General features: G+C 36.2%; 2 pseudogenes across 2 annotated transcripts; both read right to left on the bottom strand.

Annotated features, from left to right (window-relative positions):
* Positions 1 to 23,457: 23,457 nt before the first annotated feature.
* On the bottom strand, positions 23,458 to 24,852 carry LOC311601185 (thyroid hormone receptor-associated protein 3-like; annotated as a pseudogene). Its single transcript has one exon. The product of its transcript is annotated as a thyroid hormone receptor-associated protein 3-like (transcript).
* Positions 24,853 to 24,912: 60 nt separating this feature from the next.
* Positions 24,913 to 86,438, bottom strand: LOC311601184 (thyroid hormone receptor-associated protein 3-like; annotated as a pseudogene). The gene is made up of 4 exons: positions 86,315 to 86,438; positions 84,268 to 84,362; positions 25,150 to 26,182; positions 24,913 to 25,118 (listed from the first exon to the last, which is right to left on the bottom strand). The product of its transcript is annotated as a thyroid hormone receptor-associated protein 3-like (transcript).
* Between the last annotated feature and the right edge of the window lie 56,577 nt (positions 86,439 to 143,015).

Raw genomic sequence — 143,015 nt, 5'->3', positions numbered from 1 at the left:
TTTTATTTGAGCTCCTAGAAATTTTCTCAAGACATCTTCCACCCCTGCCAGCTGTTGTCAGAGTTTGACAATGGATTGGCTCAGCAAAGCAATGATACCTAATTGTCTGCACCCTATCAATTCAATATGGAGTAAGTATGGTCATCCCTATTCCCATTATGATAATAGTCAAATGAAAAGCACATGAAGAAGAAATGAAACCATTGAATTCTCTCTCTGATGAATAGTCACAGTCAAAAAGCTCTTTGCTTAGTACTCAACTGTCTTTAAACTTGCTAACTGAGCTATCTACAACAGCAATCTGCCAGACAAGATGTGCCCACTGCAAAAATAATGTCATGAGTATCATGGAGATATTACTAACAGTTTTCGTGCTTATTTCAAAGCTCCCATTACAGAAAGAAATGCATATTTGTATTCATGTAAACCTTGTCTAAAGGTCATGTCTGTGAAGGTCATAAATTCTAGGGGGCTACTACTTTTATATTGTTAAAAGGACATGATGCCAAACCATCTTCTAAATATTTATGTTTATATCCATAATTAGAGCTGTGTTCAGCCTTCATAAGAGAAGCTTCCATTTTAATGGAGAATGGTTAAAAGAGAGACTAATAACTGATCAACATGCACTAAATAGGATGTCCTAGTTTGTTTCTCAACACTGACCAAAACCAAATGCATGAAAGCATTTATTTGGCTTAGAGGTTATAGTCCATGACTGAAGTAAGTCAAGGAAGAAATTTTAATAGGAGCATAAACAGGAACCATGGAACAAAGCTGCTTACTGCCTTGTTTTCTCTCCATGGTTTGTTTAGCTTACTTTTTTAACTGAGGACCACCTTTGCAGGGGTGACAACTCCTGTAATAGGCTTGGCCCTACCACATCAGTCCTTAATCAAGAAAATGCCCCACAGACATGCTCAAAGGCCATCCTGATGCAGGCAATTCCCCAGCTGAGATTACCTCTTCCCAGAGATGCCTAGGTTTGTATCAACTTGACAAAACTAACATACACACAGGGCATCCACATTGCTCCTTTCAAGGATCATGGAATATCTAGGAAGAAAGACTGCCAAAAGTATTAGAGTTTAAATATGGAGAAGAATCCTATACATTGTCTTCTAGCCATGGTGTGGCTTTTGCACTATGAATAAACAGGAACAATGATTACTCACACAAGACTTGTACAAGATCAAGCTTGTCAGTATTTTAGTATGTTGTGGAGCTATGACTCCACACCTCACAGAGGAGCTATTGGCAGTGAATGGTTGCTAAGGGAAACTGGCTTGTTTTCTTTAGTTCTGTATCCACTGGTATGTTACCAATGCTTCAGCAAAGAACTCTGAATTGTGTCCATCCAAGCAATTGTAAATAAGTCTGGTGGAACACATTCCATTGAAAGAGTGGGACTTGTTGAAAAGAAGAAGGGGTTCAGCCAGGGTAGAAGGAGAATGAGAGAGGGTAATTATATACATGTATAGGGTGATTAAAGAATCCAAAATTAATAAACAATACTTTCCAAAGACTACATTTTTAATAGTAATTTTTAGATGATTATAGAGTGAAATTTTGGGGTATGTGGATTTTGACAGTAGAATTGTGTTACACACACACACACACACACACACACACACACACACACACACACACACCCTGAGGCAATTACCCCTGTAATTTTTCATTACATAGAATCTCCATGAAGATATTTGAGAAAGAACCTGAAGTACACCTCTACCTAGCTTTGGGAAAATATCTCACATAGAAAACTCAGCAAATGAGTCCCCAGCAGTATAGAGAAGCAAATGTTCATAAATAGTCAAAAGGCCAGATAGGTTCCAATACAGAATGAAATGAAGGCAAGAAAGGTGCACTGTGTTCATGAAAGAGAAGCAGTGGCCCAATGTTTTTCCACAAAGAGAAAAAGCTAAAAAATATCTTACTGGAACATTTCAATAGCATCTTTACTGAAAGCCACGGAGGAAGAAATGAAACCACAGTGCATATCCTACTGAAGTATCACACTGAGTAAAAAAAGAAGATGCTCATGATTCTACATGCCTATTTATATGCCAGGTCCTGTGCTAGGCTCTTTATGTATATTTGGAGTCTCTGGTTTTTCACAAGACCACTATGAAAAGAGGCAAATACAGGTTTGTAAAAGCATATATTTTACCCAATTCTGTACCTGGAGTTTTATGTCTGCCAGTTGTTATGTATGGACCATTGAACTTCTGATCCCAAGATCATGGATTCTGGCAGACTCTCTTACATATAACTTGGAGAATTACTGAACATCTAAACTTCAAAATGGTTAGGACACATTTTTTAGCAATGCAATATGATTCTTCATGATCTCTGTACTTAGAACTTGAAAACTACTGATCCTGTAGGGAGAGAATAAAGTTCTGAAAGAACATGTGTTGTTTATAAGTGCAGGATTATGCTAAGGACCCCAGTGCTTCAGCATCATGGGAGTGGGTCAGATGTATGGCAAAGCCTTCTTCTGTTTCAAGAGCAAATGTTGACCATGTATGTAGAAGATGTTAATCATAGCTTTTTGCCATGAGATCCTTACATCCTGAAGATTTCTCCTCTACAGAGGCCGTTCTTCTACAGAGACTGCTCCCCTACACATACTGTTTCTACAGAGATTAGTTAAACATGCTTCCTTGTTCAGCTCAATGGAATTACCCTGCCTTCTGGTTAAGCTGTGCTGCTGTGTTTCTGGTGTGCTCTGGCTTTTCCTCCTGTTAGCCTAGACTGCCCAATCACAGCCTTTCTGTACAAGTGTCCTGTTGCCTGGCTTTTCTTCATTCCATTATCATTCCTAGTCAGGATTTAAGGATCTAAGCCATGCAGCCTGCAGGCAGTTCCATGATTAGAAAATTGCTCTGCCTCTGGAGCTTTTCTTCTTTTCCTTCTTCTCCTAGTTAACCTTTCAGTAGCTGTCTAAAATTGTTTCTTTTGTTGTCATCATCTTAGGTGAGCATTGTTTTGTTCTTTTTTCTTAATCCATAGAGCTCAGTGTGAGCATTGATAATCTGTTGTTCCCCAATACTGTTTTCAGATTTTTTTCTTCTCCAACTTCTTAAAAACTGAGTGACTATTATGAGAATGCAATCATCATCATTTACTTTTTTTCAATAACTTTAACCTGGAAATTTGAATATAGATAATCTCTTAATTTTCCTTTTTCAAATGTTTCTCTAATGTTTGTTTCACTTTCTCACTCTTCACAGCCACTTTTCATATCCTGTCTATTTTTCCTAAAGTAGCTCTTTGTCACTTCCTTGTATTTCATACTTCATTGAGAGAGAAGATATTAGACACAAGTTACTGCACCAGTATCAAATAAGAAAAGAATAACTTACTACTATTTCTCACCTTTGAATTTTCCCTTCAATTATAATAGATGAAGAAGAAATCATAATTATTGTGTGATGCTCAGGGATGAAGGGTGATTCAGGCCATAAAAAAGTTTGGAAAGCAAATGTGAGAACTTGAGTTCAAATCTCTTGAACTCATACGGAAACTGTTTGCCACAGTGTGAGCATCTTTAAACCCAGTACTGCTATGTAAAGATGGGAAGCAGTGATAGGAGAATCACTAGAAGCTTTTGTGCCAGAAAATCTGGCATAAGATGTAGAAAAGCAACAAAAGTCTATCTCAACAGAAGGTTAAAGGTGATGATCAGTATCTGACATTGCCTCTGACTTCCACATGCATAATATGGCACATGCACATTCACACACAATGAAAAAAGAACAACAGCAACAAACCAAAATGACCTAGAAACAAAAGTTTTACATGACCATGAGACAGAGGTAATTGAATGAGTAATCAGTCACAATGGAGGGAACAAAGGTAAGAAACATAAAGAGTGACAAATAGTGCAGAGATTGCAATTATTACAAATAATACAGGTCCAAACAACTGCCTGAAAGATAAACACACATCATCCATTCATGGTTGAAATTTTGGTGTTTTTTTTTTTTCTGAAAGTATGCTGGGATAAATGTGCTAGAATGACTAGACTCACTTGATTTCTGTGAATGATAAACCTTTGTGAAGGATCACATGCATATATTTAGAAAAATTCAAGTGTCTCTGAGCTAGTAGGGAAGTAAAATTTCTTTGGGACAAATGTCTATATCTTTGCAGTGGCCCATACTCTAACCTACAATAAAGTCCAGAAAAACAAGGCACATTTGGTGATGAATAATGTAGAAATGGCATATCAATGATACAAAAAAGTCACAAGAATAAAGGACTATGGTGGAACCACATTTAAAAATAGATTAATACTTAACAGAATATATTACAGTAAAATGAATCACATGCATAAAGCATGATTGCAAATTGAAATGATGAAACAACATAGATAATTATGTGAGAATGTAAATTACCAAGACATAAGAGTATGAAATGAATAAAAATATATTCATTTGGAAAAATGAGGAATATAATCATAAAAAAGATATAATCACATCTATGGAAACTTAGATGTGTCAACAGAAGTAGCAGAACACTGACATTCTTATATGAGTAAATATTCTTAGTTGCATTGTATGTTGTAGTGATAAAGGGCTCTGAAAAGGCTTCATAAGGGAGAAAGTTTTTCTTTTGGTTCACAGTTCAAGTGTAAAGTCCACCATAGTGAAAACTTCCTGGTGGAAGGGAATTGAGTAGACAGCTGGTCACATGGCATCCAAAGTCAAGAAGCAGAGTGATGACTCTCTTATGTTCAGCTGACATTTCGTGTTTTATATAGTCTATTTTATTTTTATATGTCTGAGGGAATGATGTCATCCATAGTGGACAAGTTTTCCTACCTCAGATAACCTAATCAGGATAATCCACTATGGGCATGCCCAGAGTACTGTCTTTCAGCTGATATTGAATCTCATAAGTTTGATGAATATGATTAATTATTATCATATATATGTACACACACATATATATATTATATATATATAATCTTGGTGATTATCTGGGTGATAAGAACATTAGAACAGATCTTATAAATCTTTTGAATTTCCTAAGTGATAGCTGAATCTATCCTTTGAAAGATGGTTGTCAGTGAAGCTGAGCACAATTTAATTAGAAGGTTAGGCCTTTCAGTCTTACTCCACCCATTCTGTAGAATCAGAGAACAAAGGAGTTGAAGTTGAGTTAATCACCAATTGCCAATGATATAATCACTAACATCTATATAATGAGTTTTTCTTTCAACCAACCAACCAATCAATCAATCAAACAACAACCTAAAGCTACAGTATTCAGAGAATTCTGCCTACATGAAAGTGTGGTGAGTAATTGCTAATGAACATGAAGAAATCATGGAAGCTTCTAATCTTTTCCTTATACCTCAACTTATGTGTATTAGCGTGTTCCATCTGGCTGTTCATCTTTACATTTTATAGTATCCTTTATAATAAATGGATATATGTAAGTAAAGTTGTGCAAGACACAGTAGCAAGTTAATAGAAAGTGAGGGGATCTTGGAAATCCATGTTTTGTACCTGATCACTCAGAAGAGATGTCTACCTGCTAACATAAAATTGACGTTTAAAGAAAAACATATGACTGTCAAACTAAACCTTCTCTGTGGGATTTGGTGATATTTTCAAGCAAATACTGTGATAATGGATTAAATGATCAGATCCTATCTTGGTTTACCACAATTGATTCTTGGTGTGGAGAAAGCTCCACTTGTTTTGGACATGAACTGTACTATATTAAACATGAAGCTATGGTGAACATGGTTTTGTTGCAGATAAAGATAGAAATATTGTGTCCATAAATGAAAGAAAATGATGATTATAAGACAATAAATAATTTAAAAATAAAGAGGGAAGTAACTTGCATCTAGAAGCCAAGTGAAGAAGAATAAATGTATCTGTAATTTGAGAACTCTGGGAGAAAGCTAACACATTGAGACAGAAAAAATAATTAAATGTATAGAGGATTTTACTGAAAAGTAAGAATGACATCAAATATCGCTACAGAAAGAATTAAGTAAGGGATTCTGCTGTATGTAACAGAAAACTGAACTAGAATAGTCAATGGTGACAAATGTCCTAGTAAAGTTACATGTTGTTAAAATGGAGAAAGGGATTCTTTGAGCAAGCAGACAGAGAAGATCAAGTCAGGTATAAAGTGAAAAGAATTAACCTAACTTAGATTTCCCATTGAGAATTTCTATAGCAAAAGACATCGAAGTAGCATATGCAAAATATTTAAGGCAAAAGAGAGAGTCAATGATTTTTATCTCATCAAACTGTCTTTCACAAATCAAGAGTAGAGCCATATATTTTCTAATTGGAAGGATTTAAAAGACTATTGTTTTTGTGAGGCTCTCTGAGGAACATACAAGGGAACCAATTTCAGAAAACAAAAGCCAAAAAAGATGACAAAGAAAATGAAAGCAAAAGATTGACAATGAATGCTGAGTAAATTTTACTGTATAGCTGAGATGAATCACAAGTTGAATGTTGTGACAGAACAGAATTTACATATCATATTCTTTAAAATTATTCAGATCATGTAATTAATACCAAGAAGTAGGAGTATAGAAAAGATGTGTTTATAAATGAAATGCTCTAATTATTCTATGGGTAATAGATGGGAATAAAAAGAAACATAACAATACTGTAACAGTAATAATTAAGCGAATTAATTGCTACATGTTTCATCATAGGAAAGAAAATACTAAGAATGAATATATCATCAGTTCAATTTTTATTACAAAATGAACACAATACATTTTTACTGTTTGGATGGTACATAGACATACACAGTAATTACAAGAAAGCATCAATTTATGATTATGTCACAAAAATTCAAATTTGTGCTGTGAAGAGATAACTTGAATCAAATTGATTTGCAAGAGTAGTAAGTAAATATATGTCCCTGGTAAATGCCAACAACAAGAAGAAAAAGCTTGCCTTCTTCATATAAAGCACTATGGAATTAATGCTATATGCATTTAAAATGATAAAGAGGTACACTCTCATAATCATTTCACATGTGAAATACAGTATAGTTATGTATCTAGTGCAAAGTGGCATAGTAATAGTATTCAATATCAAGTATTATGAAATGTAGAAGATGTATAAAAACTAGTAGAATGATCATTATATGCATTCAATTTACATAAAATAAAATTATAAAACATAAGAATATAAATGTGAGAGAAGTTGAAATAGAATTTATTTTTATATAAATGATGTATATATTTAATGTCATAACCTAAAAACAGAAAATGAAAAATATTTCATCAGACTCCACAGTATTAAGTTTTATTTAATACAAGAATTGCCATTACGGTGAATCTAGAAATTATATTTCCTATTTATTTATTTATTTATTTATTTATTTATTTATTTATTTAATCACTTTACAACCTGATCCTAGGCCCGTCCCTCCTCTCCTCCCAGTCCCTCTCTCAAGGTCCCACTCCTCGCATTCCTTCTCTTCTTCTCAGAGAACAGGAGGCCCCCAACGGGTACCAACCCACCCTGGAACCTCCATTCATAACAGGACTAAGCACATCTTCTGTCACTGAGGCCAGATAAGGCAGCTCAGCTAGGGGAAGGGATCCAAAGGCAGGCAACCGAGTTGGAGACAGCCCTACTCTCATTGTGAGAGGACCCACATGTTGACCAAGCTATACATCTGCTACAAACCATATGTGGTTCAATATCTGTGGGACCCATGGGCCCAGGTTAGTTGACTCTGTAGGTCTTCTTGTGGTGTACTTGACCACTCCAGCTCCTTCTATCCTTCCTTCCACTCTTCTGCACAGCACTCCCTGAGCTTGGCCTATTGTTTGGCTGTAGGTCTCTGCATCTATTTCCATCAGCTGCTGGGTGAAGCCTCTTAGAAAACAGTTATGTGGGGCTGGAGAGATGGCTCAGTGGTCAAGAGTGCCGCCCGCTCTTTCAAAGGTCTTGACTTCAATTCCCAGCAACCACATGGTGGTTCACAACCATCTGTAATGTGATCTGATTACCTCTTCTGGCCTACAGGTGTACATGCAGGGAGAACACTGTATACATAATAATACATTAATAAATCTTAAAAAAAAAAAGAAAAAAGAAAGAAAACAGTTATGCTAGGTTCCTGTCTGCAATCATAGCAGAGTGTCGTTAATAGTGACAAGGGTTGGCTCTCTCTCTTCCATGTGGTGCCTCTCAAGTTGGGCCCATCATTGGTTTGTCATTTCCTTAATCTCTGTTCCATCTTTAACGCTAAACATCTTGTAGCCAAGACACACTTTGGAGTAAAAAATTTTATGTGTGAGTTGGTGTCCTCCTCCCTCTGCTGGAAGTCTGACATGGATACAGGAGGTCCACTATATGCTCCTTACCACCAGACACTTGGACTCTCAGCTAAGGTCACCCTCATAGACTACTTGGAGTCTAGCCTATCTCAGAGATACTCCTCCACCAATTTCCATTCTCTTTCCCAGTCCTCCCCCTCACTCTCTTCACCAGATCTCTGCTTACCTGATCCTCACCCACAATACCCTCCCCAACCACTGTCCTATCCAGTTCCCTCCCTCCATCTACTTCAGATGTCTATTTTATTTATTATTCTGCATAAGATTCTAACACTCCTTGGCTACTTTGCTTGGGACTATGGATTGTATCATGGTTATCTTGTACTTTATGGCCAATTTCTACTTATAAGTAAGTACAGACCATATGCATCTTTCTGGGTCTGGGTTACCTCACTTGGGATGATCTGGAGAATGAAACACCAACAAAGGACAATGCATGGATTGGACCTAGTCCCCAACACATACGTAGCAGATGGGCAAGTTAGTTTTCATATGGGTTCCCTAGTAAGGCAAGTGGGGCTGACTTTGACATTGACTCTGCTGCCTACTTTTGATAACTCCCCATCTCTCAGGTGGGGCTGCCTTTCTTGGCCTTGGTGGAAGAAGATACACTTAGTCCTTGCGTGTGCTGGCGTGTTTGAGGGGATCCAATTTTTTGAGTAGGGGAGAGGGATAGAGGGAAGAAGGAGGGAGGGTAGGAGCAGGAGGAGAGATGGGGACAGCCTATGATAGGGATACTAAAAATAAAAGAACTCAAGAAATTAAACATGAACAAATCAAATAACCCAATAAAAATGGGGTACAGAGCTAAACAGAGAGTTCTAAAAGAGGAATCTCTAATGGTCAAGAAGCAAATAAAGAAATGTTCAACACCATTAGTCATCAGGGAAATGCAAATCAAAACCACTCTGAGATTCCATCTTATACCCATCAAAATGGTTAAGATCAAAACCCAAAGTGACAGCACATGCTGGTGAGGATGTGGAAAAGGGGAACAGTCCTCTATTGCTGGTGGGACAGCATACTTGTATAACCACTGGAGAAATTAATCCGAGGGTTTCTCAGAAAATTGAGACTAGTTCTACCTCAAGACCCAGCTATATTACTCCTGAGCATATACTCAAAAGATGCTCTGCCATACCACGAGGACACTTGTTCAACTATGTTCATGGCAGCTTATGCTTAACAGGCAGAAACTGGAAACAACCTAGATGTCCCTCAGCTGAAGAATGGATAAAGAAACTGTAGAGCATTTACATAATGGAATACTACTCAGTTATTAAAAACAAATCATGATATTTACAGGCAAAAGGATGGACTATAAAACTAAAAATTGTAAAGCACAATTGTGTCGTCCAGTGTCTGGTGGGTGTACTGGGCCCCATATCAAGTGTGTCAGTCCAGGCATTGCTTGCTTCTGGATGAGAATGGATGGCCCTTGAGATCACAGGTCCTGTTTCTTGCCCAGGGGTGGCTAGAGTGCTTTAGGGTCAAGGTTGTGGCCTGGATACTAGGCTAGTTTCCTGGCCTGTCTGTGGGAGGTGGAAAATGAATTTCCACTGGATATTAGAATTAGCTCCTTTTAGAATGAAACTGCAGGTCTCATTGGGAGATGGATACTTGGCACTCCACAAGACCAAAAAGTGTTAAGGCCTTTTGTGCTGAGATCACGGCATAGGAAGTAGACAAAAGGCAATGAAATTGTCAGTATCAGAAGGCAATGGAAACTTGGGCATTCCAAAGGCCTACGATGATATCTTAGTGTTACTGCTCTCTGGTTAGGCTACTGTGGCAGGCATGGTTAGGGATGTGGGCAGATGTCCAAAGGCCAATCTGGTGAGATCCAGGCCCAGCAGGTGCTTCCCCCATGCCCCCTCCTCCCACAGTCAACATCACCAGTCTTGCCACAATGGAGCAGATAATTTTGCACACTGCCTGAAAATGGCAGAAAATACTGGAAGCTCTGCATGTCCCTCAGAAGCCCTGCATTTCCATGAACAACAAGTTTGAGGTGGTCGTGGTAGAGTGAAAAATCAAGTGAAACTTTACTTGTGAATCTAGGATTTATAAACCCTTGGCAATGGGGAAGGGTTGGAGGGTGAATGTGTCTGATTCACTAGGGCTAAGGGTGGCCAGGGTTCATAGTCTACATACAGTGGTACATCTATAGCCAGTATCATAAAAGGAGAAAACAGTAATAAATTTTCCTATGTGTAAGAGGATGATTTCTAGGACAATGTGGCATCCCTTATAAAATCTGGGGTTACCAGATCAGATTGAGTGAGAACCCTGATAAGTAGGGAATTCATCTTCAAAGACTGAGGGCAAAGCGGCTTTACAGAGAAGTCAGACTTCAACATTATCCAGCAGAGTCCCACACTGTTTTAAATAATAAAAACAATAGTTTCTGTACATTAATTATAGAAAAAATTTCTATAAATCTTAAAAGACACAGAAAACAAGTGAAATTAAGATCATATTTTATTTAAACAATAACTATGAAAGCCTGTACACCAGTAACTAATGGTATAAGAGCTAGAACAGTGGGAAAAATTCAAGCACCTAAATATGTTATTTGTTAACAGAGCAAATAAATCATTTTAAAGCAAGGTTGACTTGAGAAATTAATAAAGATAAATTGAGTTAAAAATTTAAAATACTAGAATTAATAAATTTATTTATCAAGAGTTAATCAAATATAAATGTCAAGGACTGTGTACATGGCAGATAAGTGAATACATACAAATAAGACTTGGCAGGATCTTAAGTTCTTGTAACTTGCTGACCTTATGTCTCCATAGGAGGAAGTAAAGGGTAAAGCACCATTGCCTACTACTGGATAAATATTGAAGGTATGTATGATAATGTAAATGGAGTCTCTCAAAAAATGCTGGTAAATTTATCAGAGCTATGAATGAAAGGAAATAACTGTTCAATCACTCATTACCTGACAACTAAATTAGCTGAAAAAAAAAAGATTTTAGTATCCATATATAACACCATCTATAGTCTCTACAGAATTGATACAGAAAAGACACTAAAAGAATCAAAAGTTGGTGTCTTAGTTACTTTTATGTTGCTATGATGAACCACTGTGGCCAAGGCAAATCATAGAAGAAAGAGTTTATTGTGGGCTTATAGTTCACAAGGCAAGTGTGTTACTGTCATGACTGGGAACATGGAAGCAGGCAGGCAGGCATGCTTTTGGAGCAATAGTTGAGAGCTTGTATCTGGTCCACGCACAAGAAACAGAGAGATAACTAGAAATGGTGTAGACTTTTGAAACCTCAAAGGCAAAGCCCACACCCAGTGACATACCTACCCCAAATATGCCATATTTCCTAACCTTTCCTAAAAAAGGTTTACAGGTCCAACTAAGGACCAAATAATCAAATAAAATATTATCCTACGAAAAATTTTTGTTCAAACCACCATAGATGGTACAAATGTTAGCTGCCAAGCCTAATGACCTCAGTTGGATCTCACAGACCCATATGATGAAAGGAAATCACTGACTTCTAAAAGTTGCTTTCTGACCTGTACACATGTGCCATCGCATGCATGTGCTCACACATACATGTATACACACAGACATGTACAAACACAATAGATGTATTTAGAATAGATTTATGAAAAGAAACTTACTAAAATCACGCAACTATACAAGACCATAAAGCTAACAAATCCTAGATATTTGATGCTTTTTATTATTTTATATATTTACATTTGGCAAAGATGATATACATGTTATGTGAAGATCTACAACAAGTTCCTGTTCACAACATATATTGACTTACCCTCCTCCTCCCTGGGACTGTAACTCTGCAATCTGAGGACCTGTATAGAGTACCTGATTTTCCCATGGATAGCCCTCTACTCTCCCTCCCCGTTGGACCCTAACATTACCATCTAAGGGCTTGTGCTGTGTGAGAGCTAGTCACCCCACAGCTATCCACCCATCTTGTTCCCTCTGGTATTAATACTTCTAACACATATACTTTCACCCTTTATTCCTATTCTACCCATTTTTCCAATTCCATTCACTTTCATGTCACTATTTAAATATACTATTCTATACATTTCCATAACCAAGGCTCCAGAATTCCTGTCTAGACCTTACAGTTGGAAAAAAGTATTCAGTATATTCTCCACAGCTGACACTAAAACTTCTGTCAAACCATCATAACTATAGTAGACTTTCCACCTCAACATAAATTACATCAAATGGATGGTCTCATATGAAATAAAACACATAAATGAAGTTAGTAGGATATAGGGAAAAAGCAGTAAATAAGACTTCCTCAATCCAACAGATGCATAAAGCAAACAAATACAAAATATAAGATTACACTCATATGAAAAAGTTTCTTAATACAATAAAAAGATGATAACATAATTGAAATGCCAGAATAAAAATAATTCAGAAGTTCTATTTCTAAAAAAGTTCAAAGACAAAATAGAGGAGTTCCATAAACAAATAAAGAATTTAACTTAAGACTGGGAAAAGAAACTTACAAAACCAATTCAATACAAAGACAAGAAAGTTATCCAAGTTGATGAGAAATGAATAACTAAGAAAAAACTTTTTAAATACTGAGGAAAATAATCAGCAAGGAGATTTACAGTGAAAAAGAACCTAATAGAAATTTTGGAAATGAAAGGATCAGTCAGTCACATAAATAACTTGCAGATACCATCATGAACAGAAAAGACCAGGTAAAGTAAGGAAAATCATGGATGTAGCACAAGATGGAGAAAATAATACATAAAGACATATACAAATTGATAATCATACCTAAAGCTTCCACGAAGTCTGTATATACTCATGATACCACATATATGAATGTATGGAATAGAAGGAGTAGATACAGAAATTAGTGCATAGACAAGCTAGTTAACATAGTTATAGTTTAGAAGCTCCAAAGCCTAGAAAAAGAAAGAAATATCCAAAACAGGAAGATATTAGAAAGTCAAATATATATATATATATAACCATAGTAGAACATCCTTATAACATGTTATAGTCAAGATGTCACAAATAAGTAGCAAAGAGAAAATACTAAAACTTAAAAGGGAAAATGGCAACTAATAGAGACAGAAATATCATACTAGATTTGTGGTCACAAACATGGAAAGCATGAAATGATACATTTCAAGCCTTGAAAACAAATACTTGTAGACCAAGATTGTTACATCTGGCAAAACTATCTGTGATAACAGATGAAGAAATGCAAAGTGGAGGTTGGAGGACAGGAAAATGGGTGGAACAATAAGGGTTCAATTAACCACCATGAAATATTCTTGAAGAGCCACAAAGATACTCATTACTTTGAAAGATAATTAAAAGAGAAAAGAAAAGAAAATGTAAGGCAATTCTAGATAATTAAAAAAAAAAAAAAAGAAAAAAGAAAAAAAGAAAAAAAGTCATCCTAGACTAGGAGAACTGACCTTAAAAGAAATACTAAAGGGAACATGTATCCCTCATGATTCCCCACAAAAAGAATCAATATAATGTTTACACACACATACAAAGTCTAAGTAAAGAATCCTTTGCTCTTTTACAAAGACTGAAACAGTCAATGATTTATTATGAAAGGCCAGTGATATATTTGTGGGAATTAAAGGGCCAATGATTAACGTTTTAGTGTAGGGAGGGAGAAGGTAACATTCTCTTGTGCTGACAAACAAAGAAAGGAAATTTCCCATTCCTTTTATTCTCTCTAGGACGCAGTGGATGCACATATCTACATTGGGAAAAGTATTATTTTTTTACTCAGCCCACAGGTTTAAATGCTAATCTCTTCTAGAAGGAATCTGAAAGACATACCCACAAGTAGTATTTAATCTGCTCACCTCATGTTCCAGTCAGGTTGACATGTGAAAATTGCAATTATAAGTTCTCAAAACAAATGAAGTGATTTTATTTCACAAAGCTCGTCTAATGCACATGAAGAAATAGAGAACTAATAAAGGTACCTTTATACTGGTAAAACAAGCAAAATTTATATGATTTATGACTTTATGGTTAACTACAATGAACTAAATTCCTGGACATACAAATATATGTGGTTGTAATTTTTATGAGTATTACAGCATAAAACAGAAGAAAGTAAATGAAGCACACATAAAAGGGTTTTTTTCACAACTTAGTTACTATTATTCTAAACAAACATGACTCTGAGGTGTTACAGTGACATAGAGCATATGACATTGCAAACAAAAGGTAAATCTGACACAAGAGGTTGCTGGGAAATGAACATAGTGATAAAAAAAAGACACCAGAATCCCTAAAGATGAGAGATTTACAATTTGACAGCTATTTGCATAACTCATAGTTGAAGAGGATCAGAAATGATGGAAATGACTCATCTGTGTTTTGTGCATGTGCACCTCCAGAAAAATGCAATAAAATAGGTTTAAATACCAAGGGAAATTTCAGAAAACCACTAGGAATATAACCGAACACTCAAAATGAAATGACAAGAGAACTAAAATTGTACACTAAAATGTCAATTTACAACAAAAGACTTGTCATGGGAGAATATAGAATCAAAATGACATGACATATAGAAAACCAATGGCAGATATAAAGACCACCTTATTAGTGCTAGCTTGAAATGTAATGGATTACATTATACCATTCAAAGACCAACATTGGCAGAATGCAATTTTTAAATGACTGAAATATGTGATGTCTATAAAAGACAAAATTTATATTCATAAACATAAAAGAATTCAAGGTAAATTGATAGAAAAATGATGTATGTAAAAGTACGATGCAGAACAGTGCTGAAGGACTGCAAAAAATCTTTCTAAAAACACGGATGGACAATTGTTTTTTAGTGATAACTGAGTCAATCCATTAGGAAGGTCTAACAATTGTAAATGTATATACACCTAATAACGAAATCCTAAATATTTTTAGAATTGATAGAAATAGTTCAACAATAAGTGAAGATCAATATCACACAAGTGTAGATAATCACCCATGAAATGAAGTATATGTTCAATAACATAAACCAATTATACTTAATAGAAATCCATATATTATCAACCACTAGCAAAACTCTATATTTTCACAAGTGCATAAAGTAAGTTTTGAAAAATCTAAGCCTACATAAAGTGTACAGAATTGTTCTTTTAAGAGAAAAAGCCTATATTGGAATGTATGACACCATCTAAAGCATGTTTTTTTTAACCAATCTGGAAAATAATCAGAAACCAGTTACAGCAGGACAAAGCATGTTGTCTTGAAAACAAGACAAAAAAAGAACACTATTCAGGAACTTATGGATAAGAATGAAAATAAAAATTCAATACATTGAAATTTGGATGTTAAACTAAAAGAAGCTGTCATTGGATAACTTAGAGTAAATGACAGAACAAAAACCCCAATGACAAATTAAAATTAAAATGCCTCCTAATGACTTCATGCTATTTCCATAGGTTTGAGCATCTCTCAATAGCCTTTAAAGAACCTTCTCCTTGTGGTAACAAAGACCCGGAATTGTTCAATGTACAGACAATCAGAGATTGGAGTGCTCAGCCCTAAATGGGACACACAACATACATATTTACATTTACACCCATCCTCCAAAGGGTCATGGATCTTTAGAAAAGAGGAGATGGAAAGAGTATAAGATTGAAAAGTGGCTCATATCTTCAAGGAAACAGTGCTTACCAAAAACAACAAAGATGTTGCTCATATGAACTGAAAGCAATTTTGACAGCATGTTTTGTATAACCTGAACAAGTTTAAAGTCAGATGCCCATTTTTTTGTGAGTTCTTGTAGTTGAACTTAAGTTCTCATGTGTGTATGGCAAGCTCTTAACAGGCTGCAAGGACTCTATGTCTATGTGAAGGTTCAAGAAAATAGAAAATTGTGCCCATACAAAAACTTACATGTGAAAATTACAGCAAATGACCATCAATAGATAAATGTATAAATTGGTTTGATACATGCACACAATGGAGCATTGTGCAGCAGTAAATGAAATACTGACACTTGATGCAACATGGATGAATCCCAAAAACTTACTAAAAGAAGGAAGTTAACTACAAAGGCCACATATACTATGACTCCATGTTTATGAATTTTCCTGCCCATTGAAATTGACAGCAAGAGAGACTAGCATAGTTAATATCAGAATATATAGATAAGGGATTTTCATGAGAGAATATTCTATAATTCATAGTAGTGGTTGCACATTCCTATGCTTTTAATAAAAATTCAATAAATTATATACTTTAAAAGTTAGATTTCATAGTACATGAGTAATATCTTGAATGAAATAAATAACAACAAAATCAAATAAACAGTCTCAGCAGATTACTACTTATGGTGCTACACACCTATAATCTTAGCACTTCGGAGATTGAGAAAGAAAGATCAAAAGTTTCAGGACAGCCTGGGCTCCATAGTAATTCAGAGAATTTTTTGGATAGTGAGACTGTCTTAAAACAAATAAAAAGCCAATAAAAAGAATGCCAAACAAATATCAATCCCACAGTGTGTTTTAAGAAATATACGTGCAAATCAGTAGGTTTTGTTTTGTTTTTGTTTTTGTTTGTTTGTAAAAACCAAGAATGCTCCATGTTTTGATATCTATTTAAATAATCAATGATATTAATTGATCAAAGAAGAAAATTATATGCTCATCTCCATAGATGCTGAAAAGGCATTTGACAAAATTCGATGTTAAGTTTTTATTTCAACCACTCAATAAGAATAAGTCAATAGTTCTTTAACATGATTAACTATATTTACTTCAGCCTCAAATTCAATATTATAGGGAAACACAGCAGTCATTTCTCTAAAAATTACCTCCACCATTATTTAATACTTTACTCAATAAAAACATACATTTTGATAAGATGAAAAATATTTACATATAAAAATTTGAGTGAGGAAACAAAATGATTCTTTATTGTAGATGGTAGAATTGTGTTAATGGAAAATACAAGAGGGTAAACTGAGAAAGCTATTAGCAAATAAGAGTTCTGTAAGGGAAAAGAATCTCTAGTAATATTTGTATCATACCACTCAATTTATACTTTCAACACTATGATAAATAACTAGGAATAAGTATAAATTGCATATAAAAGAAACTTCAGCAGGCCATCTATTTTGTTCACCAGAAAAAGAGGTCTGTTTTTTCCTTTCTTAATACCATGTCTAAATAAATTTTCAGTTTCACTTTTGATCATACAATATACATATATAAAACATAATTTATTGAAATATTTTATTTGTATATTTCAGTATTGTTTTTTAAATTCACTGTTATTTTATGTATATGGGTGTTTAGCCTGCATATATGACCGTGTACCACTTTTGTGTATGTCTGTGTACTGCTTGTGTGCATTCAGTGTCTGAAAAATACAGAAAAGCTTATACAGATCTCCTAGAACTAGAGTTATAGATGGCTACGGGTTGCCATGTAGTGCTGGGAATTGAACCTTGGTCCTCTGTACAATAAGACAGTGCTCTTAGGCACTTTCTCTCCATACTCTACCTTTCTTCATTGTTGAAGACAATTTAAAAACCTATTGAAAACAGTTTCCCCTCCCTCCACTCCTCCTGTCTTATACCCATTTCCCCTCTTCCCAAGATCTCCTCCTCTGTTTCATTTTCAGAAAAGAGCAGGCCTCCAAAAGATGACAGCCAAAGTGGACAAAACAAGATTGCCTGCTTTTTTATCACACCCCTGTGGCTGGCTGCCTTTCTTAGGAATAGAGGAGGGGAAAAAGGAAATAAGGAGGTAGGATGGCACAGGGAGGATAGGGGGAGGGGTTACGAACATGATGTAAAATAAATAAATAAATAAATAAATAACTTTTTAAAAAGAAGAAGAAAGACAAAGGACAAGCACTTATAATGTTCATACAAAAGAGTATGGACAATGAAAACCAAACAAAACTTGCCACATCTTTTTTCTATATCAGCAAAGACATCTTCATGGCTTTTTCTTTGTTCTCACCTGGCAAGCAGAAGTAAAGTGCACCTCATTATTAATCATAGCATCTTTGTGCTGTATAGATTTTGTGTCAACTTAACAAAAACTTGAGTCATTTTGGGAAAGGGACCCACAACTGAGAACATGCCTACATCATATTGAACTGTGGTCAGGCCTGTGGGTGCATTTTCTTCACAGATGACTGATGATGGAGGGCCCAACTCACTGTCAGTAGTGCCACCTCTGGGAAGATGATCCTGGGCGCTATAACAAAACAGCCTGAATAATCCATGATGAGTAAGGTGTGGCAAGGAAGCCAGTAAACATCACTTTCCCAAGGCCTCTGCTTCAGTTCCTGCCTCCAGGGTTTGGCCTTGTGTTCCTTCCCTGACTTTTTTCAGTGATTGAGTGGGATCTGAGAGATCTAAGCTGAAATAAACCATTTCCTCAGTAAGCTGCTTTTGATCATGGTGTTTTATCACAGTAATAGAGATCCTAACTAAGACATTTTTGTACTGAACAAATGAAAAGAAGTTTTTAAACACTAGAAAGAATACAAGAACAAACATCCATGTTTTCATATAGTAAGATGGAACATTTTGTGCATATTATATATATATATATATATATATATATGATATATCAATTCTTTCTTTTCAAGAAAACTCATAAATGCAATGCTGACCTAATCAAAGTCAGTCTATATTTTAATCTCTAATTAGAGAAAGTGACTTGGTCATACAGAAACATTTAAATAACAATAATTGAAATTATGACAAAGGAAGGTAATATGAACATGGTTTTAATCTGACCTACACAGGAGGATGATTTTCATTCTCTGTAATGAACTGCTTGTAGTCGTATTGTTTGTACTTTGCTATCTACTTTCTATTAGTCAAATGTGAACCCTGGCTCTAGACAAGCTTCTTATCCATAAATGTCACATACAAAACCCTTTAGCTCCCTTTTCTTTAGTCAAAGTCTGTTAAAATTACATTTATTTGTGTACATGTATGTATGAATTTATGCATTTATTTATTTATTGTGTATGTACTTGTTGAGGTCAGAGGACAACATACAGGAGTCTGTTTTCTTCTACCAAGTGGATCCCAGGGATCAAACTGAGGTTGTCAAGCTCCAAGCAAGCACTTTTCCCTGCTGAGCCATCTTCCTGGCTTCACAAATCCCTTTTCACTAGGGGAGCACATATGTTCACTTGTTTATGTCTCTGAACAGTCCATGACAGAAAACTCTGCCTGCCTATATCAAAGAAAATTTCTTAGAAGAGTATAGCTTACTGTCACTAGCTAACCTTTTGAATTTACATCTGCCTCCAAGAAGATATGAATAAAACTCATTTGTCAAGAAGTAATACACAGAAATACTAGAGCATTCTATTATTATGAACATAATTTGTCCCTCAATATAACCCATCAAAGGGAGAAAATACTGGACCAAACTTGCTACAGAATACTTGAGTATCCTGTTTGCAATATTTTTTTTCCTTTTCACAATTGTCTTCTTTGAAGAATTCAGTCAGTTGTCTGTCCTAACAGATGCAATTACACAGTACTGTGCTGATCATCCATACTGAATTGTTATATGTTAGCATCAAAAAAGAAAGACTCCCATTTCAATCAGCAAAGGGAGTATTATGTGTATGTAAGGTGATAGATAACCTAGAGGAAGGCTCATGTAAATTTACCTACCATATTTATTTTTCTCTGCAGATATAATTAAGCTGTTAGAAAGAAATATTTTCCTTAATGTATCTATTAGCAAAATGTTAATGTACTTCCCAAGATATTTTGCTTATTACTTCATACAGAGTTTGAGTTAAAGGAGGAAAGAGCAACAGATTAATTTTGAAAATGTAAGCAATCAGTTAACACACATTGGCTAAATTGCCTATGTGAATATATGATATAAATATAATTAGGGATGTTGGGATCTATTTTTTCCAAACTTCTCCAGCCTCCAAATCATTCTACCTAGTTTTTGTTGTTGTTGTTGTTGTTAATTTCTATTTTCTTACTTGTTATACTTCAGCTTTTCACTTTGAATGGGTATTGTAAAGCTTACCACAGGAAGGGATTCAAGGATAAGGTGATGAACAAAGCCTTCAATGGAGCTTAACCCAGCAGGATACTTTAGTAGCCCTTGACTGTACAATGATGATTAGAGCTTTTTACATTTATCTCCTGTCTATCTGCGATTACAAACTACCAATTTGAGGAGCTAATAATTCAATTTACTTTGTATGGTGACTGAAAAACTGAATACTACTCAATTCCTTTCTTTTGACTGTCCCCTGTCACAACCAAACAAGTTGTTATATATAATAAAGTAATGAAAAGATTGCCATAAACAATTGGTAATCTTCTGTGAAAACATGCCTGCACTGTAAACAAATTTGACTGTTGCTCTCTATTATAAGTACAAAAGATGAAAGAACTCAATAAAGGCTTCTATTTAATTACTGTTACACTTTTGAGAATGTAGTTCTCAATTCCTTTTGTTTCATGCAAATAGGCTTTATATAACGGCTACCTTTCTCATGGCCAGTAGCTGGATCCCTTTTAATTTTACTGATCAGATAAGAACCATTATTTTAAAATGCAATTTCATTTGCCTTTTTCCTTTCTTTTTCATTGGGATATAAGATATCTTAGTATTACTTTTAGCTGCTTTAATTTTCTTACAGCTATTATGGCAATTGGATTTTATTTAAAATTAAAAATATTTCCTCTCAAAACCCAAAGTATATATAGAGTAAAGAAATTTGAATATACAAGAGACTCAGGAATCTTGAAACTACACTTTTATTTTTCTTGTTGAGATGGTAAAATTATGTTAGAGTCCAGGAACACGTATAGGAAATTATATATCCATATGAGCTGAGCACTGTGCTACCAATAAGTTGAGAATGTCCAATCAATGTGGACAGAAACTGCTTGATTCTTCTGTCCAAATTAACATTTCTGTTTTCCAAAAGAAAAAAATTTCTCTATGAGACAACCTCTCATTATTTAACCCAGGTTGGCCTTCAACTTGTGAACCTCCTGCTTTAGGTTCTGCAGTTCAGGGGTTACATGTCTGTGTGGTCATGTGTCTTTCAAATCCTTTTTTAAAAGATAAGATATGAGAAATATCTTTGATTTCAGAAACAAAGCCCCCAGTTACTTTTAATTTTTAATAACAAAACCAATACTGATCTGTAACTCTTTTTCTCCTTGGGAAATTCAAGTGTGGAATGAGACTAAAGAAATAGCAATTTCATGTGAGCTGATAATTTCTTAAAAAATCTGTGTTTTCATTATGTTGATTAGAATATTGATGAATCAAATCCACATGACTAATCATGAGTGCCCAGGTCTATATTTATACATACCATTCTCCTTAAAGGGAAATTGAATTCCTTGACAAATTTGGGTTTGAAGAATACACAATACAGTGTACTATTAAAAAGCCGACTGTTGTATGAGAAAGAAGTCCTCAGAGAATTGTATGAAAATGCCAGGAAGTCAAGTGAAAGAAACACTTGTACTGGCCATGCTTAGAGGGATTTCAGTATAATAAATAGATTAACCATGGCAGTGTATAGGCCATTTATAATTTGTGTTCTGAAAACTCTATTTGGTTCCATGCTTCTCCTTTTAATTGGGCTGTTTTGTTTTGCTCTGTTTTGTTTTTACTTGATGTTTATTTTTATGAGTTCTTTGTGTATTTTAGACACTAATCCTCTGTCAGAGGTATAGCTGGCAAGAATAGACATCTTCTTCATTTGATTGTCTGGAAGCTGTTAGTTTCATGATACCCCATTTGTCAATTGTTGGTCTTAGTTCTTGAGCTACCATAGTCCTTTCCCACAAGTCCTTGATTCTATTTGTTGAGTTGAACTCCCTATTTCCTTATAACAGATAGAGATTTTTTTCATTTATTGGAGGAGTTGAAACAAAAATTTAAGTGTGTTTTTCTTTTCTCCCTAAACATGAATCATTCAAGTAAAACCAATTTAGCCATAGAAATTAGCAAAGTAAGGGGAAGTAAGCACAACAATTCAAGAGCAAAGGCTAAGGGATGAGGAGTGTGCAATTGGTAGAGAACATAGGCACAGATGTGGTGTTTCTCCTGCTTGCAATCTCTCCAAACATCTGAAAATGTTTCAACTCAAAATTTAGGAGTTTAAAAGAAAAAAATGGGGGGGGGGGAAACAAACCCCAAACTCACAACCCCACAAACTACCCAACCATAACCGCTATCCTTAATCGATCGTAGGAGTTTCTTCTCATTTTATAAAAAGATTAATAAAAAATATTCGAAAACATTATCTTCCCATCTTTTATTTGTAAAGATAATAGAATTCAGAAGTTTCTTAGAAAACAGACCAGAAACTGCCCTCCAGTTTCTACTCCCTTTGCTGAGGACGAGCAGGACTACAAAGTTTGGGATACTGGAGCTGCTGGTGGAGAATGGGATGTCCAGCCCAGAAGAAATCAGACAAGAGCAGGTGCATGGGGAAGCTGGGAGCATGGCTGTGTAGAAAGGGTGGTCAGAAAGGCTCTAAACTCCCCCTAACATGCAAAAACTGTTTTTACAACGATCCAAGCAGTTTGGTACCAAACTGAGATGAATATTTCAATGTTTATTCACATGCTTTGTTTTCTCTTAAGAATCAAAGTTGCCCAAATTAAACCTTTCTGCTATTATAGCTACATAGTCATTAAAAAGGAAGGAAAAGATAAAATATATAAGGGCTTCAAAAAAATTGGGATAGGAAAATATTGAAACTTAGCTCCAAAGGAAATGAAATTTTAAAAACTTGGTTTATATTGGGGGAAGGGACACAAAAACAGAAAAACCAAGCATCAGCAAGCATCATTCTCTCTGCCATGCCCTTACGCCACACACCAACAACTGAGAAACAGCAGGACCCCAGTGTGTTGTGGTCTGCTCAAGACATGGATCTGATCCTAAGTTCTGTGCCAGAGTTCTCTGTGCAGTGGGACAGCACACAGGCATACTCTGTTGTCATCGGGTTCTGTGTGGCAGGCGGGTTGTGGGGTGGGGTTTTCAGGATCCACCGGCCTTTCCCAGTGCCTTTCTCTTCTGGGCCAGGGCTCCATCAAGACTGGTTCCTACACAACTGTGGGTTGTTAACTGTGCCCTTCTCTGTTCTCTGTGCCACTCTCATCATCTTCAATTGCTCCTTCCTCTCCACTGAACTTGTCATGGGCCCACTTGGGGCTGGCACTGGATTTAGGGAAGATGAACCGACAATGATCCTAGAGGAAGGAAGGCTCCTTGGCCACAGCCTCTGCTCATCTACTTATCACTGCCCTCCCCTTCCTGGTCATCCTGCAAGTGATACTTCTTGCTTTTGTGCGTGTGATCTGGATACCATTCCTCTTCCCGGGTTCTCTTTTGAAAATCATTGTTGCTGCTGTTAGTGAGCTCTTCCCTCTCCTCTGCTTCTTCAAGGTACTCCTCCGCTTTGTCAGAATGAGACGACTGGGAAGAGGAAGAGGTGGACCTAGAGGGTCTCTCCCTCTGTGGTGCTTCTGCTTCATTGATCCTTTGTGGATTTTCCCTGTTTTCTCAGTAGAATTTTCTCTTGAGTGGCTAGAGTCTCAGGAACCCACAGGCTCTCTTGATTTACCTAGCTTATGATCTCTCTCTCTCTCTCTCTCTCTCTCTCTCTCTCTCTCTCTCTCTGTCATTTTTTTGACATTCAATATCAAGGTGAAGATCAACAGGATCATTATTGCGTTTTCCCTTCAGCCTTGTAGCCAGCTTCCTGGCGACTTTTCAATTTCTCATGAGTCAAACCATGTTTTCTGAATGTACTGGGGGAAATGTCTATCCTCCTGTGTATCTCTGGGCTTTTCTTGTTCCTTAGCTGCTTCTTGTTCCTTTCCTCTCTTTAGGGTGTTTAATAAAGTGTTCATGCAATGTCTTTCTGGAGGACCCAAAGTGATGCGCTTTAACACGATGAACGATCGTCACTATGTGCTGGGCAAACAGTTTTGAGGGGCTGCGCTGAGACTGAGCTGATTGTATGTGCTGGAAAATGGAATTCCTGTTCCTTTTTGGTGCTATGGACTAGATCCCAACAACATTTTCATTCCTGGGTCAATAAGCCACTGAGTCATGCAAGATCCTCATCAAAGGAGTCCATCCTGATATTGACCTGGGCCTCCCGAGTAATGGAAAAGGAAGACTTCTCTTAGGAAAGTCTCCTTTGTTTCCTAGCTTGTTATGGCTCTCAGAGTTCTTCCTTCGGGGAGGTGATGAGCTTTTCTTCTGGACTGCCTTGCAGGCAGTCACCTGATAGTTCTTTGCTGGCACAAAGCCCCTTGTACCCACTCTCACTCCTCTTGGCCCCTCCATCCTCTGTCTTTCTGTATCTCATGTAAAAGGCTTCTCCTCCAGCTCCTCTGCTTTTCCTTCCCTATATGCACCAGGCTCTCCCAGTTGCCGGACATCTCTTCTTCCTGGTTTTCATTTGCACCAGCAATGACTTTAGACATAAATTTCAATGACTTAGACATAAATTTAGGCTCATCATAAACTCAGGTTCTGTCCTCCACAGTGCGTTTTCCTTATCTTGCTCATGTATCTCCTTCTTGTGGAAGTAAGCCAGCCATCTTTTTCTCAAAGTCATCAGGGTCCTTATACCTTTTGGGTTTCATCTTTATAGCAATATCAGAGAAGCCCCCTTTCTCTTTCAGCTTTTCTTTATTGATATTTGTTTCTGCTCCTTATCTTTCCTAGTCTGTGTCTTCTGCTATTTCAAATACCTTTTTGTGAATGCTGCCTTCCTGCTCCCCCGACCCCTGCCCTCCCACGCCCCACGTAGCAATCTCCTCCTTCTGAGATGAACCATATGCAGAGCCAGTGGCTGGTGGACTCTTACCCACAGGGAGCTTTTGGGATGGACTCAAAGACCTAGAGTCATGGTTGAACTGACTTTGGTGCTTTCTAGGCTGATATCTAGCACCACCTGACATAGATGAGTCAGCCCATCTGGAAAACATAGAAAGCAGGAGGCTAGGTATTGGCCTGGGGCTAGGGCGTGGTGACCTTTGCCTAACTACCACAGACTAGAGGGGGCTTTTGAGACCTGGGCTTCTCTCCAGGTGACTCAGATCAGAAACTGAGCCCCATGCTGCAGAACCAATGCCATAGGTGATGGTATCTGGCCATGGCTGTGAGCTCTCAGACCCTTTTATATCTTGAGAAGTGCCTCCAGAGAACGTCTGCCCCTTTGCCTCATGCCCCTGCTTATCACTAGCTGCCTAAGATGGCCGGCTATCCTTAGAAGATGACTTTTTCTTTTTTGTAGACTTGCCCTTAGATGACTCAACTCTGCTGTGGTTAGAGGATGAATGGGAGGATGAGGATCCTCTTGACCCATCAAAGGATGACTTGTCAGAGTTCTTAGGAATGGCTCCTGGACCGTGGTGAGGGGGACCTTCTCTTTGGGCAAACAGGATCAAGAAAGGCCCCGATGAGGGCTGTCTGTATACTTGCTGGTATTTCTGTCAATTGGAACAGTAGTTGCCATAGTCACCTCTATTACACTGGCCCCACGAATAAAAGCCTGGGTTTCTCCCATGAAAACAATAAGGCCTCCAGTAGCCTCTGTTGTGACCTTGGAAATCTCAATTCTGATACACTCTGGGATGATTCCTTTCTCTGTTATGAGTTGCGCTACTTTGAACGAGCTATGGATAGGCATCCGCACCGAGACTTTGAAAACAAATGAGACTGAGATCTGGATGCAGATCTTGAGGAAGAAGAGCACGACCCAGACTTGGATTTGTCTTTTGTTTTTTGTTTTTTGTTTTTGACATCTTTGAAGAGATTACACCTGGCTGGCTAAAGTGACCACAGCTGCAGTTTCACAACCACACAACCGGCCAGAACCTTACCCCTGCCTGACAGTGCCTAAACATTACTGGAAAAATATCAGTTGATATAATTTTAAAGTATTGCCCTGAATATTAATCACTGATTTCAAAGACGAAATGTAACTTTAAAATGCACAAAAGTAGGATTTAAACCGGGATTTTAATATTTAGATAGATTTAAACATTTGGGACAGGAACACTATGAAGGTATCCTGACTAATCTCAGTCTAAGATTATTGAATAGAGAAATGCTTTTATTTTCATAAATAGCTTTCGTTTTTAATCTAATATTTAATTGATTTTACTTTTATTCAATAATTTATTTAGTCACTTTACAGCCTGAACACAGACACCTCCCTTCTCCCAGTCCTACCCTCACATCTTCCTTGTTACTTAGCTTTTTTAGATCTGTAGTACAGTTATTCTGTATTATGTGGCTAATGTCCACTTGTGAGTATATACCATGTGTGTCTTTCTGGGTCTGGATTACCTCACTAAAGATGATCCTTTCTAGTTCCATCTATTTGCGTGCAAACTTTCTGAAGGAAATAATAGTAATAAATCATAATGTGCATTTATATTATAGATGAAACACAAAGGAGAATACATAAAACAAGATATATGCTGGGATGCAGAGAACACATTGGCAATTTTAGAAGACATTGTTAACATAATTATTAAACCTTATGGCATATAAATGGGTGCTCCCTTTGTCATATTAAAATAGTATATATACATTACATACACTCTACTATATATATGAATGTGAGATCCAAGCTCTGAATCCAGGAACAGAGGAGGTTCATAAGAGGCCAGGAGATTAATGAGGATTTGAGGAATGTAGAAAGATAAAACATACTTAATTTACCACAAGAGCCTCTAGGAAAACAATGTCTTACAAGCATCCAGGCATATATATGCCTGTACATGTGGGTTGCACACAAGATAGCACAGACACACATTCAGATTTACACACAGATAAACTCACAGGCCTACAGGCAAAAATGTAGGCAAGCTTGTGAAGGCCCGCATTTCTGACCTCAAGTCTATATTACACAAAACCAACCAGAAAAGTGGCATTCTACCAGGAACTGTATATCAAATAAACCAGTGTTTACTTTTGGTGTTCTAGATATCCTGTGTCAGCCATGTCGGGGTGACTCATAGTTCTTCAGAAGTGCTGAGGTACTTTCTTGGCTCATGCCAGATATCTGTAGTAGTGCCATGTGGTCTAAATATAAACCTAATGGCCCTCTCTTCTCTACAAAATGACACATTTAATAATAAATATAAATAATTGTGAGAAAATATCAAGTGGACGAGTTCACAAAATAAAAGCAGGCAATAATTATAAAGAAAAGTTTATAGAGAAACTATACCATTTTCAAGTACATGTAGACATTTATAAATATTTCTTTTAATATATTTCATACTTATGGCAACTTACTTTCATAAACTAAAGGGCAACATATAAAAATGTATATTACATGAAATTTTGATGTCATTCTGCCCAAACATTCCAAATGTATTTTGTTTTGTTTTGCTTTTTGAGACCCCATCTTATGTATACCAAGCTGGCTCCTAACTCTCCAGCCTGATTCAGCTTTTCAAGTGCTGAAATTAAAGTGATGAGTCTCTATTCTTGCCTGACAGCCATTTTTATAAGCTGATCACTATGCCAGATACTCTCAGTACACCCTGGAAAAAATCAATCTCTCACCAAGCAACATTAAAGTACTCTTTATAATATCTTGTTCATTTATCAGGAAAAATAAAGCCCTTATGGCCTTACTTCATGATTTACATTGCACACTCCTGATGATTTATTTCATTCATTCGTTCGTTTGTTTATTATACACTTTACATCCTGGTCATAGCTACATCCCTGTTCTCCTCCCAGTCCAACCATCCTTCACTCTCCCCCATCTCCCCTCCCCTATTCTGCAGGAAAGGGGAGCACCCCTTCCCATTCACTCCAGCTCATCCAGCCACATCAGCAGTGTTCCTGCCCTATTCACATGTGGCCTGGCTAGGCAGTCCTACCAGGGGCATACAGGGTCCTTGCCAGAGACAAAACTCACTCCCTCTACCAGAGGATCCACATAAGTCTTGAGTTATCCATTGGCTACTTATGTGTAGGGTACTAGGTCCAGTCCATGCATGGTCCTAGGTTGGTGCTTCAGCCTCAGCAAACTCCTCTGAACCCTGGCTAGTTGTGTCTGTTGTTCTACTTGTGAAGCTCCTGTCAGCTTCAAGTCCTTTTTTCTTCCCTCCACTTTTCTATCAGACTCCCTAAACATCACCCAATGTTTGGCTGTGAATCTCCACATATGTTTGAAACATTTGTTGTGTGGAGACTCTCACAGGACAACTCTGTTAGCCTCCTTTATGCAAGCATACCAGAGTATCCTTAATAGTGTTAGGGATTAGCCTTCTCCCATGGGGTGGGTATTGGGTTGGGCCAGGCATTTGTTGGATATTCACTTAATCTCTGCTCTATCTTTATCCTTGCATGTCTTGCAGGCAGGGTAAATTTTGGGTCAAAGTTTTGGTGGGAGGGTTGGGGTTCCCCTCCTCTACCAGACCTGTCTAGCTAGATGGTGTCCTCTTCAGAAACTAGGGCCCCTGCTACTAGAAGTCTCTGCCAGAATCCCCCTCATATTCTTCCAGGAGCCTACCATGGCCTAAGTCTCTAGCTTGTCACAGAGATGCTACCACCCACAGTTTCTGTTTTGTCTGCAGGTCTTCTGTCCTCCTGCCCCTGTTCTCCCCAGGTCTGATCTCTGCCCTCATATCTCTCTCCAATCCCTCTCCTACATTGATATCTTTCTTCTACCACTACCTCTATCTTTTCTGTTTATTGTTCTGAGTGATATTTTAGCATTCTCCCTTGGATTGTCCTTGTTTCTTTTCTTCTTTGGGTCTGTGCATTTTAGTATGTTTATCCTATACCATATGGCTAAATTCCACTTCTAAGTGAGTATATAACATATGTGTCTTTCTGAGTGTGAGTTATCTCATTCAGGATGATATTTTTCTGATCCATCAATTTCATTTGCCCTCAAATTCTCTTTTCTCCAGGGAGTCTACCCTTGCTCCAGTATTGAGAGGAGTGCAGAGTGCTCAAAGTTTGTGCCTTCCGAACCAGGGGTTGTCTGGCTGCAATAAGGGGAAAGCCTGATACTCCTGGGTTGTTCCCTTCAGTCCATTTCCCAGCCTCTGCTTCTCTGCTCTTTAGACATGGTACATACTGGGTGCTGCCATCTTGTCCCTTGTCCCTCTTTAGGCTATTTTTAAGCTTTAATAGATTATTATTGTATCTTTGTGTCTCTCTCCAGTTTGAGGGACAGTGTTTTGTACCATGAGTTCAATACTCTGATGCATTAAAGATATATCACTGATTTTAAGTTTATTCAGCTTTTGCCTCATTATAAGGACAAGAGTTGTAACTTTTTAGCTCTTTCATGGTGCGCTGAATTGCATAAAATATTAATTTTATTTTAATTGAGTAAAAAAGGAAAATTTCAGATTCATAATTATTATAATGTGAGATTCTTACTGAGAAAATAAATGGCTATATGGATGCTTCACTCCATTTAAAAATAAACAATAAACTGTCATCTATATCTTTGTGTGATAGCAAGCCTCCAAAACCATTTCCAAATATTCTCCTGTCTCGATTTTAACTCCTATTTATTTTTTTAACTAACTGAATACAGATGACTTTTTAATATGTAAAATCTTAGGAAAATAACAATGTGTGAATTGTGAGGATGTTTATAAAAGACATTGTAGTTTCTCTTAATTTACTTTCCTTGGGGAGAGATGGCTGTCATCATGAAAAGACTCCACCAGTTTCAATGTTAGGTGATAAGGGATTGAGTTTATTTACCAAACACCATTAACTTGTTTAAATAAGTTACCTTGGAAAATGAATATGTAAGGCACAATCGACCATCTAGAAAACTTCAGACAGAATGATAACTAAAACATCATGAGAAACCCAGGGCCCAATAAGTGAGTTGAGCCATTTCCAGATTCTAGAGTCACAGAAAGAATATACAGATTATGATAAGGTGTTAAGTTTTTGGTAAAATTTGGTGCTAAGTTCTTGTGAAATTTTTAACACAACTATAGAGTACTTTATATTGTCATGTATTTTTGAACTTCTAGTTTGACTATCTGTATTCATGGACATGCCCTATTGTCCTAATATATGAGTCCATAAACTCTTCTGTCAAGTACATTGACATTTCTTAGAATCTTGTAATTGATATGGTTTCTGTATTATTTATAGATAGTGAATTCTGGGATGAATAATTTCTACTGCTGGAGTCCATCTGGATCAAAGGAAGGAAGAGATCTGATTTATTTTTTCTTAATATGAGTGAATAGATTCATCATATGCTATTTGTATGTTTTATGACATGAATGAAATGTTCCAGGCCCTCTCTTTCTTTAATCCTCCCGTGTCTTTATGAAGGGAATGACTATAAACTGCCTGAGTTCCAAATTTAGAAGTATGGCTTCAACTTGACTTGCTTAACCAAGTCCCAATATGCTAAACTTTGAATTTAAGCCCTACCGTTATTCAGTATGTGATTTTGAGTAACTGATCTAGATTCTTTCAGCTGGGCTTTCAACTGTAAAATATGGATAGATTTTACTTTCTTGACTTATGGGGGGAATAAGATCAGATATGTAAGGTTTGTAGCCCAATGTATGGCTCATAAAAAGCACTCACATATGATTAGTCCTCTTTCTTTCCTTGCAATCTGCCTCTTACATGTATCATTCATATCTATGATATAACTTCCCTTTTGATTTTATTACCTTGGTACAAAGTGAGGGTTTTATATATATATTATTCCCATTCGTTCATTCATTGTTTATTTAATCACTTTACAGTGAGATCCCAGCCCCCCTCCTTCCTCTCCTCTAAGTTCCACCCTCACACTCCTTTCTGACCATTTCCCCCATCTCCTCCTCAGAGAAGGGGGGAGCCCAAAGGGTACCAACCCACCCTGGCACCTCAAATCTCAGTAGGACAAAGCACATAATCTCCCACTGAGGCTTGACAAGGCAGGCCAGCTAAGGGAAAGGATATCTAAAAGCAGGATATAGAGTCAGAGAAAGCCCCTATTCCCATTGCAAGGGTACTCACAAGATGACCAAGCTGCACATCTGCTACATATATGTAAAGGTTCTGAGTCCAGCCCATGCAGGCTCTTTAGACTGAGGTTCAGCCTTTGTAAGACCCGAAGTACAAGGATAAAGACAAAGCATAGATTGAAGAAACAGCCAACCAATGACTGGTCCAACTTCAGACTCACCTATGGGAAAGAGCCAACCTCTGACACTACTAATGATACTCTATGATATTGCAGACAGGAGCCCAGCATAGCTGTCTTCTAAGGGGCTTCATCCAACAGTTGATGGAAATGGATGATGAGAACCAAAGCCATACAATAGGCCAAGCTTCTGGAGTTTTATGGAAGAGTGGGAGGAAGGATTGAGGGAGCTAGATGGGTCATGGGCACCAAAAGAAGACAGCTGAAAGATGGAACAGTAGAAGAACTCAGTGCATATAGGTGAGTAGGAACCATCTGACTAAAATCTTTAATGCTAAAATAATATTCTCCATATTCGATCCAATGTATTTTTTTTTTTTTTACAAAACTTAAAATTTCCTTTTACTTACCTCTGCTCATTCAAAATTTAAATTAAGAGCTCCTCACCATACATTAAGAGCTTAGTGAGTATGACTTTTACAGAAAACAGTTGCCCAAATCTTGGTCTCCTTTTTAATATGCAAACAACAATCCCCTAATGCAGTTTATGCTTTGGGTTCACAATGTATAGATGTATTTGGATGCTATTTTTTAAAAGGAATATTGGACTGATAATAGAGCTAATTTAGTAGGGTGCTTGCCTAGCAAGAGTGAAGTCCTGGGTTTGTTCCCCAGCACACAAGAACCAGGCTTGGTGGTATACCAACAGCCATGCCAATATTCAGGAAGCACAATTCAGAAATACAAAAAGTTCAAGTGCATCTTCCACTACATCAACAGGAAGAAGTTAGCATGGGACATATGAGATCCTGTCTCAAAAATTTGAAGAAAGATTTGTTATTTTTATTTAGTTATTATCCATCTTGTTTTATCTGATCATAATACATTACATTAGTAGGCATCTCATTTTATATAGCATACAATTCTGATAGAGCCCTCGCTGACAGGACTCTTTCTCTCACTGCATGGGTGGGTACATAACCCCCCCCAAAGGACTATCAAGTCTTTCTTAATACGAATTTGACTGTTGAGTGAATGTCCATTGACACATAGAAATGAAGGCAATTGACTGTAGAATATCAGACGTGAATACACTGGAGATTGAGGGTACTGGAGTAACTATACCTAAGGTATTATAAGTTTAGGTGGCTTGGCTTCTATGTGCTTAGATGATTCTCAAGACAATAAATTCTAATGAAGAACAGAAAATTGCTCCCTTGTGCCACCTGTTAGGGATGTAAATGTCAAAAAATGTTAGTGACATGAGGATCATTACCATGAGATTAATATTTTTTAGTATGGGTATACGGAGATGGCTTAATGGTTAAGAGCACTATCTGATCTTGCAGAGGGCCCAGGTATAAGTTGAGTTCAAAGATGGTAGAGCACAAACATCAATAAATTCAGTTGAATGTCTTCTTCTGGCCTTACCACATGCATGGGGTAAACAACCATTCATGCAAGAAAAACATTCATACAAAAAATACAAATTTTAATTAGCAAAGTCTATTTTTTAATCTAGTATCTGTATAGATTATCGTATTAATTCACTCAACCAATTGTTACTGGTACTTTCTATGTAAGACATAGACAAAATGCATAGAACCAAGGCATATAAGGTTAGTTTTAATACTTTCTGATGGATATTTGGAAACATTTCTGACTTTATTATTAAGACTTATATTCATGAGCATCACAAGTTTTCTCTATAAATATATAAAGCTTGGGTTTTTTTTGTTACAAATTATCTTCATTTGTAAAACCCAAAACGTTCTCATCAGCAATGGGTGACATTTACAATTTGTATATGCTGCAAATATTTTAACTGTGGAACACAAAAAATGTAGACAATTTAAAATAATCTTTTTGTCTAAATTTGTCTCTGCTAATGTGGACAAAACTGTATGTTGAATTAATCAATATGGCTCCAGAAATACAAAGGTAAAAGTGCACATAGAAAAACTAAATTGAAAATAAAAAGATAGCATCCTCCTCTGAACAGCTTACTTATGAATCCTCCACAGACATACATCAAATAGAAAAACAAAACTTTCCCAAAGTCTAATTTTCAAATAATGCAGTTTCGGATTATCCAAGCCAAATTAGTCTGTTATTTCTTTTACATAAAGCAGAGATTAAAAAACATTAACATCATAAAATCAAATTTAGCTAACATGGCAGATTTAACAGGTCACATAGTCTGTGTCTACACGACCTATTTTGTCTTGTGTTTTCTTTGGGATTTGAAAAATAAATGAAGTGTAACTTTATATACACACTTTTTGTTTTGGCCAATTTTCAGTATTTCTTACAGGAATATATAGATGAGTTAAAATAATTTATGACTATGTTTTTAAAATAATTTTATTTATTGAAATTATTATATAATTAAATCATTTCTTCTGCCAAACCCTCCCTTGTAGACCTTTGCTCTCTTTGAAATTAATGGCCTCTTTGTCTTCAATTGTTGCCTGCACAACATGCTCAGTCCACAAAATAGTACCTATATGTGTAAGACTATCTTATAATTTTTGTGCTCCTCTTTCCCTCATTTTATTAACATGGTAAAACTCTGTGTTTGATAGGAAATGGATAAATATGAAAAACTGAAGAAGTATTTCTTTGTGTTGTGGTAACTAGCTTTTTATTATTATAATTTATTCAGATTGCATCCCAATTGTTAAAGCTTCTGTAAGGCAAAAGATGCTGTCAACAGAACAAAACAACAGCCTACAGACTGGGAGATCTTCACCAACCCTACATCTTACAAAGGGCTAATATCCAAAATATATAAAGAAATTAAACACCACCAAACCCAATAACTCAATTAAGAAATAGGGTTCAGAGCTAAACAGAGAATTATCAACAGAGGAATGTCAAGTGACTGAGAAACACTTGAAGAAATGCTCAAGGTCCTTAGTCATCAGGGAAATGCAAATCAAAACAATTCTGAGATTTCATCTCACACCCATCAGAATGGCTAACTTCAAAAACTCAAGTGACAGCATATTTTGGAGTGGAAGAAGTATTTCTTAATGATAATAATTGGCAAGTTATGAAATACCCAATGACTGTCTCATTAGCCTTGATATATATTTTTTTACCAAACTGAAGCCTTTAATGTATATATTTCATTAAATACATTTAGCATTTCTTCTCCCCTCCTTCTCCCCACCCTATCCCCTCCCTCTCCCCACCCTATCCCAGCCTTTTATCTGCCCTATCCTCTCCTCTCTTCCCTATGTCCTTCTTCTCCCTGCCCTTTCTCTGCCCTATTCCCTCCCTCACCCTGTTTTCTCTCCACCCTATCCCCTCTTTCTCTCTACCTTATCTTCTTCTTCTCCCACCCTATCCCCACCTTCTCCCTGCCCTCTCTTCACCCTATTCCCTCCCTCTCCCTGCCCTCTCTTGCACTATCCACTCCTTCTCTCCTCCCTCTCCCTACCTTCTCCCCGTCCTCTCCCCGCCCTCTCCCCACCCTCTTCCTGCCTTCTCCCACCCTATCTCCTCCTTCTCCCTGCCTTCTCCCCTTCCTCTCTCTGCCTTCTCCTCACCTTCTCTCTGCCTTATTTCCTCTTTCTCCTTGCCCTATTCCCTGCCTTCTCTCAGCCCTCTTCCACCTTCTCTCTGTCCTAGTCCCTCCCTCTCCCTCCCTCTCTCCATCCCATCCCCATCTTCTCCCCTACCTATCCCCACCTTCTCTCTTCCCTATCCCCGCCCTATCCCATCCTTCTCCCCGCTCTCTGCCCTATCCCCACCTTCTCCCGACCCTCTGCTCACCCTATCCCCTCCCTCTCCTTGCCCTCTCCCCTCCCTCTCCCCACCCTCTCCTTGCCTTTTCCCCACCCTATCTCCTCCTTCTCTCTGCTTTCTCCCCACCCTCTCTCTGCCTTCTCCCCACCTTCTTCCCGCTCTATCCCCACCTTCTCCCTGCCCTATCTCCTCCTTCTCCCCGGCCTATCCCTGCCTTCTCTCAGCCCTCTCCCCACCTTTTCTTTGTCCTATCCCCTCCCTCTCCCCACCTTCTCCCTGCCCCTCCCTACCTTCTACCGGCCCTACTTCACCCTTTTCCCCACCCTCTTCCCACCTTCTCCCTGTTCTATTCCCTCCATATCTCCACCTTCTCCCCGCCCTCTCCCCACCTTCTCCCTACCCTACCCCTACCCCATTCCTGCCTTCTCTCCCCCTCTCCCCTCCCTATCTCTGCCTTCTCTCTGCTCTATCTCCTCCCTATCCCCACCTTCTCCCTGCCCTATCTCTGCCCTATTTCCTCCTTCTCCCCACCTTCTCCCCGCCTTCTCTCTGCTTTTAGTGTATATGTCCATTTCATTGAATACATTTAGCATTCCAGCAACAGCCAAATATTTTTAAATACACTGTTCTAAAATTTTAGCAAAATTCTTTAGCTCCTTATACTTTCTGTTAAAAAAATATAACAAATAAATGCAACCCCCACCATATCATTATCTCAGAATATTCCATGTACTTCCTTATTATATATCTTCTTTAGACTACATTGCAATAAAGATAAGATTGAATATTTTAAATGATTCAAGAGCACTCATGGTGGCAATAAAAACTTAGGGTTAATAGTTGAAATGAATTATGTGGTTTAAGCATTTTTTTCCTGAATGCATATAGCTTAATTGCAAATTTCTCTACCTCTTCAAAGATGCAACATTATCACTCTATACTTTCAAGGTTTATTTATTTTAATTTTATCTGTATGAGTGTTTTGCTGTGTGTATGTACACTACAACAGTGTCTAGTGCCCATAGATACCAGAAGGAAGCCTCAGATCCCCTAGAACTGGAATTACCAACTGTTGTGTGCCGTCATGCAGGTTCTGGGAATAAAATGCAGGTCTGCAAGAACAACTAGTGCTTGTAACTGTTAAGTCATTTCAGTAGCCCCTACTTCATACTTCTAGAACAATCAAGTAAGTAATCTACATATACATTTCTTCTCTAGTTTCAAATATTCTGTGATAGGTAAATAAACACGGAAAGGGAAAATGTCAGTGATTAAGAGTGAAATCTCTCAATACCAGAAGACAAAACACAAAGTTCATTTCCTTAGTAGAATTACTACACATACTAGTGAGTCTCACAGTATTGCTATAGGGCTTTGATCTGTGGGTCTGAAAACTCGGGCCCTGATCCTTCAAGGAAGTTGTTAGGGAAATCTTGGGTTCTACCTGAGATGGGTACTATCAGAAATTCTGAGTGGCCTCCAGCCATCTGTTTTAACAAGTTCTTCAGGTGAGTCTGATGTACACTTAGGCTTACAAATCACTGGAGAGTGGTAGATTTAATCTAATAAATCAAATATGTAACTCTCCAGGAGTGAGCCGTTTGTGAATTTTATACTCTGTTATACTAAAGACTTTACAATTGCTTAACACTGTAAAGAAAAATGAACTTCAACATTAAACACATTGCACATAGAAACCTTACAAATTTAATTTCCCCCAGCTATCTCAGAACAGATTATGTGAAATTATACCTCTGCTTCCATTAAAACCCTCTAATGACTGCCTATCCTACTTAAACAGAAAGCTGTTCTGGTCCTCACTATTTGTATCTATTTTTGGAATACAATGTATTCTGCTTACATGTTTATTGGAAATCTTTCCCTGCAAGAATGCAGGTTGGTAAAAACTGTCTGTTTTGCTCCCTGCTGACTTGCAAGTGGCTAAAACAATGCCTGATATACAATTAGAACTTAGTATTTAGAAAGTGAAAGGAGGAGGAGAAAGATAACAAGAGAGGAAGATGAGCAGAAAAGATGGAAAACAAGTCATTTTCCAATTTAGTACAGAAGTATCTATATAATATTAAATACTGTTTTTATCTAAATATCTGAAATATATAGTTATATTTAGAATCATTACTGTTCCCCTATCATCTCACTTTCTTTTAGTTTCCATAATCTAGATTATGTTTCTACATCTCAACTAAACTGAATATCAATTTATCTATTAACAACACCATAATCCCAGCTTCTTAAAAAATTGCCCTTTCTTGGAACATGATTCTCATCCTTTTACTTGGATTCTGTCTTACTCTTAAAAACAAGTATTTCTTATAGCAGCTAGGGAGATGGCTTAGTTCAAGTGCCTGCCCTGCTTTCTTAGGGTTTCATTGCTGCGAAGAGACACCATGAGGACAGAACATCTTATAAAGGAAAATATTTACTTCGGGCTGATTACAATCCAGAGGTTCAGTCTGTTATCATCATGACAGGAACCATAGCAGTGTACAAGCAGACATGGTGCTGGAGAAGGAGCTGAGACTTCTACATCTTGATCTGCAGATAGCAGAAGGAGGTGTACCACACTGGGTGTAGTTTAACCATATAAGACCTCAAAGTCCACCCCACAGTGACATGCTTCCTCCAACAAGGCCATACTTACTCCAATAAGACCACATCTCCTAACAGTGCCACTTTGTATGGGCCAATCATTTAAAGATATGAATTTATGGGTTCCATTCCTATTCTATCCACTGCACCCACAAACATGAGAATCCTACTTTGCGTCTCCAGCATGTTAAAACTTGGTCATATCTATAATTTCAATGTAGGGGAAGTTGCAGAGACAGGAAAATCCCTGGATCTCCTTGGCCAATAAGGTTTACTGAGAGACTCTGTATCAAAAATGGAGGTGAGCAGTGATGGAAGAAGATACTCAGTGTCAACTTCTGGTCTTCCTACACATGAGTGCACATGTGTATGTGCAACTACACACATGTTAGTATATACATACATACATATACATTAATTATTTGCCCCTTATATTAAAATTTGAATTTTGTTTGTTTTATACCTATTAATCAGTAAGTTTAGCTAATTTGCATTCATCGATATAATATATAAATTAAGGAGTCAGTATTTACTCTTTGCTTTATAATGACATCTTTCATAGTAGTGTGTACTTGTTTGGGTTTATTTTATTTATAAGTTTGTAATTTTATTTTCTTTAGTAAGAATATGTAATGTGATAAAATATGGTAGTGGCTATATGGTTATATAGTTATAAGGTTGTTAAATGTAGGTCAAATTGCATAGTAGATCACTAATATTACTTCATCTCCCCAAACTGAAAATATATACATGTTGATTATCATCTTAATAACTGCCTCCTTCAAACATATCTGTCATTGCCAACATCTTGTCTATTGCACATAGTGCTACAGTGAACACTAGAGTTCTCTTTGAAATACTCTTCTTAATTAATTTAAAGTGCCTTGAAGTGTGATTGTTGGGCTGTGTAATCATTATATGATTTTTTTCCTGAGGCTTTACCATACCTGTTTTCCATAGTAGTTCTAACATATTCAGTTCTGACCAGCAGTGCCCATAGGTTCTCCTTCCTCTACAAACTTGCTCACAATCTATTACTATTTTAAAAATGATAGCCATCTTGAGGTGTCTGTGGTTGTGATAGTTACTGTAAATTGTCAGCACGGCAGGATCTAGAATAACCTGGGAGACAGTCCTCTGTGCATAGCTGTGGAGAATCATCTTGATTACCATAATTGATGTGGGGAGACCTGGTCACTGTGGGTGGTGTCTTTTCTTAGCTAGGATACTGGGCTGTATAAATGGAAAAAGGGAACTGAGCAACAGCATACATTCATCACTCTCTGGTTCATGATTGTGGTTATGATGCAGCCAGCTGTTTCAAACTCCTAACACTTTGACTTCCCCAACATGGTCGACTATATCATTGAATGCTATTATACGCTATGCCCTTTCTCCCTTAAGCTGCTTTCATGAGAGTATTTTATAATAGAAACAGGAAAATAAAGCAAGAAAGAAGTGATATCCAAGTAAGGTTATGCTGTATACTTCCAGGATGAACAGTGGTGATCCTTTTATATATCTGAGAGCCACTTGAGTATCTTTTTTGGAGAAATATCTATGCATGTTCTAAACATATTCTTAATTAACAGATCCTTGTAGGCTCAATTTTCTTAACAACTATATTTTATTATAAACTTATTAAACGAGCCCACCTCCCTTACAACCAGACTAACCCAAACAATAGGAAAAGGAGATTAAAGAACACAATAATGAAAACTTAAGGATACTAGTTCCAATGAACTGTTCTGCTGGCATAGTCAGCAGGCCTTCAGCAAACTAGCAATCCCACCAATGTTGCTGCTGGAACCTGGGGCAGCAGCTGAAGCTTCAGCTGGAGTCCAAAGCCATGAAGCTTTCCTTGGAGCAGTTGTCTCTAGGAGCACCTCTTGAAGTGTTGCAATCAACAGTGAAAACAATCCCAAGTCATATCTCTCAAGCCTCTTGTTTTGGACATATATATCCTCTCACAGTCTCTACTAGGATGTTTTCAGCTGGCAATATCCAAGCTCCCCCATGAAGTGGTTCGCCTTCTAAGGGAATAAACATCCTGCTATCTCAGTAGTCTGTTCCCCAACCCACTCTTAGGATCAACACAAAAATATGTTTATCTCCTCCAAATTCTGATTTTGCTCTTGAGTTGTATGAGTTTCTTACACATTTTGAAGATTAAAGCCATATTTTACGTATGACTTAGAAATATCTTATTACACTTCACAAAGTGTTTTCCGATTACAATATTGTCAGGACTAATTTTATGAATTTATTGTCCTACCTTTTCTTCTCTTATTTTTATTCTATTCTTTAGATTTATTTTTCCTTATTTTTTTGAGATAGTTTTTTTTTTTAGATAGTTCTATGTTTTAGTCTGACCTGAAATGTGGCAATCCTGAGTGCTGGGTTTACATGTGTAAGCTAATCAGGCCAATTTTTCACTTTAGTAGTAAAACAAGATTTGGAAAACAATTTCATTGTATGTGTGCATTAAATAACATTAAATAATCTGAATGGATACACACATTTTATACATTGTAACATATAAAAAAGAGATATAAATATTTTTAAGGATACACAGGATAGGTGGTGGAGAAATGGATTAGTATTTAAGAGCATGTACTGCTCCTTTAGAGGACCTAAGTTCAGTTCCCAGCAACCTTGTTGGGTGATTCACAACCACTTGTAATTCCAGGTTCAGGAAATCTGACAGCTTCTTGTCACACACACACACACACATACACACACACACACACACACACACACACACACACATTCTCTCTCTCTCTCTCTCTCTCTCTCTCTCTCTCTCTCTCTCTCTCTGTCTAATAAAAAAAATTTAAGATAAAGAACAGATTGCTGCATGTGGTGGCACACACCTTTAAGCCCAGCATGCAGGAGGCAGAGACCAGAATATCTATGTGAGTTCAAGGCCATCTTTGTTTATGTAATGAGTTCTAAAACACACAGAGCTGTGTAGAGAGACTTTGTCCCAAAACAAAAACAACAGAACTAGAGGAACTTGTCATTCTTTCTAAAAACAGAACACACAGGACATTCATAAACATTAACCTATATACCATAAAGAAGTTGTCAAAATTTTTATAGTAGATATATGGATGAATTTCTGTTAATAAAGCAATTTATTCAGGTATCAATTAGAAAAAGAGGGAAATACATTGATTAAATTAAAATATCATTTCTAAATTATCCATGAGTTAACTAAGAAATTAGAATGCAATTTCTAAACTGCTTAAAAGTAAATAATGAGAATGATTTTGAGATGCCACAATCAAGAGTTTTAACTTCAATAAAAATGACAAATTTTCCCCACCACCTAAAGCTACAATTTCACCATCTCTATACTTGGTGACTGCCTATTGCTATCCCTTGAAAAGATTTTAGGGATTTTATTATTTAAAAGTTTTTAAAGCTACCTATATATTTGAGAAGAATTGACAGCTGCTTGTTCTTTTTTAAATGTTTCTTATAAAAATCTTTATGCCAAACAAGTTGGTAAGGATTGTAAGAGGGAAGAGACCTGGATTCTTTTACTTATATACTTTTTATTTTTATGTAGCAGAAACAGAAACACCATATGGCTCCCATCTTTGTGGTGTTTGGGCTCCAAACTGACTTTTTGAATGAGTTATAAAAACAATTTATCATTTTAATGTTTCACAATGTACTTTTATTCCAGGAAAGTTTAAAATAATGTATCATTGAATAATACTGCCACAAAGGTACAGTACTTAGCCTTGTTTCATTGCTGTTACAAAACACGTTTGTAATGTAGAAAACTGTTGGGTTTTGTTGTTGTTGTTATTTTTTCATTCATTTGTTTGTTTATTTTTCTTGGTTGTGAGCCTTGCCTTTAATGGCTGAGTCATCTCTCCAGCCCCAAAACTGTTTTTTTTCCCCCTTAATTCAAGATATTCCTTGGATATAACATCTGTACCTCTTGCTAAGCAGGTCATTAGCAGTATTCAATTTTTGGATGGTTGTGACATACAAAAATACATTTAACACAAATGAAGTTATAAAACAACAATAAAAAAGGCAAACAGACTCCAAGTAAGCAAAATGAAATCTTTAATCAGCTAAGCATGGTTCGTGCTTTACAATTTCGCTTGGAATACTAATAATGGACCAACACACTTGACAGGTGGAAGTGCTTGAGGCCCATTGAGCATTGAATTTTCCCAAAGTAGAGCAATTACAGAAACACCTGTGTTAAATAACCACGCACTGATTTGCTATGAAAATATGCAGAGTGTTTAACAGCCCTCCAAAATCATGATTTGCTTTTGATAGACTTAGTGCATTTACAATGAGTCAGTAACTGTTTATTGTCATTTAAACCATTTCACTTTATAAATTAGTCCAAACCATCACTATTTTAATTAAATACGCATGGAAATGGAGGTGCATATAGTGAAAAGAGTTCATACAGTGAAAATGAATGAAGGAAAGATAAAAGAAACAAGAAAGCAAGCCTTTCTTGTTTGCTCATTAGAGATTTTGGTATCTGTTTATAAGAGTGCATTTTGGTACTCTGTCTTAAAAGTGGTTCCTTAAGACCTTTTTTTTTCATATCTGATAAAACAAAAACATTGAAATGCTACTGTGGCAGCTGGTGGCTGCATATGACATACATAAGAAAAATAGAGGGATCAATATTCTCCAATATTGGAAAGACAAGGTAAGTGAGGAAAGAAAAAGCATTTCATGCTGAAAGCACATTGCAAAAGTGGAGTTTACAGCACTTGATGTCAGGAGCAAGAATGGTCTTTATTTCCTTCCCATTTGCTTGTCCCTGAACAGGTACCCTTCTTGTTTCCCAGAAGTACCAGCTATCTTTGAGCTTACTTCCTAGTTAAAAGTTTTAAAACAATAATATCAAGCCCCTGGAGTTTAAAACTTTCAAAACAATGTTAAGATAATGTGAAGGTGGCCTTAGGCTGTTGAAAATAAGGTGTCTCACTATAATATGAACTTTTCTACAACATCTGTTAAAGCCAGTTTTTAAAATCTGCTGGACAATGGTGAAACAGCTTTCTTTTAAGATATCCCCCAAAAATATTTATTGGGACATTGGTATATCTGTCACTTAACCCAAGTTATCTGTTTTTAGATGCATGGGTTGAGTCTTTTAAAGTCTTCTCAAATTTTTTCTTTTCAAATACTCAATCTTTTTCTTTATTTTGATGTCTGGTTATCTCAGAATTACATTTTACTTTTATTGTAGATGAGCTCAATGTTCTAAATATAACTCCAATGCAGTTTGTAGAAGAGAAAACAAACTGTAAAGAATTCAGAAAATAAGTAACTAGTGTTTCAAATCCCTTTGGTGTGATGGCAGTGTTTTGCCTTCCAGCCTACCTTCTGTTATTGGACAAAGGAAAATAAAAAGAGCCACTTCATGTTAAGTGAAGTATAACATAAACAGGATTAATTCTTCCACTGAGCCAGTTATCTGGATTAGAAGAGAAGAGAAGACCTGATTAATAGGTGTATAACGGCTTTGTAACACTTTGTGCTTGGGAGGAATCTCCCAAAATGCATAATGCTTTAATACCACTCCCTCCTCCCTGTATTGAATAAAAGACTTTTTTCTGTTTTCAATGATCAAACAGAAAAAAATCTGAATTTTATGAAAGTGCTAGAAGGGACATGAATGAATCCACAAGAAATATGCAGTTATACTAGGGGATTACTTTGCAGAAGTGTTTGTAGAGTGTTGGGTTTGGGACTAGAGGTAGGAAGATTTATTATCTGGTAGTACAATGAATTTCAGTACTGAATAGCCACAAAATCCCACTAGCATATAGTATGTGTTTATTGTTTACATGTCTTGAATGATTTTGTTGTTGATATTGTTGTTGCTTTTCTTGATTTCGTTGGGTTCTTTCACATGCCTAGGATTTTACTGGGTGGGATTCATCCAAGGCAACCAAGGCAATACATATTTCCTTATGTCACATCTCTTGTCATTTGTGGCAGTGAGAAAAAAGAAGAGAGAACCTTACTTAAACTTGTAGTTGCTCCTAAGTGTCCTTTTGTTTCACTGTCGCTAATTTCACATGAGCTATGCCCTGCATTGCAAGGTCATAGTAGAAGATCACGAAAGATAAGGTAGAAGAGCCACTTATATTTGCAATATGGTCATAGGTAAGTTGTCTATGCCATAGTGGATGATGCCATAATGATGTACATATGGAAAGCACTAATGGAATTCAGTGGGTTGAAAATAAAAGGACATAAATTTATAAGAATGATATCTTGGTGTGGTAGAAGAATAGGAGGGAGTAAGGATTGAGACTATCAAAACACATTTTTCATATTTATGGAATTTTTTAAAAAGACATATCAAGGGTTCGGGATAAAGGAAGAGATGGCACTATTTTTATTCACTGTGTACCTAACAAGGGAAAACTACAACCTCATCCTCAACTTTGTAACTGAAACAGAAATAAAAACCACTTCACTTCTAGAGAGGCTAAGCTTCATTGTAACACAAAGACTTTTGTTTGTTAATTTTCTATTCTTATATTCATTTGTTTTCCTTATATATTCTGTGGCAGTAACATAGAATCCATAAAATATTAGTTGCAAGTGGGGCCAAGCTCCACTGAGTAACTCAGAGATTTTAGCTGACAGAAGCTGTTTCAACAACTGTTCCTACATTCCTGAGGATGCAAGGATAAGAAAGCAACAAATGATTAGTGATTATGAAAGCTTCATCCATAAAAAATACATGTCCTTCCCACCCATATCCTATTTGCCAAAGCATCGTATGGTCCTGAGAAAAAATTCTGAGCATTTTTTCATGTTTATCATTAATACCTATTTTGACAAAAGCCTGGTTAATTGGCCCATTTTAAACAAGATTATGTGAGTTTCAGTATTGAGATTTTGAGGTGAGTAGTTTGCAATGCTTTTCTACCATTCTGTAGGTTGTCTTTGTTCTGGTAATGTTGTCCTTTACTCTTATTTACTGGACTACTGAAGTCCTCTACAGAAAGTCCTTGGCTATCTTGAGACTTTGAAGTGCTTGTCTCTAGGAATTCAACTTTTTAGTTCTTCTGTTAGAATTTTGTACTATGTGAGGTATCTTCCTACAGAAGAAGGTAAAGGAAGGTCCATTTTCCCCTGCACCACTTATTGAGACCTTTCCTTCTTTAGTTACATCTTTTGTGCTTTTGTCAAGTATTGTCTGGCTATAGACTATAAATTTAGTTGTCTATAAGTGTAAAGGTTTCTTTCTGATGCCTCTATTCTAATCCACTGACCTATCTGTTTTCATGCCACTATAGTATTTTTTGGTTGCTATAGTTTTGTCTTCAAATCAGATATCCTAATTTTTGTAGCTTTGATCTTTGTGTCAAGATTGTTTTGGCTTTTCAGGATTTTGTGTGTGTCTATATGAATTTGGGAGTTTTGTTGTTATTCATTGAAGAGTTCCATTGGTATTTTGGTCAGGATTGCATTGAGTCTGTAACTCACTTTAAATACCATGGATAGTTTAGCAATATGAATTCTCCCAATTTGTGACATAGAAGGGTTTCACGTATTTATTGCATTCTTTTCAATTCCTTTCATCAATTTGCAACTTTAATTGTGCTGTCTTCTGTTTGCTTAACTTAACTCCTGTGTATTTTACTTTATGAAGATGAAGGATTGCTGAGGTAATTCTTTCTTAGAACTCTCATTGGTATATGAACTAATTTTGTATATTTTTGTGTTTCTCAATTTCTAAATTTAGGGACTTTCTTTCTCAATTCCAAGAGTCTTTTATAGTGTGATGTTTAGTTCTTTCTATGTACAAACATCATGTCATCTGGGACTGGAGAGACAGCCCAGGAGCTCAGAATCCTGGTTGCTCTTGAAATGGACCCTCATTTGGCCCTAGTCACCCATATGCAACTTACAACTGCCTGTAACTCCAGTTTTAGGGTATCTGACATCTTCTCTGGCCTTTCTGAGTACCTTACATACAGAGGGTACATACAGACAGGCAAGCACTCATACACACAAATAATAAGACTAATTTTAAAACCATACCATCTGAATATATGACTTATGCTTTTGCTATGTGCATATTTTTTTAAAATGTCTTACTCTTGTGTAATTGCTCTACTACATGTTGAATAAGAGAGGTAAAATGGACACCTGTTTCTTCGTGATAACAGGGGTGATGTGTTTGGTTTTCTGACTCTCTGTGTTATCTGTAGTATGTTTCTTATACAGAGCCTTAATTATGTTGAGATACATTATTTTTTATACCCAATTCAAGTTTTGTATCATGAAGGTATGTTGAATTTAATCAAATACTACATCTGTATCTATTGAGATGCTGATATGATTTTTTCTTCCTTCTATTGATATGAGGCATTATATTTTATTGATTTGCATATGTTGAATCATCCTTAAATTCCTAGAATCAATCTAATTTGATCATGATGAGTGATCTTTTGACATACTATTAGATTTTATTTGCTTGGATTTTCTTGACAATTTTTACAGCTATATTTATCACTCATATCAGTCTATGGATTCTTATTTTGCTGTTGTTGTGTCCTTGTTTTGGTTCAAAAGTGTCTTCCCTTTCATGTCCTTGGAATAGTTTGAGAAGAACTAGAAGTAGATTTTCTTTAAATATTTCATAGCAATCAGCACTGAAGCTACATGTTCCTGGTTCTTTGCTTTGTGAGACTGTATTGTTACCAATGTGGTTTTGGTTCCTTGTATTTCTTTGTTTTAAGTGTCTATGCTTTTATAGTTTAATTTTGGTAGGTTGGAAATTTGTTTATCTCATGTTCATTTTCCAAATTGCAGGCAGAGAGGATTTCTAATAGTATGTAATAACATCATGTGTATGTATAACATCATTTATATTTTTTATCCTAATTTTATCTGGATCACTTCTCTTTATTAAACGATAAAGGTTTTGTAGATTTTAATTACGTTTTCAAAATCCAAAATACAAATTCTTTGATTAATTGATCTTTTGCATTATTTTATATGTTAAGTCATTTTATTTGTGCTTTGATAGTTGATGTTTATTTCCTCCTACTAATTTGAGGTATGATTTACTCTTGCTTTTATATGTCTTGAAATATATGATTATGATGCTTGTTTGAAATATTTCTACTGTAGGAACATAGAGAGATTTAGTCACTGACCTGGAGCTCATGGTATAAACCAGGCTGTCCTTGAACTTTCAGTGTTCTTCATGATTCTACCTTTCAAGTGTTGGGATTATACACATGTGGTTCCATGTGTGGCCATTTCTATTTTGTGATGTAGATATTCATTACTATAAATGACACTCTTAGCAATGGATTTTATGTAAAGCAGAACTTTGGGCATGTTGGAGTCCACTTTTATTTTTTCCTAAGAGTTTAAGATCCCATCTCATTTTTTCATTGGCATTGTTTACTGAGTGTCATTGTAAGTCTCCATTAATTTTTACTACTTCTGATGGTTCTTTTTTCATCTTTATCTAGTTTTATTCCATTGGATGAAATGTTCTGTAAATGTCTGTTAGGTCTTTTGTCTCTATAATATAGTTTAGCAAATATCTTTATTTGCTTATTTGTTTCATCTAGAAGATCTATTGCTAAAAGCAGTAGTTGGAATTTTTCTATTTTCCTGTACTACATAGTGTATGTTACTATAATCTACCTCTACCTTTCAATGTAGTATTATCTGTTTTATAAAATAGGATGCTCTGTTTATAATACATATATGATATATTTTCTTACTGAATTCATCACTTTATATTTGTCTTTTACTTATTGTACCTCTTATCTTCAAGTATATTTTGCCTGATGTAAGCAAGGCTACTCCTGTTCTTTTTGGGCATCACTTTGTATCTTTTCCCATCTTTTGTTTTCCAGTTCTATGCATGTCATTGCTGGTGAAATTATTTTCTTAAAAGTAGCCTATCTTTGGATGTTGTAGTCATATCCATTCAAAAGTCTACACTTTTAACTGGAAATTTAGTCTAATAATACTCAAGGTTATTATAGACATGTAAGGATTTATTGCTGCCATCTCATCAAATTTCTTTGATTTGAATAACATTTGATTAATTCCTCTTCCCTTGTTCATTTTTCTGATTTGGTCATTTGTTGTTTGGTTAAGATTTTATTATTTTCCATTTCTCTTTTGGACATCTATCTTACCAATGGTTTGTATGTTTTCCTAATTATAGTGACTGCTCATTTGTTTCTGGATACAGAACCCCTTTAATCATCTGATTTTTTTGGTGTTGTTTTTGTGTGTGTGTGTGTGTGTGTTGTTGTTGTTGTTGTTGTTGTTTGCTATTTTTTGTTTAAGTAATTTATTGAGATTACATCTCAATTGTTATCCCCTCAATTGTATCTTCCCATTTCTCCTCCCTCCATCTTTCATCCTATTCCCCTCTCCTAGGACTGTGACAGAAGGGGACCTCCTCCCCCACCATATGATCACAGCCTATCAGGTCTGATCCTGGTAGCCTACTTACTCTTCCTCTGAGTGTCACAAGGTCTCCCCACCAAAGGGAAGTCTTGAATAATCTTTTATCAAATGAATCTGGTAGTAAAATATCTCTGTATTTGCTTTCCATGAAACTTTAAAAATATATCTTAATATTTTTGAAGCATAGTTTTGCTGGATATTGTATTCCTAATTCACAGTTATTTTCATTCAAAATTTAGAATAAGTCATTCCATTACTTCCTGGTCTGTCAACCTTACGGTGAAAAATTTAAATAATGAATATAATTTAGTGTTTTCATTTTTCAGTTCTTAGACTTCACTTGGTCTTAATTTTTATTAACTTGATCATCATATGCTATGGTGAACCTCTTTTATATTCATTTTAATATGAAGTCTTATATGGCTCTTGATATGCTTATCTTTCTCAAAGTTATAGATTTTTTTCAGCAATTGCTTCATTGAATATATTTGGTATGCTCTTGATACCCTTTCTTTTCCACTGAGTACCTATAAAAGTTGATAACTTTTCATTTAATTATGTTCTATAGTTTTTAATGACCCACATCTTTCTTTTTCATTTTCATCTTTTATCACTTTTTTGTCTGACTAGAATATATCAGATGTCCTGTCTCTAAGTTAAAATACTCCCTTTTTTGTTTTATTTCATTTATTGTTGAATCTTTCAACTTTGTTCTTTTTGAAAAATTGACTTACTGAGATTCTTATTTTCAGTATTTGTTTGATTTTTTTAATGTCTCTAATTTTGCTGAAATTCATAGAGTATAGTTTTCCTAATTTAATTGAATATTTTTATTCTCCTGACTCTCACTGAGGTTTTGGTTCATCATTTTAACATTCTTTTTTAGGAATGTTGTCAATATTGTTTTTTAAATATACTATAGATATTATGTTCTTTTGGAGATTTTATGTTGTCTCATTTTTCATATTCCTTGTTTCCTTATGTTAAGATTTGGACATCTGATGGATTATTAGTCTCTAGTATTTTATGAGATTGTTCTCATAGCAAGTAGAATTTTCCTAAAGATTTGTCTTGATGTGCTCAGTATGTATTAGTGACTTTTGCTAAAGCTTGGCATGCTAATATAGTTTTTATATAGATTTTTTTGTTTATAACGTTTCATTATCTTTTGAAGCTATTCATGATTAGAGACCTTCAACTGGCTCAGACAGGTAAATTATGGACAACAGTAGATGTATGGTAGATGTATGGTGTTTACTGTGTCATCATTTCTGCAATGAACATATTGGATTCAGTTAAGCAATAGAGATTTTTCTCTGGTACTGACATGATTGATATAAATTGCTCCTGGCAATGGCTTTATCTGTGGCAGCCACAGCAGTGGTTGAGGACCTGAAGCCCTACCTTCAATCTAGACATTGTTGTAGGCTCATTCATTCTATATACAGAAGGAAGAGATGATGAGAACTTTAGGATCCCCATGGTTTGCTCTTTCTCTATCTCAACAGTAATGTGTAGGCCTTGACAGTATTGTACATGATATAGAAGTAGAGTGGCAGATTGAGGGTAGCATGAAGTATGCTTTATTCATGTATGCTTAATGGGATACATACTTTTTTCTTTTTCTTATTAATTTATTCTTATTACATCTCAATGGTTATCCCATCCCTTGTATCCTCCCATTCTTCCCTCCCTCCCATTTTCCCCTTATTCCCTTCCCCTATGACTGTTCCTGAGGGGGATTACCTCCCCCTCTATATGTTTATAGGGTATCAAGTCTCTTCTTGGTAACCTGCTGTCCTTCCTCTGAGTGCCATCAGGTCTCCCCCTCCAGGGGACATGGTCAAAGGTGAGGCACCAGAGTACGTGATAAAGTCATATCCCACTCTCCACTCAACTGTGGAGAATGTTCTGACCATTGGGTAGATCTGGGTAGGAGTTTAAAATTTACAGCCTGTATTGTCCTTAGCTGGTGCCTTAGTTTGAGCGGGACCCCTGGGCCCAAATCTGCCTATCATAATATTCTACTTGTAGGTTTCTAGGACCCTCTGGATCCTTCTACTTTGCTATTCTCCCATGCTTCTCTCATCTAGAGTCCCAATAGAATGTCCTCCCCTCTGTCCCAGTTTCTTGGTAAGTGAAGGCTTTCGTGGGACATGCCCCTTGGGCTAGTATGCAGATATAAGTGAGTATATACCATTTGAGTCTTTCTGCTTCTGGGTTAACTCACTCATTATGATCATTTCTACCTCAATCCATTTATCCACAAATTTCGGGAATTCCTTGATTTTAATAGCTGAATAGTATTCCATAGTGAATATGTACCACAGTTTCTTTATCCATTCTTATACTGAGAGACACTTAGGCTGTTTCCATGTTCTGGCTATTATGAATAAGGCTGCTATGAACATGGTTGAGCAAATTTTCTTGTTGTGTGCTGGAGCATCTTCTGGGTATATTCCAAGGAGTGGAATAGCTGGGTCTTGAGGAAGCCCTATTCCCATTTTTCTGAGACAGCACCAGATAGATTTCCAAAGTGGTTGTACTAGTTTGCATTCCCACCAGCAATGAAGGAGTGTTCCTCTCTCCCCACATCCTCGCCAGCATGTGGTGTCACTTGAATTTTTGATCTTAGGCATTCTGATGGGTGTAAGATGGAATCTCAGAGTTGTTTTGATTTGCATTTCCCTGATGATTAAGGAGGTAAAACATTTCTTTAAGTGCTTCTCAGCCATTCGATATTCCTCTGTTGAGAATTCTCTGTTTAGTTCCAAGCCCCATTTCTCAATTGGGTTATTTGGTTTGGTGGTGTTTAATTTCTTGAGTTCTTTATATATTATGGATATTAGACCTTTGTCAGATGTAGGGTTGGTGAAGATCTTTCCCCCGTCTGTAGGCTGTCGCTTTGTTCTCTTGACAGTGTCTCCTGCCTTGCCGATGCCGCTCCCGTCCAGCAGGAAAGACACCAACACTGGAAACTCTTCCTGCAGCAGTTTTTATTCAGGATCCTGGAGTGACCCCGGGAAAAGCTCCCACAGAACCTTTTATAGTGTGCCTGTCCTATCAGAAACTGCCACGTCGCCACTCCTGGTTGGTGCATTCGGATCACACCACCTCACGCCATGCCTTGTCAGATCATACCAGCTGACGCTATGACTTGTTTGAATCATGCCACTTCATGCCATGCCTTCAGGCATGCACATAAGGGGCTTGCTCACTGCGCATGCACAAAGGTTTTCTCACTGCGCATGCGCAAAAGGGGGCACATTGCGCCGGGGAAGCAGCAGGGGGCGCTGCTATCTGTGGCTCTCCACACTGCCTTACAGAAGCTTCTCAGCCTCATGAGGTCCCATTCGTTAATTGTTGACATTAATGCCTGGGCCGTTGGTGTTCTGTTAAGGAAATTGTCTCCTGTGCCAATATGTTCAGGCTCTTCTCCATTTTTTCTTCTAAGTGACTTAGTGTCTCTGGCTTTATGTTGAGGTCTTTAATCCACTTAGATTTGAGTCTTGTGTAAGGTGACAAATATGGGTCCAGTTGCATTTTTTTACACATAGACATCCAGTTAGACCAGCACCATGTGTTGAAGATGCTATCCCTTTTCCATTGAATGGATTTGGCTTCTTTGTCAAAAATCAAGTAACCATATGTGTGTGGATTCATATCTGGGTCTTCGATTAGATTCCACCAGCCTGTTGTGCCAGTACCATGCTGTTTTAATTACTATTGCTTTATAGTACAGTTTGAGAACAGGTATGGAGATTCCTCCGGAGCACCTTTTATTGTACAAGATTGTTTTAAATATTCTGGGTTTTTTCTTTTTCCATATGAAGTTCAGAATTGAACTTTCAATGTCTTTTAAAAATTGTATAGGTATTTTAATAGGGATTACATTGAGTCTGTAGATTGCTTTTGGTAGAATGGCCATTTTTACTATGTTAATTCTCCTGATCCATGAGCAAGGAAGATCATTCCATCTTCTCATGTCATCTTTGATCTCTTTCTTCAGAGTTTTGAAATTTTTTTCAAACAAGTCCTTCACTTGCTTAGGTAGAGTAACTCCTAAATATTTTATATTGCTTGTGGCTAATGTGAAGGGTGTGGATTTCCTAATTTCTTCTTCTGCAAGCTTGTCATTTGTGTATAGGAAGACTACTGACTTTTTTGAGTTAATTTTGTATCCAGCCAATTTGCTGAAGGTATTTATCAGCTGTAGGAGTTCTCTGGTGGAATTTTGAGGGACACTTATGTACACTATCATATCATCTGCAAATAGGGATAATTTGACTTCCTCCTTTCCCATTTGGATACCCTTGATCTCCTTTTGTTGTCTTATTTCTCTGGCTAGAACTTCGAGTAGTATATTGAAGAGATATGGAGAGAGTGGGCAGCCTTTCTTTGTTCCCGATTTTAGAGGAATTTCCTTGAGTATCTCACCATTTACTTTGATTTTGGCTATTGGCTTCCTATATATAGCCTTTATTATGTTGAGGAAAGTGCCTTGTATCCCCTGATCTCTCTAAAACTTGAAACATGAATGGGTGTTGGATTTTATCAAATGCTTTCTCTGCATCTAAAGAGATGATCATGTGGTTTTTTATTTGCAGTTTGTTTATATGGTAGATTACATTGATGTATTTCCATATATTAAACCATCCCTGCATGCCTAGAATGAAGCCTACTTGATAATAATGAATGATATTTTTAATGTACTCTTGTATTCGTTTTGCAAGTATTTTATTTAGTATTTTTACATCGATGTTCATAAGAGAAATTGGTCTGAAAGTCTCTTTCTCTGTTGAGTCTTTGTGAGGTTTAGGTATTAATGAGACTATGGGCTCATAGAATGAATTTGGTAATGTTCCATCCCTTTCTATCTTTTGGAGTAGCTTGAAGAGTATCTGTATTAGCTCGCCCTTGAAGGTCTGGTAGAATTCTACACTGAAACCATCTGGCCGTGGGCTTTTTTTGGTTGGGAGACTATCAATGATTGCTTCTATTTCTGTAGGGGAAATGGGACTATTTAGCTTGTTTATCTGTTCTTCACTCAACTTTGGCAAGTGAAATTGATCAAGAAAATCATCTATTATTTCCCTTAGATTTTCAAATTTTGTGGCATATATGCCTTCAAAGTAAGACCTAATGATTCTTTGTATTTCTTCATTATCTGTTGTTCTGTCTCCCTTTTCATTTCTGATTTTGTTGATTTCAATACTGTCTCTGTGCCTTTTAGTTAGTTTGGCTAATGGTCTGTCTATCTTGTTGATTTTCTCAAAGAACCAGCTCTTGGTTTTGTTGATTCTTTGGACTTTTTTCTTAGTTTCTAATTTGTTAATTTCAGCCCTAAGTTTGATTATTTCCAGACGTCTACTCCTTTTGGGTGTTTCTGCTTCTTTTTTTTTCCTAAGGCTTCCAGTTGTATCGTTAAGGAGCTTTTGTGTGATGCTTCTAATTTCTTTTTAAAGGCACTTAGTGCTATGAATTTTCCTCTTAGCACTGCTTGCAATGTATCCCACAAATTTGGGTATGTTGTTCCTTCATTTTCGTTGAATTTTAGAAACTCCTTGATTTCTTTCTTTATTTTTTCCCTGACCCAGGTGTCATTTAGCAGAGAGTTGTTTAGTTTTCACGTATGGGTAGGCTTTTTGTTATTTCTGTTGTTGTTGAATTGCAGCCTAAGAGCATGGTGATCTGATAGGATACATGGTATTATTTCAATCCTCTTGTATCTGTTGAGGCTTGCTTTGTGACCTACGATGTGATCAATTTTGGAGAAGATTCTATGGGGTGCAGAGAAGAAGGTATATTCTTTCTTGTTTGGGTGCAAGGTTCTATAGATATCTGTTAGATCCATTTGACCCATGGCATTGGTTAATGATGTTATTTTTCGGCTTAGTTTCTGTTTCAGTGACTTATCCTTCAGTGAGAGTGTGGTGTTGAAGTCTCCCACTATTATTGTGTGGGGATCGATGTGTGGTTTAAGCCTTTTTAGCAGATCTTTTACAAATGTGGGTGCCCTTGTATTGGGAGCATAGATGTTCAGAATTGTAATGTCATCTTGGTTGACTTTACCTTTGATGAGTATGAAGTGTCCATCCTCATCCCTTTTGATTAATTTTGGTTGAAAGTCTATTTTGTTCGGTATTAAAATGGCTACACCTGCTTGCTTCTTGTGACCATTTGCTTGGAATATTTTTCCAACCTTTTATCCTTAGGTAATGCCTATCATTATGGGTGAGATGTGTTTCTTGAATGCAGAAGAAAGTTGGATCTTGTTTATTCACCCACTCAGTTAGTCTGTGTCTTTTTATTGGTGAATTGAGACCATTGATGTTGAGAGATATTAATGACCAGTGACTGTTAAGAGTCTTAATTTTGATGTTGGTTCCAGTCTAGCGTTTGTGTAGTTGTGTTTTTGCCATGGTATAGTGATCTATTTCCTGAGTAGTTTTGGTTGTAGCTTGACCCTTTGGGATGGGTTTTCCTTCTAGTACCTTCTGTAAAGCTGGATTTGTGGATAGGTACTGTTTGAATTTGTTTTTGTCATGGAATATTTTGTTTTCTCCATCAATGGTTATTGATAGTTTTGCTGGGTAAAGTAGTCTGGCCTGGCATCTGTGGTCTCTTAGGGTTTGCAGGATCTCTGTCCAGGCCCTTCTGGCTTTGATGGTCTCTGCTGAGAAGTCAGGTGTGATTCTGACAGGTTTGCATTAAGTGTTTTTTGGTCCTTTTCCCTTGCAGCTTTTAATATTTTTTCTTTGTTCTGTATGTTTTGTGTTTTGATTATTATGTGACGGGCAGTTTTTCTTTTTGGTCAATTCTATTTGGTGTTCTGTAGGCCTCTTGTATGTTTATAGGCAACTCTTTCTTTAGATTTGGGAAATTTTCTTCTATGATTTTGTTGAGAATAGTTTCTGGGCCTTGGAGTCTGATATCTTCTCTTTCTTCAATGCCTATTATCCTCAGATTTCTTCTTTTCATGGTGTCCTTAATTTCTTGGATGTTTTGTGTCAGGAGTTTTTCAGATTTGGCATTTTCTTTAATGGTTTCTTCAAGATCTGTGATTGTATCTTCTAGACCTGAGATTCGTTCTTCCATCTCTTGGATTCTGTTAAAAATATAGAATGGTTCACGAATTTGCGTGTCATCCTTGCAAAGGGGCCATGCTAATCTTCTCTGTATCATTCCAATTTTAGTATGTGTGCTGCTGAAGTGAGCACAGTTACTATTATTTTAAATAGGTACTATTTTTATTAAATCCTGCCTCTTATTTTCTATAGAGAAACGTTGTTCAGTGGAATTTTTAAAAAAGTAGACAAAATGAAATACTACATTAAAATATTAACATAATAAAGACAAAATATAAAACAAAGGAATATGTGCTCCACTTCTTAGTTAGTATTACTTCAGCAACTGTGACTAACCAAAAGCTGTTATGGGATGTATGTACACTGTATTTGTGATTCCTTATAGCTCAAAAATAATTTTCCAGACAAGCACAAAGAAGTCCTAACCTATACATTTAGGTTATGTAGCTTACAAAGATGAAAATGGGAGTTTGAATAATGTAAAGGACCAATCATAAAGTAGTAGCTATAAGTGGTGGCTGACTGGAGAACAAATATTAAGTAGAATTTTTGGACAAAAAGTATATCTGCTTGACAGAGGTGAGATTGAAGATACTACAGTAGTAGGATATTCATACATTTCTGAGAAGAAAAGGTGTTTCTAATTTGGCAGCATTATAAGGCAGCAGCAGTAACAGGTGGTCACTCACTTCAAAGAGATCCAGAGGCAAAGACCCTCCTCTATCTGGTCCTGTCACATTACATACCTTTCAAAGGAATCCATATATGATTAGAGTTTCAAAAACTGTCTTAGTTACTGTTCTATTGCTGTGATGATACAAGAGGACCAAGGAAATGTAGAAAACTTTTAATCAGAAGCTTGCTTACAACTTTGGAGGGTTAGTCCATGGTTGTCATGGCAGGGAGTTTAGCAGCAAGCTAGAGCAGTAGATGTGAGCTTACAATTTATCCACAGATACATGTCAGGGGGACAGAGACAGACAGACAGACAGGAAGAGATGTGCAGGATGGGGAGACTGGACCTGTAGTGGGCTTCTGAAACCTCAAAGCCATCCTCCAAAGGGGTCATCTTCTAATCTTTCCTAAACAGTCTACCAATTGCAAATTGAACTATCAAATGTAGGAGGCTATGAAGGCATTCACATTCAATCCACCACAGAGTGCATTAGAATTCACAGATTCTGTTGTTGCATTGCATCAACATCTTGATAAGAAACATATCAGTTGCATGTATCATGAGCTGTAGACCTGCTTTACCAAATGGAATTTTTATGGCCAGAGTGGAGTTAATGCACTGTTGAACCTTTTCCTTTACTCTTCAGAGTAAGTTTGTCCATGGAAGGAAGCTGCAAAGCAAGGCTCTTCAGGAGGATTGATTTTTCATGGTTCAATATCTTCAGTACATTTAGGAGACAAGGGAATGCCTGTCACACTGATCTTTAAAGGAAGAATGGGCTTTTATGTTTTAAAAGTTGGTTTCGAGTGTTTCCTGTCTATTTGTTTCATAGACCATCCCAAGCCTTTTACCTATTTTCTCCATCTTGTTCTATAAAGGGATTAGGAAACTTGGCTTCATTTGCTCCTTTGTCCGATTCAAATGAATGTGATCACCTCTATAGAACTAAGACTCCACCAGACCTTTCTAATATCATTAGAATTTGATTGCACAAAACATCCCATTTCCTTCTCACTCCTACTTAGCTGTCATCTTTCCCTATTCTCTGTTTGGAAAGTAGAAAAACATCCCATTGATTTGGTACCTTGGCTTTATTATACTATGTATAAAATAATCACAGTGCTAATCAGGCTGCTTCTGCCAATCTTGCTCCATGCTCCATGGCTACAGCTATCAGCAGCACACAGCAGGGCCTGATGACTCCCATATTTACTAGCCCCATCCAGAATAAAGCATACCAGTTAACCTTCAGTCACATTGAATTTAAAAGTGACATTCATTATTTTAATAAAAACAGTAAGAAAGGCTACTATTGAGACACTTGAAAACTACCCAATTATTCTGCTGCATGTTCTGCTTAGTAATGTACAAAAGGCACTGTCAGGTTAGAAAGGGAGGATCCTTGGAATAAAAGAGAATAAAGAACAGGTACCTAGAGCCGTATGCTTCCCACCAATGAGCTCACATAAGGCTTTTTCAACCCTTTGCTAGAAGAGAAGGTGAAGGAGTTTGTTAGCATCTCACAAGGGAACTCTTTCCAGAGACTGTTAGAACACCATGTAAAATGTTAGTATGACTGATTTTACTTTCTTTTCCTGGAGCCTATATTACACTTTTCTAGAGGTTTTTCTGTGCTCTTATTCTGCAATGTGTTTTGAACTGAACTCAAATTCTTCAGAGGAAAAGGTTATTTTATCAACTGGCACATCTGACAGACTTAATAAGCATACTTTTATTTCTCCCAAACTACCCTTCCTGTAACATAAAAAGCTCAATTCTTTTTACTAAATTTAATTTATTTACTTTACATCTTGGTAATAGCCCCATCTTCCTCACCCCCCAGTCCCTCCCTCCTCACTTCCCAGGCCCATTCTCCCTCGTTCTCCCCCTCCCTTCCTCTATTTCTCAGAAAAGGGGAGCCCCACTTCCAATCCCTTCCAGCTCATCAAGTTGCATCAGAACTGAGCAAGTCCTCTTTCTTTGTGGTCTGGCAAGGTAGTCCCACCAGAAAGAAGTGATAAAAAAAGTGGCAACAGAGTTCGTGTCCCTTTAGTTGTGTACCCACATGAAGCCTGAGTTGCTCATTGGCTACATCTTTGTAGGGGGGTTAGGTCTAGTTCATGTATGGTGCTTGGGTGATACTTCTTCAAACTTAGCAATCCCCTCTGGACCCTGGCTAGTTGGAAATTAATCTGGTGCTCTCTCAGAAATTTGGGAAAAGTGCTACCTCAAGATCAAGCTATACCACTCTTGGATATATATCCAAAAGATGCTCCAACATATACCAAGGGCACTTGCTCAACTATATTCACAGCAGCTTTGTTTGTAATAGCCAGAATCTTGAAATAACCTAGATGTCCCTCAAGTGAAGTATGGATAAAGAAACTGTGGCACATTTACAGAATGGAAATAAAAAAAAAATCCCAAAACTTTCAAAAACAAAGAAAATATAAAATTTGCAGGCAAATGAATGGAACTAGAAAAGATCATCCTGAGTGAGGTTACTCAGACCTATAAAGAAACACATGGCATGTACTCACTTTTAGCCACACAGTTTAGGATAAACATAGATCCAAAGAAGATAAGTAACAAACATAAGCAAAGGGGTAATCTTAAATCTCACCCAGAAAGGGAAATAGAATTGACAGACAGAAGTAGTGGATGAAGAGAGGGAACAAGGGTAGGAGAGGGATCACAAAGAGAAATAAGGATGGAAATCAGACATGGAGTGGGGGTAGGGTATGGGGGGAGAAGAGGGAGGGGGTGGAGTACAGAAGACCTGTAGAGAAAAAGTAACTGTTAGCCTGAGCACCTCCAGGGCAAGCTGCAGATCTAAGTCAGGGTAGGCTCCTGAGAGGATAGGAGTGGGGGTGGGAGTCCTAGCAGGAATTCCTACTATCAGAAGCCAAAGAAACTGAAGAGGACATGCTCTAAACAGACAAGTCTTCTAGCAGAGGGAGGGGAACACAAACCCATCCACAAAACCTCCAACCCAAAATTCACCCTGTGTACAAGATGTTCAGGAATAAAGATAAACCGGATAGCTCAAAGATTAAGAGAACCTGCAACCCTTTTCTCCCTCAACACAAGACCCACCAGGTGGGAGAGAGCCATTCCCTGACACGAGTAATGATTCTCCGCTATAGTTGCAGACAGGAGCATAGCAGAGTTGTCCTCTGAGTGTATCCACCCAACAGCACTTCAAAACAGAAGTTGAGATTCACAGTCGTTCTTGGGTGATGTGTAGGGAGTATTGGGAAAATGCCCAGGAAATGAAGAAAGGACCTGGAGGAGACAGAAGTTCCACAAGAAAACAAGCATAAAAAACTCTTAACAAACATCATAAAGTCTCTATTAAAACTGTGCTTTGTAGAAATACTATGCTTTCTCTCATATGTAGAACCTAATCTTAAAATTATGTATATGTATACACAGCATGTACACACATATGCATACACACACACACATACACACACACATTTATGCTACAAAACAGACCAATAGCAGGGAGGAAGAGAATGTAAAAAAGTAGAACTAATAATGAAATACATGTAATAGGAGAGCATAAGAAAAGGAAGCAGCTATAGGACGCCAGGGTGGGATGGGGGGAACAAATGAGAATAAAGTATAATGATATATGTATACGGTTATGTTATGGTTCAACCCAACACCTTGTATGGTAACCTTAAAACAATGACTCTTTAAACAAATCCCTCCATTCTTAAGAAATGTAAAATATGTGTTGTGCCATTCCTACAATATACATGTAGTGGATATGACTATGTATAAGTGGGAATCCTGGCTTTTGAGAAGCTGTTTTAAATCTTGAACTGAAGGCACAGAGGATAGTTGTATGCACACATTACCTTTATTGGTAGGCACTTCTGATACAGGAATATTAGAGTATGTCAGTTTCAGTCCATAGTCATGTATGGCATTGGGGGAGCCTAATTAGGAAATAATAAAGAAATGGTGGCCAAAGCTTTCTTCTAGCATTTGTGGCCTCCAGTACAGACATTCTCAGAATTACTTCTTTGGGGTCCTTGTCCTATTTGAGCAGTTTCTATCTTCTGTTCTCAGCATTCCTGTCTCTGAAAAAGTAGCCATAAAGTTATCCAGGAATTGCACCAGGGATCAGAGTATCTAATCACTTCCAACATTTGGGGCCTCCGGCAGGGACAGAACAAAGAGCATTTTGGGATTATGGCCAAAGACATGAATGAAAGCCCCTAGCCCTAACCTGCTTGTCCTGTTTCTGTCCTTCTGTCCTGCTTCTATCCTACTTTCTGTAGACAAAACTAGGGCCCAGGAAAGCCTCTTCCGTATTTCTTAGAAGTCCATTTACACGGGAATACTAGTAGGCTTTGGTGCTGAGCATTCAGAAAGTTGAGAAGCATTCAGAAATTTAGGGTATGTCCAAGAAATGAAATTTAGCTGAAAATATATTGCCTTGGTTTTCTCTCCTTTTTTATGCATTGTTTTAGATCTCCTTCTTTCAATTAAACATGACAGTAAATGTACAGACCAATTAGCAGAAGCACAAAAGCAATGTGCTCTGACACAATGTGGTTCACTCTAACCTTTTCAGACATTGAGTCTTATTTTTCTAGTGTGCAGAGAACTAGAGGAATTTTCTCTGGGTACAATCCCAGAGTCTGCCCTGGAGTCCAGCCCAGACTCAATTCTGGTTAAATAGCTGAGCTGTGAGCACTGAAATATATATTTCTGGGCGATACATTGTTCTGGAGGAAGAACATCATCATCATCATCATCTCTCTCTCTCTCTCTCTCTCTCTCTCTCTCTCTCTCTCTCTCTTTCTTTGTGAAATGTGGAGAGTGGCAATAGTACCATGGGGTGGTGTGGAGTAACTGTTCATGTCCACAGAAGGGAAAAAGGTTTCTAAATAATTTACATATGGTAGGAATATTTAGAAAGTGTGATTTTTCTCAGTCATGTCTTTAAAGCAAATAGCATTTGATATCAGAGATAACATTTTTAACAGAAGTGATTTAAGGTGATGCCTTTATGTGTCACATACATGTTCAGGACTCACATCAATAATTACTCCCTATACCTGCCTTGGAATAATCCTTCCACTGAGACTAAAGAAGTCTTTTGTGACCACTTTTAGTATAATATGAGTGTCAATATTAGAAATGAGTATTGCATTCAAATCCTAGTCCCCAGTCAGCCACAATTTGAAGTAAACTGCCTGACCTCTTTATGTCTGTGTCTATATTTAGAAAACAGATATTTGTCTTCTGCATTTGCAATGTAAGCTTACAAGGCATAGTGGTTTCTTTTCCTATATTCTATTATTTTTTAATGCTACCCTTACAGGAGAGATGCTTAATATTTATTGAACAAAGAAAACCTAACTTTGAGAGTTATTATATGGATTAAAAAATAGATACACAGAGAGTAGAAATATCTGGCACACCATAAACCATCAATAAATGTTAAGCTTCTATTATTATCATGATTATGTTCTCAATCTTGAATGTAAATGAGAAGGTTTACCGAATTGCTACATTTGGAAGCTAGTTTTTTTAAACCATAGTTTTACAAAGAAATGACAGGAAAGTTCAGAAATTGCTTAGATGTAGTCTTGTAGTGATTGAATACACTGGGGAAGGTTCTCAAAAAAGTGAGGTCCTGTTGTAGTGACCCCGAAAGCTATGTGCAATTTACTATTTTCACATCTATCCCTTTCTCCTTTCCTTGAAATGAAAATAGATAGCTTTAAATATAGGACTAGGAATGCACTTATTTTTAGAGTACTTGACTTGCATTAGTAAGGCACTAGGTTTTATCCGTAATCTCACCAAAAACTTAGATTAAACAATATAAGATAGACAGATGTATGTAATACAGGTACACTGTCAAATCATCATGTATTTTTTTAAAAGGCAAGGACATAAACCTATAATCCAATCCTAGAGCTTTACTATATTTTAACTTGTCTTTTGACTGTAACTGTTATATATACATATAAGTATTTCTCAGACTTCTTGATATATAAAAGTACACACACATATATGTTAATATGTATGTATATACAAGTGAATGCACTTATACATAATACTTAAAGGAAAACATACTGTATATTTTTCTCATTATTTCACTGAAAATTTGTTTTGTGTTATTAATGATTATTCTATAATATGTAACTGTTTCAAAATTGAACTTTCACAGAATTGCATTACTTAGCATGGAGACTGGAGGATGTAGATTTCAGTTTAAGTTTAAAGAAAATCTCTAGAAAGATAAAGCTCCATGAGAGTAAATATATTCAGGATTATTACTTGGAGATGAAGCTGCCTAAAATTAATTTTAATTCTATTTTATTGGGAGATGAAGCACATTAAAAATACCCTTAATTCCTGCTTATTCCCTGGTAGTGATAGTTGCTATCCAGTATAAGCTTTGAAAAATGCATTATAAGTGAATTCTGTTATTTATTGATGATGCATTATATATCAGAAATGGTGCTAGATACTTTTTTGCATAGTATTTAAAAAATCACTGCAGCAATATTTAGAAGGATCTAATATTTCCACTTTTATCTAAAGTACTACGGGAGATACAAAGATTCATAAGTCTCACATTGGTTGTTTTAAAAGCTTGAACAATTATCTCTTGGGGCTGTTGTAAAATTTGAGAAGATGTATGTAATATAGCATTCATCAGAGCAGGGAGATAATACATTTTCAATAAATCCCATCAATAACACTGATCAGGATGGAGATGGTGCTAATTATGATTGATTGATAATGAGGATGATAACTACAATGACATGATGTAAAGGAATATAAGGGAGAAATAGTCATGCAAGGTGAGATGAAGCCAGTACAACCCATCTTAGTATGTGGGGACTCTGGATGAGACAATGGCTTTATTGAATTTTTATCTGTTTCTCTTTTCTTTAAAGAGCAGTTATAGTATTGACATTAGGACAAATATCCAAGGTCAGTGTTGTCAATTCTAAACAAAACAGGAAATGAAAATTTTTATGTTTTTAAGTAGTTTGTTGGCCTTGAGAAATGTTTATCTTTTTTTTATTCCTCAAGTTGGTTTTGTTCTTTATTCTTTCTATCATTCCTTCCTATCAATATTTGCACTTCTCACAAATTTTCAGATATACATTAATTTTATTTATATGTTTATTTATTTGTGAGTGTATGTGGGCATTTTTGCATGCCATAGTGTGCCTAGGGAGGTCAGAGGATGACTCTGAGAGGTCATTCTGTTCCTCATAAACTAGGTACTTTATATTGAACTCAAGTCCCAAGATTTGGTGCCAAGTGAGTTTAGCAAGTGAGATATCTCTCCAGGCTCCGCATTTTCATTCTTTAAGCAGTTCTTAGAAAACGTGAAAATGAGGCTGAACAAAATTATTTTCCCAATGTCAGGTAGTTAACTACTTTAATTATAAACTAAAACATACCCTTTTTAAATTTTTATTAATTTATTCTTTACATCTCAATGGTTATCCCATCCCTTGTATCCTCCCATTATTCCCTCCCTCCCATTTTCCCCTTATTCCCCTCCCCTATACTGTGACTGAGGGGGACCTCCTCACCCTGTATATGCTCATAGGGTATCAAGTCTCTTCTTGGTAACCTGCTGTCCTTCCTCTGAGTGCCACCAGGTCTCCCCCTCCAGGGGACATGGTCAAAGGTGAGGCACCAGAGTACGTAAGAAAGGCATATCCCACTCTCCACTCAAATATGGAGACTGTTCTGTTCATTGGCTAGATCTGGGTATCTTTCAAATGAAGATCAAGATCAAAATAGAATTAAATTTTTAAAAATTATTTTTCCAACATTACAGTTTACATAATGACTATTTTTCCTTGTTTAGTTTTAACGTGATGAGAACTTGGAGTAGAATTCATTATAAAGAAATACATATTTATTACCATATCAGACACTGTAGGTAGTGCTTAATTAAATATTAAAAAATTTTAAATTAGCATATGACACCTAGTATTTCCAGAAAAAAGACAGCGTTCAAGGTTAAGAGGAGAGGGATTAGATCTTGAAGTTCAGAGATCTCCTCAGACATAAGATGACCCAGTGAACTTGAGTTAGTTATTTAGCATCTCAGAGGTTCAATTTCCTATTTTTTCAAAATACAATTTATAATACCCGTGTTGCATATTTACACTTCACTCTATGATGTGCAAAGTGTTCTCAAGTATATTCTCTTCTTTTGTTCTTTATAGTGACCCTGAAAAGAGTTAGGCAAACACTATTACACTCATTTAGCAAATGAGAAGAACTACTTTCAGAAAGATAAAATGATTGCTAAAGTCAACTAGTAAGTTTTATAATATTCCAAATCTTTGCTTCTATTCTCCATCTAGTGTTCTCTTTGTATTATATGAATGAGAATATCAGTGATGGTTAGTTTTGCTTTTTCAAAAATTAATTTTGTTTCATGCATATGTATATCTGTTCCTCCCATGCAGCTTGGTGCCCACAGAGACCAGAATAAGGCCTAAGATCCACTGAGACTGAAGTTACAAATGAGAATGAGCCACCACTTGGATACTTGGACTCAAATCCAGATCCCCTGAAAGAGGATACAGTGCTATTGAATCATCTCTTGGGTGCCCAACTCTTTCTTTTTATAGTTTTAAGAAGGATCTTGTTAAGTACATAGGTATGTCCTAAACGTTTAATTTCTCTAAGATGCACAGATCTGAGTTATAAGCCCAGTTCTCTCATTAAGTGCATGACGTTCAGCAAGTGACATTCCTTCTCCAAGTCTTTTCTCCTTGTCCATAAAATAAACACATAATTAACTTCTGTGGAGCTTCTGCAGACTGGGTTAGCATCATTTTCATGAGCAAAGGACCCTAAGGAAAGAAAATGTACACTGCTTTACTCAGCATTACAGTTTGTTATGAAGACATGCTGGTTTGGGTCTCAGAATGGCTGGCCGAAAGTGTAAAGAAATGAGTGACTCTATCTAATGTGCCACCATGTTTCTGGATATCCACTTCTTTAGTGTAACAAAAGGTGATGAGTAGACATTCCCTACTGCTCTACAATTTATAATAATCTCTGTTCTAGGAAGCCTTTTATTATGTGATGACAAGGTTGATGGATGTCTGCAATTATTCTATAGAGCAATGCTTCTCACCTAACTTTTCCTAAGGGCCATATCCAAGTATCTTTCAGGGAGAGTGTTTATGACTCTTCATTTTCATAGACTGGGTATTTTATTCCCAGGCTTAGAATTAGTTGTGATACTGCTGTTAATAGAAATGAATGCTGATGCATGCTATTGAATAGACAACTTGTTTTCATTTTTTTAAATTACAAGATATAATGAGCCCAAGATGTCTTGAACTCTCTTCATAACAAACACAATGCTGTTTGAACTCTTAATTCTTCTGTGTTTCCTTCTCAGCGATGGTAGGTGTATATCAACATGACTCACCAAATGTAAACTTTTAAAAAAGATTTATCTTTAATTAGATTTTCATTTCAAAATATGCTATGAATTTTCTATGCTTAGGAAGCCATCCCTTAATGACATCTGCTCCCAATTTTTTCTGCAGATACCACATCATTCTTCATACCACAGTGCAGTAAGTTTCAAATAGTTCATCACTAGTAGTTCTATTTATTAGTAGATGTCTCTTGGCTTTGTTTTTGATATTGGGGGTTTCTTTGTTTGTTTGTTTGTTTTCTCCACCAGCACCAAATGATTCTGCTTCTAGGAAATAGAGTACTGTATTGATAAGCTATCAATGAAGCTTGTTTCCTCTTCTCTAACCAACTAATGGAAATGTGATCTGCTATAGGCAGAGACCAACTCTTCTTCACGGTAATATGAACCCTTAGTAACACTGCAGCAGCAGGATATTGAGCCAATTCTTTTGAAGATCCTATCTGATTTTTCCTGATTATGTCTGAAGTCTCTCTGCTTCTTACTTCGTAGACCTCTGGTTTATAAGGAGTTCCATTATTGTTTCAATATTTTTTTCACTTTCTTAAACAAGTAGATTTTGATTGCTTGTAACCAACCAATATTATCATGCATCCTTGTTTTGTGTTCTCATGGCATATATATTCATTTCCTTAATAGAGCTTGGTATATGTCATGAATCTACATTTTGGTTGGTTCTGGCTAATGTCAGTCACTTTCAGTGGGTCATGAGCCCTAGGAAACAAATGAATATCTTTAAGTATCAGGATAGTGTTTGGGAATTTTGAGAATCTCAGTACCACTTGGATTTATTTAAAGAACAAATGAGTGCTTCTAGTCTCTTTTGCTTTCTGTTCTTCCCTAGTATTTATGTCCCTACAAGCCTACACCATTAATACATTATCTCTGAAAATCTCAGGCTTTGAATCTTTCCTTTTTTTCCCCTCTCTCACTTTCTGTCAATTTTGTGTCATCTTCTCTCTTCTTACTTCTCTTTCTCGGTCCCTCACTTTCAGTACCCAGTGACAAAGGTGTTTTTAGAACTGAGTTTCTCACTTGTTATAAAAATCCTTCATTGTTTCTCTTTAGTAAAAACATTACAGGGATTTTCATGATCTGAAGCCTAGCCTCTGTCTCTTCTCTTGTCCTTGTTTGTTTTCCTGAGTCTAGGCATGCACAAAGCTTAAAAATTTTGGATGCATCTCCCTTACCTTCTCCTTTGAGTAAAGTGCCATCATGATCTGTGGTGACCTTCCTCTACATCCCCGAGTCCCAACTCCTATGGTCTCTCCCCACCACAATGCCCAGCTTTACCTAAGCTACTCTAGGTTAACTGGCTTCTCTTTGTGTTCCTGAAAGCTCTTACTGCACAGGTCTATTCTGACATTTGTTATTTATTTACTCTCCTACTTCTGTTTTCTATTGCTTTTCTCACTGCCTTCAAACCAGAATCCTGACTTTCACTTGTAAATCCCCATAAACCAGCATGATTCCTGAAATCTATCAATGGCTCATCAGTGTTAAAATGATTTTGATGTTGCATCATTCTGTTAGTTGAAGTCTTTCTGCTGTAGTTTTAATGTCATACATAAAACCCTCTTTCATACCACTTATCAGTTTCAACTTTTCATTACAGATGCCCAGATACTTATTGCACTGCAATTGTTGTTATTCTTTCTTCACACATATATACATATTTGGTAGTATCTGACATCTTTGTAACAGAATAAATCCCAAACACCACACAATTTTAGGTTGGTTCAAATGGAAAACAGAGAATAGGAAGCATTTTATGATATTTCTTAAATTTTGCTTCATGGACAACTATACCATCATCCTAAATAAGACCAATTGACATTGAAGTTATTTGCGGAAATATTAAGTTATGTAGTAGTAGGTGAACACTGGGACTTTTAGTATAACACAAGATTTGCTTTGAAATAATACTGATTCAATGTATAGAATGAAACCCTCATTTTAAAATTAGAATATATGGGTCTAAATCCCCACTTTTATTACAATGTCCTGTTATAAAGGGATAACAAGGAAAAGTTAGATTACTTAGGCATACTTATATAATAAATAGTAAATGAGTTTTTCTGTTAGACATTCAGTTCAGTGTGATGGAGGATCAAGTTTATTAGAAGAATGTCAGATGAGACAGTAAACTGTCAAAAAATTATGGAGAGGCTGAAGAAATGTCTCAGTGTTTAAGAGCACTGGTTGTTCTTCCAGAGAACTGAGGTTAAATTCCCAACAGTTATGTGATAGTTCACAATTGTCAGTAAATACAGTTCTAGGGTATCTAAAATCTTCTGATGATTTCTGTGGGTACCAAACATATATGTGGTGGTATAAATGTACATCCAGACAAAACATCCATACAGATAAAATAAGTTGATAAGGAAATAAAAGTTAAAATGAAGTACATGTAATACTTTTTAAAAAGTATGTAGGATCCAGTATTTTTGTTTGTAACACTTTAGGTGGTGACATAACTTTTAAGCTCTGTTTGAAAAAGTAAACCCTTTTAAAAGAGCTATATCCTTAGCCATTTTTTTCTATCATCTCAATTTATCCTCATATGTACTTGGAGTCAGATGAAGCACCTTTTCCATAGTCTCCTGAGCAAAAAACTACTATTTTTCCTACTCCTATCACTAAGAACAACTTTTATTCCACATTGCCAGATATCACCAAATTTTATTATTAGATTTCATGTTGATGTATGAATATTAGTTAGGGATACAGGTAGACATAAATTTGTATCCTAGCTTTGCTTCTCACTGTCCACATCATTTGGGATACCTGTTATAGACTGAGATTCATCTTTTTCATCTCTATATTAAAAGGATTTTAGTAAGGACACATCAAACAGCTGTTACATTTTTTGACCTTTACTAAGTGCAAAACAAAATTGTTTCTATTTTTTCTTACCAAAATACTGTGCTGCTGTGAGATATCTATTAAAATTCAGATAATCTTGAGAGTGATTCATTTCAGTATTTTCAACAACTACTACTGTAGTTTATCTAAATGGACCAGATATTTGAGCACAGAACCAGTATATATTAGTCAGTGGACTCTTACAGGAAGAACAGAGCAACTAGACATTAGGCCAGATGGGGAACAATAAGCCCCACCTATTTTAGTTACAGGGTTCTGAGATACAGTGGACTTAATGAGAATGGCCTCCATAGGTTTGTATGTTTTAAATCTTAATTCCCAATTGGTGGCACTGCCTGGGAAGAATTAGAAGGTGCGATCTTGTTGTAGTATGGGCTTGTTAGGGGAGGCATGTCACTGGAGGTAGTATTTGAGGTTTTCAAAGGCCCACAGTATTCTCACATCTCTCTCTCTCTCTCTCTCTCTCTCTCTCTCTCTCTCTCTCTCTCTCTCTCTCTCTCTCTCTCTCTCTCTCCTTCTCCTATGGTTGTTATCTCAATGATAATCTCTTAGCTACTATTCTGGCACCACATGTATCTGGCTCCTGCTTTGCTCACCACCATGATGGTCAAGAACTTTTGAAACTATAAGCCTCCAATAAATTCTTTTATAAGGTGCCTTGGTCCTGGTGTCTCTTCACAGAAAAAAAGTAACTAAGATATGGGAAAAACAGATTGTAGATCAATATCTGGAGATCTAAATTAATATAATAATGTTATAGGCATTTGTTAGCTGAATACTAGCCCACAACATAGAAACCGATATGAAAGAAGCAAAAGAAAGGAACAAAGAGAGACAGCAATGGAAATTATCCCATTTCCATAACAGAATTAAGTCACCAGAAAGTATTAGTTACCATGTTATAATTTATGCTTAATTACTTAAAATAAATTGCATACTATTTTTTAGATAAAATGAATTTGAAAGCTTTTTAGCTCTTAAATTGACAATATCTGTATTTTCCTTCCCTAGTGCAGGTAATATTTCATTCTTTCTAACCTTTATGGTTCTTTTTTACACTCTTGTGCTATCTCCAAAGGAATATTAAGCTTTCATTTTACATTTTAAATGATATGTACTCAGTTTATACATCATAATAGAACTCCCCTCGTACCCAAATTGCTATGACAAGTGGAAATTTGAACAGTAAGAGGCTTTTAACAGAAATTCACATTTTTTGGTAATTCTTTACAATACAGGGATTGTACATTTTCTAAATAAGATATGTGGCACCACAGGCAAGGTTAGATTGCCCTTATCTTATGGAGCTGAACAGAGTTTCCATTTTTTTTGAATAGTATCAGATAAGCACTCTGTAAAGGCACTACTACGGTTCATTCAGTGGCTGTATTTTCCCAAATGTATAACTACATGCAGTGCACGACAGGTTGGAAAAAGTGAAACTGCATTAAAAAAAAAAACCTATGGTTGAATTTCTATATTCTTTGAAGCTGATATCACCACATGGAGCATTCAAATAGGTAACAAACCTATTTAAGCAAAGGCATGGAAAATGTTTCTGTATAAAAAAAGGGGTGCTATAAGGGAACCCACAGGACTGCAGGCTATTCTCATGTAGCAAAATCCCACTTAAAACAAATCTCCCCTTTCTCTTGGGATCACCTGTAATCCTAGGATTAGGTGGATCAGTACTGGCAGTGGTTGCTCTTTGCTCAGAGAATTTGCTCAAGTTGTATGGGGCTCATTCTGTTTTACATCAAATTCCAAAACCTAGTGTGAAGAACATTTTACTTAGTAATGAAATTCTCACGGTGGTCTTTGATCCATGATTCTACTTTGTATTCTCCAGAGGCAAATCTGATCCTCCAAAACCTAATTTTATCAGTTTGGGATGAATCATGAAAGCAAGTGTTGCCTGTAATGACTATCCTTCTGATAGACTTTGAGAGAGACACGACTTATTTTACCTTGTGTCACTCTTCTCTACCATAGTGCCCTGTGCTATAATTAAGCATTATTATAATGTTTGTGGAGTAAATACACAACATACTGTACTATGGATATATCTAGAATTAATAACACACTTGTTTGTTACTGTGTAGAATTAGCTTAAACAGGGTACTCTGTGTGCAAACTTTTAATCTTTGGCCAAGACTTACATGTTGAGTTGATCTGTAAAGAGCTTGAAAACCTTGTACTTTTTCAATTTTCTTTTTGTGAAAGACAAGACAAATAACAACATTGTATATTTTTCACCTTTAGGCATTTGAAATATTAAGAGTAAAGCAAAAAAAAAAAAAAACCCCATAGTGTTTTCTCTAAAGGCTTTTTTTTTTCTTTTTCAAGACAGGGTCTCTCTGTGTAACCTTGGCTGTCCTGGACTCACTTTGTAGACCAGGCTGGCCTCAAACTCACAGCAATCTGCCTGCCTCTGCCTCCTGAATGCTGGAATTAAAGGTATGTGTTACCATGTCTGACTATCTAAAGGCTTTTTGACTTTCAACTCACCTCGCTGTCTGTACTGCCAAACAATTGGTGTATTGATCTTTCAGAGAGTCTAGCAATGTTCATTTTTACTTATGTTAGGCAACCAAGACGTCTTTTCCTTGCATGTGTTAATGTTTGTCTATTGCACATATAAATATACAGATGCACAAACCATTGGAATTGGAATTTCTCCAATGTGTGCTATAAATATAGTACATTAAGCAGATATAAATTCTATGCATTTTTCATAAATCCAAAAGATTTGAGAGTCAGGAAGATTTGAATTATAAATGTCATTATTTTTTTAGTTTCCATCTGAAAAACTCCATGAGATCTACAGTACTTAGCTCTCATTCCATTTCTCTAAGAAAGAGTAAGAGGAAGATATTAAAAAGAGTGTCTATTCCTCCTTCTCAGATCATTACTTTATTTTCCAGAAGTGTATCCTATTCCGGGAAGACAGATATGTCCCATTGATCTTAGAAATATGTTGTTCCATGCCTGCAATTTCTTTCTCTGAAATCATCTTCTGGTATTTTAAATTTATTACCAATTGGCTGCTGCAGTGTGGTTTTCAGTTGCTGAAAATTTAGAGTCCATTACAAAAGTGAGGTTTGGAGTAATTTCCTGGACTATGTTGGATGCCAAAGTCCTCTTACACTGATCTTTTGTCACTCTTTTGGCTGCCAGTCTCAAAGGAAAGATTCATCTTTGTGTTTGTGTGGATATTCTAGAAGAAGTGCTTCCTATAGACAGCCTTTGTCAAGATTGCAATCTCCTATTTTGTAGGAGAGAAACCTGAAACAGAAATACTAAAACATATCTGGAAAACAAAACCCAAACCAGAAATCTGAATTCAATCTGTTCGATGGCTTCCTTTGCCCCTAGACCTCATGGCACAGTCACTGCTGCTGTTTGTCATAGGTGTCTATGTCATGGAAGTCAATATTCATATCCATTCCTCTGAAGCAAATACTTGATTTTCCTATGCACATTTATAGAACTGGTGGCCTAGGCCAAAGAGGAAATATCCTTTTTAACAAATAAAAGCCCAGGAGACCCCCCCTCCTTCAAAATGGAACAGTATAACAACAGAAGTCTTAGAAAAGGTCTATTTGTGACCATGCTTCTTAAGAATGATTCACCTGTCAACTCTTAACTGTCTCACTAACATCTGATTGTAATTAGACAGAGTCCTAAGGACATTTGGAAGAGAGGTTCCCTAGTTTATCCTTGGACTCACACTTGGATGTTCTTGCACAAGGCATGGCCCTACACACTCAGAGTTTGTTGGACTCAGATTAAATTTAAGTCTCAGTTTCCATCAGAAACTATGATCACTGAAAACAAAATAAGAACTCCCAGGGCCTGGATCATTTAATAAACTAGCAGTTGTCAGTGAGTTTGTCATCAGTGCCCACTTTTTAACACCCCTTTACTATTTTTGATGGATGTTTTGTAACTGTTTTCCTTTCCCTGAATTGGATGCTGAAATAAATAAGGTTCCATATCTCTGAAAATAAGTGAAGATGCTTACATTTCTTATATTCTGTATTTTTATTAGACCAAAACATTTGAAAAAATCAATTTCTTCTCCACCTGCCTATCAAGGGCTGGATTAAGGATTTATAAGAATTGAAGACAGCACTTGCGAAGCATAGAGTACTCCCTGACTGCTACTCTCCCTTCACTTCTCCCAGAGCAAAGCCAGAATACTGATTTTGAGGGGGTTTTCAGATCTGCATGAAGGAAATGTACTTTTAAATGTTTCCCTTTGAAATGTGAATGTGATTATGATTATTGTACACATGCAGTTGGCATTACTGGCATATTTAAGTTTCAGCACATAATGTACAGTCTTGATTTAGAAACTTAAATAGTTTATTTTTTAAGAGCTTTTCATTTCACCTTTAAGCTTGTGTTACATAAGCTTAATGGACTCACTCAGCTTCATTGTGGAGAGATCCACCAGGTGAATAGCATTAAGCTCATGAGCTTTGAAAGGCTTATTTTGCCAGACTGCACCTCCAGCTCACTGTTTGGTGATGTGCTATTCTGTATGCACTGACTCTCACACCGTAAAACTCTGATAATATTTATTGCAAAATGAAAATGTCTTTTTGCCCCTGTCCTCCCCCTTTTTTGCATAAATACAGTAAGTTCAGTTTTAACTAAGGAGATGCCTGAAATAAACTGACAAATCCAAATGCCTGAAATTTAAATTGCATTTATGGATTTCATCTACAGAATATCAGCATCAAAATGTCAGAGACAGTAAATCATAGCAAGGCAATGGGTTTGGAGCTTTCAGTTCACGTCCTTGTTGTGTTATCTAACATTGGGCAGAACAGTGGGACTGATGGGCCTGGTAAGACAAATTCTGTGTTTAAATATTCCTTCAAACTAGAGATTGACTCAGGCACATCAGTGGAATAAAGCATACCTTTAAAGGAATGTGGGCAGTTTTCAAAGAAAGGAAAAATGCTACAGACAATTGAAACAGAATTTATTTCAGTAAAAACACATATAATACAATGTGTTTTGAAAACTCAAATACCAAAGTCTTTGTTATTTAAAATCATTAATGAAATGTCTTGTTTGGTTTTTCTGAAGGAACAAAAATGAAGATAGCTGTTCAATTTTGACTCTCATGATTTTAAAATATTTATATTGTTCTCAGGTTTCTGAATATCCCTGCCAGATATTTGAACCCCAAATGATTCCAAATGTTCAGGTTTTTCTGATAATTTTATATAGCTAAGATATATAAACTCTGCAAAGGACTTGTTTTTAAAAATAATTGTTTGGGGTACCCATCTGAGATGACCACTCAGATATAGTTTATAGGAAAAGTGAAAGACTTTATTCTAGTCATCTAGGACAACACCCAAGTGTAGCCCAGAACATTTAGATCAAGAAACTTTTAAAAGCAAGCCTACATGCTGGTATCTTATTCTGCAGCTGTGGTGGGAGGTTTTGTAAAAGTAAGCAGTTAAACAGAAGCTAAATGGTTAGCTGGAGGGAGAATGTTGCACAAGTAGACAGTTTATCAGAAGCTAAGATATACAGTTATCTGGAGGGAGTTCTACACAAGCAGGAAGTTTAGCAGAAGCTACAATAAACAGTTGGAGGGGGAGGTTTTGTACAAGAAAGCAGTTCAACAGAAGCTAAGATAAGCAGTTATCTGAAGGGGCTTCTGCATAAGCAGGCAGTTTAACAGAAGTTATGGTAAGTTAGCTGGGACATCTTGACCTCCAATTCTTAGAGGTAGATAATTTTTCATGATATTCTCCAGTAAGCAGATCAAATTCTAGTTAAACCTGAAACAGCTTCAGCAAAAATACAAAAATTCTGAGTTCCTTGCCTTGTAATGAAGGATCACACACACTTGGTTAGTGTTATATGGTGGTTTCCTCCAAATTGCAACCTTCCCTCCTATAAAGGGAAAAGTATAAAACTCAAAGTGTCACATGTTTAGGAAAGTAAAAACATTGAAGGTTCCTGAAGACCCACTGCCAGTTTTATAGAAAGAGTTTTAAAAACTACTAAAAGAGGAAACTCTGTCCACCAGTCAAGCTGTTAAACTGCCTACAGGCTGTGTAGAGAGCTCCAGTATTTCAGTTTTCATGAGACATCACTAGTGTCAAAATGGGTTTTATGGTGACGAAGCTCATTTTGAACCATCCCTACTATTGTTAGTAATCTTTCAGCCATACTTATGTTTTGTAACTCTCCACAAAAACTCATTGGTTTACCATGAGTAAACCATTCATTACTTTTGCCTATCATGGGTTTGCTTCCTGGGGTGAATATGAATTTGTGTGTGTGAGTATGTGTATATGAAGGGTCCTGGGATAAATATGGTTGTGGGTGGGTGTATTGCTCTCCAGGAAAAGTATGTCATGTAACAGTTATTAAAATTTATTCAGAAAGTCATTTTTTATTTGAGTCTGGACCGCTGTGAGTTAGAATGCTGGAACCTGTCAATGAGGATCTATGTCAAGTGATAACATGGAAACTTCTGACTTCTATACCATAGTCTGTGCCTCAGAAAAGTAATTCCTATGACATGATATTATAGTATACAACAGTGTAACTACTGTCAATACCATTATGCAGGTCTTGTTTAGGCCACTATATTGTTGAGATTTATGGGTGCACCACCTCTGTCATGTCAAAAAGATACTCTTTCACACCAGGTATCCTGGTCCTCTGCCTGTTAAAATCTTTCTAACATCCCTTTCTGTGGTGTTCTCTGAGCCTTGAGTATAGAGATTGTGTTGTTGTAGGTATATCAATTGGGTCTAGGTTCCCTAACTCACTTATTCTATGTATTTTGTCCAGTTGTGAATTTCTGTGCTAGCATCCTTCTAATATATGTCTTCTTTGATGAGGAGAGTTGCAATCACCTGCTGATACAAAGATAGATACCTACATCCAATTGGAAACTATACTGCTTTGGTAATGTGTCAGTACTAGGTTTTCTTCCATGGTCTGTGTCCTCACTAGTTACAAGTATTGGCTATGTTTACTGTATTAAGTATGAATTCTATACTATTAAGCAGGCTTTGAATTCAACTAGGTAGTTTCTGGTTACCTTCAGTATAAATGTGCCACTACTGTATCACTTGGGATATCTTTCATAACCAGTGATTACTATGGTTTGCGGGCTTAGGGATGGGTAGGACTCTTCATTAATGTTTTTCCCTGGGCAGTTCACAAAGCTCATTTGGATTTTATTCCCAGCATCCACACCAAGTACATGCTCATAACTGTCTGTAACTCCAGTTCCGAGGGATCCAATGTCCTCTTCTTGTCTCTCCTATGAAAGCTAATCTTCAGGAAGGAAGCTTATAGGTAAATTATCGCTGGATTCCTCCAAATCCTGTGTCTAATGTGTGTTATATCCTTAGCAATAGTTCTGGGAAGCAACCAGGTGCAATGTAAATCTGTTTTGTGACTCTCTTAAACTCCTCTGATAAACAACCCCAAAGAAAGTTTCCCCATGTCTGTCTGGCAATGGGCTTTTTGTTAGATAGTCTATGACTCTTTTGTATATGTGTGTGTGTGTGTGTGGGGTGTCATTATTTCTCTGTATATATACACATATACAGCATATGTATTTTATTTTATTTATGTGTTTGTCTCACATGTATACACGTGTATCATGTGTGTACTTGGTGTTGAGGAGGCCAAAATACAGTATTGGACCCCTTGGAACTGGAGTCACAGACAGTTGTGAGTATGCATGTGGTGTGGATGCAGGAAACCAAAAATCACATCTGGGTCCCTTGAAGAGCAACCTATGCTCTTAACTGTGGAGTCTTCTCTCTATTCCCCTGAATATTAACTTTTAAGAAAGCTTATAAAATGATAGTATCCATATAACTTTTGCAGATATCCTAAGGGTTACTTATCTGTACTTCCTCTCTCTCCCTCTGTATTTCCCTTATTTTCCCTTTCCAGTTAAAGTGTCCATGTTTTCCTCATTTACCACTTCCCCCTTCATAGCAGATGTGCCTATTCTCTCTCTCTCTCTCTCTCTCTCTCTCTCTCTCTCTCTCTCTCTCTCTCTCTCTCTCTCTCTCTCTCTCTCTCTCTCTCTCTCTCCCTTCTCTCTCTCTCTCTCTCTCTCTCTCTCTCTCTCTCTCTCTTCTCTCTCTCTCTCTCTCTCTCTCTCTCTCTATATATATATATATATATATATATTCCTCAGCTCTCTCTCAAATGGTCCTTTTCTACTTCCCTGGCTTCTATGATTACTTAAGTTATAAACTTAAATCTAAAGACTCAAAAGTGAGCTCCACAAATAAGAGTATGTCTTTTTATATTGTTTATTTTTTGAGTTTGGGTCACTTTCCAGCTCTAACTATTTACCTGAGAAGTTCATGATTTCGTTTTTTTCTTTAGAGCCAAATAGTATTCTATAGTGTACATGTACCATATTTTCTTTGTCCATTCATTACTTGAAAGATATTTTGATTATTTTTATTTCCTAGCTATTGTGAATAGAAAAGCAATAAATGTAGATGGGCAAGAATCAGTAGAACAGGATGTAGTGTCCTTTGGACATTTACCAAGGAATTGTATAGTGAGATCATGTGGTAGATCTACTTTTAGCTTTTTGAAAATTCTCAACAGTGATTGACAATCTCAACAGTCAATGAGTGTTTCCCTTTTCCAACATCCTCAGAAGCATTTGTTATCAGTTTTTTTTCTTCATCTTAGCTATTCTGACTGGGGTATGATGAAATCTGAAAATAGTTTTATCATGCATTTCCTTAATTGCTAAGAGTGTAGTCTTAATTAGAGTTACTATTGCTGTGGTGAAACACCATGACAGAAGAAACATGGAGAGAAAGGCATTTATTTGACTTATGTTTTCACATAACAGTTCACCAACAAAGGAAATCAGGACAGGAACTCAAACAGCAAAAAATTCAAGGCCATGAGGGCTGCTGCTTTGCTCCCCATGCCTGACTAAGTCAGCTTTCAAATAGAAGCCAGGACTACTAGCCAAGAGGTGAAACCACCTACAATGGCCTAAGCCTTCCTTCATCAATCAATAATTAAGAAATTGTCCACAGATTTGTCTACAGCATGATTTCATGGAGGTATTTTCCCAAGCATGGTTCCATCCTCTCTAATGACTCTAGCCTGTGTCAACTTGACATAAAATTATCCAGCACAGATGTTGAACATTGTAAACATTTTTCTTAGGCATTTAATTTATTCTTGTAAAAACTCGTTGTTCAGATCCATACCCCATTTTAAATGTTTTTTTCAAATTCTTTGATATTTGAGTTCTTAGTATATCCTGGATGTTAATCCTCTATCAGCTGTATCCCTTACAAAAATATGCCCCAATCAGTGGCTTTCCCCTTCAATTAGTTATTTCTTTTTTAAAAATATATATTTTATTAATTGATTCATATTACATCTCAATTGTTATTTCTTTTGCTATTAAAAAAAGCTTTTTAGTTTTCTGTTATTCAAATTATCAACTTTGATCTTGATTCCTGAGCAAATGAAATCCTATTCAGAAAGTCTTTACCTACATTTTATTTTCTTTTAACATTTTCTACATTATAAGCTTGACATTTGATGTGTTTGATGCATTTGCAATTCTTCTTTTGTGCAGGGTGATAGATGTGGGTCTAATTTCATTTTTTTGTATGTGAGTTTTTCCAGTGCTATGGGTTTGGTGTTTCATCCAAATCTTTCTTTTTCTGTCCTCTTCTCCCTAGCAGGAAGAAAAAGAGAGGAGACAGACAGACAGACACAGAGAGAGACAGAGACAGAAACACCAAGACAGAAAGAATGTCATATTGTAGGTAATAGTTGAGAGAAAATAATTCAAATTCATTTTCTCCCAACTTAAGTGTTCTCACCTTGCAATAGTTTAAAGGTCATGAAACAAAACAAAGTAGAAAAAAGTAAGACCCTATTGCCAAGGAGACAAGCTCATTTTAATTGAGATCTTATTTCCAAAACAAAAGCCTGTTGTACAAATCACTGAAGGAAAAAAATCTTTAAATTATAAGAAATCATAAATTTAGGAAAATTATACAATGGTGAAATGTAGCGCCTATATGGATTTTGGGGGGAGTAGATAATAGAAACTACAATAAGTGAAATAATCAAAACAGGAAAAGAGAACAGGAGCAATGAAGAAAATGTCATAAAACTCAGAAATATTTATTTATCAGACTTTAAGTGGTCACTAACACCTGCATCAAAAACAAATTATTCACATAATATTTGAAGATAAAATGAAAAGACAGAAGTTGACAATTTGTTGACAATTAAATAGCAATATATATTCTTGTGGGCAGAGAACTCCAGTATGTCTAACCTTTCAGAATATCACATTTTGGCAAGTTTTGGATTAATAAGTCACATTCATGTTGTGTGTTTAAATAATATCAATGTGTTGCTCAAAGTGAAATATCAACTTCTGAGCATTTAAAGAAAATGAAAGCTTGAACCTACGATTCAAATATAAAGACATTTTTTCTAGATATATTCCTTAAAGTTCCCAGTTCCTAACTTAGAAATGTTATATCTTGCCAGGGACTCTGGCATATACAGAGCTTGGTCAGACCTGCTGTCTTAGTTAGGGTTTCATTGCTGTGAAGAGATACCATGACCATGGCAACTCTTAAATTTTTGTTTATGAGCCTAGCCTTTAACACCTGAGCCATCTCTCCAGCCCTAATGGCAACTCTTATAAAGGAAATTATTTAAATAGGGCTAGCTTATGGTTTCAGAGGTTTATCATATTATCAACATGGCAGGAAGCATGGCAGTGTGCAGGCAGACATAGTGCTGAAGGAGGAGCTGAGAGTTTTATATCTTTATCCAAATGAAGCAGAAGAAGACTGTGTGGCTGGGTGTGGCTTAAACATATAAAAGACCTGAAAAGTGGGCTGGAGAGATGGCTCAGAGATTAAGAGCAGTGACCGCTCTTTCAAAGGTCCTGAGTTCAATTCCCATCAACCACATAGTGGCTCACAGCCATCTATAATGTGATCTGATGCTCTCTTCTGGCCTACATGTGAAGATGCTGGCAGAGCACTATATATATAATAATATAAAAAATCTTTTAAAAAAAAAGACTTGAAAGCATGCCTGCACAGTGACACATTTCCTCTAACAAGGCCACATGTCCTAATAGTGCCACTACCCATGGTCCAGGCATTCAAACACATGAGCATATGAGGGTCATACCTATTCAAACCACCACATCTACAAAAGGACCAAATAAGCTGTATTTTATTATAAACTACTTATAAATGTATCCCACTCAAAGTTAATTGCTCATTTATTATCATTAATAAATAAGTTGATGGATTATTAGAGAACACTTCACTCATGTGTAAAACTTTGGATCATCAAGCTGCAGTCTTATGATTTTCACCCCCATTCATGAAGTTTTCAAGACAAGGAATATTTCCTAGGCTTTAAAGATGGGGAAACTGAAGCTCAGAACCTTGTCTTGACTTGTGAAATATCATAAAAATCAGGAACTGAAACTCAGGTCTCTCAAATACATGTTTTTCTGCCAATTATACTGTTCCCCAAACTAGGAAAAGCACAATTCATTAGACGACACTAAATATGATAGTTCATAAATCATAACAGAAGACTTAGAGAATGTTCTTGAAGTTCTAGTGGTTTTAGAGAAATCTAACACTTTTTTACCTTTTAGTCATGACATTTCTGAATGTTTCATACACCAGAAATATTTGATCCTTCAGATCTTGTAGCATTTCTGCTGTAGCTATATGACAAGTATATGAGAACTATGTATTTAATTCAATTACCACTCAATAGGATTATTATTTATTATAAATCTGATGTTAATGTTTCTATGTACCTTTTGAATTGATGGACAGATTCAGTAACTAAATGTGGTATTATGTTAAAAACTAACAAAGTAGATCAGTTTCATTGATCTTCTTTTTTTTCCAGGAGTGTGCTATAAAGCCTTTCCTTCTGTTATTTATTCAAGAAAATAATTGTAAGTTATAATAGGTTTCAATATCTACCTATTGATTTTTACCATAAATTACAGTTGGAAATACATGTATTTGTGATATATGCAGATGAGGAATATATAAGTTGAAAGCAAGAGTTTGTATGTATATGCATTAATTTTTCTCTAATACATGCAAAAGGTAAGCTGAAACCAGATTCATAACTATAAATTTTCTATTACTATTGTAGTATTTTTCATTTTAAAATAGACATATAAATCAATTATTATTTTTCTTGAAATATAGTATTGGGAAAATTCAAAATAATTAACATGAAACATAAAACACTAATTAAAAATATTCCCAAATAGTGAATAGCTGTTTGTAGATCATGCCATATTTGTGTTTATGGCTATTATATGAGGTAAAAAGTCTCAAAATACTGTATTTGTTATCTGTAGAGAATCTTTAAAACAATAATGATTTCTGAAGTATCATAGACAAAGGAGAAAGTTCAAGGTATTTTCATGTCTAACATTTCTGTTAAAATAGAAATAAGATAAAGGGTAATTCTGTAAACTAATAGAGGGATTAATCCTGAGCTGCTGTTTCAAAGACATGCTCTATTAGTTACTTTTCTCATTACTGTGACAAAATACCTGACAGAAATCATCTAAGGGGAAAGATTTATTTGGACTTATAGTTTCAGAGAGGTTACTTTGTTCTACATTTTTGGGACCTTGGCAAGGCAGACAAATTCTTGCCAGTGTGTTGGGGTATATAGATGAAGAGGTTGTTCATCTCATGGTGGCTAGGATGCAGAGGATGACAGAGGAGTCCAGGGTAAGATAGCTTTCCAAAAATACCGTTGTTGAGTCATTTCCTCTAAGCCGATCACCCAAAGATTCTAGACTTCCTGAAACACCACAAGTTAGAACTAAGCATTCAAAACACACCCCATGGGAAAATTTTCACATACAGATCATTCTCTCTCTCTCTCTCTCTCTCTCTCTCTCTCTCTCTCTCTCTCTCTCTCTCTCACACACACACACACACACACACACACACACATACTTCTTGTTACATATAGTTTCACACTTTAACTTTATTGGTAGCACTGGAGAAGAAGAAGGATACAATTCACACCATAATTTTTAATTTTAATTTTTTATTTTTAATTTATTCATTTTACATCTCGATTGTAGCCCCTCCCTTGTTTCCTCTCAATACCACCCTCCTTCCCTCATCCCCCTCCCCCACTCCCATAGTCCTCAGAAAGAATGATCCCTCTTCCCCTATCATCTAACCTCAGTCTATAGAGTCTCATCTGGACTGTCTATTTCCTCTTCCACTGCTGGCAAGGCCGCAGGGGGGAATTGACCAATGAATGTGCACCTGAGTCCATGACAGGTAGTTCCTACTACCCATATTATAGTACACAGAAGGAAACTGTTCTGCTTATTGACTACATCTGAGCAAGGGATATAGGTCTTCACCATACATAGTCCTTGTTTGGTTCATCAGTCTCTGCAGCCCACCCCACCCCTGCCCAGATTTGTTGGCTCCACTGGTCTCCTTGTGGAGCTCCTGTCCCTTGCAGGTTATTCTATACTCTAACTCTTCCATAGGACTCCCTGTGCTCCACTCCAAAGTTTGACTGTAAGTGTCAGCACTGCTTCAGAAGACCTCTACAGTAAAATCCCTTCCTGTTCCTTCTCTTCAACAGCTTCCAGTCTCTATTCTATTTGCCCTTCTGAAAGATAATTAAGATTAATCCCAAAAGATCTTTTAATGTACAGGATTGTCTTAGATATTCAGGGTTCTTGGGTTTGTTTGTTTGTTTTTTCATACAAAGTTAAGAATTGTTATTTTTATGTCTGTAAAGAATTATGTAGGAATTTTGATGGGAATTGCATTGAATCAATGACCATTTTTTACTATATTAATCCACAAATCCATGAGCTTGGAAGATCTTTCCATCTTCTGATATCTTCTCCAATTTCTTTCTTCAGAGACTTAAAGGTTTCTTTTTGTACAAGTATTTCATTTACTTGGTTAGAGTTACACCAAGATACTTTATGTTTTTTTGTGGCTATTGTGAATGGTACAGTTTCCCTAATTTATTTCTCAGCCCTTTTGTGCTTTTGATAAATTTTATTTTATTAATTTACTCATATTACATCTCAATGGTTATCCCATCCCTTGTATCCTCCCATTCCTCCCTCCCTCCCATTTTCCCCTTACTCCCCTCCCCTATGACTGTGGCTGAGGGGGACTTCTTCCCCCTTTATATGCTCATAGGGTATCAAGTCTCTTCTTGGTAGCCTGCAATCCTTCCTCTGAGTGCCACCGGGTCTCCACATTCAGGGGAGATGGTTAAATATGAGGCACCAGAGTACACGCGAAAGTCAGACCCCACTCTCTGCTCAACTGTGGAGGATGTCCTGTCCAATGGCTAGATCGGGGTAGGGGTTTGAAGTTTATGGCCTGTATTGTCCTCAGCTGGTGCCATAGTTTGAGCGGGACCCCTGGGCCCAACTCTGCCCATAATAATTTTCTTCTTGTAGGTTTCTAGGATCCTTTGGATCCTTCAACTTTGCCATTCTCCCATGCTTCTCTCATCTAGAGTCCCACTAGAATGTCCTTCCTTCTGTCCCAGTTTCCTGGTTAGTGAAGACTTTCATGGGACATGCCCCTTGGGCTAGTGTCCAGATATAAGTGAGTATATACCATTTGACTCTTTCTGCTTCTGGGTTAACTCACTCATTATGATCATTTTTAGTTCAAATCCTTTTGTGTTTTGTATACAGGAGTGTTACCGACTTTTGAGTTGATTTCATATCCAGTCACTTTTCTGGAGGTGTTTATCAGCTGTAGAAGTTTCTTAGTAGAATTTTTGGGGTTACTTATGTATGCTATGATATCTTCTGCAAATAATGATACTTTGACTTCTTCCTTTCCAAATTGGATCCCCTTGATCTCCTTTAATTGTCTTATTGCTCTAGCTAGGACTTCAAGTACTATACTGAAGCGATATAGAGAAAATTGAGAGCCTTGTCCTGTTCCTGATTTCAATGGAATTGCTTTAAGTTTCTCTCCATTTAGTTTAATGGTGGATTTGGCTTGCTGTATATTACCTTTACTATCACTTCATAATTTCTTAAAGATTGCTTTTATGTTTTATTTATGTGTGTGCACATGTGCTCATATGCATGTCCGCATGCATCCATTAGTATAGGCATCTACAGAGGCTTCAGGAATGTCTCAGATATCCCTAGAGATGAAATTAAAGGAAGTTCTGAGCCTCCTTATGTGTGTACTAGGAACTAAACATCAGTTCTCTAGAACAATAGACATTATTAACTGCTGAGAGAGACATCTCTCTATCCCCATCATATTATAATTAAGTGACTATTTTTATTCCCAGTGTACTAGCTTCATGAAATCAAGCACCTTAGATAAATGGTTCCCAATTTTATCTCTAATATTAATTATCATCATCATGTATGACATGATATAGATACCTGAAAAGTGAAAAATCAGAACTGAAAGAGTAAGTTTGTATGCAGATGACTTCAAAGATATACAGAAAACACAAAGAAGGGTTAAAAGAAAATGCTTTTTATAGAAGCCAAAAGGTATTTGTATAACAAGCAAGAATGAACTCATTAAGGAATCTATAACTGGTCATGTCCTCATATTAGGAATGATCAGATCATCAATATGGAATAAATTTTATGAGTTGTCTCAAAACTCAACATACCAGGTACAATATATGAAAAACACAGGGATCATTGTTATATCATAGAGATCCTCCAGGGAGAGAAATCAAAAGGTGGAGTCTGAGTAGAAGACTTACACTAAAGGTCAGAAGCGATAAGGCAATTGATATCAGGCTGTCCCATTTTTGTAGTCTTCTAATAGCCAATTCATTTCCAGTAGTTCTCTGGAGACCTGTAAACACAAGAGCAGATACTTTGGCTAAGATATAAGTGTGGTGTGGTGTGTGTATGCATGTGTGTGTGTGTGTGTGTGTGTGTGTGTGTGTGTGTGTGTGAGAGAGAGAGAGAGAGAGAGAGAGAGAGAGAGAGAGAGAGAGAGAGAGAGAGAGAGAGAGAGAGAGAGAGAGAGAGGAGGGGCATATCATCCAGAGAATTTTTTTCTCCAACTGAAGACTTATAGTTTTAATGAAAGAGGAAACTATGATACCTCTGCAGTAGGCCTAAGAAACACTAGAGAGTATTTTTAATAAATCAAAAAGAAATAGCAATATCCAAGTTTTCTGAGAAGAAAAGCAATGATGCAGGTGAGAGCATTTTGGATTTTGAGTCAACATTCAATTTTGTAGCATGGTGGGCATACCACACCCCAGTGGAGACCAAACTGTTACAGTGCTTTTCTTCTGTTTATATAAAAAAGATAAATTAGCAAATCTTGATTCAATTATTGTACACTTTTGAGTGAGAAAACTCTTGGCTTTAGTATTCATAACATGTTATCAGCTGAATCTATTTAATCATACTTTTGATGAGAACAGAGTAGGGAGACAAAATTAAACTATTAAATTATTTTTTGTATAATATAATAAAGTTTAATGTATTTTAGGTATGTACTCATTTGGCAAAAGTAAACAGAAAATTTAAATACAACATTGAGCCTCACAGGATTATATGTAAGTTATTTAGAAATGCAGTTGTCCAAGTCTTAGTCTTCCTATATGAGCTATGTATATCTCTGTCAGTAGACAGGGAATTGGCAAAACATGAGTGGCTTTATCTCAGATTAGTTTACAACTTTATTCAAGACACTAAGGCTTATGCATCTGATAACAAGGTAAAGAAGGAGCAACATATTATTATTATTGAGCATAATGCTCCAAATTATTAAAAAACTCTATGATCTTAGACTCTGCCTGACATAATATTACAAATATTATCTTAACAAAAACTACTTTAATAGAGTATCTATTACTCTCCTGCATCCAATAAGATGCCGTGCATTAAATAGTGGTAGGAATTCCCAATTTATTGCTGTGGCCTCTACTATACATAGTTCAACAGTACTATAGGAAAGTTCTCCATTCCATTTTCATGTGGGCCCATTATTTGAAGCTATTTCCAAGAAAAAAATCTTAGCATGCACTGAGATGAACTCTGTCCGTTGTTACAGTGTTTGTACCTTGTGAGATGAGATTCCAAACAAGTAAATGTAGTGATAACACATTTTCCAGATAAATATTGGCCCAGATTGGTGACACATAATACTAGAAGGCTATTTTTAAAAGCTACTTTGATTTTGTGATCCTCCTTTCAAGCCAGAATATGTAGCCCCTGTACAGATTGGAAAACAAAATAAATTTTAAGAGCTGTTACTTTACAATTATTCATAAAATTAATTCTCATTTTCTTATTAACCATTTATCTAGTATTTTGATAGAATTTTTTAAATGTTATGGACTCTACATTATGTACTCTTGACTCTTTTCAGTGCACCCTCAACTAGGAAAAACGAAATAGGGATGGATCTTGTAATCTGACATTTGGAAAATCACTTATGCCCCAGTACCTCAGTCAGTTATAATATATTTTATTGATATTATTCCCAGAAACTAAGTCTTAAAAATTCAAAACTGTCAATTAAAAGGAAGGATGAAATGCTTATATGTCTATTCACTTAGCATTTATACTGTACTTTATTTAGTCTGGAAGCTTGGAGTTTTCAAGTCTTTAATGTGTTAATCATGCACTCCTTATCGATACACTTTTAGATTCCTTCTCCAACAATCTTCAATATGCTTCTTTAAGGGATTCTGAAAGTCTTCTTAACTTTAAATCAATTTGGGCATAGGAATAAAATAGAGGTGGATAGCTAATAAAGTGGTCTCGTAGATTATATGCAATTCTTACCAGGGGTATAATGTGTTCTGTGAGTAGTCAGAAGCAACATGATGAATGCACTGACACTGACATTTTTCGTCAAGAGAACATGAAAGGATACTGAAACCTTATTCAGCTGAGGCAGCTTCTGCATGGCTTATCAAACCACACAGAGAAGAAGGTATGAGGTAAATGAAGAAAATAGATGCTTAGCTTCCTTAGATGGCTTGGCAAGTGTGGGCAGTTTGGCAGCAAGGAATGTTTACAGCCCATGAAGTCAGTGATGCCAAGGGTGATGTATGATTAAGTGCTAGACCAGTGGTGATTAATTTTCTTAATGCTGTGACAGTTCCTCTTGTTGTGTTGACCCTCAAGCATATAATTATTTGCATTTCTACTTTATAACTATAATTGTGCTCTGTTATGAATCATAATGCAAATATATGTTTTTCAATGGTCTCAAGACACCCATGTGAAGGGTCATTTCATCCCCATAGAGGTTGCAACCTACAAGTTGAGAACTACTGCTAGATGCTGGAACTTCACATCATCTACTATGGTCTGAATGTTCTAATATGGTTTGATACTAGATAGAGCTAAAGTCTTTAGGAAGTAATTGAGGTATAGTAGGAACACTCATGAAGAGCCACCTTTCTAAATGTGGTTGAGGTTGTTTCTTTGACCCTGATATCATGTGAAGATAAAGCCTCAAGGCACTGCCTATGGAGCAGAGAAAGAGAGAGAGAGAGAGAGAGAGAGAGAGAGAGAGAGAGAGAGAGAGAGAGAGGTGTTATTCAGACACTGAATCAGCAAGCACTTTGATCTTGCACTTAAAACCTTAAAATTTCAGTAGATGGGAAAATATACTGAGACTCACAACAGAACAAGTACTGAGAATGAGAGACCTCAGAACACCCAATATGAAATTGGATGTCTCCATCAAATCCCTCCCCTCAGAACTCAGGGAACCCTTTGGAAGAGGAAATGAAAAGATTCTACAAGCCAGTAGGCTTGGATAACAGGAAGAAAACAAGGCCTTCCAAATACAGCAGGGCTGATGTACGTATGAACTGATACAGACCTTGGCCATGCACAAGACTTGAAGTGGTCCAAGACAATTGATGTCCCAGAACTGAGAAATGGAAATGGACATAAGCCCCCATCCCTAACACAGGAACTATCTCCAGATGACAGTCACTCACAAATAACAAAATTAGTTTTCTTTAAAGGAGTCTCATCATGAATACAAACCATTTTTAAGGGTAGGCCCCATGCCCAGCAAACACAAAACAAACTCAATAATAGTTTTGCAGTTGTTCTCCCTTTGTCTGGGAACTATTTTAATTTTTCTTTTTTTTCTCTTTTCCTTTCTTCCTTCTCTTCTTCTTTCCTTCTTTCCTTTTCTCTTCTTTTTCTTTTTTCTCTTATAGCTCTTTTGTGTATATATTATGATTTTCTGGTGTGTTGTATTATTATGGGATTTCTATGCATGCCAATATGTGTGTTTTTGCATCTGTTTGTGTTTCTTGCACTCTTTCTTTGGTCCTTTTTCTCCTGGTAGTCTGTTTGCTTCATCCTGTTCTGATTTGTGTTTTAGTCCTCAGAGAGGAGGAGCCTTCTTCCCTATCAACTGATCCCAGCCTACCAAGTCTTATCAGGACTGCCTGCATCTTCTTCCTCTGTGGCTTCCGCCCCACCAGAGGAAAGTGATCAATGAGTGGGCCCCAGAGTCCATGTCAGAGGTAACTACTACTCCCCATATTATGAGACTCACCAGAAGACTGTTCTGCCTATCAACTACATCTGAGCAAAGGCCTAGGTCTTCTTGATGCATAGTCCTTGTTTGGTGCATCAGTCTCTGCTGGCATTCCTAAGCCCAGATATGTTGGGCCTGTTGGTCTTTGGAACTCTTGTCCCCTCCTGGTCCTTCCATCACCTCATTTTTCCATAAGACTCCACTTGCTCTGCCCAAAGTTTGACTGTGCATCTCAGCATCCAGTTTGAGGCCCTGCTGAGTGGAGTCTTTCAGAGGACCTCTGTGGTAGGATCCTGTCCTGTTGTCTCTCTTCAACAGCTTCCAGTGTCTATTCTATTTCTACTTCTGAATGAGAATTAAGCATCTTCTGTAGGGTCCTCCTTGTTACTTAGCTTCTTTAGTTTTGTGGATTCTAATATGGTTATCCTGTATTATGTGGCTACTATCTGCTTTTAAGTGAGTTTATACCACCCATGTCCTTCTGTGTCTGGATTACATTATTCAGGATGATCTTTTCCAGATCCATCCATTTGCCTGCAAATTCCATTATGTCCTTGTTTTTGATAGCTGAATAGTATTCCATTCTGTAGATGCACCATATTTTCATTATCCATTCTTCCAATGAGGGGCATCTGGGTTATTTCCAGTTTCTGGCTATTATGAATAGCATCGGTATGAACATAGTTGAGCAAATGACCTTGTTGTATGGTGAGGCATCTTTTGGGTATATGCACAGGAGTGGTATACCTGGGTCTTGAGAGATCGTTATTCCCAATTTGCTGTGAAAGGGCCATTTGACAAAATCCAACACCTGTTCATGTTAAAAGTCTTGGAGAGATCAGGGATACAAGGCACATACCTAAGCATAGTAAAGGCAATATACAAAAGCCTATAGCCAACATCAAACTAAATGGAGAGAAACTTATAGTAGTTCTACTGAAATCAGGGAGAAGCAAGGCTGACTACTCTCTCCATATCTATTCAATATAGTACTTGATGTCCTAGCTAGAACAATAAGACAACTAAAGGAGATCAAGGGGATACAAATTGGAAAAGAAGTAAAAATATCACTATTCACGGGTGAAATGATATTTTACCTAAGTGACCCCAAAAATTCTACCAGGGAATTTCTACTGTAGATAAATACCTCAAGAAAAGTGACCGGATACAAAATTAACTAAAAACAATCAGTAGCACTCTTGTAGGCAAAAAACAAAAGTGCAGAGAAAGAAATTAATAAAGCAATACTTCTTCCCAATAGCCCATTTTTCTCCTGAAAAAAGTGTGTATGTGTGTGTGTGTGTGTGTGTGTGTGTGTGTGTGTGTGTGTGAGAGAGAGAGAGAGAGAGAGAGAGAGAGAGAGAGAGAGAGAGAGAGAGAGAGTTGAGGTAGATGGGAAGTCAGAAAGGATCTGAGAGGAGTTGTGAGAATGGAAAGCTTAATTAAAATATATTGTATGAAAAATCTATTTTTGATTAAAAACCCTTAAAATTATAAAAGTTTTGTTAATTGATATTATTATTAAATTATGTGAGAGTTAGTTTTTAAGTAGCATATTCACCCTCTGTAGTAGTGTACTTGGTTGCTTGTTTTTTTTTTAACTTTCTTTTCTTCTTCTTCTTCTTCTTCTTCTTCTTCTTCTTCTTCTTCTTCTTCTTCTTCTTTATTCATTTTACATCCTGGTCATAGCCCTGATCTCTCCTCTATTTCCAATCCTACCTCCCCAAATCTCCTCATTCTCCCTCTCCTATTTCTTAAATAAGAGGAGCCCCCATTCCCATCCACCCCAGCTCATCAATTTTATTAGGACCAGAGCATATTCTCTTCCCTTTTGGCCTGGCAAGGCATTCCCACCAATGGTAAGTGATCAAAAAGATGGCAACAAATTCCATGTCTTTCTGAGATAGTCCCCACTCCCCTTACTAAGGGATCTACATGAAGACCAAACTTCTGATAGGGTACCTCTGTGTAGGGAGCCTAGGTTCAGTCTATGCATAGTTCTTGGTTGGTGTTTCAGTCTCCATGAGCACCCTTTGACCATGGTCAGTTGGCTCTGTTTGTCTTCTTGTGGAGCTCTTGTCACATCCAGGTTCTTTTCTCCTTCCCTCCACTTTTCCATTTTTAATTAAAGAATGTCAAATGATTTTAAAAATTTTCATATTTAAGATATATTCATAATATTCTGTCTCCTGGTATCTTTATAGTCACCTTTTTATACACTTCATTTTTTTGACCAAAGTTCTTACAGTATTATATATTTTACTGGTCTATTCAAGAAACTTGCTTTTGACATTGTTAAGTTCATTCACTATTACCATCTCATTAATTTGATATTTTTATCATTTCCCTTTTAAGTTCTTGGAGTTTGATCTACCATTTCTAAGTCCATGAATATTTATTTAAAATAGCATATTTCCTGTCAGTACTGGTGTTTTCACTCCCAGAGTTATATGTTGTAATATTTCCACTGTAATTAAAGGAAATATTTTCACACTTGCATGTGATTTTTAAAAATTGATCAATTTATTTATTCACTTTTTATCCTTATTGTAGCTTCCCCTTTCCTCCTTGCTCCCCTGTTCCTTAGAGAAGGAGAAGCCCCCCTACCCACTTACCCCATATCAAGTCATATCAGGACTCAGTGCATACTCTTCCCCTGTGGCCTGGTGAGGTAGCCCCACCAGGGAATGTCATCAAAAAGCATGAAGCAGAGTCCATGTCAGAGTCAGCCCCCACTCCCCTTACTAGTAGATCTACATGATGCTTGAGCTGCCCATTGGATACATGTGTGTAGGAGGCTTAGGTCCTGTCTATTTTGATTGTGAATATGTTGAGGTTTTTGGTACCATATGTATAAAGTGAGGGTTTCAGCACCAAATGTATAAACTAAGGACATGATCTCTTCAAGTTATGGTTGAGGGGGAAATTTTTATTGTACTTATGAAAGAGAGAGTACAGCCAAAGACACCTGGAGGAGTTCAGAGTAGAAAACAAAGTAGTAGACTGGACATGCCCAGAAGACTGGACTTGGCCATGAGAGTAAAGAGATTAAAGAAAGAGAGAGGAAGAGAAAGAGACAACTAGTGCTACAAGAGAATGTAAAGCTGGAGAAGAGAAGCATATAAACTGGAGAAGTTTAAGTTAGGTGGAGGGCTAAGAAACTCCAGGATGTTAGAAATTAGAGTATCACAAGGAGGCCAGCATATGCTTTGGTATGCTAAGAGGAACTACAGATAGCCATTTGTCCTGGTTTCTTTTGAACCTGACATATTGTAGCATGTATGTTTGCTATTCCTTGTAATTATTTCAATTATTACTTCACACATTAAAACTGTATCATTATAAATTCAGAATTATTTTGTCATCCTGCTAAATTTGTCCATTTCATTATTAATTAGTATCTCCCATAATCTGTCATGATTCCTTGAGCACAAGGTATGTTATGTCTAATAAATATGCACTTATAAATGCTTTTATTTTACATTAATATTTCCTGAAATACGGCCTTTCTCAACTCTTTGTACACTTCATTGTTCTTGTTCTTATGTTTTAGAATGTTGTTTTGAAATAACCTATAGTTCTTTTTATTTGGAATTTCTCTACTATATACCATATCTTATTTTTTGTTGTTTACTAAAATATTTCTATTTGAATTCTATTGTCACATTGGTTTCTTCCATCCTATTATACTGATTGACTTTTTTTTCTGTGTTTCTCTCTTTTTCCATTCAAATTTGGAGAATAATATGTCTTTTCCTTAGGTAATTAATTTTATTTTCTAATTAGTTTATACAAATCCATTAATTAATTTTGCTTAAACATTTTGCTCAGGGATAATTAGAGATTCATGTACTATAAGAATAAAGCTTAGAATACTACATGTACTCTGTTCCAGTTTTTCCCAGTAATATCATCTTCCAAAACAAAGCTAAAATATCATAGACAAGGTATGAGTATGTAGCTCAGTACCAGAATATTTGCTAAGCATACACAAAGCCCCAGATTTGGTATTTGGCTCCAAACCAAAGCCGAAGCAAACAAACAAGCCTAATGGAAGGACTGTGCCAAACCCTGTTATGAGTTCCCCTACTAGCACTCTCTGTTCTTCTCTTGTGATACCACACTGTCATTATCAACCTAAGGAAACTGAATAAGGCAGGTTCTCAGATAGCAATGGTATGGCATCTCAAGAGAAGAACTAAGACCTCAAACTGCTTCCATTTGAAGAACAAACCAAGCACAGTGTAGGCGCTAGCTTGGTAGCAGGTAGCTACTAGCTTCTTCCTCCCTGTGTAAAACATGACACTACCATCTGAGGACATGTACTGAGGCCCTGACATATTCCAAAGTATTGCTCCCCTTTTTATTCCCTCTGGAACACAGACATTGTTAGATGAAGCGCCTTATTGCCAGTACTTCACTGGGAATCTCAATCTCCCTCTCTCAGGCATTGCAGTCTAAATTTTTGGAAAATTGCTAGCTATGCAGAGGGTTTGTTCATGAGGCAGAAACTTCACCTTGATGTAGCTGAGCTAGAACTACTTCTGATCCCTGAATCATATATCAGTACTGAATGCTCCCAGAAATGTCCCTCAAATACCACCCAGAAGAGTCAAAACAGGCCAGGTTAGAGAAACAACAAATAGAAACCCAAATATTCACTAAGCAAAGGGGGGCCAGTCATCAATACCAAGAGTGAAACCAATGACATAACCCCTTATGCCCTAGTACTATGAGCAAACACTACAAAATAAAGAAAATAATATACCTTCCCCCATAACTAGTACTTTTGTGGTAATGTCCACGGAGGAAAACATCGCAGACAGCAAACACCAAATAACACTTACAAATATATTAAAAAATCAGAAAATATATAAATAAGTGCCAGAATAAAAGTGAAGAAAAAGGAACCAAATGGTTGAATAATTAGAAAGACAATTCAGGATACAAAATAAAATTCAATAAAAAGATAGAAACTTTGAAGAAAACCAAAACTGAAGTAACTTTGTTATTATTTATTTATTTATTCATTCATTTTACATCCTGGTCATAGAACCATCCCTCCTCTCTTCCTGTCTCACTCTCCCTCCCTCTACCCTCTCTCCCCTCCCCTCTTCCTCAGAAAAAGTGAGCCCCCTTCCCAATCATTCTAGCTCATCAAATCACATCAGGACTGAGCATGTCCTCTTCCCTTGTAGCCTGGCAAGGCAGTCCTGCTAGGGGAGAGTCATAAAAAAACTGGTATCAGAGTCTATATCAGAGATTCCCTCCATTTCTCTTACCAGTGGATTCACATGAAGTGATTTTTGTAATGAAAAATTAAGTAAATCAAGTAAAAAGTTCCATGGAGACTCACCAACACAATGTATTACATGGAAGACAGACTATAAGGACTTAAAGACAAAGTAGATGAATTGGATACCTCAAAACAATGATATAAAATTTTAAAATAGCAAATATAAAATGAAAGATATTTGAGACACTATGAAAAGACAAAATTCTATGAATCATGGTTATACAAAAGTAGCAATCTACATTAAAAGCCTACAAATATTGTCAACAAAATCACAGAACACTTCCCAAATCTAGAAAAAGAGATGGCTTTTAAGGTCCAAGTGGCAAACAGAATATCAAATGCACATGGCCAGGAAAGAAGTTCCACAATGTCATAATTATTCCAAACACTAAGTATATAAAACAAAGAAAGCATACTGAAAGCTTCGAGACAGAAAGAACAAGTTATATAGAAAGACAAGCCTTTCAGAATAACAGTTGACTTCACTGAAGACTAAAACCAGAAGGGCTTGGACTAATGCACTACAAGCTTTAAAGTACCACAAATGACAGTCTCGAGTATCATACCCAGAAAAACTATCAAAATTGAAGGAGAAGAAAAAGCATCCATGATAAAAAACAGAGTAAATATTATGACCACCAAATCAATCTTACAGACTATACTGCAAGGAATACTTCAGGATGAGGAGAAGGATAAATATAACCACAGATGTTAGGGAGGAAAAACAATATTGGCACAGTGGCTAAGCAAAGGACACAAAAGAAGCAGAATAAAATAAACAAGTTGTTAGCAATCACTCTACTTCTATCAATAGTAACTTTGAAAATAGATAGTTTCAACTTCCCAGTCAAAAGACACAAGTTAGCAGACTGGATAACTAAAAAGCAGGATTCACAATTTTCTGCCTCCAAGAAACACACCTTACCACCCAAAAGAGATACTGTTTCTAAGAGGATTGGTAATAGTATTCTAAGAAATGAAGCCAGGGCACAAACAAGAATTGCTATTCTAGTGTCTGATAAAATGACTTCAAACCAAAACTAATAATGAAATAATGAATGTAACTTCAAGCTGGATGTGGTGGCACATACCTTTAATCCCAGCCCTCAGGGAGGCAGAGGTAGACAAATTGCTGGAAATTTGAGGCCAGCCTGGTCTACAAAGCCAGGACTACACAGAGAAACTCTATCTTGAAAAACAAACAAAATGTGACTTCATACTGATCAAGGGAATAATCCATCAAGGAAATATTGCAATACTAAACATATTTGTACCAAATTATAAACTTTCATCCTTTAATAAAATATCTAACAATACTAGGAGCTCAATAACTATCAAGAGATTGAATAAATCTCATATTTTAATACTTTTTAAATTTTCTTTTAGCATCTACATATTAATAGTCATTACCATAAATAAAAACATGAATAACTATAGCATGCATATGTGCACAGTCATGGATTACTTAATGATAGACATATTTGGAGAAAGTTGTCATTAAGTAATGCTGTTAATTTATGCATATCACTGAGTATAGTTGTACAAACTGTATCATATACATCAAGTATGCAAGTTGGCCTTATAAAGTAGTCAAGAAATGTTGAATATTATGCATATGAGGCTGCTTTATGCTATGTCTTTTTATAATCGGATTTAATGATATCCAAAATTATTGCTAAAATAGAATATAGATAGTATGATATTTATTATCAAGTATTATATTCAATTTATAACTACATATGCTGGTCCTTATAAAACTGCTCAGTTTTATAATAGCTTTACCACAATAGCATGAATAATTAATTATAACACCGTGCCTATGTTACTACGAGAATCTTTAGCTGCACTATTGTATTATAGTACTACTGTCTTATATGGGTTCTGGAGGTAACAAGATGTTTTGTGAAGAATGATTGTATGTATATATACGTACTATCATTTTTATATGCATTTACTAATTTAATCCTCATAATATAACATGTATCCTTGTTTTTCAGAAACTATGTCATACACAGTTCACACTTGTCTATGATCATAATACTAAATATTCAAGTTGAAATTTAAAACTAGGAGTTATTTCCAAAATCCATGAAAACTCAAAATATATTTTACCATCTTCTATTGCTGATAGTGACATATATAGAGCAAAGGTCAATGTAAAGATTAACCTTGGCCCCATCAACTTATGTTGTTATGCAGTATTTCTAAGTCTCTTTGGCTTTCTCTGATCTTTTCTATATCTTTTTTATTGCATTTACTGTTTTTCTATATAAACAAAGTTAATTACCAGGAAATAACACTGAAAATCCAAAATGCACAACTTTTATCACTTCCAAGAGCAAAATGTACATTTATTTTAAATAGAGAGAGTCTTACTACCTAGCCATGGCTGGCCTAGAACTAGCTATTTAGACCAGGCTGTCCAAAAATTCACCAAGATCTGCCTGCCTCTGTGTCCCAACTGCTAGGATCAAAGGCATACAGAACAACGCCCAGTTTGAAGTTTGCTTTAGTAAGCCTAATGTTTGCTTCTTTTATCTTTCTTATTCCTAAACTCAGAAGTTATTCCAATCTTGTTTTTTGGTCACAATTTTTTTTTGAGTCTTATGCTAGGCAGGCTGGATTGTCATAACAGAAAGAGATTGGCTAGCTGATTGAAATGACCTAAATTATTTCTCACAATTATGGAGGCTTGAGAGACCAAGGTAGGTTTTGTTTTAAGGCATGTTCTTTCTGTTTGTAGCTATCCAGCATCTCAGTGTGCTCATATGACTGTTGCTTTGTACACACACAGAATACTACATTGTCTTCTTTTTATAAGGTCATTTATTCCCATTGTGGCAGTGCTGTTCTCTGGCTTTATGCAAATTTCATTACTTCTCTGAATTATCATCTTAAATATCATCACATTGAGAGTTAAGATTTCAACCTATGAATTATTGGAGGAATACACACATTCATTCTATAATATACTTGAGGATGCTGAAGAGTTAACAGCAGCATTGGAGATTTGTGTAGATACCTGATACTCTGAGATAATTTGAGCTTTCAAAAATATCATTTAAAAGTATTTTCTCATGCCAAAAACACAATATGGTTTCTCACATAACAGACACACATTTGTCATTTCTTTCTTTTAGATAGGCATCAACATTATGGTCAATGACAGCTCCTGGAAGTTTCTAGTTATTTGCACAATGTATGATTATTTCTGCAAATCTTTCCCTACCGTAAGCTGCCTAGAGCTCAAAGCAATTATCTAGCAAAGAATTGTATCAACAACCCAGAATATACTCTACATTTCAAAAATTATTAAACTATTGCAGTGTGGAAAAGAACACTAACCTATTCCTTTGTGTGGTATTGCTCCAGCTCTCTCTTGTTTTGTACACAAAGGTCTGAATTTTATAGCCAGAACACAGAGTTGTAGGCCTTATATGCTGATAGATGAATGTTAACATTATTTCACTGTTGCTATTTTTTTCATTAGTACTGTTATATGTTTATGGAACAGGCCAAAACTGTTGCTTTAAACTCTAATAGACTTCCTAATCAAATGACAACAGTTTTAATCTCTGAAGAACCAATGCTTTAATCTACTTGTAGTTACTGAAATCTATCAATAGAGTTCAAGGAGAGTTTCGTTGAGGCTACTTCCTCATCTCCATTTCATTTCAAAGAAGCAGACCTCCCCCCCTCTCTCACTGTCTGTGTGTGTGTGTGTGTGTGTGTGTGTGTGTGTGTGTGTCTGTATGTGTCTGTGTCTGTGTATAAGTTGGACCATAATATATTCTATTAAGCAAATGATATATATTTATTTGCTCTTCAGACATAAACTCTTACAGATGATTTGGGGAAAGAATTGATTTCTATAATGCTTTTAACAAATCTACTAGGTGCCTTCTTTATTTGTAGAGTCAGAGCTTTTCTTTTCCTTTCTAAGTGTTACCCTTTCCTTTCACTACTGATTTGTCTTTGACATAAGACAAAGAGGTTAATGGACTGCCCAGTGCTTTCCTTTCTCTTCCATTGTTCCTTGACAACTATTGTATACTCTGTCTTCTTTTACCTTGATTTAGGAGGACTTTTCACACTTCTGAATAATGAACTCTTATAACTGAACTTGCCCACCCTTTAAAGTAGTTTTATATGACTTTTGAAACCTGTGGAATTCCAACTCTAGAGAGGGGGGCGGGGAAATCCTGGTAGGCAGCCTTTGTCTTCTCTCTACTTACAATTGCCAAAGCTTTGGCACTTGGTAAGAACAGCTGCGTGCATGTGCTTATTTGGAGAAAACAAATTGGCTTTTCTCACTAAAGCAAATGACCTTGTTATTTATAGACACTGCCTGGATCTGCTTCTTTTAGCAAAAAGAAAAAAGAAAACATGTTCTATACACTTAAATCTATTTGAGTTGTCACTTTCCCAGTGCTAGCTACTTTTTTAAGGAAATAAATTGCTTTGTTTTCTAATGTCAAATTTTTCTGGACATGGAGTGTTTTTTTTTTCTTTTGAGCAATCTTCAGGGAATTTTAAATATTGCCTGATTTTCAAATATGTGCATAATTTTCTTGCCCATAATCCAAAATAAGAAGGAAAATGTCATTGGACTCATTCTTACAATAAATAAAATATGCACATATTTGTTGGAGAGAAAGAGGTAATGAATTTTAAACATACCATCAAGTCTTGAAGGAGTCATGTTTTACAAATATAATAACTAAGCATTATTTATTTTGTTGTTTTGATTTCTTTGTTTTCAAGGATTTGAAGTATAAACCAGCTAAAAAGTTAGAATACATCTTTGAAAAGTGCTTCCTGAGTCACCCCAGGGAAGGTGTTGAGTCACAGAGAACATACCTTTTCACCTTTTCATGAGTCAGGATAAGTCACTTTGACTGATTCACTGTCTGACCACTGGGCAAAGAATAAATCATGTAGGAAAATGTCAGTTGAAATGTTAGTGCACTTTAAGGTCATCTGTTGAAAATTTCCTGTGTATCTGTATCATCTTCAAAAATCCTCAGTGCTAAAGCACAATTGTAAAACAATGAATATTTATTCTTCATTATCTCTCTTTCAAAGTGTATATACTCAATTGTGTTCAAATCCCCTGTAGAACCAATATGGTAGGAACTAATACCTAGAAAGATACAAGAGAACTTGGTAGTTCCCAGTTCAGACAGAAATCAACTTATCAAAAGTAAAACTCCTTCTCCATTCCTCTCCAAAAATATTCAAATATAAAATAATAATATTAAACAACATAGGAAAATTGAAATTGACCATAATGCCCCAAATTAGTATTGAAACTAATATATGAAAATTATTTCAGTTATAAAAATTTTCTCCATAACACTAGCCAAACTACTTTATCATGTTTTGGCAGCAATTCAGAAAACAGTTTTCTTACCATGTGTTAGTTCATCAGTAAACATCCTTTTCAACAATATGTTATCAGACTCTAGCTAGCAACTGGTACTCATACAGAGAAGGAAGGCTAACAACGGAGTCTGAAGTAATTTTAAATACTTTTTCAAAAATCAACTCTCTATTCTTCGATCTCCTAAAATAAATATTAAAACATGAGACCAGCATTATATGGCTGAACAATTAATATTGAAATGAAGCAACATCTCAGCATGGTAAAGGATAACAGTTGCAATTATTACAGCTAACACTGTGGAAAATTGGATATGTGGTGCTAACTAACACTCTCTACCATAAAAAATTTCAGCAGCAATTATAGCAATTTATCAGGCATTTGCTGAATGACTATATACAATATGCTATGCACTGTTAAATGTCATTAAAATGGAGCAGTTCAAAATATTTGGGCATTTGAAAAACTCCCAACTTAAAAAACACATTAAAGTAACAATGAAAACAAATTATAAAATGGTTGACAACTAGCTTGAAGCCATTAAGATAACAAATCTGCCCTTGTAAAAGTAAGAAATTAATTACTGCAGTTTATTATAGCCATTACTCACATGATAGCTTCGTGAATCAGATAACATTTTTCTATTTGTCACCTTGTACCCCATATATAGATGAGAACCTGGAATATAACAGGCATATAACCATATGTTGAATAATACAGATATAGAATTGACAAGCAAGTTATGTGCCCAATGGCCCAACTCATAAACATCAGTATGAATGGAGATAGTAACAATAATATTGAATGAGAAACTTCATGATTCCAAGATGATGTATAAAAACCTGTATTTCTAATGCACATATATACGTTATTTGTGTCTTATACATAAATAACTAAAAATATATTTAGCTGTAGGTATTAGTTTGCTAGTGCTGCTACAACAATGTACTCCAAACTCAGCAGCATAAAAATCCATGATGACTGTCTTCTGAGCCCCTTCACCTCTATCCCTTGCTTATAGAGGGCTATCTTTTTCCTGTGTTTTCCCAGAATCTTCTCTCTGTATGTCTGTATCCTAGCCTCTTCTCAATAATACTGCTTTGAAACAGGAATTGATGGCTCACAGTTCAGTCTATAGCACCATATAACTCATATGATCAAGTGTAGTTATAAGACAAATGAGTAATAGAAAAATCATAAAATACAGTTTAACGTATGCATCACTGAGCAATTGCTAATGCCACAAAGATGAACAGAAAGATAACAAAAGATACTGCAACAGTATACACTTTACTCATAAGTGCTGAGTGGACTTAGAGAAAATGCACGGTCATCACAGATATTAGAGAGCATTTCCTGGGCTGCCTTGTTGGTTTTATTGTTGTTGCTGCTGTTGCTTTTGATTTGTTTAAGTTTTAGGTTTGTAGGTTTTTAATAAGGGCTACAAGGGTCTAGAAAATTTAATATTTCTACAAGATATGATCAATTTATTTCTTCTCAACCACAACAAGTCTATTAAGTTGTATATTCCTGTGGAGTTATATCTACAATAATTATTCTAGCAGATGGTTAATATACTGGAAACTCTGATTTTAAAGGAATTAAGGGGATATATTCTACCTCCCAGGAGCATTTGCTACCGAATTAAACACACCCCAGAAAACTTTTATTTGTTGTCTTGTTGCTGTGAAAAAATACATGGCAAAAACATCCTAAGGAAAAAATGGCTTGTTTGGGCTCAGAGTTTGAGACCATAGTCTCTCATGGTGAGGAAGTCCAGTGGCAGGAGCTTGAGGGAGCCACTCTCATTGCCTCTACTGTTGAGAAACAGAGAACAATGAATGCTTGTGCTCAGCGTTATTTCTCCTTTTTATTTAGTTCTTGTCCTCAGTCCATGAAAGAGTGCCTCCCACATTTAGGATGGGTCTTCCTACAACTATTATGCTAAATAAAATACTTCCTTAGACATATGCAGAAAGATGTTTCCATAGTGATTCTGAATATCATGATGTTTACGATCATTATGAACTATGGCAAACCTCATTACAGAGCATAGTATTGGCATTGTAGTAGGTAGAGTTGGCAAGTAATAAATGTACAACGTGGATAACTCATACAGAATGAGAACAGTTGAACTTCCCTGACTTCCTGCAAACAGTAGATGCCCAAATCACTGCTTGTGTATTCAAATTACTTGAGAGTGACATTGACTACTTTAGGTACTAAGCTTAATTATTTCAATTATAAGAAAACATGTTCCAGAACTGTAGTGATTTGATTATGCTATATCATATAACATAGCTTTTATTTGACAGTTTTCTGTATATTTAGAGTTCTCTAGAGGAAGGAGCTGAAAAAAAACTTCAGGGAAAGTATTCTGGACAAACAAATAATAACTGAATTGTGAAGGTAAATTGTAGACAGACAATGAAATAAGTGTTATATTTTGAACTGATGGTGAAAGGTGGAAGTGTTCTGTTGTTACTTAGCACTGTTCCTAAAGTGACTTTGGAAGTAGTTTTTCCAAAGACTTCTGTAATATTTTAAAGGTTTTCTGAAATTGAGGATTCTAGAATAAGAACACAGCAAACATTGCTGAACAGTGTCAAATTATTTACCTCTTAATATCGGTTAATGAAATGAAGTGGTCAGTGGCCAAATCCTTTTGATCCTTAGCATACTTCTAAGGGAAGAGCTAAGCAAATATTCAACCATTCTCTAAAAGGAGAACTGGAGCTAATATGATCAAAGTACATGATTCATATGCCATAATGGAATCCTCATCACACAATTAAAATATCCTAATAAAATTAAATTCTCCATGCTAACTCAGGTAACGAGTATATTATAATGAATGTTTTTTACCATCACTTTTTCATAAAATTCATCAAGTAATGATTGTGGTGACTAAATTGGTGGCTATGCTTCTATAATTGATAGAGTAGAGGATAATTTGACCTCATATTTGATATAAAGCATTTCATTTTCCTCCTTAAACACCCTTCTTCAGACATGCTCCCCTTTAACTGATGAATGAATTGAAGGAACTGGGAAATTTCTGTTTCATTGCAAAGTTTAAATTGTTTGCCTCAAAAGTGCAGTAAGAAATTCTAAGGTGAAAGAGGAAAAAAATGTCTCTATGGCTTGAAATAGGTCTTCCTAATCTGATCGAAAATACATTTTGTATTTGTGTGTGTATATAGTTCTGAGGATGTAACTTAGTCTTGAACATGCTTGGCAAGCACTATAGAATTGTAGTACATCCTCCCATACATAGATTTAATCTCAAGTTTTATAGAAGAATTCATAGCCAATGCAATTCTGAATTATATAAAGGTCAAGTTGCCATGGTGGGACATAGAACCAGGCTTGTCACAAGGGCTCAGAACATCCACAGATGTTCTTCGCAAGTGACTTAGTAGCTCCTAACTTTTCATTGAAGAACATCTCAGAAAACCAAGCATCTCTTTGCCTTTTGACTGCTTAGAGTCAGTCTAAAATAACAACTGAGGTAAGAATAACTAGTACTGACTCATTAATCCATTTGTTACTTGACATAGGTGAAGCTTTGATTAAATAATCAAGCCCCTGTGATGCTCAGATGCCAGGTGATTTTATTAGGAAGTGGAAAAGAGGCTCTAGAGATGGCCTTGTTTTCTCCACCCTGCTCCCCCTCTCTTTCTGTGTGTGTGTGTGTGTGTGTGTGTGATATATGCATGTGTGTGTGCATGTTGAGGACAAAAGAATATAGTGTGTCCAGCTCTCATATTTCCTGCCTTATTCACTTGAAACAAGCTTTTAATGAAACTGAATCTGGCTACTTTGGCTAGGCTGTCAGACCTTAATAAGGTCCTGGGATCTGTTTCTCTATACTAACCAAACACTAGAGTTATGGTCATGCCCAAATTGTCCATTAGTGATGAACATTTAAACTACATTTCTTATGACAGTACAGTAATATTCTTCTCCATTGCCTCTGTTCATCCCCATGATTCTTTCAATCTTTGTTTCTTTCATATGCCATATATAACTAATGAGAAAATATTGCTGTACTACATTCAAAATATACTTGTCATGTGAGCTTTTGCTGCATCCACCTCTACTCACCAGTACTAAATATCACCATCTGCAATAACTTCCCTATTGGGAGGATCTTTGCTTATCTCCTTTTCCTGAAAGATACATTTTCAAGGTTGTGACTATAATTCCAAGTAATTTATCTTCTCTAGACTTTGGTTAAAATATTACAGGATCCAGAGGGCCTGGGATAATGCCCCAGGAATCCCTGATGTTGATCATGATCACATGACAAAATAATGGCTATGGAAATACCAGAAGATCAAAATTCCTCCAGCTAAAGATCCCTATAACATAAAATAGTCAATGTTAGTATCCCAATCACACACTTCATTGATATCTTGAACATCCTTCCCACATCTTCAAAATCTAAAAATGAAAATTCTCCAACTATATTTCTCACTGATTAAAATAAGGTTATACAAGAGTGATAAAAAGCCATATTATTGTAAAGGATCAATGAGTTTTCTGTTGAATACGGGATGGTTGTATCATGACAAGCAGAAGGAATGCCTAGCAATCTGCTGAATTAATATTTTGGAAATGTATGTATAGTTGTTTCCAGAGGACATTAATGTGTAAGTTTTAACAGATTAGGTAAAAAAGATAGAGCATGGAGAAAATTAATGTTCTAAGTTGCAGTGGAGGAATTAATAAAGGTCTTCAAATTTTAGATAATTATCATATATATTGTTATAAACTACCTCAGGTCAATTGCATTTAATCTGTCCTCAAATATACATTTTCATATATTGAATTTTATTTTTCACTTTTTCCTGTTATTCTTTTTTATTTTTCTCACTACCTTAAATTGTCAACATATAAAAATGATTTGTTACCGTATTTGTCAGTTTTATATCGTTCCCAGTGATGGGAGTTTATTTTGTTTGAAGCCTTTTGGAAGGTTTCAATTTGTTTTTTGTTTGTTGGTTTGTTTGGTTTTTGCATCCTTCCTAGATTTGCTGCTGCATCAATCATTATCTTGATGTTGAATTTGTATGTATTTATTTACATGTTTTCATTTGTAAAGGAATTTTTAAAAATAGCTTGAAATCTCAGCTTTGAGTGACTATGTATGTGGTGGTGGCACATTGTGGCTTATGATCAATGTCTTGAAAATGCTTAGTTTATCTAACATGCATTGCAATACAATAGATGACTATAGCTCTAATGCTGACTGCACACAATCATCATCCACAGTTATTGTGTTTATAGGTTTCAATTTTTTTACCTATGTCTAAAACATAATTCTTCTGTTTAGAACTATTAAGCCAGCAAGACTATCATAAGCATATCTGATATTTCTGTTTTCAAAAATATGTATGCTACTGTCACCAATTTATTGTGTAGTCTTTGATGGAAAGTTCTGTCATGTTTTATTTTTCTTCAGTTTACCTTTAAAATGTAAGTAATTCGGGGTTGGAAGGATAGCTCATTAGTTAAGTGGTTACACTGATTTTTCAGAGATGCTGACTTCAACTCCCAGAATCTACACTGGGTAACTCACAGCTGTCTGAAACTACAATTCCAGGCAATCCAACGCCCTTTTATGCCTCTACAAGCAACTGCACACACACACACACACACACACACACACACACACACACACACACACACACTCACACACACACACACAGAGCCATACATAAATAAACATGAATAAAAATAAAATTAGATCCTTAAAAAAAGATGTAATTATGGTTCAGTGTGCTATGTGCTAAGTAAAGGATACAGTACTACTAGAAATGTTTGTGAATTGCTCAGATGGTAAATGATTAATATCCAAAATATAAAATAAATACATGCCACTATCAAGTTAAACAGAGAACTTCTTTAAAATGAGCAAAACTGGGCCTGGAAAGATGGCTTAGCAGTTGAGAGTACATAATGTTCTTGAAGAGTACCTGAATTCAAGTCCTAGCACCCATATGAGGGTTAGGCAGTTCATAGCTGCCTACAACTCCAGCACCATGGAATCAATCACTCTCTTCTGACCTCCAGGGAACCCTGAACTCATATACATATATACACACATAGACATACACATGATATATACATATAATTATTGTGAATGTACATACAAATATAATTAAAATAAATGTTTTAACGTTGTTTTCTCTTAAAATTTTAAAAGTCTTTTTATAGAATTATACTTTTAGGATTTTAGAAAATAAAAATTTTAAACTTCAAGGATTTGAGTCCTCCTGAATTCCATTATATATATTTGCTGTATACAGTGCTATGTGCCTAAGGATGTTTTCATACATATAACCTCCATAGATTACATCTGTGTTCTCAGTATTCCCCTATTATTAGACTTCCTTGTTCTTTTGGAAATATCAATTCTGCTTTCATGGCTTACATCCATATTTGGTTTTATGTATCTCTATAAAATATATAAACTACATATAAAAAGCATGATAATTATCTTTCTGAGACTGGCTTAACTCAATTAATATGATGATCTTCAATTGCATTTTCCTTCATATTCATTTTCTTGTAGATGCTATAATTTTTTTTTCTAAGAAAAAGTCACATTTTCTTTTTACCATTGCATACCTAGGTTGGTACCTTAACTTGGGTACTGTGAATGGTTCTGCAACAAACACTGATGTGTAAGCAAAGAAAGATTTTTGTTTTAAAAGTTATATTCTGAATCCATTCACTTCTGTAAATTCTTTCTTGAGAAAATTCTTAGGAGAGAGTAAAAGTTGACATATTTTCCCAAATGTTTCCTTCAGTTGTGAGTAGAGCTCAGAATAAGAATAACATGCCACTTTTGTTGTTTGTGTTTATAAAGTCTCAGTGCTTACCATTTCATATTGGGTAACCAACTAGGGGCTCATCTCTGGGACAGACTCAGTAGGGTCTCTGTATGTGTGTGTGTGTGTGTGTGTGTGTGTGTGTGTGTGTGTGTGTGTGTGTGTGAAAAATAGCAAATGGAAAGCAGACTCTCAATTTGAGAGTGAGAAGGACTTGGAAGCAGTTGGAAGGAGGGCACATGGGAGGAGCCAGAGAGATAAAAGGGAAAGGAGGAAGTTATGTGATTACATTTTAATTAAAATCATATTTTTAAGAAGATACTTTGCTAAGATGTATCTTGCATCCAATATAGATTTAATTTTGAAAACAGGCATGATACTTTCCCATTCAGGATTACTGTCTCCATGTAATTTTTGAGTTTTTATCATGGCATCAGTGCCAATTCTTTCCTTTTGAAGTTTCCATTGTTACAACTGACTACATTAGTGTATTTGAAAAAGTTGGGGTGACATTTTACCCTCCTCCAAATCTCTTACTCATCTGTCTTGTACTTCATTTTTGTCATGGAAGAAAGTTTTCATAAATGAATGTTACCTCCAGAAATGCAGATATGCTAAGATACAAATGTAAGAACAAGGTGAATTGTGTATTGTTTTATAATCACCATCTGTATTTCCTGTTTAAGTGATATTCATGTCACCTTTGCTTTTTTTTTTTTACACACTTGTCATTATAAAAAGAAAGTAGAGATAAGACATTGGTTTCAAGGAGGAGGATGGTGCTATAAAAATCTAATGCCTTCCTGTATCCCAATAAATCCAGTACTTTCCTCTATCTGACATTAGGAAAATACAAAAGTAATGGTTGTTAAAGTTGAGTGGAGCCTGAGTTTCACCTTCAAACAATACTTTTCTCTCATTCCAAACTTGAAATAAATCTTTGTAGTGCCCTAAGCCCCTACAACAAATTAGCTCACATTAGAAAAACCAACTAAATATAAAGCAGCTGTGTGTGCATCATTTTGCTTGATTGTATATTTAAGTCCATAATATGAGTAGCCTTGTATGCATACTGAGTAATCTATACCCAGAGGGTTGTTTTGGATTGTAGCTGATAGATTTATATTATATTGATTGAGAAAGTTTTGGAAAAGTAGCTCCCCAAACTACTATAATGAGAAACTACCATAAAGTTGAGTGTCAATGATTATTTAGCTACACAGGCAAGATTACTTCCCAGATCTGATTAAACACCATAGTAAAATGTATGTTGACTTCAAATGGACAAATTGAAGAGTAGTGGTAATAAGACAAAGCTGAAAATTTCATGGGATTTCAGGCAGAAATATCTCTAAGTGCAGCTTTATTTCAAAGATAACCCAATCATTTTGAGGCCATCATCTCAATCTCACATGACCAGAAGACTTGGAGGTTTAGTCTACTTGAGAAGTCATTGATTTTTGGAAATGACAGCATACCCATAAAAGCAGGACAAAAGGACTGTTTTATTATAGAATATAGTCATTTTGCCCTTATCAACCATATCACATACCATCATATTTGGTTTATAGTAGAGGCTTAAGAAATATTCATTCATATTATCAAGACAATAAATTATTATCCAAGGATAATGAAAGATTTTTAAATGCATGTTAAGTGTGAGAAATAGCCTCCCTGATAAAGGATTTCTATGGGAAAACCACTGACTTAAAAAGCCCAAAATAAGAACCATACATTGTCCTTGAGCAAACCAAACTCTGTGCCTTACTTTCTCCATCTCTAAAATAGATCTGGTAATGTAAGAACGTCACTTAGAATAACACATGACACTTACAATGAGTAAAGTAACACCAGCAATCAATGTGACAAGGATTCATATGCATCTCATTTTTAACTTCTATATTAATCAGAGTCAAGTCAGGAAAACAAATAACTCTTAAAATGAAGAGAATTTAATAGATAAAACAGTGCCCTTATATTGTAAAAAACTAAGAGGTCAATGGGAATCATCAAACAATTGAAATGCCAAGCAAAAGAAGAAATAATAATGGAGAAATTCATAGACCCAGAATGAGACTTCAAAGGGTAGAGCCACCCAGAGCAACCTGGAACTGTGACAGAGTTCCATAGAGTGTTCTGGAGCACTGGAGATGAAAGGAGGTGAAAAAGATAGTAACCTCATTTTTTTGTCCCTCAGTACCTAGATTTGTACTACTCAAACCCTTGAAGATACCATCTGGTGAAGAAACTTGTAATAGCCACCTTGTAAGGATTGGCTTTCTCACCATAGAGAGCAAAGCAGGGGTAGTGGGAGGGATGGATTTGAAAGCCAAAATACTGATCAACGATTTGTGTAACTCTACTTTGTTTATTGTCCTGAATTATTGCGTTACATGTCTCTTTCACAGTAGAATGTAAATCTTGTTGGCAAGAGAGCCTATGCATCAACTGTTTCTATATTCATGAGCACCTTCTGTCAATACTATAGTTTGCTCATTATGGACATTCAGCTGTGAGGATTGGTGGAAAGCTTTCAAGCGTCTGAATCACTTGTATTCTAGAACATAATTTTTAATCTATGTGAGCAGTGATATTAATATATTACATCTATTCTCATACAAGATAGACTTTTCTACTAAGATGTAATGGTGACCCTGTGCTAACAGAGCTGTGAGGCTCACAGAGGCTGAAGCAGCACTCAAGAAGCCTGCAGGGGCCTGTGCTAGGTTCTCTGCAAATGTGTGCTATACTTGTTTAGCTTGGGGGTTTTGTGGGACTCCTAATAGTTGGGGTGGGGGTGTCTTTGATTCTTTTATCAGAAAGTGAGACCCTTTTTCTCTTACTGGATTGCCTCATCCAGCCTTGATATGAGGTTTTATGTCTAGTTGTATTGCATCTTGTTATGTCATGTTTAGTTGATACCCTTGGGAGGCCTGCTCTTTTCTGGAGGAAAATGAAGAAGCAGTGGATGTGTTGGGGGGGTAGGAGAAAAAGGTGAAATAAAATAAGGACAGGCTACATTTGGGATATATTGTATGAGAGAAGAATAAGTAAAAATAAAATAATGCTAAGATAAAAAAGAGTGGGCCATATGTGCAATTTTCTACTTAAAAGCTTTTACTTAGAAATCTTGTGTATTTGTAAAATAACAAGATTACCTTAAAGCAAAAGGGAGTTTCTTTACCTCTGAAACTAAACTAAAAAATTGACATGGCAAAGGCAAAAGTCCAGTGTAGCCTTTTACCTTAAAACAGTGAAAAATATATTATATATTGTAATCTAGCACATACACAAACAATCTTTAAAATAGACAACATATTGTATTTTTTTTAATTGTTTGTCAGCAGGGCAGTGGTGGCACACACCTTTAATCTTAGCATTTGGGAGGCAGAGGCAGACAGATCTCTGTGAGTTCAAGGCCAGCCTGATCTACAGAGCAAGTTCCAGTACAGCCAGAGCTGTTACACAGTGAAACCCTGTCTTAAAAAACAAAAACAAACAAACAAATAAATAAATAATGTTTGTCATTGTTCTTGCTTCCCATCAATGGGTAGAAATGCAATGTTTTCAAAACATTAGTCTAGTACGATTGGAAATATACCCTATTAAAGGTTACCCTCTTCTTTGATAGGGGTATTAAATGGCTCAGAACACACTGTCCATCTTTAGAGGGAGCTAAAATGCCAGAGTGAGCTGCAAGATAAAGGATGAGTGCAATAGGCGTGCTACATCACACAGTGCCCAGGTTCAGTCTTCAATTCATAGGTAAATTACATAAGTGAAAATTCTATCCTTAACATAAGGATTAAAAAACACAGAAAACAGAGTGTAAATCTGTTTTCCACTTTATGTTTTTGTGGGCCTTGAAATTTTATTGTGATTAATCCAAAGTAAAACATAGTCTTGATCAAATCAGCAAGGTATTATTTATTCTGCCAGATCTAGAATCTAAAAGTGAAGGGACTAACTACATGTCAGGGGAAACATAATCTTAATGTTTGACAACATTATCATTTTAAAAGTAAAGGCTTCTATTTTTGTAAAAACAAGGACTTGCCTTTTGAGTATCATGTTCTGGGCTTCTGATGGTTCAAAACAACCACATTTTAAAGAAGTCTGTTTTTTCCCATACACTTCAGGATTTCTATGATGCTACATGAATACAGAATATTTTTGTTCCTTAAATACAGTTGGCATATTTGAGAGTATTAAACACAATTGGCCATATGTCAAAAGATACATAGAGCATGATACACTTTACATGGCTTTAAGATGAAATACTTAGTTAAATGAAGAATCCAGCAATGCAAATATATTTTAGAAACTTCCTCCTGAATTTTTAGGAGAGTTTTGTGGTAGATTTTTAGTACTGCAGTGAAGTTATCCATTCTTTGTTGCCATCCCAGTCCACATAATAAATATAGTCATGCTAACCACAGGGTTGGGGTGATATACAACTCACAATGGACAAATTCATCCCATAGGCACATGCTCACTACTTCAGCGACCTTTATCTGTGAATAAAATTTGACATACAGTCTTCCAGACAAAGTCAACTCCTGAAATAGTTATGCTTATGGAAAGAATGGGTAAAGGGCATGAAGATAATCTAAAGCAATAATTTATTTCTGTCTTTGGAATACAATAAAGGATACCTGAGAAATAAAACACAAACTCATCTATAGCAGCCCTGCACAATCTAGGGTCTGGAACTAATTCTGGCTCTGTTATTTGATAGTATAGCTGGCAAAAATTACTTACTTCCTGTGACCCTCATTTTCCTCATCAGGAAAATGAGAAAGATAATAGACTATGCCACATAGCATTGTCACAATGACTAAGAGATTATGTTGGGGATGAGGCTTAGTTTGGTGCCCAGCATGAGCAGAGATTCCAGTAAGCATTGTAAAAAAGTAATAAATGCATGTGCCATAATTAGAACGAGGAAGGGTCTCTTCATGTATTCCACCTCTCCAAGGCCAGCTTTGACATTTTGTCCCATCAAGTGATTATTTGTAACCTAAAAACAGGTTATGTACCTGCAGATGAGACCATTGGTATGTCACTAGGAATTGAGTATGCACCCATATTTATATAAAGTCAAGATGTATTTGTTTCATTTTTGCAGTCTTATTTTGTATCCCCACTAGATAACTTATTTTCCCTTCTGAAAGCCACTTTGTCATGTTGTTGAATGACAAAGAAATGATATGTTCAGTTTACTCCTTCTCCGTCCATACTTAATAGGCTCCGTTTTTTCTGTGCCACTCTCTCTGTGTAGCCTGTCATATCAAGAGCTGCTGAACACAAGTACACAGCTCCTGTGGGAAAAGCCCAATGGTGATAATGGTGAAGAGCCATATGTGAAGATGAAATAAAATCAAATTTAGTCAGAACAAAACAAACTCTGATTGTCACTTCATGCAGTGCAGTAAATGAAAAGACCATTAAAATCTATGAATTAGTCCCCAAGCTCTCATACTATGCAGATGAGTTAAATTCCCTTCCTGGGAGAACAGGGTCTGGGTTTGTTGACCCAAACCCAGGGTGCATCTAGATCCTTGCAGCACTTCAGGATTAGCAGGGATGAAGGTGGAGTAACAATTCATCAGAGGCTGATAGCTAAACAATGTCTGCTACTCCATGCTGTGGGCTTCCGCATATGAGCAAATTGAAATAATGTGAAGGCAGCTACAAAGCATCTTATCTGCACATCACTTATGGTAGCCTTGAGAACAGAGTACTTCACTGTTTCTTGACAAGGGACTGTCTACACTCCACACACATAGCTGGCACAGGATGTTCTGTCTGTGCCATGAATGCAGTTATCTAAACTAATTGTGGAAGTTGTATGATTGCCTCGCTTTCACCTGACATTGCTTCTTGATGTGTAAATCTCACTGTTACTTATGAAGCTCTGCTGCTATGGGTTAAACAGCAGGTCATAGAGATGAAGTCAATTTGGTATCATAAGTGTTTGTTAAAAGAGGTGAAATTTGCTTATAATGTAAAACATGTGAATAAAAATCATATGTATTCTTTGTTGGGACCCAAGTCATTGACAAGTCTTTACGTGCTTAATAGCTGAAAAGTAAATGATAAGTTAAAAAGTTTAGCATATAAATTCATGATAGAAATGATGAGCTATTACTTAAAAAGACAAATTACCCAATGACATCCCTGATAGTATAGCACTTTTAGAAAAAAAATACTGTCGAGATAATAAACAACAAAAGATTTGGCAATCTATTAAGTGGTAAAATCTAGCATATTAATTTAATGGGTGAATCATTTTCTGCTTGTTGAGTATGTATATAATTTTGTCTCAACATTTAATATGCATTTCCTTGTAATAAACAGGATATTAATTTTTGTATATAACATATAGGTGAGCCTAATATAATTTTTTAGAATATTGGGATAATTATCTTGCTCCAGCTCACATGAATTTGTAACGTAATTCTCTTCTAGTTATTCTGAAAAACATGCATGGTCTTTTCTTTACTTCCCAACCATATTTCAAAATTAGAATTTTTCCTCCTTAGTGCATATGTTCTCATCATGCCCTAGTACATTTTGCCCTAATGCCAATCTCTGGTTTACTGTAAAAATTATATCTGCCATTGATAGTATAATTTAGTATCTGTGACAATGCCATCTGTTAGAATTTGAATTGAAACTCTCATTCACTTCTATTTTACTGAGATGAACACCTGTCCATTATGTTTGAGACTTGAAACCAGGGATTCATTCTGAATCTTCATTGCATATCTATCAAATGATGGCAAACAGACCATGTTTATATGACTGAACTAATGGCAAAACCACATTTGCAATTCCCCAAAGTAATCTTTCTTTTAAATTCCACTGCTAAATTCTTCATCTTCTAAGGTAACTAGACAGAGCGACCATTTCCTAAAATTTTCATGGCACTAAAATTACTCAGTTTCAGTAAGAAGATGTGGAAGCTGAGGTTAACTGATTTGAGGACATGGATGAGGGAAATATAATGCCTTTAGTATCCATGTCCTTGTCTATCTGATACCATCTTTAACTTGCAGGCCAGGAAACTGGCATCTATTATCTATCTAGCATTCTATTTCAGACATCACATCACACATCCCAGCAATACTGTATCCTGGGGACTGTGGGAATTGCTAAGAGCTACTATCTTCCACCTGTTATGATCTGAAGGGTTGCATTTTCCCAGAATTTATGTTGAAATACTAGCCACAAAGTCGTTGTACTAGGAAACACAGCCTTAAAGAGTAATGAGATCCTGAAGACAGATGGAGTCAATCTGTGGATTCCTGAAACCACACATAACACTATACTATATTTATGATGTGCTATGCTATGCTATACTGTGTTCTGCTGTGCTTTCCTATACTATAGTCTATTTTATTTTATTTTTCTTGATGCAGATTTGCCAGTACCTTGACCTTTTTGACTTCCCAGTATTCAGAAGTGTACAAGACAAATTTCCATTTCAACATAGATAAGAGAGGGCTCATGAGTAGCTGAGGAGCTTTGACACTTGAAGGCTTTTAGAGTGCAGACAGTCAGTTCTCTTCAGAGAAGTAGTCCATTCTCCAGTGGATGACCATACCCTCATTCACATAGAAGCATCATTGATTGAATTCAGTGGGTTATGAAAAGAAGACTTGAGATTGGGAGAGAGCATGGCATTGGCATCTGCAGGAGTGCGAGGGGGCATAGAGGATGGATATAATAAAAATCTAACACATGCAATTCTCAATTAAAAAGAATAAAAAGATAATTTTCTGTTCTTTTCTGAGCTAAGACATTTATGATAAATATTTATGCCAACTCAAACATAATAAGCCACGACCCAACTCTCCCTTACATCTTATATTTACAATATTTTGTTTTTGTATTGGCAACATAAAATTGTACTTTTCATTCATCCAGTGACTAAGCTATTGCCCTCTACTCCCAATCTAGAGACAGGAGAAATTGCCTCCTCCAGTAGACCTTTATTCTTCTGACCTAGAAATTATAGCCAATTGCTGCAAGCTTCCAGGTGATTAACTCAACACAGAATGAGATACTATAAACACTTAAATCACACGTCAATTCATGCTATCTATAGACATTCTACTTAAGAAAATTTAGTCATAGAAATTTCCATAGTAGTTTGGGAAATCTGACTTCTTTTGAATGGCATGGTAGCGCAAACTTAGCGATCACACACTTCTTCACAGGGAAATAAAATTCAAGCAAGTTGGGCTTGAGATTAGAAAGGAAAGATTTGTTTAAAATAAAGATGTAATGTCGGTTCCTAAAAGTAAACTTTTCCGGTTTGAAGTTTATAGTCCTTTCAAGCTTACCCTTCAAAATTCTTCCATCTGCTAGATAAAAAAAAATCATTAAGCTTAAGGAAAAATAACCTGAAAGAAACAGCACTTTCTTGCCAAGATCATTTGGAAAAAAAATTTTGTTCAAAATAATTAGAATGTTTTGTTCTGTTCCACAGGCTGCTTATTTTGACACAACAATATCCTTGTGTTTTCGAATCGTTTACTTAAAGATAGATATAACGGCACTTTAAAATACCAGCCCTTACTCAAATAGTATATACTCACTTATAGCTGGACACTAGGCCAAGGGACATGTCCCATGAAAGTCTTCACTTACCAGGAAAATGGGATAGTGGTGAGGACATCCTAAAGTGAGAGAAATATAGGAGATAGGGAAATAGATGGATCCAGAGGTTCCTAGAAACCTACAAGAAAAACACTATGATGGGCAGATCTGGGCCCAGGGGTTCTGCTCAATCTATAGCACCAACCAAGGACAATACATGCAGTCATCATCAAACCCCTACCCAGACCTAGCCAAGGGACAGGACATTCTCCACAGTTAAGTGGAGACTGGGTACTGACTTTCACAAGAACTCTGGTGCCCCTTATTTGGCCATGTCCACCTGATGGGAAGGCCCGATGGCACTCGGAGGAAGGATAGCTGACTACCAAGAAGAAACTTGATACCCTAGCATCATATTCAAGGGGAGGAGGCCCCCATCAGTCACAGTCATAGGGAAGGGGAATGGGGTGAAAGTGGGAGGGAGGAAGGAGTGCGAGGATGCACGGGATGGGATAGCAATTGAGATGTAATGTGAATGATTTTATTTTTCAATAAAAAACAAACAAAAAGATAGCATAAACTATATGTGAAAGAATAAAATTATAATGTATATAATATTTACATATTAATAACAGCAACAAAATAATTAGCACAGATTCTAATGACAACTTTCAGAGCTTATACTTTAAAACACTCTGAAATTAAAATAAAGCACAGTAAAGATTTTTTGTGAAAAAAAAATACCAGCTCTTTCTTTCTGAATTAATTTCTAATTTAGCTATATTTTCTGTAGTATTAGTGACTGAGGAAAAAACCAGGCAAGTATCTTAATGTCTAGTTTAGATTGTGCATAGCTGATTGTCATAATGGACTCCCAGGGAGTTAGGCACAGAGTCTGATCTTTTGAACTCGAAACAAAGACTTTGTGTTCTTGTTTCTCTTTTTAGGTTTTCCTGCTTCTATGCTCACCTTAGTTTTTCTTTCATCTCCTATTGAAAAATAAGGGTTCTCTGGGAAGTCCATAATGCCTGGGAATCATTGAAAAGGCCGTTTATTGTCTCTTTCACTGAAATTATTAAAATTACCTATGGAAACCCATGGACTTGTTTACTACTCTCCTTCCCCCCGCTCCCCGATGAAATCATTCTGTAGTTCTAGAAGGAGCTGAACTCTTTTTTTTTTTTTTTTTAGCTCTGGGTTTTTTGCTGTTGCTGCTGTTGGTTGTGGTGGCTTTTGGTTTTGTTTGTTTGTTTTGCTTCTTTGCTTGGTTTTGGTTTTGCTGGTCTGGAACTGGCTATGTAGACTAGGCTTGCCTCAAAATCAGAGGTCTTCCTGCCTCTGCTTCCAGAGTATGCCACTGCACTTGGCCTCTGACATCTCTCAATTGTCCCCTTTTCTAATTGTTTATCTCTAGCTTTTAAACAGTAAAGCAAAACTGATTCCTGGAGTGTCTTTGGAGGAAGGAGAGTACCAGTCTGGTTCCTTACTCATTTTAAGGAAGAATCAATTACGTTCACTTGTTTAGATTTATCTATTTTAATTATGAATTTTGCCTACACATATCTATGTGCACTATGTACTTATTATAGTTATTTTTATAAAATTGTGTGTGTTTCTCAGTTTCTTTCTTAACCTGGCTATCACCCGAATAACTGAGACTTTGTTTTTTAATCAAACTTTATAACGCAATACTGAGCAGTTATTACTCTATTCTTTACCCTCTAATCTAATCTGGTTTCTTCTTTGCCAAAATCCCTGAAATACTTGTACTTTGTGGTTCTCCTGATCCAGATCCTCTCTTTTGGACCTCTGCCAGTGGCTGAATCACCTCTAACTCCTCTACTGGCTGACAGGAAGTCCAAATCTATTCTCTCCCCAGCTCAGCAATTGGTTGTAAGCTGCTTTATTGGCATATCAAGGGACAATTGGAAAGCAGTGTTTATATAACATTGAAACAGGAGATTCTCAGAAGAAAGATTCCAAACAGATATAGGGGTACAGAAATCAGCATTAGGAGTACACAATAGCTCTATACCTATACATTCTGCCTGGTATCCACAGAAACTAGAAGAGAGCCAAAGAATGCGTGGAAACTGGAATTGTGAGCCACCATGTGGGTAATGGGAATGAAACCCAAGTTCTTTGTAATAGCAACAGCTGTTCTTAAGTGTTGATCCACCTAATCAGCCCTGGCCCTTGTAACTAGAATTAGGTTTATGAAAATTTATGAAGAATGTCGTGTGTGTGTGTGTGTGTGTGTGTGTGTGTGTGTGTGTGAGAGAGATCTGTTGTGTGCCATCTATACACAAGATGACAAGATGCTAGGGGAGGCCAGAATAAAGTGTCAGAACCCTGGGAGCTATAGTTACAAGTGGTTGAGAGATGTTCAACATGGGTGCTGAGAACTGAATTCAGGTCCTCTGGAATAACAGCAAGTAAGCACTGATACATCTTTTATCCCCAGTGGTATAGTTTTATCATTCAATTCTCTACATATTCCTCAGGTACCAACTATGTACTTATGTTGACCAGAAACCTCTGAGTAAACTGTTTAATTGAATGTTTACTCAGTATATGGTGAGCATTCATTCTAGAATGTTCTTAAAATAAGTTTTAAATAGCACTTATATGATCATATTTTATTGGTCATAAAAGCACCACTATTTAGTAATATGATTGTTTTCATACTCTCAGCTATTAAGATATTAAATTCTATTTTATTACTGCTACTGATTGCTGTCATACTGCAATAAAATGACATAAATAGAAGATAATGAAACAGAATAAATTAATTCATTAATTTAACAAATATTTATTGGCCTTCTTTGGGCCAGGATTTCTGTAAGACATAAAGAATACAGCAGTCTTTCCTTTCATTAAATTTTATGCCACTAGAAAATACAGAAATGTGATATACTTATGTAACACCAAGGCAATAAAGAGGAGCATGCCCTAAGAAAACACAATATAGGCTTTCTAGCACCCATGTAAATTGTAAGAGATCATGTCCTATACAAATTTAAATTATACTAAAACTAAGATAGATACAATGAGGCTTAGATGAGAAACTGAGAAGAATAGTCTAGGCAAAGAAACAATATTAAACTGGAAAAAGTCTGGAAGCATATTATCAAAGCATTTGTAGACTGAATAAGACCCTAATAGGAGTTAGTTATACTGCAGAAATCAGCAAATGATCCAAATCTGGGCCTTTGCCTTGTGGGAGGCCATCATGTGCCTTCCTAAAATATGAAGGATACTTGAGCTGAAGTCAATTAAGAAGAAATAGATACAAAAGAGTTCTCTGCCCTTCCTTTATTTGCCTAAATACAGAGATAGAGAAAAAACTATGCTGTTTTCTCTCTTCCAGGGAGAAAAGACTTACACATTGAAAGCAGCTTTATAACCTCATCAACCTGGAAATGATACCAGAAGAATTTGTAGCAGCAAGGTTTTATTAGCTAGATTTTCCCTGTTTTGTTTTTGTTTTTGTTTTTGTTTTTTGTTTTTTGTTTTTTGTTTTTTGTTTTTTGTTAATCAGTTTTTCATAGCAGTTTCTTTCAGATTGGGGTACTATTCTCCCTCCTGTGTGTTCCCAAATATTTATTCTCACCCTTAGCTAATTTACCAATAGTCTACAAAAGTGAACTAATGTGGTATTCAAATCAGGATTTTTGTGTGTGTGTGTGTGACGTGGTAAAACAATAAGGCTGGAAAGGGACATAAAAACCAGAACATGATCCTGTTGGATTTGGGAACTGTCAGGAGGATGAAGGGTAGCAAGGAAGAACTTTAAAAAATGCCAATCTCCATTCTGTTTGCATATTTAAATACAAAATGTGACAATAGTGCTGATAATCTGGACGAATGCCTTGTGTACTTTCTCAGAAAAAAAAGTTGAAGGATGTCAAGTAATTTGGAAAACACAGCAAGAGGTATCTGAGGCAGATTTATTCCCATAGCATATTGTGCTAGTGCATGATCTAACAGATGGGCAAGGAAGGTAAAATAGATTACAGCAAATGTTTCATCTGCTGTCACCTGTAAGACAATAGCCATAAATGGAAATCATGTGTTGCATTGACCACAATGTCAATTTGAGTATTAAGGCCCAAAGAAAGCCAGCCAACAGATTATTCATTCACTTACTATGGCTACAATTCATTATCTATGATATAATTCATTAACATTTACTAATTAACTGGCAGAGACACCTATATAGCTAATTTGGTGGGCTTTTCATAGTGGTATTTGACAATTAAATTTGAAATAATGTTCACATTACAAGCAATGCGAATTTTATACTGTATATATTTATTATTCAACAACTTATCTGGACAAAACTGGTAATGTATAAATTGTTTTACAATAGGCTCTGAGCACTTACATTTTCAGCATGTCCATGACCTATAGGCTATTACAAATCAGTCAATGCCCATCTACAAATATATTGAAATTATATATCTACTAGTGAACTTATTCATACTATCTATACCTGTACCTCACTAGGGTTTTCTTGTGCTCATGCTGATGTTGACAATAATCATGAATTGAATAAATCAAAGATTCAATATTTAAGGATATCAATGCATTTGAAAATGAGATTAAAAACAAAAGCAATTTTAATATTATTACAAGAGAATTTTAGGAAACTATGTATTGACTCTAATTACGCATGGAAAAGTGAAGCATGTAAGAGCTAGTAAGATATTAGAAAAGAGGATGAATGAGGGGAGCCTATACCTATCAATACTGCAATATATTATATAGTTGTAGTGATTAAAGAATGACATAGACATAAATCAAAAAACATATCACAGGAGTAGAATGCAGGAACCAAAATACACCCACATACAAATAGAAATTTGCTACACATAAAGGTGACACTGCAAATTGATAGATCAAAGTGTTTGAACATTTAAAATGAAGCCATAAGAAAATGTGGCTCTATGGAAATGGACAATAGTTAGCTATAAGGATTCATAAAAGTACAATCAACAAGAATAAAACTACTTTGAATATTAAGTAAATTTTTACAGATTTACAAGTATCTAATATCTACCAATCTTCAGAAGGCTGGCATCCTGACACAGAAGTACTAAATAGAAGGCACCTCTAAGGCAAAATGTCATGTTTGGTTTGTTTAATAGGGTAAGTCTACAGCACTGACCATCAATAGCACTTAGTATAGCACCTACAACTTTAGGAAACAATGCTGGTTACTGAAATCAGATTATGAACAAGTGTATCTTATATTTACAATAGCAAAATACTTATTTATCAGAGTAAACAAGTATATATATTTCTAGGTATTAATTAGCAATATTGTCCAGCATGGAAATTTTGGATGCCTTTAAAGACCATAAGATACTAAAAGATCAGCATTATACCATACAGTTGATAAAACCATTTTCACCGAGGGTAGGAGAGTCTCTGAATACCCATCACTATCCTTTAAGTAGGGAACAGTTGGTATTAGAGGTCAGTAGCTAGAGGAGAAAAAAAAAACGTTAACAAGAACCAATACAACATGAAAAGATTCCATTATTTGCATTCATTTTCATTTAAAAGAGCAAAGTGAAATACAGCTTTATGTATGGAAGAATCTTATTGTTATCCCATGATCAACTGTACTCACGAGCTAGCTCTCTTTTTCACACATGGTACTGCCATGGGATTTCACACTGGGCACAGTAGGCTTTGCCTGTAATTCCATCACTTCAAAAGCTGAAGTACAAGGATGAGTTTGAGGCCAGCCTTGGCTTCATGGCATGGCCCTATCTCAAAACAATGAGATGAAGTTTCTTTCTGAAGTTTTCCTTCTGAAAAGAACTAAAAGCCAAGATATTATGAAAAAGATGGTTCTTATATATGTCTACCTGGCACTAAACGTATTCTATCCTTAATCCATACTTGCTTTCTTTTTATTATATTTGTTTTAGTTATAGACATACTCATTCTCAAAGTAAAGATGTTTTTGTAAAGACAGGGAATTGTAATCAGCTTGGCATGAAGATATTCGAAGGACAAACTCAAGTCTCTTAGTCTGGTTATCAGACGATTGAAACAATGCACCACAAGAAATGAGAATTTCTCCCAGAAATCTCATGCAGGGAGAGGAAAAAGGTCTCTAACCAGAGGGGAAACTTTTCTCCCAGAAAGAGATTTCACACAGTTCCAACATTGTCTGTAGGCACAATGATGGGCAGGACTATACCTTGTTTGGGCCTACTTAACTGTGCATAGATTTAGCCATCTGTTTCATCTTTAATAACATCTCTAGACCCTAAAAATTAATTTTGGGGGTTGCTGGCTATCTTTTTCCTATTTCCCAATGTTGGCCACATTAAATATTCCTCCCTTTTCTGATTTCTACTTTAAAAAATGAGACCATAAGATACTAAAAAAAAGCTGGGAAGGTAGATTAGTGGTTCAAATGTTTACCTCCAAATGTGAGGACCAAAGTTCAAATCTTCTTAACACACTATAAATTCCACATAAGCATGGATGCTCATCTCTATTACGAACCTTGGAAGGTGGAGACAAAGAATTTTCAGAGCAACTTGGCTAGGAAGATTACCCAACTTGTCATACCCTAGGTCTAGCTGAAATACCCTGCCTTACAGAATAAAGTGGGGAAATGATCAAGAACAATTCCTGACATCATTCATGGGCCTCCACATATGTCCCTTCACACAATCAAACATACATAGCACACACGTATGCACATTTAAAAAGGAAAATAATACTAAAGGAAAGTATTGTGTAGTTTCAATAATAATAGTAACAGAGAAAAGATGACAGTGTACATATGGCACAGGAAATGAAGTGCAAATTCTAATCGATACAATGTAATGTTTCTGAATGAGAAGCAACCATAAACAACATAAAATAAGTTATATGCATTTGATAAAGTATTTTTGGTATAAGAAAAATATTTTGGTAATAATGAAGAATAAATCAATAGTAAAATGAACAAAACTAGAATAGAAAATAGTCAAGAATCAGGAGTATGGAAGCAGACATCACACAAGTAATAAAAAGGTCTTTTAGATATATGAAAATATCCTATATCTCACTCATTACAAATAAATGCAAATTCAAACTTCAAAGAAATGGAAACTCTTACCTTTAGACTGGTATAGTAATAGTCTCTGACACTTGTATATTGGATAAAAGGGTAAACTGGCTTGATTTGCAAAAGGTAATTTGACAATTTAAATCCAAACTCTAAATGCAGATATTATTTGACACAGCAATTTTACTTCAAATGGTTTATTCCTAGTGCATACTTGTACATACTTACACTAAAATTTCCATTGTATCTGTATCTACAATAAAAATAATTTGAGGTAAACTAAATGCTTGTGAGTAGAAAATAACCCATATATGGAATGGTATGATAGAAACATAATACACTCAGATTTGCCAAGACTAAGCAGAATAATTAGCAAGATTTATAGAAATACATACACAGGCATGTGTTTATAACATCTTTTGAAGGCTATGAGAAAGGAGTGAGAAATTTAACAGTTACTTGAGGATGCTATCCCCAGGACTGAGGGGCAGGGTGTGGGATTGAAAGGAGAGAAAGACCTCAATATACATAGAATAAAATGATGATTGTCAAACTTGGATGTAGAGGTAGGGGAAAATAGAGATGGAGGTCAAAGGACATGAAGTAGCATATATAAGACAGAATATCTAGAACATGATATTCAATATGAGGATTATAGTTGATAATGGTGTATTGGATTCATTTTTGTAGCTAATGGATTTTAGCTGTTCTTGATACATATTTTTGTAAGTATGTAAACTCATGAACATATTACACAGTTTCATTATAGTAACTGTTTGGGTAGCTAGAAATATCTCATAAAATTGTATTGAACTAGCTGGAAAAATAGTTCAGTAGTTAAGATCAAATGTAATACTACAGAGGATCCATATTTGGTTTCGATTCCACACACTGGATGCCTCCAGTTCCCGGAGATACAATGTCCTCTTTTGGTCTCTGAGGGCGCTTGCACTTGCATGAACATACCTACATGCAGAACTCACCCACACATGCTTAAAAATAAATCATCGTGTAAAGCATTATGTTGCTCCTATCACATATGTACAACAACATTTGTGAAAGAGAAGACAGAAACAAAAAGAAAACTTTCCCAAGTTTACCTGGCTATTAAAACAAGACTAGGTACTCACAGGATCTGCATTTATTTTTTCATTTGACAATTGTCTGATTCAACAAAATCGTCCTCCTGTCAACTAGAGTGGATTACCAAAATGTTGCAAACTGATAAATACAAAATTTTGAAACAGATTTTGAAAACAGGGACATTTTTACCATGCAAAATATTTATTCAGCAAATTTTGCTTAAATTCTACAATTGATTCTTGTTTCAAATACATTTCTGAATTTAGTGCCATAAATTTTCTTCAGACATAATAATTCTGGATATTTTAAATGGAGAATTTGAAAACAACTATCTCAACCAAATCAAAAATAATCCCTTTGTTTATCTAAAGAAAATTCAAATAAGTTAGTGCATGCCTTTAATGCTAGCAGTCAGGGAGGCAGAGGCAGGTTGATTGATGTGAGTTAGTGGCCAGCCTGGTCTACAAATCTAGTGCAGGACAGCCATAGCTACACAGAGAAACCCTGTCTCAAAGCAAACAAACAAAAAAATTAAAAACAAAACCAAAATAAAACAAGGAAAGAAAATTTATATAGATTCTAAGCATATTTTTGTGGTCTGGATTAAGAGTTCTAGGCTTTGGGGTACCTTTTGGACTTGAATGATAATCCTTTGTCTCATTGTTTGCCAGTGTGGCCTTGGTCAAATATTCAAACATTAGAGATTTAAATGTGATTGTGTATCCATTTTTAAGCCTCACGTTACAGCAATTGATTACCTCTCACACAACAAATCCACAGGCTGATGCCTGGTGAAGTCAGAGTACCTACTATCAAAAGCTTAGTACATGGTCATGACACATCAAATAATATTTGATCAAGTTCCTACAAGACAGTGGGTCATATTTCCATTTCCATTCAAGAATGATCAGAAAAAGAGGACATAAAAGGAAATTCCTCTTGTTGGCATCTTGCCTATGAGAAGGAATCTGGCAAGCAAAAGAGTAACAATACATGATAAACAACTATATCAAACCAACCATAATTACAGACTGTTAAAGATCACAGTCTATAGCACCCACTCATCCAGATCATATTTTTTGAAGACCACAGACAAACTGCCTGTAGTAACAACAGTAGTTGCATAGGTGCATGCATTCTGAATGTGAATGTATATTCACTAACAGTCCATACTCTATAGATCTGCTCTAGTTCCTGCTCACTGGATTTTAATACTAACTGGAGCTTCCAGATTTTTCCAAGTTCCCTTCTTTTACTGCTTTCTTTAAAAGGAGACCTAGGTAAGACAAATATAGGATATGGGGAAATAGAAGGACCCAGAGGGTCCTAGAAACCTACAAGAAGAACATTGTGATGGGTGGATAGGGGCCCAGGGAGGTCTGTTCAAACTATTGCACTAACCAAGGACAATACAAGTAGTAGACATTAAACCTACTCAGATATATCCAGTGGACAGGACATTCTCAACAGTTGTGTGGAGAGCAGGGACTGACTCTGATATGAACTCTGTGCCCCATATTTGACCACTTCCCCTTGGTGGGGAGGCCTGAGGTCACTCAAAGAAAGAATAAGCAGGCTATCAAGATAAGACTTGATAGCCTATGATCATATATATAGAGGGGGAGGATGTCCCTCTAGTCATAGACCTAGGAGAGGGGAACAGAGTGAAAGAGGGAGGGAGGGAGGAACAGGCAGATAGATAGACGTGATGGGATAACAATTGAGTTGTGTTCTGAATAAATTAATAAAAAATATAAATAAATAAATAAATAAATAAATAAATAAATAAATAAAGACCTTGTTTGCCTCACGTACATTCCTTCTTGCTGTGGCAAGTTATTAAATCTAACTATGACCATGTTGTGCTCCTTGGAGTCTCTGGTTAGCTGTCTTCAAAACATTTCTGGACACATCACAGAAAGGTTTCCAAGCATTCCCCACTATTATGTATAGCCATCATTAGTTTCTGCTGCCCAAGGACAGCTTGTACACCTCAGTTGACTACTAGTCATGACATTCCATAATGCTGATAGTCTTGTTGTAAATTAGTGGTTATATATTTCTGTCCACAATCCAAATTAACATGGTTAATGTGTCTTTTATGAGAATGTGAGTTTGACCACAATCAATAATATTATTAGTATATTAATATTGAGTCAAACTTTCTGTACCAAACAATGACTAATCCATCATTTTTCAGAAGTGGCTTAAGTATTAGAGATCTATAACTGTGCAGTGTCTTGCATGAGAAATGTGTATTCTTTGCTTTACCTAGTGAGACAGCCATTGGTAAGAATTACAGTATCTAGACCTGTCACTTTGACATCAGTCCTCAGAGCTAAATGTATTTTCAGCATCATAAATGTAAGAAGTAATTCTACAAAGTTTATGTATTACAATTCTGTCTGTCTCTGTGCCTGCATCTCACTCTGGTCACTACTGTAAACAAATGGACACACACACACACACACACACACACACACACACACAGAGACACACTTGAAAACATAACTCCTTTTTTTTTTTTATGTTTTTCAAGACAGGGTTTCTCTATGTAGCCTTGGCTGTCCTGGACTCACTTTGTAGACCAGGCTGGCCTCGAACTCACAGCGATCCGCCTGCTTCTGCCTCCCGAGTGCTGGGATTAAAGGCGTGCGCCACCACAGCCCGGCGAAAACATAACTCCTTTTAAGATTCCCTATATTTATTTATCTCATATAAGTAAGCATTTGTACATAAATATAATAAAAATTTCTGATGGCTTATTGCAGTACTCATAGAACACTGAATTTTTCAAGCCTCCTCAGAGAAGGAGTCAATTTTACAGTAGATGTCAATTAACACAGATCCTACTAACTGGTCAACATGCAGAAAATAAGAGACTATAGAAGGTGGCTCAGTTGTAAGTGGAATATAGAAATCACATACCTCCCTGCAGGGGTCAGGGTAGAATAACCTCAAGGAAGTGGTATTTTGCAGACACAGAAGTACAGTTGCAAATATGAAGCCACAGTAATCACAACACCATGTACAAGACTGCCCAAATCTACCACACAAAATACCAGCACAATAAGACAGGTAGGCACAAAGTCCGACCATTCACTCAGGAGCTGTTGGCATTTGATAGATGTTGGGAGAGGGAGAGTCAATGTTCTTTTATACATACATACATGAATGCATACAAACACACACACACACATACATACATACATACATACACACACACACACACACACACATATATATATATATATATATATATATATATATATATTCATTTAGTTATTCACTTTACATCTTGATCAGAGCTCTTGCTCCTTCCCTCTTCTCCTCCTTGTCCCACCCTCCCAGCCTCTTCTCCCTTTCTTCTCAGTGGAAGAGGATGTGCTCAGTCCTGGTGAGACTTGAAGTGCTGGAGAGTCAGTGTTCTTTGGGGAGAGAGAGAGAGAGAGAGAGAGAGAGAGAGAGAGAGAGAGAGAGAGAGAGAGAGAGAATATCTCATCTCACCAGAATCCACATTGCCATCCTTACCTCTAACTTTCAGCCTTTAGAACTATGAAAATACCCTTTTGTTCTCTGAGCCATCTGGATTACTGTATTTTGCTACAGGAGCCCAAGCAGACAAAGACACATGCTTCTAGTCATTCCTAAGTTTTATTTTACTTGTGCTCTTAAAGATTTGAATAGACTAAAATAAGGCTGCAATTAGTAAGTTCTGTTGAGTCAGGGAAAAGAAAATTACTCTTGATTTTGAAGAAAATTTAGTATCTATAATAGGTGTGAGTCTACACCTTACCAAGACTGAATAATAAAGATACAGCAAATCTGAACAAACCAATAACAAATAATGAGATTGAAAATGATGAAAATCATAATGAAAAATCTCCAAACAAAGAATAGCCCAGGAGCAGATGGCTTCATGCTGAATTCTAACAAACATTTAAAGAACGAATACCAATTGTCCTCATGTTATTAAAAAAAACAGAATAAAAAGAAATTCTTCCAAACACACTTTGTGAAACCAGCATATCCCAGTAATAAAAGCCGATAAAGACATAGCAAAAAAAGACAAGCCAGTATCATCAATGAATATAGGAAAAACACTAAATGAAGACAAGATGCATTAATAAAATCTCTATAATCAATGTAATTCCAGGGTTGCAAGCATATTTCATCATATATAAATCCATGAATGTGATGAAGGACAAATATAGCCATCTCAATAGATGCAAAGGCTGAAAAAATAAGGAATATAAGAAATTTATCTAAACATAACAAAAGCAATATGAAGGCCAGCAGTGGAATGAGAATCTGAGAAATGTGAGCATACAGATGAAAATCTAGCAGGTCACTGGGCTTATGATGCTTTTCAGAGCATTTCCCTTCAGTATTGTTACTAAAAAAACTCACAAAGCATTAAACATAAGTTATCTAGTATAATAAAATTTCTGAAATTTTATTAAAGTTTATTTAAAAATTTTAGACCTTTTATTTATTTACATACATACTATATACATACATATATATATACTTAGTATATATATTTATTTTAGGATATGTACATGAGCACACAGTACAAATGTGGAAGTAAGAAGACAACTTGTGGGAGTAGTTCTTTCTTCCCACCGTGTGTGTCCTGAAGATGGAGGTCAAGTCCTCTGACATGGCCTACCAATTCCTTCAGACATTGATCCATATCACCATCCCCTAAACAGCAGTTTAATTTAAGGTATATCAATTTTAAGAAATGTAATGTTAGAAGAAATGTTGCAAAAGACTAGAGATGTCCCCAATATTAGTTTTGCAACTCTCTCTTCTGAGTCTACTATTTCAAAAGCATCTAGTTAAAAAATGAAGATTTTAATGCATAAAATTGGATCCATATTACTATTTGTAGGTTATATCTTCATATCATGATGCTATTCTGTACTTTTACTTTTTTGGAAGCAAGAACTTGCTCATACTTGAATGAAATGAGATTATTGGACAAGATCAGTACAGGCACATTGGACTGTATGAATTTGGAAAAACTGCAACTGCTACCCTAAAGAACAACAATTGGGGGCCTAGTTATTGTAAGTATTTAGCGATCTTTGTCATTGCTTTAAATTTTTCACTTCATTTTGAAACATACTGGATCATCTTCTACCTAAAATACAGGACAAGACAAAAAAAGACAGAAATGCAAAGTAGATAGAAGGTTAACAAAGTGAATGATATCAACTAATTCATTTGCTATCTCCATAACCTCTGTACTGGGATCATGGTCACCTGCAGCCGAGTCACTGGCACCTATTAGGCTATTTGAAATAACTCTATTATTGAAGACTTCTGTTTAATACAAAAAAGGTATATACATTTTGAGGTTAGTGAGAAAGAAAAGGTAAGTACAAAATCATTTCTGAGGCTTTCTGTTCCATAAAGACACAACCAGAAACCCATCAAATTTAATATTATAGAAACATTCCTATGTGATTTTAGGGCCATCAATAGAATTAAAACCAATGTTCAAAAGAATTGAAAGACAGGTGTCTGATTGTTTTTCCTTTAATCATAACCAAGTAAATATAATTTTTGTTTGACAAGCATTTAGTGTTTATTTATGATGATATAGCAGAGTGGTAGTAGAGATAAAACCATACATTGTATTAGTTACTTTTACATTGCTGTGATAAAATACCATGACCAAATCAACTTACAGAAGAAAGAGGTTTTTTACTTTGCTTCTGGTTCCAGAAAGTTACAGTCCATAATGGCAAGGAAAGCACAACAGTTGGCAGCAGGCATTATGGCAGGAGCAGGAAGCTGAGAACTTCCTGTAAGAAGGAAGCAGGGTCAGTGTGTTGAATACGGGGAATATTGTGAGGCCTTGAAACTTCCAAGACTTCCCCCAGTGGTATACTTCTTCCAGCAAGACCACACCTTCTATACCTTACCAAATAACACTGGCAACTATAGAACAAATGTTCAAATATACCAGCTTACTTTTTCTTTCTCACTAACCTCAAATTTTATATATCTAGATCTTTTTCTACATGAAACAGAGGACATAGGGAGGAAACGACTTTTTCTAGTTTTATAGTGATGGTGGTGTGGAGTTGTTCATAGAAAAGTCAGTTAGTAAAAAGAAAAAGTATGTTTGAAGGTGGAATTGTGCATGCATTTCCATGAGGGATTTGTAGGAACAGAGAGAACAACACTTGGAAAACCCACGCTTAGGAATTTGGACTCCAGTTACATTTAAAGCAGGAGATACAGAAAGTGAAGGAGGCAGAGAACAAATCTTACACTGATGCTTTAGAATTACACCTACTAAATTTAGGCTTTATGAGCTAGGAAAAATGAAGTCATTGAAGGATTTGAAGCTAGGTACGAACATTATAAATGTGCACGTTAGGTAGATGGCCATTCTAAGACCTCAGTGATAGACACCAAGGAAGGCTGGAGACGAACCAATCCATGTGATTGAAGCAGGATTTACATGACAACGAACAAACAAAAATAACCATGTTCAATTAGAGTGTTCTTAAATGATAGCTTCACATTGCTCTTTGAAATATGAGCTCCTTACATTTTTTCTTTGTCTGTTGTGCATATCCAACAAACATTTCTACACAATTGTCCCTGTGTCTCCTTAGTACAATCCTGCTTTGATTATTTTTTTTTTGTGTGTGTGTGTGTGTGTGTGATAACTCATGTGTTACTGCTTCCTGGGTCACCTTCTCATTCACTCATATTTGTCTGACAGTTTCACTCCCTGGACTCCAAAGCTGAAGTCTGCATAAATTCTCTCCTTTTCCATGACCAGCCTCTTCTGTGATCTTGCCAGAAAACAGTATCATCTCTGTTCTAGTGCCTATAAAATCCTATGTACATCTATTATGCAACACAATAATGATGGTAGTATAAATATTTATTTAGCTTAAGCATTGAAGATAACTGAGTCAGAACACATGGAAGTTTCAAGTACCAATTTGAGATGCTGCTTCTGTCTAACATGGGTCACTGTTATGTAGAAAAGGCTGAGTATCCAACTTTAAAAACTGGCATAATAATTCTAATTAGCAAAAGGAAGTTGCAAAAGAAAAAAGAACGTTGATAAATTTAAACACAATTCCTTGTCTTCCTATATATATTAAATTTTGTGGGATGCTGAAAGGCCATGTGTGTGTAACTAACTAAGTACAGGATTGACACATTTCAGAAGATTGCCTCCAGATTTGTAATTTGTTCTAAATTCACGTGGATAAGACTAGGAACAAAGATGCTACAGTGAACTGGACTATTGACTCATAATCTAGATGATCCTTGTAATAGAATTTTACAAAATTTTCACTCTTCCATCATCATTGTACTGTTTGCAAATCCTACATTTAGCTAATTCCTATTAAGGAACCAACTGAACAGAGAGGGCTCATTTAACTGACACAAAAGAGCTCTGAGAATCTCCTTTCCCCAACCTCATTCTGTCTAAATTACCATATGATGTACATGCATTTATTTTTGTAATAATAATTAGCATCATTGCAGTTCATATTTTTGAAGAGCAGTAATTTTTCATCTCTAAATCTCTAAGGCTCTGAGAGTTAGGTCAGTATTTTCTTCTCTGTAACACATTCAGAAAGTGAGGCATCATGGGGTTAAAATGGAAATGACTTACTCATAGTCACAGTGCTAGGATTAAAGCCCAGGGGAAGAGACCCAATTTTGGGCTCAGACCAATGAGCAATACTCCCTCTTGACATGAGTTTTGGGGATTGTATTAATTTTAGCTTATAATAGTGTGACTGCTTCCTAAGAGAAATTTTCTATAGATCAGAGAAAGTTTCAAATCCATCATGTTAAGCACCATTCTAAAACTATTTCTACCTTTTTAGCTTTGTAATTTATCTTTAAATGCCCACAGACAACAAAGGCACATAAATCTAGGAACTGTTAACATGTACAGCAATGTTTTTGTTATATGTTTTGGACAAAAGAGGCTAAAACAAAGTGAAATCAAATTAAAAATACTAGAAAAGAAACTATGGTGACTTGAATAAGAACGGCCCCCATAAGCTCATATATTTGAATGCTTAGTCATAGGGAAAAGACACATTTCCTTACAATTTAATCCAAATAGAGGGTGATATTCTATTTCTACAAACCTTAAAATGTTCTGTAAATAATTACCTGTCATTCTCTAATGCATTCAGATGTGTCCAAAATGCATCATTTTATTAACATAGTAGCATCATTTTATTTTAATCAGAGGCATGTTGTACTTTCATTTAATCTTTTTTATATTATCATTTTCCTCCCCAAATAGTCCTGGTATTCTTGGGAAGACTATGCAAAGTAAAAACTGCTGTTATAGCTTTGAATTTGTATATTTTTAAATTTACAGACAGCTATAGATAACTTTATACATGACAAGATGTGTTGATACATGTATACATTTTGCTATGCTATTTAACATATGTATTACCTCATGTGGTTATCATTTCTGTGCCTATATTATTTTATTTGGAATAATTACAGGCTCAAAGTTAAGGATTTACTTTTTAATAAATGCTAAATATTATTCTGTTGTGAAAACACCTGTCATGCTTGCAACAGGGTCTCCTTTAGACCTATTTTACCTTCTCTCAGTCAGTCACTCATGTATTTGGGCAAAAAGTCCCATGAAGATTGTCTAGGCTCTTATTCACTTGATAGCCTGTGTCTTAAAGTAAATGTTGGCTTGTTGTTGATATATAGCTTATGGATGAAGAGTCCTGATCATATTGATTTTTCTTCATTTCTTATTATTCGTGAGACAAAGTATGTTGTATTATAGTTTTATTAGTGCTTGGAAGTGGTTCCAGTCTGCCAATTTTGGAGTTCTCAAAAAAACAAATAATCAATGTTCCACATATATTTTATAATATGAATATAATAATGAATGATATATTATTTCTATTTTCAGCTTTTTATTATAAAATATCTGATTGTAATCTACAATTGGCTCATATCAATTCAGGAGCACAATTAGTCTCTGTTTCCCTTTCACCAATGTCATCAAAATAGGATGAACCCAAGCTTTCGATAAGTAGAAACCTACAGTTTTATCAAGCTCAATACAGTAATATAGAAAAGCAAATATGGCACAATCTCCAGGTTGCAGCACATTCTATTTGTCAGACATAGCTCCAGACTGTTATTACAAACTGGTAAAGGAAACAAGAAAGATTATTGCCCTCAGATTATATGTCCTTTATGGAGAAAGCTAGAGAGTAAGGAAATAAGAGAATCAGATGTTGATAAGTGCTATGTGTAAAAATAAACAGGCAAGAGGGATATTGCATAGGAATGAGAGATTTTGCAGGTATAAATGTATTCATTGCTCATAGAATTTGATACTATTAGACTTAGAGGCTCCTAAGTATCCTCAGAGTCAACAGAGCTGAATGCATAATATTAATGTAGGTATTCTTAAATTAAACCATAGCAGTAAAGTTATGATCCCTGGTACTGTTGGGGGCATGGAGTTTGGGGGACAGATCTCTATAGTACTACAATAAAGTCCTTCCTTTCTTTTAGAGATAAGGCAACATGGGAGCTGGAAGCAAAGTGTCTAACTAGACAGTGCAGAGCTCTGGAACTCTCCTTTTTCCCCTGGATGGAAAGCTAGGGAGGGAGAAACTACCTAGCATAGTCCTGTGAATTAAACCAAACAAAGCATATGCAGTATGTGACAGAATTTTCTGATATCTGTGATATCAGACACTACATGGTCATAGAAAAAGAATCATACTTACAGACAGTACATGGACATAAAAAAAGATTCCTTCTCATTGGAAGGCTTTGTGGAACAATTGTCAACCTTAGAGCCTATGACCATCTTCTTTATTTTGAAAGTAGTGACTTTCTCATTCAGTCTTGCCATGTGTACTTGTCCAGCTATGTAGCAAGCAAACAACTCTGAGGAAGATTTCTAAATTGCCAGTGACAACTAATAAAATTTTAATATGTCAGTGACAATCCAGTACATCTACTTTAGGAAAGATGAACCCTTGTCTGAATCCTACTACAAATGACTATACAGAAATATGGTCTGCTGTTCTAAATTCAGTGTGTTGTCCAAATGGTCAAAAAGATACATCTAGCTTTGGCTGGTAATATCCTTAGTTAATGTTAGTGGTCTAGATTTGTGTTTCATTTATACAAAATAATCATGCACCCAGAATAAAATTAAAATTTATGTTCATTGGAAGCTAAGTATTTGCCAATAGAAACTAGATCAAGATTACTCATAACAATGACTACTTATTGAATACCCCCACTGTTTTACACACATTATTGAAAACTCCAACCCCTCTGCAAAGGCAACATTCTTACTTCCATTTATAAATGGGCTTCTCTTTAAAAGCCATTAAAGGATTCACCCAAGACCATAGTTATTATTTGGCAGCACTTGGATTTGACCCTCAATGGTGCACATTTTCAATTATGTGCTGCCTAAATGGGAGTTCTGAACATTTAACATTGCATCACTTGGCTTAAAAGCTCACATATTTTCTACAGGAGCAGCAGAATGAGGTTGGTAATGTTAAGTTTCTTCTCAAGACATGTTTCCCATGTTTACTTATACAGTCTAGTTGCCTTGCTGCTACCACAAGAATGGTAAAAGATCTTAAATTTTATTTGTTGGAGTTATAGAGACGAGTCAGTGTTTATAGTGATTAAGACTGTGCATTGTGTTTTCAGAGGACCCACACTGAATTCCCAGCATCCACCTCAGCCAGACCACAACCACTTGTAATTCCAGCACCTATAATTGTTGCCTCCATTGGCACCTGCATGCACACACACACACACACACACACACACACACACACACACACACACACACACACAAGCACACCACATTTAAAAAATAAACCTCTAAAGAATTTATTTTCTGTAAAAAATAGTAATCATTGAAAATTATTCGTTATATGAAAATGTAGGAGCTAGTGTTCAAATGGAAGCTTCCATAGAACTGAATTAGCTCCATGAAAACCATTAATCTGCAAAGATAAGTAGTTATTTAATCTTAAGTTAGCATGGATAAAGAGTAATGAGCATGTCATCATTTGTGTATTTAAAAAAACTTTGGAAGATATGTTGTTTCATTTTCTATGCAACTGCTCTGAAAAAGAAGCATAATAATACAGGTCAATTTACTTTCGAGTACTATCTCACTTTGCTCAGCCATACAAAGACAAAGATAAAAACAAAAACTGGTTACAGAGCCCTCTCATTTGCTTTTCATGAAGATAGTGGCCACAAAGAAGATAGCACAATCTAAAATGAGAACTAAATTTCAGTTCAAAGAATCTGACAATGTTAGACAGCTAATGGACAATGGAGTCAAGAGTGGGACCTGGAACATTTTCTATGCAGTTCAGTGTATTTGTTTATTGTCTTGTATCTCAGGCTCATTGGGTTACTATGGAAACAGGCACTATAGAAATGCCTAAGATAAATAATGAATTATGAATCTTCAGAGGTGTCCAGCTTATATACCTTTAATGAACAGGCACTCCAAATCTGAAAGGCTGTTTCTCATGTCGATGTTATGACTCACATATTGAGATCACTCAGTTATAAATAGTAATGCTTATCACCAAAAGGACAGGAGATTTGTACCCAACTTACAAAACACATTTTAGCCTTGTACTCTGCAGAGTAAAATCTTCTCATTCTCTCTTCCCTTTAAAGTTGTCAAGAATAAAAGCTTCACAAATACAAAATAGGCTCATTGTTTGGCCATATTACTTTTAGCTCAAATCAGATGTGGCTTTGCATTTACACTATCGCAATCGCTTACATGTCTTTATCCATATTTCATGGACAAATTTGAAAGACACTTGAGTACATGGTAGTCTATATAGATGAGGATACCCAGACATACAAATAGTTCTGGAATTAATGTTCTATATAGAATCATGGAAGGAATAGAGTGTGCCTTATTTTTATAGAAAGACAAAAGGGCACATGAGAACTGCCCCTGCGATTTGAAGATGCATCAGTAGAAGAGATAACTCACTCTGAAGCTTTCTGGAATGCAAAAACAAAAACCAAAGCAAAAGAACAATACAAGAGGAATGGTGTCAGGAGACAGGTTTCTTTTTCATGTAGAAAGTAACTAGGCAACACCAAGAGCTCATAGGCATAGAAAAGGCCACCTCATGGTGCAACGTACTCCTTGAGAGATTCCTGGAAGTTGAGCTGCTTAGAAAAGAAAGCTGCTAGGATACCTTCAAACTCAGAGTTACACAATTCTTGGAGAAGAATTGTGAACATTTGCTGCACTGCCATATGTTTTACCTATTTTAGATGGTTTTATCCTCACAAGAACCTCAGGATGTGCATAAACAAGGGAAATGAGGGGCAATCAAATTATATAATTTGCTCAAGGACACTTGATAAGAGCACTGGATTTGGAATTTAAATCCCAATAGTTTCATGCAGTAGCTGAATCTGTCAACTACTGTATTATAGAATTATCAGCTCTATCAGCTAACGAATATCAAGTCATTCATGGTTTATATTTGACCATAAACATCTCCGAAGAAACTTTCAGGTATTGTGCCTATTAATATATGTATGTGTCTAAAAGTGTGTGTGTATGTGTGTGTGTGATTGCATATGTATGTGTGTAATTGTATGTGTGTGTGTGTGTGTGTGTGTATGTGTGTGTGGGGGAGTGTGATTCAATTGAGTCATTGAGTTTGCACTTTATGTCTTAATCTGCTGTTGACATTTCTTTTAATATTTTCTTCTAGAGCAATTGGAAGAGTCTCAGGGTTTAAAATATGATCTACGTGTTACAATAAAATATTGTATTCCAGTCCTGATACTCTAGCTCTGGTTTCCACACACATCTGCATCTTCTCCACATACACAGTCTTTTCCACTTCAAGTATCCAAAGCACCATTCTTTTCATTAGGCTTACCTGTACCCTATGAACGTAGGCTTTTGCCCTGAGGATATTTTTCTTTTTGTACTATAACCTTTGAACTTTTCCTTTGGATAGTATTCTGATATATAATGAGAATGATTTTAAAATTTAAAATTTTCATTTTCTAGGGCACAGCAACTGAAACCATTACCTGAAATCTGTGTTAACTGTCAGTTGTTTCAAATACTTTTTTGCCTTTGAAATTAAAGGTATCCCCTCTATAAAATATTTTCAGAATAGAGCCAAAATACAGGAGGATATAATGTGCAATCTTTCTAAAGCACCTCTGCTCTTATGGCATGATAAATTACTTAGTATTTGAAAATATAAGTTATACTGAGAAACAGTAGTATGATAATTTAAGTTGAACTGTATAAACCTTAGAATCAGATACATTTGATTTTAACTTGTCATTTATTAGTTAATGTAACTCTAAATGAGTTGCTTAACCTCTGAAATTCTTTTCTTAATTTAAGGTGATGTTACAGGAGTTTATTAAAAAGAAATAAAATAGTGTAAGCTTAGTGCCTGTCACATAGGAAACTTGAAATATCTCTTCTCTCAAACTCCACTAAAAGAATATTTTTTGTCACAGGGTATAAGTAATAGACATCATAAGAAAATGGAAGGTGGAGCCTGGAGAGATATCTCAGTGGTTAAGAGTACTTGTTGCTCTTTCTGAGGACCAGGCTGGGTTCAAGTCTGAGCATCCACATGGTTCTTCATAACTGTCTGTAAATGAAGTTTCAGGGTATCTGACTCTCACTTATGTCTGCTGCAGGCACCAGGTACACACATGAAACACAGACATTCATTCAGACAAATACAATATCTGCAAAATACATGTGTAACATAAATAAATAATTCAAAATAAATAATTTTTTAAAAGTGGAGAGTGAGCTTGAACTCTTGTACTTTCTAGATTAGAGTGTTTTGTTATCTTTAGCTCTTAGTTTTTATTCTTTTTGGAGCCTTTTTTTGGTTTTTTGAGACAGGGTTTCTCTGTGTAGCCTTGGCTGTCCTGGACTCACTTTGTAGACCAGGCTGGCCTCGAACTCACAGTAATCCTTCTGCCTCTGCCTTCCGAGTGTTGGCTCTAAAGACTTGCGCCACCACTGCCCAGCTCTTTTTTGAGCTTTAAGTTTATTGCATAAAGGAAAAAAATTAACTCAGCTACTTTGCATTCATATCTTATTTTAACTACATTAGCCTAGGAAATAGTTGTTCTTTGTAAAATGTAATTTTAAAGTGTTTGTTGCATTCTGTCCATGATTTTATTAGTGCCTGAAAACAACATCTTATTTTGGAGAAGAAATTATTTATTTTGTTCTGAAGACAGGAAGAAAATAATAGGATATGCAATTGACACTTCTTCAGAGTTAGGTTTAGGGGTTACAATACCATATTTTTGGTTCCCATCTAAGTTGTATCCAGCTGTTCAGTTGGACGAGCAGTTGACAGGGACTCTGGAATTTCCCTGACTTCCTGGGTGGTACTCAACAAGACCACCTTTAAAATGTAATAGAAAATGCAAACTAAGAAAGAGAAGAACATTTCTAACCCCCACTCTGTGGATGTGAAAAGAAACAAAAGAAACAGAAACTTGTAGGTTTGGCTTTTGCTCAAGTTCCATTTAACATGTTGGATGAGAACAAATGTGACAATTGAAAACAACCAAATGGTTACCTAGTTTAGAGAGCAGAGAGGAGAAAAAATAGAAAGTAACACCTTCTGTGGAAGAAAAAGAACAAATGGCAATGCTGGATATGGAATTACATCAACAGACTTTTTTTTCCTAATACAAATGCCCTGGAAACCTGAGGCAAACACCGCAGACTCTAATTGTCTTTCTGTACCTTATAAAAGTCAAGTGGACACTAGACACTTGAGCTTTGCCTTTTCTGTCTCTCAGGCAGTCCATTTGCTGTTGACATTTTCTGCTCTTACCATCAACCCCACCACTACTTCCCTTTCCTTTCCCACTACTATACTTACCCTGTATCCTTTAAGAGATACAGATTGTAGGCATTAGGCCACATTTTCCTCTGAATGTACTGTAAAGCCACTACTTTTAGCCTAGCCTTTCTTTTACTCTAGTTTTTCACAAATTATAGCCTCAAATATTTTCATCAACATACCTTATGTACTTGGTAACTCTATGGTTCTATCCTAAACATACCAAGTCATATTCTTTGAGGCTGATGTCCAACAGTCTGTAAAATTACACAGAATTTTCTTTGTGTTTAGACACAGTTTGGAGAGCCTCCTCATCCAATGATCATTTATTTAAACTTAGCATGACTTAATTTACTGAGGCTTCCCTTTTCTAAATAATATTATGTGAACGTTGAGATGAAGAGAGTGAAAAATTGTGGGCCACATGCTAGAATCCAAAAAAGGAATTCATTCTAGTACTTTCTGAGATGCCATGCCATACAGTGTGTGAAAAGGCATGACTAACCCACCTGCTTACGTCAACTAAAAGGGCTAAGTGATAAAACAAGACTAAGCAAAATGTGGTTTAAAATGTTTAATTCTACTTGCTTACATGCACATGCATGGGTGTATGCACGTGTGCATGCATGTCTGTGTGTGTGTGTGTTCATGATGTCTGTCTCTCTGTGTGTGTGCATGTGTCTGTGTATGCATGTCTGTCTCTGCATATGTGTGTGTGCATGTCTGTGTGTGTGAGTGTGTGTCTGTGGGCATGTACATATGTGTGCAGGTATTTATAAAGGACAGAAAGAAGTGTCAAATCCCCTGGAGCTGGAGTCACAGAATATCTGCCAGACATGGGTACTGAGAACTGAACTCAGAATTTTTGGAAGAGCAGTAAGTACTCTTCACCACTGAGCTCTCACTCCAGCCCTGGAAAATTCCTTTGAAGACTCTATATTTCTATTCAACTCTGACATTTTCCTACCTGATTTTGATTATTCCTAAAATTGCTTTCTGCAGATGGTGTCAGAAAGAATAAAGGTTTTAATCGAAGAAAGAAATACTTGGTTGTTAGTTGAGAAGTGAAGGCATGTAAAGACTTAGTATGAACTTCCTAGGATGCTTCTCATTAGCTACAATAAGTTGAGTGTCTTAGTGCATTTTCTCTTGACAATAGCATAGTGCTTTGGAAAAGACAAGTTTTAAAGAAAAGAGGTCTGTATAATTCTGGAGGATGAAAGTTGAGGTGTTTATCTGGTTATTACCTTCTTTCCAGCAAAGTCTCAGGTAGCACATGGTTTCCCATGCCTACAGACAAAGAATAGGCACAGGAATTTTCCAGTCTCCCTACTCTCCATGTTGCCAATCCATAAGTATTTTATCATGTAGACGCTCTTCTCATGATCTTATACAATCTTCATATTACCCTAAAGTATAGTTACTGTATTTTTTTTTTTTTGGACTATAAGACACACCTGAACATAAGACGCACTCAGTTTTCAGAGCATAAAAACAGTAAAAACAGCAATCAGACCATAAGAAGCACCCTAATTTCTCCGCTACTATTGTGGAGGGAGTGTGTCTTATGGTCCGAAAAATACAGTATATGTACTATTATTGATTAAGTTTCCACCTTCACAATGGGGATTGAATGTAGTAAGAATTTTAGATTAAACTAAAAATCATGTTGAAGCTATAGCATCTCTTCTCAGATTCAGTCATATTATGTGTACCTGGTGCCATGATGGTTTCTACAGACCCAATGAGGTCAATAGTATTATTCTTTCTCTGGATTACAACTGCACATGTAGAAATGTGCAAGTGATTCATTATGGATCCCTGCTATTTAAGGTCAAAATCTGGCATTTCCAGAAAGCCTCTGAGCTCAGTATATGAGCTCCCCTAAGGATCATCACATAGCCCTCAGGGAAAATTGCAAGATGAACCCTTCTGTGAGAAGAAACCAATTCAGCAAGCACCTGGGGTTGTCCACCCCATGCTAATGAAATGTCTTGGTGTCTTAGATTTCAACCAATGACTTCTAAATGTAACTGAAGATTCTTCCCAACCCATAGGATAATTGAGTGCTGCCTTCTTTTCTTATGATAGGGCTGTTTTGTTACATGTAAAGTAAATATTCCTGGTACCTGGCCCCAGCAAATCAAACACATTCACCCACAAAACCCCTCCCACTGCCCAAGGTTTCTAACGTTCCTGATTCATAACATAAAGGCTTGTTTGCTTGTTTTCTCATTCCATGCCTCTACCAAGACCATCTGAGCCTCATGATTTATACTGGGGAAGAATCACCACTGGATGCCCAGGTCTTGACTGCCAGTCAGGTAGCAATGGTGAAGTTGCCTTTGTAGCTGCTGAAGCCCCCTTCATGGCTGTGAAATCAGTGCTAACTGCAGGTAAGGCATCACCCAGGCATTTCTCTCACCAGGACCTGCCTTCTGGCCAATTTTGGTGTCCACCTGCTTCCTCTGCTGTGCTTAACATGATAACTTAACAAAGGGCTTCCCACTTTTGGTATCATCAGGTGCTTTTGGAACTCTGAGTCTCCACTGCTATCTGATACCAGCAATCTCATTTTAAAAGAGATAACTGTAACTCATTTTAACCTCCCCAGGTTAAACAGGGAGCCTTGCCTCATGCACAGGACTCACCCTGAGGGCTCTAAGCCATTCCTGAGAGAAAAACGGGACCTTTGATCTTCAGGTCCCTCTGTTTCTGTCAGTGCCTAGAATGGCTGGCTGGCTGCAGAACTCAGGCTACCACAGGACCTGGAACAACATTTCATTAGAGAATGTTATAAATAATAGTGTGTGTGTGTGTGTGTGTGTGTGTGTGTGTGTGTGTGTGTGTGTACATCAACTAAGAATCAAATAAGCACAGGGATGGTTTTCTCATTCATGAATGCTTTCAGTGAGAAGAGAGGCCTTGAGTTGCTCATGAAGAATGGGTAGAAATTCCCTACCATTTTAAGGGAGAACAGGCCATTGGGAAGAGGTATAGGAACAGGTCTGTAGGACAAAATTGTAGTGTGGGTTTGGAAACATAAACAGTAATGCAGGTAGATGACAACACATGGGAAATTCTGTGCCTTTACAGATTTTATGACTTGATTTTCTGCTGATTAACTGCGTGCACATCCTAGTTTCTTTACATCGAAATTGAAACAGCAAGAATAACTTGCAAAAATGCTATAAGGACAGTTAACATAAAACAAGAGCTGGCATGCAGTGATTGCCAAGAACAATAGTATGAATTCAATATCCTAATTAATAATGCTTGAGTTTCAATCTTAGTATTGCTAAATAAAAAGAAAAAACTGTTAGAAAGCTGGTTGATCAATGGAATCAAATCGAAGACCCAGAAATGAATCCATACACATATGGTCACTTGATTTTTGACAAAGAAACCAAAACTATTCAATGGAAAAAAGATAGTATCTGCAACAAATGGTGCTGGTCTAACTGGATGTTTACATGTAGAAAAATGCAATTGGACCCATATTTGTCACCATGCACAAAACTCAAGTCCAAGTGGATTAAAGACCTCAACATAAAACCAGAGACACTAAGTCAGTTAGAAGAAAAAGTGGGGAAGAGCCTGGAACACATTGACACAGGCCTTCAGGTCAACAATTAATAAATGGGACCTCATGAAGCTGAGAAGCTTCTGTAAGGCAGGAGACACTGTCAATGGAACAAAGCGACAGCCTACAGACTGGGAAAATATCTTCATCAACACTTCATCTGACAAAGATCTGATATCCAAAATATGTAAAGAACTCAAGAAATGAAACACCACCAAGCCAAATATCCCAGTTAAAAATGTGGTACAGAGCTAAATAGAGAATTCTCAACAGAGGAATATCGAATGACTGAGAAACACTTAAAGAAAGGCTCAACATTCCTAGTCATCAGGGAAACGCAAATTGAAATGGCTCTTAGATTCCTTCTTACACCTGTCTGAATGGCTAAGATCAAAAATTCAAGTGACAGCACCTGCTGGCTAGGATTCAGAAAAAGGGGAACAATCCTCAATTGCTGGTAGGAGTGCAAACTTGTACAACCACTTTGGAAATCAATCTGGCACTATCTCAGGAAATTGGAACTAAGTATACTTGAAGACCCAGCCATACCACTCCTGGGCATATACTCTAAAGAGGTTGCACCATACAACAACGACATTTGCTCAACTATGTTCATAGCAGCCTTGTGTGTAATAGCCAGAATCTGGAAGCAACCTAGATGTCCCTCCACTGAAGAATGGATAAAGAAACTATGGTTTGTTTATACAATAGAATAGTATTCAGCTATCAAAAACAAAGAAATTTTGAAATATGCAGGCAAATGGATGGAACTAAAGACAATCATTCTGAGTGAGGTAATCCAGACCCAGAAAGACACACATGGCATAGTCTCACTCATAAGCAGATGTTAGCATATTAATTCAGGTTGAACACATTACAATTCAGACTGATGTGCCAACCAAGGTCCATGTGGGAGGTGGACTAGACCTACCTTCTCCTCAGACGTAGTAGATAGGCAGCACAGTCTCCTTGTGGGTCCCACAATATGGGGACTACTTCTGACATGGACTAGGGCCTTCTAATGTTCACTTCCACGCTGGTCTTGTGGCTTTGCCAGGCCACAGAGGAAGAGGTTACAATTAGTACAGAGGACACTCTATAAGCTAAGGCCAGATGTTAGGGGATAAGAGATCCCCTTTCTAAGGACTAGTGGAAGGTGAGCAAGGGGATGAGAGAAGGGATGGATCAGGAGGTAATGAGGGAGGGGGTGAGATCGGGAGGTAATGAGAGAGGGCCATGCAATCTGGCTATAAATAGTTCAAATTACAGAACAAGCAGGTAACTAATGTTGCTAATTTCACTACATTGAAATAGCTCTGAGCCAGTCTCAGATACAAATGTCTATGCATAGACAAGGCTTCATGTTGGTCACAGATTCTCTGTGACTTATAATTAGAAGTCATTCTTAGTATGGCATGAAGAAAGATTTGCAGATATCTTACTTCTGCTCATACAATGAGAAGAGAACCAGCCTTAATTGCTCTGTGCATCCTGCATACCTTATACAATCACAATGTTAGAACTGTATAATGCTTAGAAGAAAATGTATTTTCAGAACAAAAGAATCAGACTGGATCAGACCTGACAGGATTCATTCCTCTCAGCATGCTGGATGCTGATATCCTGCATTCTCCATGTTCCAGCCCCAGGCACCTCAGTTGCTGTTATCCACCAGAACAGGATAACTTCCAGGACAGCATTGTAGAAAGCTTCTGATCCCAATTGGTCCAGCATTTCAGACTGTCCCACACAGGACTCCTATTAAGCCTAGAATTTCACAACATTTGGAAAATGGACCACAAATGCTCTCCCTATCTTACTTAACCATTTTCCCCAATTTTGGGTAGGGGTCTTTCAAAGGCATTACCATAAATCAGTCTGAAGAAACCTTAAGAGAACAATGTCCCAGTTCCTATAAGGGGGGTTGGGTAGGTTTCTGTTTACTCTCTTGATCTACAGATGCTTATTTTCATCAGGGATTGGTTATAAGTTGTTATTGGTCTTATACAGAGAAGAAACTAGGTTGGACTCGGTGACATTTCTTTTTTCCTTTATCTTTTTTTGTAGGTAAGGAGAAAGGTGGTAAAATGAAAGAAAGGGGGACATAGAAATATAGAGAGAGGATAGAACAAAAGGTAGATTATTGAATCTACTTCTCACCTCAAGGTCTTAATTGTTACTC

This window comes from Acomys minous (assembly GCF_964271855.1).
Source record: "Acomys minous genome assembly, chromosome: 7".
Taxonomy (NCBI): domain Eukaryota; kingdom Metazoa; phylum Chordata; class Mammalia; order Rodentia; family Muridae; genus Acomys; species Acomys minous.
Note: the sequence above shows the minus strand (reverse complement) of the source record. Positions and strands in the feature narration are given on the sequence as shown.